We start from the raw sequence: 144,179 nt of genomic DNA on the forward strand, positions 1-144,179 counted from the left end.
GAGACTCTAACCTGCTGTGCATGTGTACCGTGCCAACATTTTTGAATTCTTTACGATGTTCTGCTTTGTCATCTACTCTTTGTCCTTTATTTCCAGGCCCGTGCGTGGTTAAATCTTTTTCTCGCAGGCCTTATTATGCTGAATGCATGCTAAGGAGATGCGGCCTAATCATCTGTTGTCTTTCTGCTGCTGTTTGCGAGCTGCATTTTCTTTTTTTCGTGCTTCGCGTCAATTATTTCAAAGTCTGTACAGCAGCTGTCCTTTTTCCACTTTGCATCTCTGCCGCTCACGTTGTCGGGGTTTGATCGCACACGAAGGAGATACTGTCGGATCAGCTGCTGTCTTTCTGCTGCTGCTGGCAAGCTGTGTGTTCTGCTTGTGTTGTGCTGCACATCGGTCATTTAAAAGCCTGTACAGCAGCTGTCCTTTTGTCTCGCGGGATGTCAAAGTGTCTCCCTCATCTCCCTCCCAAGATTTTTTTTTATAATAGACAGATAACATTATTTTGCTTCACTTTCTTTTTTGTTTTCTTTTTTAGTCTGTATTCTGTTCTTTGCATTTTGCTAATTTTATCTTGCCTACATTATGCTTTAGATATATTTGATTTTCCAACACAAGCTCATGTGCTTCTTATATGCTGATAATATCCATATCTGTCCAAATGAACATCACCCAAGGGTACAGCAATAGACAGCTCACTGCCTCAAAGACATCATCCCATGGAAGTCTGATAATCTCCCAAAGATGAAGACAAAGCACTGGATTACTTCTTGTAAAATCTCCAGCTAAACTCAAACAGTACTCTTTCTTGTTAGGTTTCATCACCTGCAAATATTTTTATTGTCTGCACTCAGCAGCTTTGAAGCTATACTTAACAGCACTTTGAGTTTTTAGAGTTTTTAAATCCCATCTCAGCAAAAGTTTAACGAGTGTGATCACCTACAGGACATTACTAGACTCTAACCTTTCCTCTGCTACCAGAAATACTATCATCACTATCATCAGTTCTTTGCTGGATTATTTCAGTTCACTTTCCAATAGCCTTGAATTATCAGCAGACTACAAAAGTATCAAAGTGCTGCTCGCAGAGTCCTCACATTGACCAAGACTAATGAACACATCACTGCTCAAGTGGATTGACTATCATAGCTTTCCTGTGCAGTATTTTATTATCTTTTAAACTGATTTATAAAGCTGCTAATTCCAACACTCCAAATTACCTGTCACTGTTAATTTCTTCATAGCATTTTGCTGTATGCCGGAGATCCTTTGGTGCCAGCCTTTTCCTACTATTCCCTACTAGTTACACAACTCTTAGCCAATGCTCATTTAGTTTTGTGGCTCCTGCACTGTGTAGATTTGTTTCTGAAGAATTATTAGCATTTTTGTGCCACTTAAAACTTTGTCATTGTTCTCTCCTTTGCTTTAAAGAGCTATACAAATAATTGCATTCTTGGAGTTCTGCACCTGTTATACTGGTTTTACCATGTTATATTGTTAATCTACACCCAAGTAGTGCATTTTACTTTTGCACACTCTTCAAAATCAATTTATCCATATTTTATCATGAATTGTATTCATTTTTCTTGTACTTTACCTTGTTAAACACAATATACTGTACAGTGATAATGAGCAAAACACCATTTTTGCAGCAATTCTGACAGCATAAATAGTGGCAATTTGTGGTGTGTGCAATGGTAATGGAAAACATTGACAGGAAAATCTAACGACTCAGAACATTAAGTTTTACTGCCCTGGAAGAAGGCACAGCGTGGAAAAAACTGGCTTACACTGAGATCATCATATGACTCCAAAAACTGAAAATGTCAGGCTATTGTACGGTGAGCTTTATCTTTCTAAATGGTAACCAATAGAAATTAGGTGATAGGGTTGTGAGTTCAAGACTATGTGACTGGTCTGTCACAGTTGGGAAATACACAATGCAGCCAGCTGCTCTCTGTGTTTGATACCATTACCCAGGTATTATTTCAAAAGTTGCTTTCAATTTTGCTTTATGCAAAATAAAGCAGCCCATGAGAGATGTCTGCTTGCAAAATATATTCTCACAGGAATCTTCAGCCATTTAAAATGGCAAACAAGTAATTTGATGGGATGAAAGGAACCCACTTCATAAACATGGATTTTCCTTTATCACCCCTATAAGATCATGACCACTCATTCTGTCCTGGACCCATCCCAGTTTGGCACTTGATTTCATAAAGGAGTGCATTAATTCTGGCACTTGATTTCATAAAGGAGTGCATTAATACTGCACAACAGAAGCCTAACAATATCAGATGCACTAAGTCATGCCCACCACTGCATCAAGATGCCATATAACCTATATTCTAATTTGTACCCCTGAGTAATCCCCAATAATTCATAACAATATGCACAAGTGTTTATGAGTGATTTCAGAACAAACATATGTACAAACATACAGAAATTGAGGCCTATTCATGTGCAGTAGGTATAGTTTCGCTTTATTTCCCAGTTTTGCCCAGGTATTTTCTCACAAACCCATTGTAAATTTAAAGTGAGAGTAGTGTCTTAGTAAATACAATTGGTGATCCCAAGTTATTATGAGCTGTGGGATTGTGGATGGAGTACAGCAGAGAAACAGTGCCAGCCAATGATAAAGGATTATACTTGTGAGCACCAAATGGGACTAAATAACTCTAGAGACAATATGACCCAATGTGGTATGACTGATATAGTGAGGGACACGCTTGATTAAAGAAAAAGGCCTAATATAACTGCTAAGAATTAAACACCTGCATCCTGCTTGAAAGGCAAATGTGCCTACCTTTACATTACCACCTCAACTGCCATGGTACTGTTTCTCTCTTGACAGATCACACTGTAATATTCCATGCCTCTCGTTCCAACCTTGTGTTGCTCAATTCATCCCAAAATCCTTAAAAACCTATTACTTAATGAATTTTAAATAAACATTTTCCTCACATAAGAAATGTTTGAACACAGTGTTTTGTCTTAGGACGATGTTCTCTGTGAAGTGGGCAACATAAAACAAATATTGAATTATTGATTGTGCTGGTTATTTAAGTTATATTAAATATTTGCCTGTATATTAGTTTATAGTCTATGGGAGGTTCTTACAACCCCCACAAGCTGAACTAAATTGGTATATTCTAATTATTTCTTCTCTCTCTGACTATAGATTAGGCTCAGTTAGTGACCCACCTTGCCTTGTGTTTTAAACGGTGCCTTAACATGCAGAGGTTCTGGCAGAACCTCTGTGTTTTTCCAAGTTGATTTTGGGGTTCGTCAGGGGTGTGTTCTTGCTCCTACTCTGTTCAATGCTTGTATGGACTGGGTGTTGAGCAAGGTCGTGGGGTCTAGTGGCTGTTGATGAAGAAAGATTCACAGATCTTGGCTTTGCTGACGATGCTGTGATCTTCGCGGAGTCAATGTAGGCTCTGATCAGGGCACTCGAGAGATTGAGCACGGAGTGCATGTACACCGAGCGGCTCACGTGAAATGACGCAGTGCACAGACAAAAAGCAACAGTTCCAAAGAGTGCTTAACAAAAATCGATTTACATAATTGAGAAGGCAGCAAAAAAATATGAAGCGTGTGATACATACAAGCATATTCATAAGTGCAGCTACTGCGGAAACAAAGCACACGGTGGAAAAAGTCAATGTCCCGCTAAAGGAAGACAGTGTAAAAAAACCCGTGCATGCAGTGTGTAACGTCTTAGATAAAGAGGAAGACGAGCTGTTTATTGATGCAGTAAGAAACGAATCGATGAATGAAACCTGTTATCTTTACAATGATTGACAAACACGGACTGTAACTTGAACACAACACATCCTACAAATACAACCCTGATTGAAAGAAATAATGATAATCAAATCCTTGATGACAGCAACACTCATAACACTCACAAAACAATTACTGTATATTGACAATCATGTTACGTTATTTTTAAAATGTTCCCTTTTCTTTTTCATAACTTCTTTAACACACTACTTCTCCGCTGCGAAGCGGGTATATATATATATGTATATATATACCCCGATCTACATACTCTCAAATAGACCAACCACACGCCGTGGCGCAACGGTTGAGGCTTCGCCTCTAGCGGCGACGTCCGAGGTTCGTTTCCTGAGAGGGGGTGCACTGAGTATGTAAGCGTGCTTCCCAATTCATTTTACCCTCGCATCCCCTTGGTTTGAGACGTATGAAAAAATATGCGGTTAACGCAGAAAGACAGATCACCAATTGAAGCTTTATGAATAATGGATACTTTATTCGCCATCAATGATTGTTTTGGTAAAGCTATACTCAGTGTAATCATTAGATGAACGGTAAAAAAGTAAGAGCGAGGGGAGGGTGACTTATTGAGGCACGCAGGCGAAACCACAATAGCACGCGGGCTCGATGCGTCGGTGCGCGTCAACTCGATCTGAATTGCGCGATCACATTCGAAAAAATATATCTTTTCAAGTTCTATTTAGTCGACACAAATATCTTTGGTTGGAATGTAAGGAGAATTTACTCTTTACATTTGCATGGTGAAGAAAAATTTATGCAATGATGCCTACATTTAACTTACATTCCTACCAAAGATATTTATGTCAACTAAATAAAAATTCCTTGAAAAACTTGAACAGATACGATAGTTTATAATATCCACGCAGACTTGCACGTAAGAGGGGGAGTCATCCGTTTTAATGAACAGCGTATTGCACTGATACGAAATAGCCTGCCCATTTAATTATTTAGGAATGGATAAATAAATTAAGATTTTGTACAAATACTGTTTTTCATTTTTCTTCCTTGATGGATTCTGGCACCCCCAGTAACAGTTGCTTCCATCCCAAAGAGTGCATATATATATATATATATATATATATATATATATATATATATATATATATATATATATATTGTGGTCCCCGGCCGGGCTCGAGCCTGGCCGGGACACCCAGGAGGACGAGAGGAGGGCTTGTGCCTCCTCCAGACCGCGAGGGGGCGTCTGTCCTGGTTATGTTGGGGGCCTTGGGTAGAGGGCTTGGAAGCCCAGCCCTGTAGGAACCCGTGGCCACTGCCAGGCAGCGCCCCGATGCCAATTTATCCCGTGTGGTCCTCGGCCGGGGCGGGAGCCCGGCCGGGACGCCTTGGAGGACCAGAGGAAGGCGTGTGCCTCCTCCATACCGAGAGGGGTCGTCCATCCTGGTTACGCAGGAGGCCTCAGGTAGGGGGCTTGGAAGCCCAGCCCTGTAGGGACCCGTGGCCACCACCAGGCGGCACCCCAGTGCCTTATCATCCCGGGAGCCCGGCACTTCCTGGTCACGGGACACCCGGACGGCTTCCGGGTGCGCAGCCGGCACTTCTGCCACACAGGGGTGTGGCCAAGACTAATTGTCGGGAAGCAGCTGAAGCCCATCCGGGTTCCTATAAGAGGGGCCGCCTCCCTCCAGTCATTGGTGGATGTCGGGAGGTAGTTGGCAGAGCTGGAGAGAGGACAGGAGGCGGCCAGAGGAAAGGCACAAGGACTGTGAGCCCTGGACTTTGGGGGAATCGGTGCAAGAGGCACTGGGAGTGCACGTGAGCACAAAAAATTGTAAATAGTGTAAATAAACAGTGTGTTGGGTGAACTTATGATGTCCGTCTGTGTGTGTCCGGGCCAGCTTTTACTATATATATATATATATATATATATATATATATATATATATATTATATGTGTGTGTGTGTGTGTACAGTATATGTATATATGTAGATATGTATGTATATGTATATATATGTTTATATATGTGTGTGTGTATGTATATATATATTGTGGCAGTAGGGGGCGCTAGTGCTCCCTTGAACCCTCAGGGATGACTCCAAACACCAGGTAAAAAGTCCAAGACTTTTTATTATTTTCTACAGTGCACCAAGCACCTTCCACACTACTCATAAACTCACACAACGCTCCTAAATAAACACAATAACCACTCCTCCTCGCCCAGACACTTTGCTCCTCTCCCACCCAGCACAGCTCAGTGTCTGGACTGAGGCACCGTCCTTTTATAGCCCCTGACCCGGAGGTGTTTCTGTCCCATCAATCCATAGTTCCTTATTCCTTCCGGGTCAGGGCAATCAGTCTTTTATTTCACCCCGGGAGCACGTCATTCCTTCCCGTCACGTGATCGTGACGTACTCCCGGGTCATAAGGCACAACAGAGCCCATAAGTCCCCCCACAGCGACTCCTGGTGGTCCCCAAGGTATCCAGCAGGACTGTGTATAAACACTACAGAGTCCATAAGGCCCTGCTGGACCTCGGGGCACGATCCTGCTGTTGGGAGAGCTCCTCCTGGCGGCCTGGGGGTGCGGACCGGCCTGGGAAGCCGGCCGTCCTCCACAATATACTGTATATGTATTTGTGTGTATATATGTGTGTGTATGTATATGTATGTGTGTATATGTAGATATGTATATATATATGTATATATATGTGGATGTATGTGTATATATGTATATATATATATATATGTATGTATATATGTGTGTGTGTATATATATATGTGTATATGTATACAGTAATCCCTCGCTATATCGCACTTTGACTTTCGCGGTTTCGCTCTATCGCAGATTTTATATGAAAGCATAACTAAATATATAACGCGGATTTTTAAGCTGCTTCGCGGGTTCTGGACAATGTGTCTTTTACTTCCTGTACATGCTTCCTCAGTTGGTTTGCCCAGTTGATTTCATACAAGGGACGCTATTGGCGGATGACTGAGAAGCTAACCAATCAGAGCACGCAGTTAAGTTCCTGCTTGCTAAATGCAGTGTTAACCAGGAAGTCTCGTCTCGCTCATTCAGCATCAACGTCTTTCGCTGTGTAAAGAGTTGTGCTCTTTTGTGTTTATCTTTGTGCATAGTCAAGCCCTTCATTATGGCTCCAAAATGATCTGCTACTGCTTCAGGGGCCGTGCCCAAGCACAAACGGAAGATTGTTAACGATTTTATTTAAAAAGTAGGAAAGGAATATAAGATCTACAGCCGCAGTGTCCTTTTAACCAGGGTGCGAAACAAGTTGTAAGTGGATGTAATAAGGCAGTAGTCTGGATGGAATCTGCTTTAGGGATTTGGATTGAAGACTGCCAGAAGAAGAACAACGGTAGTGCTACACAATCGCCTGAAGTGGCTCCTGGCTGTAACGCTCTCCTTTGCTGTGCAGTAAAATAAAACTCATTGTTATCGGACAAGTCATCGTGTCATTGTTGGTGAGTAACCATAATTAATTTTCTACTTACAGTACTTAGTACATGTACGTACGTTTAGTGTCACTGTACACACACATTTACTGTATACTATTTTTCTTGCATTGCACGTATTTATTGCTGGTGGCCTGTCTATCGTATTGGCTGAAACATATGTGATATCGGAGACACTCAATATCTTTAAAATAATATTTAGGTTTTACTGTATATAAACAGTGTGTTTATATACATAATTTCAATGAATCTTACCTAATATCTAAGAGAATACAAAGGGATTATGCTGTATAACTCTGCGGGGAATATTTATAAACAGTGTTGGAGAGTTTATAAGGGCTTAAAATATATAAAAATAACCATAGAAACATATGGTTTCTACTTCATGATTTTCACCTATCGGGGGTCTGGAGCAAACCAGCGATCGAGGAGGGATTACTGTATATGTATTGATATGTATATATATTTGTTTTTATGTGTGTGTGTATATATATATATATATATGACAGCAACACTCATCACTCACAACAGTGACAAAACAATTACATTGACAATCATGTTATGTTATTTTCCTTTTCTTTTTCATTACTTCTTTAACACACTACTTCTCCGCTGCGAAGCGCAGGTATTTTGCTAGTCTATTTATATGCCACAACTGTGTGTTATGTTTCCTCCAACAGACCTCGACAGTATCAGTTTACCTTTTACTGCTCCAAGGGGTCAACACCTGTACGATTTCTATAAAAGGAATACTGTAGTTTCACAAAGCTAGGGACCTGGTGTTGACACACAATAAACAGATGAACCTTCTTTACTCTAATTTACACTGTAAGCCATGGCAACATATTTCTTCCCAACATAGAAGCTGGAGAGAAACATCCAAAATGTTCAGCTTTATACAGTGGAAAATTCAAAACCATCTGATCACTATTTGCTTTCTATCAGCCTAAGATCAACTGAATATTGATATATTTCCCCACTTTTTCAGAGAAATGTATAGATTCTGTAAGTGTGAGAAAATCCTTGTGCCTAATAATATGAGGCATGTTCAATAAGTTTCGCCACTCTATTTTAATTTGATTTATTAATAATTTCAAAAACAAATTATATCAATTTTCTACATAGTCACCTTCATTTGTGATACAATTTTCCCAGCGTCGTACCAACTTCACCATTTCCAACGAAAATATAAAAGTGCAGAAACTTTTTGAATGTCCCTCGTATTTATCACGGTATCTGACAGCAGTTATAACATGGAGTAGCACAGTTGGACAGTGGTTTGATACCCTGCTCCTAGTTGTTTTTAGAGAGGAACTTACAGATTCTCCATGTGTCTGCATGTTTTTTTTGCCAAGTAATCTGGCTTTACTCTCATATGCCAAAAGATGTGCAGTTTGGATTAGCTGGTGTAACAAGAACAACCATAAGACATTGAGAAGGTTTGGGGCAGCCACCCGTATTTTGCCCAGCTGCAAAACTGATTCAATAGAACAGACATGTTCACACAACTCCAAAACAGAACTGATTTAATATAAACAAAATGGCGGCTTTAAAGGCCAGTAAGGGATGTCATCAGGGCTGGAACCGGAAGTGACTTTGTTGGCTGCCCCAGAGCCTTGCGGGATTTCTCTAGAATGGTCTGTAAGAGATCGAGAGGGAGGATTAGTGCACTTCGCCACCCCCTGGTCCGGTGTGGAATTACATGTACTCAAGACCTTTAGTTGTCTCCTAAACCTGCGAGTGTGACACTAGCCACTCTAAATTGAACTCAGAGTGAGTGAGTGTGTGGGTCTGCACATGTGTGAAATACAATAGACTTCACAGCCTTCAGTTAGATTAAGAGGGTTTGTGAATGTATGAATGTCTGCCTGCATGGTATAATCAGCTAATATACAATGCCACCGTGCAAAGGCCAGTACATGGGGTGACCGACAAGGCACTTTGCATTTGCATATTTTTTTTTATATTAAGAATTACTAATTAAAAAATACTGTATATGCACCATAATAGTTACATGAAGATCAAGGGCCTAATTCACATATTGTTTCTAAAAAGTTGTAAGACATATTTTAATTTAAAAAGTTTGAAATATCTCGGAGCTGCAATTTCCACCACTTCAACCCACCACAAATATTCAAGCATCAAAAGAGCACATGGACATTTGGAAGTTGCATGTCAGTTGCATATATTAGTGTTTACTTTCCTTATTTTTCACATTTTTTGGAATGTTATTAAGGTGTCAGTCACAGGTACATCCATCCATCTATTATCCAACCCGCTATATCCTAACTACAGGGTCACCGGGATCTGCTGGAGCCAATCACAGCCAACACAGGGCGCAAGGCAGGAAACAAACCCCAGGGAGGGGGCCAGCCCACCGCAGGTCACAGGTACAATGTCTGTTAAATGTCTTATCAGTCTGCATTGAGCATGTTTAGTTAGAAGAGGCAGGCGCCTTTTAGTTTGCAGGAGAGAACTTGAAACAGCAAAGGCAGCATTTTAAACACTAGATCGTGAGTTACTATTGTTTATAATGACATAGATAGATAGATAGATAGATAGATAGATAGATAGATAGATAGATAGATAGATAGATAGATAGATAGATAGATAGATAGATAGATAGATAGATAGATAGATAGATAGATAGATACTTTATTAATCCCAAGGGGAAATTCACATACTCCTGCAGCAGCATACTGAAAAAAAACAATATTAAATTAAAGAGTGATAACAATGCAGGTAAAACAGACAATAACTTTGTAAAATGTTAACATTTACCCCCCCCCGGGTGGAATTGAAGAGTCGCATAGTGTGGGGGAGGAACGATCTTCTAAGTCTGTCAGTGGAGCAGGACAGTGACAGCAGTGGATTCTCCATGATTGACATAATGGTAGTGGGTTGCAGATTGTGCTCGATTTAACAAGGGAGATCCCTCTCTCTCTAAAAACTCAGTGGGTCACAAAGACACTTACATGGGAAAATGTGGGTTACAACACCAAAAAGGTTGAGAAACACTGTGCTAAGGTCTTTAGCAAAGCAGGCATGATAATCAAAACAGCCAAGTTTCAGTTCTCATTCAATTTCACCATCACAAACCTTAATAGAAATATATATTTGGATCAAATAAAAGTAGTGAAGAATTTGTGTTATTATTTTTTAATTACATGTACATAACATACTGCAAAACAGCAAAGTCTGGCAATTGTAGCAAAATTAGAAGAGTTTATAATCTTACTATATCTCCAAGGCTCAGATTTATAAATCTTGCGTATGCACATAAAGAGGCTTGAAATGTGCATACACAACTTTCCATCCAATTGTTGGCATTTATAAAAGAAAAAGGCACAGGAGAACTTGCATATATTTATGGTAACTCTGACCCATCTGTACAGAAAATTTCAGAGGAAATGGGAAAGCATATAATACTTCACATCACCGAGCTGTTATGAAAATGACAGTTGATGTGATAAGTTCAAAAGTAGTGAATACGATGTATAGATTTGAGACATTCAGCCACACAGATTTACACAACATTGTTCTTCTGGCACAATTATTGGCTCCACTAAGTGGACGTTCCTTCAGAATGGCTTGTAAATTAATGCTCTCAACTATCTGATTCATCAGTTCATTTATAGGTAGATCAATTTCAAAGCTTTGAAGGCCTAGGCCAACTCACTTTTAACAAGATAGAATAATAAAGGATCTAATAATTGAAAGAATGTTTGGTTCATAAGATGCAGCCAATTTGATATGGATACTGGTCATTTAGATAACTTTGAAAAGGAGTCAGAGTCAGAAAGGCCTGTTAAATTTGCTGAGTTGCACACACCACCTGTCAATGAAGGTACCTCATGTACACTCAAGCAAGCTTGGGCCTTACAAACCACTGTCAATGCTACTGTTAAAATTATGAGGCTGCTGACCATTCTACCTCAGTGTTAGATTTTCCACAGGACGTACTTTAAGACCTCCTTAAACTCTAAATATTTTTATGATGGGAAATAAAATCCTAAATATGTATTGAGTAAAGCTAAACATGGATGAATAGATGTTTTTTCCTGCAAACCATTCAAATTTGCACTTTCTCATTTCCTCAACCACAGCCTCAGCCACACTTTTCTTCAATGATCATTCATAGTCATTAGTGTGATTCCAGACTTCAAATCCCACTACATTTAACTGGTACATCTGAGCCTACCCCTGCTATTGAGGACATTTCACTATTACATCTGAGCACTTCCTACTTCACTACCCACCATTACATTTCAAAGTTACAGTGAGGTCCGAACAGACCAAAACTATTGTATAGTTTACTATTATACCGTTAATACATTATTTGTATGCCTTCTCAAAGCCTATATTTAATGAAGATCACTATACAAAAATAAAACAGAAATTAAATATTATGGGCAAGAGTACCACAGTAATCTGATTCTTAATAAACCCATTTGCCTCTTCTTCCACCTCACAAAGAGTGACACCTTACTCTAGGGCAGGGGTCCTCAATCACGGTCCTGGAGAGCTGCAGTGGCTGCAGGTTTTTGCTCCAACCCAGTTGCTTAATAAAAAGCACTTATTGCTAAAGTAACACTTCTGCTTCACTTTAGTGATTTTGAGCCCTTATTGCTTAATTTTGTCTTAAACAGCTATTTTAATTGCTCCTTATTATCAATAACATGCAAATGACAAGAGAGAGCAGCATTTCTCCATTTAGCTTATTTACATTTACATCTGTGTGTATTTATCTGCACTATTGGGTTTAATTAAATACTTGGAAGAAAAATGATGAGAAAAAAGTGAAGGACTGAGAATTACTCATGCATTTTAGACTTCAAATCATTTGCACGATAGAAAGGGAAAGAAAATCTAGGATATGAGAATGACCTGACATAGCAGAGTTAATTTAATTTCATAGCTTGTTAGTGCTTTATTGGCAAGAATTGCTTTCTAATTAAGCAACCAGGTCAGAACAAAAACCTGCAGCCACTGCAGCTCTCCAGGACTGGGATTGAGGACCCCTGCTCTAGGGTCTTGAATTGTTTGTTGATACTGGTCTAGTCATCCTTTTCATCTCTTCTGCACTGCCTCAAAAGAGGTTGCTCTCAGACTCTGAACATCTGGAACATACACAGGAGATGCCTGCCTTGTATCAGCCGGTTTACTTAAACAGTCATTTAGTTTTTGTTTGCTTATTTTTTAACATAAAAATAAAAACAAAGCCACTGTAATAAGATCAGGAGCATAGCCCAGTCACGCTCTATATGGGAGGCTAACTAGACCTGCTATGTGGACTCTGCACCAGCAAGATGAAGGGTGGGAATCAGGTATAACGTCAGTCAGTTAATGGGAATGCTTCGGTTGGATTTAACTGAACTCAACATTGGCAATGAAATTCGGTCTTTGGGTTTAAAGAATACCAACAGAATCTGTGCAGGAATTTGAAATGTATGGACTAAATAAAATCAGACTCAGCTTTTATTACAGTATTTGTTCTGAAGACATGCTTCTTGGTCTGGGGTGGTCTCTCTCTCTCTCTCTCACACACACTCTCTAATTGTGAAACTGGTCTGCTGTAGAGGCCCCATTTAGATACTGGGATACACACAATCCCTGAGAGGGTGCACTGCAATTAGAGCTGGTGCCGGAGAACAAGATGATCATTTCTGTCTTGTCCTTTGAATCGCAGAATAAAATTCATTGTTATTTTTGTATAGGCATCAACCAATCAAGAAGAAGAAGAAGAAGAGTGGTGCCTCAAATTGTACCACTTACTAATTCTGTACTTCTAGTGGATACATCAACAATTGTGTGGAGAGTGACAACAACATGTAGAGTGCAATAGGAAGGAACAAACCACGAGATCAAAATCTTATTGGATTTCTGTGTTTGTTAAAGACTGTCACCTTTTCTCAAACACAAGGTCGCTCATTAATGTACTTGCTTCCAGAGTGCATTTAAATAAATGGCAATGGTTGACTTTGTAACTGCATTATCAGAAGCTAGAAGAACTCCACAATCAGCTATAAAAGGATTCTCATGTGTTAGCCGCAGGTTGTTAGGATATCCTGAAATTTAAGGCTATTTTGGAGCATTCTAGATTTCTATATATTGACTTAAGTTTTTTTTTTAATATTTCAGGTCTGGACTGTCACATCCTGGTTGTTCTGGCTTGTCAATAAAGTGTATGTGACGTTGTGGGTGCCATCTCACTGTCTGAAAATTATCTATTAATATTAATATTAATATTAATAGGCATCGACCCGAGACAGACTGACAACAGAGGCACGTGTAAAATAAACAAAAAACGTTTATTTTTCTTCAGCCGTGGGGCATGTCTTTCCCGTGTCCCATAGGCCCAACACAGTCCCAAAACACCCAAAAGCAAAAACACCCCAAACCACACTCTTCTCCCTCCACTCCTCCTCCCAGGCAGCTTCGTCCTCCTCCTCCCAACTCTGGTGACTGTCAGCCTCTTTTATAGCTCACCTAGAAGTGCTGCAGATGCTCATTGAACTACTTCCGGCTGCACCTCCAGGTGTAGCTGCGTTCCCACCCAGACAGGCTCGTTAGGCCGTGCAGCTCCCCATGGCAGTGGTCACGGAGCCCAACAGGAATGAGCTCCAGTGTTCCAAACTATTGGCCCTGATGCAACTCAGGGGGGCTGCCAACAAGTGTTCCGGGGGATGTAGTGTGCATCCCATGACAGCTCCCCCGGATCTAGCCCGACCGGGCATGGGTACCGGCCATCTGCCACATTATCTATTAGTGTTATCTGTATTGCTAGGTTAACAAAAAAGGAAAGCTTCTTCAGAGCTTACATCAAGGTGGAGTTTTTTAGCTTTTCTTTTGTTTACTGTACATCACAAAACTTTTTGCACATGCTTCATGTTTCCTATTTGCTAATTTATTATTTAGTTCAACAAATTCTACACATGATGATACAATGGTTAGTGTTGCTTCCTCAAAACTCCAGAGTCCTTACAGAATATGTGTATGTGTGGAGTCAGCAGCATATGTAATCTATGCTAGGTTAATTGGTGGTTCTACATTGGCCCAACACAAGTGAATGTGGGTTTGTCCTCTGATAAACTGTTGTTACATTCAGACTTAGACCTCTGCTTTGTGCTGGGAATAGAAGTAATGGGAAAACCTTCACTTTATGTTCTCTCCACTTTTTCAGGTGAGGGTTGTGGTAACAACAAGCTGAGATGGACAGAGCTGACAACCTTATCCTCAGTAATACTCTCAAGAATTCAGATGGTAAAAAATGAGCCAGGTGTAGACCAGAGCTTTTCCTGAGAGCAATGGCTGCAAAGTGGGAAAACAACTCTAGACAAGAGTGTCAGCCTACTACTGGAAGCACACAAGCAGACTCAACCAGACTCATGCATGCTGGGATGAACTTAGAGACACCAGATACCTTAACTTCAATGTCTTTGGGGATACAGGAAGAAAACTACCTCTTCTTAATTGAAAGCTGAAGCAGATATTCAAATTCCACAAAGTGAAGATACACTTCTAAATTGTTTTTTTTTACATTTTAAAGTTTGTGCCAGCTCACTAGTTCTCTTCAAGAGGCACTACATATAATTAGACTTTTTTCCTTGGCAAAAGTGTCTAATCACCTGTAACAAAATATAGCCAAAGAGTTAATATCAGTCAAAGCAATGGTGTTTTTCCAGACTAAAAATCATCCATCCATCCATTATCCAACCAGCTATATCCTAACTACAGGGTCACGGGGGTCTGCTGGAGCCAATCCCAGCCAACACAGGGTGTAAGGCAGGAAACAAACCCCGGGCAGGGCGCCAGCCCACCGCAGACTAAAAATCAAGAGAGATGAAAACAGACGTAAAAAATAAAACCTTTCTACTTAACCAGTAGTTTGTCCCTTTACTCAGTAGGTTGCACAAGTCATATTCATAACTCTAATACCACAAATGTATATTCTCCCTCTTTGTCACTGATCCTTCCTCCCCCTCACAGACTCACTTAGCCCTGGCAAGTATGTGACTCTTCAAACTCTGAGTCAAGCCAAGACATCACCTGCAGGTTCAAGAACCAGTCTACAAAACCTTAATAGCATCAAGCCACAGTCCTCTCCAGTGACTATTGACCTCTGACCTCACCTAACTATACTGTAGTAATGGATTGTAATGTGGGGGGCTGGGGTGCAAAAATATTTTTTAAAAACTCTACTTAAATTAATTAGGTAATGTGAAATAATCATGAAATAAATTTGTTTATTTGCACAACGTGCCTGGTGCCAGCTCATGTCAACATCCATTAAAAATTGGTTCTGATGTGCATTTCTTTCATTTCTGTGTGATTACCCATACTTTCTGAGCGAAGGATGCTGGCCAAATGAGAGTCTATGTAAGTCCTTGATCTTTTGGCAAGCAGGTGACCTGAGGCTGCCCTTTCATTGGCTGCTTTCAGATTTTTCTGGTGATGCAGCTCTGTGTGCCTGGACACTCCCACGTTTGTTGGCAGTGAATTAGTATTGTTTTAGGTTTTTTTAATCTAATATGATTGGACAATCGTTGACACATTATTTCATGTTCACACTTCATACCCACCATTAACGTAACTACAGATGAGTGAGCATGACTTTAGTGAGATGGCAGCTTCAAGTGGAGCTTCAGAAATAAAAAAAAAATCAATTATTTCTTTAGTAAAACACCCTGTTCACTTGAAGATAAAAAGAAGAAAAAGGAGCTTGGACTGGACTGACCTGACTTAAAAATTCAGCAGCAGGCAAATGATCGAAAATGGGCCTAAAACATCTTCTGAAAAATGCAAGCAGCATGAAAATGGCCACAAGCCATCTAGACAATAGCACGAGACCACGTCTTTTTGGCACACTTAGTGAAATGACTCAGTTTAATCAGGAAGTAATTGAAAAATGTTCAGGCCTGAAGGAAAGGAGGGTAAAATATATGTTCAAGGAAATATAGGTATCCTGATCGTAAAGGCAGGAAAAGATTTAGGTTGAACTTGTCCTGTGGGTGTAGTACAAGACAGGTTGAGGGGTGAGTTTTAAGATATGGGGGTCTGTGGATCTTGCAATGTGAATTTGTGCCCCTGGCAAACGTGCATAGGACTGGGCAGACTGACAGCAAGTATAGGATAAAATTAGGGTGGGAATAATTCTGTAGTAAGAAAGAAAAAAGATGAAGCAAGGTAAGAAATAGATATATTAAGCTACACAGTAGAGTCAAATCTAAAAAAACATTAAGTAAATTAAAATTAAATAAATAGAAATAAAATAATACTAAGAACAATATGATTTTAAGTAAATGCCTGGCTAAACAAGAAAGTTCTGAACTGTTTTTTAAAAGAGTCCACAGAGTCAGTTATACGAAGGTGAAGAGGGATATTGTTCCATATCCAGTGCATATGACTGAATGGCTCTGTCCCCCCTTGTTTTTAATCTCGTACGTGGAACAACTAACAGATTCTGAGCCTGAGATCTAAGTGTGCAAGAGGCAGTAAGTTTGAGAAGGAAATTGGATAAATAGACTGGAACTTGACCAATGTTCTATAAACCAAATACCAAACCAAATCATATTATGTGATATCATCTACTGGTAAATTCTGCTCCATACTTGTAAAATTTTTATTTTTATACTGTACTAGCAAAATACCCGCGCTTCGCAGCGGAGAAGTAGTGTGTTAAAGAAGTAAAGAAAAAGAAAAGGAAACATTTTGAAAATAACGTAACATGATTGTCAAAGTAATTGTTTTGTGTATTTGGCGGCAGAGTCACGAAGTTGTTTTCGTCTAGCTGCATCAGAAAATGTACCACGACGTCTAACACGTCTCCTTTTTACTGTTTTCTCACAGCTTGGATTGCTGCTGTCATAATCGGTTTGAGTCTATATATATATATATATATATATATATATATATATATATATATATATATATATATATATATATATATATATATACACACATACATATATACATATATATACACATACATATCTTCATATCTATATACATATATATATATATCTATATACATATCTACATATACATATATATATATATATACATACCTATCTACATCATATATACACACACATATATAGAAATTATATATGTGTGTGTGTGTATATACAGTATATATAATGTAGATAGGTGTGTGTGTGTGTATATATATGTATATGGATCATCTCTCGGTAGTAGATCCCTTTTGAAAGGCGCGACACGACGGCTGTGGTATAGAAATTACATTTGCTATGTGAACGTCCAAATTTCTGCCTCTGGTAATGTGCCTTACTGATATTACCAGCAATTAAAGAAAATTAGTTTTGTGTCCTCTGCAGTGTTAAGAGAGAAAGGCTTTGGATTGGGATAAAAGGAAAAAAGGTGTAATGAAAGGAAAGTTGTCTTTTTCTTTTATATAGTGTAGAGAGATGTCTTCGCTGATGATATGAGCGCCTTTTGGGGACAGTCGCGGTGGGTCTTGTGTAGACTGGTGAGACGCCCCTGCCATTAATCGGCTGTGATGGCACTGTTGGTCCTCCACTCCTGTGCGTGTCTTCATAATCTGAGGTGACAACCTCATAATCGTATGAGTGCAAAAGAAAGTGCGAAGCGCCTTAATATTAGTTTGCCACGGTGTAGAAAAGGGGTCCCATGTTTACACTTGTCTGGGCTTTAGCTCAGGGGTAGGAGGAGAAATATTAAAAGTGCTCACTTTGACTTAAGGCAGAAGCGCAGTCAGCGTCTCAAAGGCCGGAACAGCTATGCGCGTGCGCCGGCTGCTCAACATTTGCAGGGCAAGAGACGCCACTTTTTGCAGACACGTTCACGATATCAAAAGTCTTAGCGCTCTTTGGAGGTCATTCATATATAAACTGCTCAAAAAAATTAAAGGAACACTTTGAAAACACATCAGATCTCAATGGGAAAAAGAAATCCTCCTGGATATCTATACTGATATAGACTGGGTAATGTGTTAGAAACGAAAGGATGCCACATCGTTTGATGGAAATGAAAATGATCAACCTACAGAGCCCTGATTTCAAAGACGCCCCAAAAATCAGAGTGAAAAAATTATGTGGCAGGCTAGTCCATTTTGCCAAAATTTAATTGCAGCAACTCAAAATTGTATGCAGCACTTTGTATGGCCCCTGTGTTCTTGTATACATGCCTGACAACATCGGTGCATGCTTCTAATGAGATGACAGATGGTGTTGTGGGGGATCTCCTCCGAGATCTGTACCAAGGCATCACTGAGCTCCTGGACAGTCTGAGGTGCAACCTGATGGCATTGAATGGACCAAAACATAATGTCCCAGAGGTGTTCTATTGGATTTAGGTCAGGAAAGTGTGGTGGCCAGTCAATGGTATCAATTCCTTCATCCTCCAGGAACTGCCTGCATACTCTCACCACATGAGGCCAGGAATTGTCGTGCACCAGGAGCCACTGTACCAGGATAGGGTCCGACAATGGGTCCAAAGATTTCATCCTGATACCTAATGGCAGCCAAGGTGCCTTTGTCAAGCCTGTAGCGGTCTGTGTGACCCTCCATGGATATGCCTCCCCAGACAATCATTAACCCACCACCAAACTGCTCATGCTGAATGATGTTACAGGCAGCATAATGTTCTCCATGGCTTCTCCAGACCCTTTCACTTCTGTCACGTGCTCAGGGTGAACCTGCTCTCATCTGTAAAAAGCACAGGGCACCAGTGGTGCATCTGCCAATTCTGGTATTCTATGGCGAATGCCAATTGAGCTGCATGCTGCTGGGCAGTGAGCTCAGAGCCCATTAGAGGACATGGGGCCCTTAGGTCACCCTCATGAAGTCTTTCTGGTTGTTTGGTCAGAGACATTCACACCAGTGGCCTGCTGGAGGTCATTTTGTAGGGCTCTGACAGTGCTCATCCTGTTCCTCCTTGCCCAAAGGAGCAGATACTGGTCCTGCTGATGGGTTATGGACCTTCTATGGCCCTCTCCAGCTCTCCTAGAGTAACTGCTTGTCTCCTAGAATCTCCTCCATGCCCTTGAGACTGTGCAGGGAGACACAGCAAACCTTCTGGCAATGACACTAATTAATGTGCCATCCTGGAGAAGTTGGACTACCTGTGCAACCTCTGTAGGGTCCAGGTATCGCCTCATGCTACCAGTAGTGACACTGACTGTAGCCAAATGCAAAACTAGTGAAGAAACAGTCAGAAAAGATGAGGAGGGAAAAATGTCAGTGGCCTCCACCTGTTAAACCATTCCTGTTTTGGGGTTATCTCATTGTTGCCCTCTAGTGCATGTGTTGTTAATTTCATTAACACCACAGCAGCTGAAACTGATTAACAACCCCATCTGCTACTTAACTGACCAGATTAATATCCCATAAGTTTCATTGACTTTATGCTATACTCTGATTAAAAAGTGTTCCTTTAATTCTTTTGAGCAGTATATATATATATATATATATATAGCAAAATAACGCGCCATGGAGAAGTAGTGTGTTAAAGAAGTAATGAAAAAGAAAAGGAAACATTTTAATAATAACGTAACATGATTGACATTGTCATTGTCATGAGTGTTGCTGTCATATATATATATATATATATATACATATATATACACACACACATAAACATATATATACATATACACACATATATACAGTATATATACATATACATCCAAATATATATACATATATATATGTGCACAAAAACCACGCTTTTATCAAGGCTTCTGTCAGGTAGTCTTTTGAAAAAAGCAACGCGCTTTCTTCCGACTGTTACATTTTTGTAGCTCTGATGTGTACATCAATGTAATCGGTGTACCAGGAAATCATGCATTGACAGAAGTTCCCCTTTGCTTTATGCGTTATGGAGCACATGCATCGAAGCTTCTCAGCTGTGCTTGTGCTAAGAAAAGGAAACATTTTAAAAATAACGTAAGACGATTGTCATTGTAACCTTTTGTAAGTAGTGCCTGGAGGATTCAGTGTGTGGAGAAACTGTAGAGACAGCGTGTGTATTAACTTGTGGATTATTTTGTGAGTATTTGGTGACAGCGTTACAAAGTTGGTTCCTCAAGACGGAGCTCAGCTCACAGCGAAATGAGGTGAATGGGAGGGGAGATGATGACGTGACTCTCCCACCCACCTTAACTGTCAGTCCCCCCACAAACACAGTCTCTCAGAATTTGCATAAGCACAGCCCTTCACCAGTAATTTTAACTTAGTTACAAAGTGATCAAAACTCTCGTTTATATCCTGCGTCCTCTCATTAAACTTGTATCCCGCACTATGAACTTAATTTAAACTTTAGGTTTACACCGTGCTTTGTTTCCAAAGTAGCTGTACTCATGAATATGGTTGTATGTGTGACTCGGTCGCTTCTTATTGTTTCGCTGCCTTCTCAATTGTATAATGCATGTTTTCTTCAGCGCTTTTTGGAGCACTTCCTTGTTTTCTATGTACTGCGTTGACAGTCAGTTCACGTGATTACGTGGGCGGCATGATGATGTCACACGAAACTCCGCCCCCCACGGCCATCGAGCTCAACTCCATTACATTATATGGAGAAAAATAAGTTCCAGTTATGACCATTACGCATAGAATTTCGAAATGAAACCTGCCCAACTTTTGTAAGTAAACTGTAAGGAATGAGCCTGCCAAATTTCAGCCTTCTACCTACACGGGAAGTTGGAGAATTAGTGATGAGTCAGTCAGTCAGTCAGTGAGTCAGTGAGGGCTTTGCCTTTTATTAGTATAGATTGAGGATTTATTCTGTTCTATGTATTGTACTGTATTTACCCACTTCTTTTTGACACCCACTGCACGCCCAACCTACCTGGAAAGGGGTCTCTCTTTGAATGGCCTTTCCCAAGGTTTCTTCCATTTTGTCCTTACAAGGGTTTTATTTGGGAGTTTTCCCTTGTCTTCTTAGAGAGTCAAGGCTGGGGGGGCTGTCAAGAGGCAGGGCCTGTTAAAGCCCATTGTGGTACTTTTTGTGTGATTTTGAGCTATCCAAAAATAAATTGTATTGTATTGTATTGTAAAAACAAGTGCAAGAAGTTTAAAATGAATCCTAAAATCAACCAGAAGCAAATGCAAAGAATGTAAAACATGTGTAATATGATCTCTCTTTCTAGAACGCGTTTGCAACCTGGCCGCTGTATTTTGTATAGCTTGAAGACACAAAAGGAATGATTTGTCCAAGCCAGATAATGCATTACAATAATCTAAGTGTGAGGGAACAATTTTTTCCAGCTCCAATAATGAAATTATAGAACTCAGTTTTGAAATGTTTCTTGAATGAAAGTAACAGGAACGAGAAATTGATTTAACATGAAAATTTAAACTCAGAGAGCAATCAAATATAACTCCAAGGTTTCAAACACTAGACACTGGGTGTGGTAAACTGGGTTACAAAATTTGAGAAAAATCAGAGGACTAGTGATTGAATGATTTGGATTTATGGAATACAGTGGAAATGGCCAAAGATTGGGCACTCTTTGCAGGGGCAGAATAAAATTGGGATTGGATTTAGGCTATGGATGTGCTATAAGACTGACAGAAGTGCACTTTATTGGAAGATTATGGAGGTGGGGGTGCGGACATTATGGTGGGGGTTTTGGAAGAATGGGAAACTGGGCAAGATGGCAGAGGATTGGGCAATTTAGAGACATGTGTAGTATAAAACATGGGTGGCAGGTGCAGGTTATGTAGAATAAGGGTAATGTGGATGTCACAGGCTGAAGGTTTGGGGTACAGTAGAAATGGGTAAGCTGGCATCAGATTGGGCAGCATGGTGGAAAGGGCATAATACATTTTAGTCTGGATTTGTCCTATGTGTCTGATTCCGGACAGGCCAAGATGTGCATTGACACTATGATGAGGTCCATGAGAGCATTTGCAATGACCAGGTAGATAAATAGATATGAAAGGCACTATATAATAAATAGATGTGAAAGATACTATGTAATAGATAAGTGCTGCTTCAGTGTGTCCCCCCAAAAACTGCACCGCCACCCAAATTATTTTCACCAGCTTCCACTGCTGTACTGTGCAGCAGGGTCTCACAGGCCCTCCTCCTAAGAAGGTGCACAACTGGCTTCCTTGCTGATCTTCCAAGGCTTTTAACTTGCTAGGGTGTTCAAAGAGAACTTACTTCTGAGATACTCAATATATTAACAGATATTATTGCTCCCGGGGGCCGCCGTCAGCCCACAAGGCAATACGGTAGAGCTTTTTCTATCTGACTTGTGTGTTTTTTTATCTTTTTCTCTCTGTCACTGTTTCACATTCAAGGCAGATACTGGGCACTGTCATTTTCTCAATCCTGTCACTGTATTTTCCTTTGCAAAGACATGACTACAGTGATAAACTCACATCATCACAGACATGAAAATCAGCAAGATAATAAACAAAATATATGCTTAACTGACACTTATTTTTTATCTTACAATTACAAAGCCTATAACAAGAAGAGCTCAATTTCCAGTCTTTCAATTTGTTTGAATCACAATGCACAGCATCAGCGAGATAAATCCAGTTATTCTGAGCTACACCAGCAAGGGATTGCCTTGCACAACAAAACAAGTGATAAAACGCTGCCTCTAAATAGGCCGGGTGATAGTCCCTTAAGATCTGCTCAGCTATCAGTGTAGTGGGAAAAAAATGCTGGAGCAGGATAAAGAAAATTAAAGGCTTGAAATTTCACTCAGATAAAATTAAGCCTTTGATTACTTAATCAGACAAGAGAGGTAAAGGCAAGGGCCCTGCCATTTGATCATTCAAAAAATCCTGCTGTGCAATCCTGAAGGGAAATTTATACATCATCTCCAGTTTTGTGCCACTCAATAATAAAACACTGTCTCATTTTTGGCAGATGAGGGCTTTCTTCTGATACGTATATTTTATTAAGCACCCCAGTGTTCCCCTGTGGAAAACTAATAGGCTTAAACTGTGTGCAGCTTTTTTTATTATTTAATGACATACCATAGATCCAATTGTCGAAAAATTAAAATATGTCAGTCAGAATGTAAGAATTATATGAATGAATGAATTTCTATATTGAACACTTTTACTATACAGTATGTAAAAAGGTTAGTTTTGTTAGGTTTAAAATGATCTTGCTGCAGTCCCAGGAGTCATTCTTCTTATTATCAGACACACTCAGTCCGTTTAGGTTTATATTGACCATAATCTAGCCCTATATTTTTCATACCTCCAGAACCTGTTTTAAATATACTGAACTGTGAGACACCAGCCAGTAAAGAACATTGCCCCCTTTATCAGCAGCTAATTTTAGCTTTCTGAGAGGAACTGAATTCTTTAACTGACAAAAAGTAATACTATCTCACTGCTTTGCTGCAAAAGAAAGGCATTTAGTGGAAAAAAGGATAATGGAACACATGATCCTCCTTAAACCATCAACTGTTGTCCATTTCTTATTAATCCCAAGGAAGCTCTTGTGTCTTACCAATCAATTGTTGAAAAAATCACATTGTGCTGTATTTTAATTCCTCACTTGTTTTTATTGTCGGCAGAAACAAGGTGCTGCTCATAGACTTTAGGAAGCAGATCCCACTCCCATCTGCATTGAAGGATAAGTTGTGGAGAGGCTAATCGTTTTAAATGGAGTCACCCTTACTGATGAACTGAATTGGACCCAGCATATCAAGACGATTCACCAATTCCTTCACTTTCTTAGATGTCTGATGAAAGAATGTGTTTAGTGTTGATCTGTGAAATTCACTAAACCATTTTTGCAGTGAATATGCTGTGTTCACCGGTGCCCTTGATAAATAAACATTTTCTTGGAAATCTGCCCTGTAGCTGACTTAGACAGACGTTTTTTGTTCCCAGAGCCCCATGATGCTTTATGAGGCCAGCGTGACATCACGGAGCTGTAGCAGCTAATATTGGATGGAACAGTTCACCCTCTCTCTAAGTATATAATGATGATCCTAGTATTCAGCTGAAAATGAGAGAAATACTTGTGAATACATAAAACACGCACAAAGAAGGAAACTGAAATTGTGTTGGTGTATTAATTTCTTAAAAGTAATGTCTTTTTGCCTGGACTTGTATGTAACTTTTATGTAATGCTGAGAACACACCTTTAATTTTGTTACCCAGAGTAATAGGCAGTTGATGAAAACAAGAAGGAAAGAAGAATCCATGAGAGTGTTTTAGTAGCAGTGGCAGTGAATGTGCAAAAAAATCACAGAAAAAAACAGACTGTACTTTGGAAGGCCAGGTCTACCTCATGGAGGTTGGATACCAGGGCTTTGTTAGCAAAGCAGTAACTCAATGGCTCCATGAGGCTGGTATGATGGGATCAAACCTACGTAAAGGAACGGGGAGAGGAGGTAGAGAAAGCAGCTACTGGCTGTAGTTTTGGAGAAACACTCTTGTAAAGGTAGCTGCAGGGGTTGGCGGGGATATGTTCTCAATGCACTACTGCGTAGCGTTACGCTAAGTTTAGGTTTTATACATCGTGATATGAGCGTGGAAATGGGCTTACACAACATTTTTGTGCATACACACCGTTTATACATGAGGCCCCTGGTCATAAATTTACTCAATACTTGTTTGGTCTGAAAACCGCATGAGTAGACTTGATGTACAGTACATTGCCTATTGTGAAAGAATGAGTTTCAACACACGAAAAAGATTTGGGGCAGCCACCTTTATATTGTCTCTGGCTGCAAATGGGTATTCAAATGAAGGTAGTAGTGCTCTGTTTGAGTTCCAAGACTGAACTGATTTAGCTTAGAGAAGTTGGCGGCTTTATAAGCCAAAACTGGAAGTCATGTCACCTAGGGCCGAAACCAAAAGTGATGTCGTTGATGTTGACTAGGGCAGGTATTTGGCCTGCAGAGATAACAGAGGTAGGTTTAGTGCACCCCACCACCCCCTGGCCTGGCGGGTAATTACCTCCACTTGGTCCACTCAGCTCCCTCCTAATCGTACGTGTGTGACACTATGTTTACATAATCTGATGTTGTACTTAATATTTGGTGTCATATTCATTGTCTATTACTGGTTTTGTACTACTGTAATTAATTTGAGGAAGACATGAATGTGAAAATTTTGTGATGTGTGATCTTGATAAAGGATTTCACCTTGGAACATCACAAGATAACATAATATGGCTGTCCCATATAGTGGTTATTGATATAAAGAGAATGGGGTATGAAAGAAATAAAAACAGTTGGGAGCATCCACCACACGGCAAACCACCTCAGGATCCCAAATTAGGACGTGAGCACAGCCATGCCCCATGTTTTCCCTGCAAGCTAGAGGACCTGCCTGCAGGACTGGATGCAGGTTAACATCATACCCAATTGCAGGTTAATAGACTTGCTCAAGGGGCAAATGGAGTGGAATCACTTCTGGCATTTACGAAATTCAAACTGGCAACCTTCCGATTTACAGGGCAGATTTCTAGCCTCAGAACTACCATTCCACTCATGTACCTCTGCTATGAAAAAAGGTTTTTTTTAATTAGGATTTGATTATGATTTTAAGCTTATGTTGAGTGGCTACTGCTTTTTGGATTTTAAGGAATGGAAAGCTCTGAAAATATCAAAAATATTATGAATTCAAGTACCTGAAATCCTGGAAGTGATACTGGACTCCCACAATCTAAAAGCATACCAGTCAGATTGTGTGACAATTCTGAACTGGGTTTGTCTTCATAGGTTGTTGTCCTATCCAAGCTTACTTCCACAATTATGCTCTAAAACATGGAGACTGGCTCTGCCTCTCTGCAATTCTTCAGTCCTTTAAGTTGAATCAGAAAATGGAGAAAGATATTTTCAATAGGGGGAAAGTACTACAGATAGATTGCTTATTCATTTTTTATCAGGATCTGAAAGCACGTTTTTTAAGGTTACTTGCTGAATGAGATGTACTGTATGTAATGTATGTACCTAAACTGAGACTATTGTAGATCTTTATATTTTTGGAATAAATAAATGTTTGCACTTAATTCTGTCACAGGTCTGTTCTTTTCTGGACTTGAAACTTTGTGTTTTTTAGCAGTTATTTATAGTGGAAAAAATAAGTTGCTTAGCATACTAAGAAAGTCTCTATTTCCAATGAAGCCCCTATCACTGATAAATGTGAGGTTCTGGCTTGAACCTGGATCACTCTGTTCAGCAATAAATGATATTAGATTTTCCTAGTGGTGATATACTGTACATTTATTGTACTCTGAAATTAGTTTATAGTTCAAAGGTAGCAGTTTTCTGGCAGAAAGGTGTATGTGTGCTCTTCTCTTCAAGCCTAGCCACATAGGCCACCATCACACAACCAGTGACATTAAACTGCTCACATCATCACCACAGCTATAAAAACATCAAAATAACACTTTCATTATCATCATTTTTTTAAAACTTATATTTTCAGCTTCTTATGGTATTTTTGAAGTTGTGTTGTGGTATAGACTTAATTTTTGTGCTTTACTTTGGTTCTTATTTTTGCCTTTACAGTTTGACTAGTCTATTCCAATAGCTGTTTGACTTGACTCACATCCGTTTCTGAGCTGCGACAATGTTCACTTTATAGTGGTCTGTTAAATACAGTCAGTGGAGGCTCTGATCGGGGATCTCAAGAGATTAAGCAAGAAGTCTTAATATCTGGGCTTGCGAGTGTCCTGGATAAAAACCGAGATCAATGACCTCTTGGGCAAAGTCATCAGCAGTGTGTCTGTCTGACCTTGTCTGGAGGTTTACTTACCTCGGCAGTGACATTCATGTCTCTGGTAACTCTTCTGTGAAGTCAGTAGATGGATTGGGAGAGCATGGGGGGACATGAGGCTGTTGGAAAGGGGAGTGTGGTGCTCTTTAGTGTCCTGGTGCTTTGTGTCTTGCTATATGATTGTGAGATATGGATGCTATCCAATGACCTGAAATGAAGAATGGAGTATTTCGCTACTGTGTCTTTTTGGAGAATCCTTGGGTACCACTGGTTTGACTTGGTGTTGAATGAGCAGTTGCTCATGGAGTCCCAAATGAGGCACATTATCTGCATTGTGAGAGAGTGTCAATTATGGTCCTCATTGTTGAGGACCTGCGCAGCTGGAACAGGCCAAGGGGATGCCCACGTAACACCTGGCTGCGGTAGAAGGATGGTCATTTCCGCAGGGTCAGGGTCGATGTGTCTGCCTGGGAATGTTGCCAACCAGAATCCCAAGCTGTTTGGTTGTGTGCTGGGTGCGGCAACATTCTGTACCAATGCATGCTCCCCAACCTGACCTGACCTGTTAAACCTGATGTAAAAAAAACACCTATTTATGATGTCAATGACGTGAACATGTCTCATTTTATGGATGAAGAAAAACAAGAAGTTAATCTATCAAAGTAGCCATCTTGTAAAATTGCACACAAGTGTAATTTAATCGGTAAGACAACTCTTTAAATTTTGTATGCAATGGAAATGTTGCTTTTATCTCCGGATATCAGGATAAGATGATGGATTTAATTAAGGAAAATGATGACTCTGGTGCCCCAGCTGTTAAACCTGATGTTCAGTAGTCTTGCAAGTGTAAGACTTCAATATAGGAATTCTTTAGCTGACCCTCACACTTAGCTTCTCAAGACAATTATGCAGAAAACACATTTGACTTTTGTTTACAGTTTTGTTGAACTGTTTTGTTTACAGGTCAAGAGCTGTCATAGTTGGTATTCAAAGTAGTGCCTGACTGATATGGATTTATTAGACTGAAAAGAATATTGATATGTGGGCAGCAAATGCCACCAATTTATATTGCACCAACATTGCTGGAGTGTTTAAGTATTACGTTTTCCTATTTGTATGATTTTTAAACTAGTTACAGTGGTGCTTGAAAGTTTGTGAACCGTTTAGAAATTTCTATATTTCTGCATAAATATGACCTAAAACATCATTAGATATTCACTCAAGTCCTAAAAGTAGATAAAGAGAAACCAGTTAAAAAAATGAGACAAAAATATTATACTTGGTCATTTATTTATTGAGGAAAATGATTGAATATTACATATTTGTACCACTGTACATAAGTTTTTTTTTAAATTAACACAAAGTACATTGACCTCTGACATAAATCACTCACTCTTAAGTGCATACTGTAATGCCATGAACATAAGTGTCCAATTGTTAAACTGATGCTTATAAAGATACTATTATACTATAACTAATGTTGACTTACAGTATAGTATAAACCTCACTGACAGCAAGCTTCTTATATTATACACACTCATCTGACAATTTTATGAAGTAAGAAATTTTTCATGGGATCAACAAATGAATAAATGAATCAGTGCACATGTATATATCTTGAGAAATATGTGCATCAATTAAATTTAACTATATGTATTTGCATATATCTGCATATAATATGTACTATTTAATGTAGATTATTAAGTTTATACAAGCAGGAGTGGGCTTGCCATAGGCTAATCCAGCTTTTTTATTTATTTTTAGTTTTGTAGTTTTTTTCCTTTTAAATTCTGTACCAGTTAGATTTCCACATATTATGACAGATGAAAGAAAGAGTACCGTATTATTAGACTGGGCAGTTTGCTGAATTTTTACATTTTGTGTATCTCCTAGACTCCCACTTGTCCTGAGACTGATACTAACTCTCACATCAGCAGGTTCCAAATACAAACCCAAAAAATCATTAAGATGGTGGGCTAGAAAATAAGATGAGTAACTATCACCAAAGAAGATGTTTTGAATGCATTTTAATAACATAAACAACATAAAGGCACCTAACATAAATCATAATGTAGAGAAATGTCAGTAACATTGAAAATAACACTTCTCCTGAATAAAACAATGTGTGGGATCCAACAGATTTGACTTTTGCTCATGAGTTGAGCCAAATGACTTGATTCACTGAAGTACAATGGCACACTTCTACACTTGTCTGCTTGTAAAAACTTTTATACAGTAAATCGTAACACGTTCTCCCAGGGAAGTCACATAAATAGTCTGGCAACATTTTTCACAGCTTATAATGGGCCAGTAAAGACCACATAATATGCATAAAACATATAAATATTTCTTTGATGCACTCAAAGAAATGAATATTTGTTTGACAAGTCCAAATAAAGTGTGATTCGTTCAAAAGGGCAGAGTAACTTTTGCAAGCTCATTTGAAAGAAAAGGATTTCACTTTTGAAGAAAGAGCTGCCAGTTTGAAAACACGCTATTAGGTTGACTACAAACACAGTGGGCTGGCGTGTATTTATTTACAAATAAATTGCAGCAGTTTACAGAGTCTATATGAATTTGAAAGCTAAAATCAGACAGTGAATAATGACCTGTGCATCACCTTGATTTGGGCTAGTGTATACTTTCTAGTTTCTGCTAAAGAGGTCTTACAATTTTCTTCTATAAGATTATCAAAAGCATCCTTTTATTGTATTGCCTATTTTTTTGCAGTTCTTCATAAACAGCAAGTACATCATCTACAATTTTAATATTTTCAAACTTCTTGGTTAAGTACAATAAACGTTTAGTGTATTCATCCAAACTTAAGTTTATCACTTCTAAATTATACTCATTACAGTGTTTGAGAAAGTTTACAACCTTAATGGTTTTGAGGTTTAGCGAGCTGAGGGATCTTGTTATGAGTGCTGTCCAGTGGTGCATGAATAAGGCTTGTAAAATGTCCAAAAACATGTTACTGCAAAATTAAATACCTGCTAGAATGAAAGAAAAAAATGTATAATTTTGATTTGAATATTCACTTATAAAATTTTGGAGATTTTTTTTGTTTTTTTATGTATTTATTTTGTTAACAGCCCAAGATTATGTGAGAATTTTTACAGTGAAGGTAAATAACTAAATATGCTGCTGCCATGTGATAACCTGCAGCAAGTTTTATGCCACACACGTGCGCAGTTTACAGGCTCATTTCTCACCCAGACTGGTGGCTGGCACTCTCACCTGATCCTCTCTCCCCTTGTTCCTCTTTAGTTCAACCGAAGGCCCTGCCTCTTAATGACATCACCACCGGTCCACCCACTGGCAAACCTGATGACTTAATTTCCTGTAGCCAGAATCCACCTTCCTGCCACATCAGTCTCTGTTCCGGCTGCCCTGACTCCACCTCTTCCTCCTATCCACCATATTTATAGCGCAGACTTAAACTGTTAGTCAGTTCAGTTATGAACTCTGCTTCCGTAAAGGTGTGTTTCTTTTTCTGACTATTCACTAACTTCTTATCACAGTTAACAGCAGAAAAACTATGTAGGACAGCCTTGAAAAAAATCAAGGGGTTAGAGGGAGGAGCTTGTGTAAAAAATTGGGTATGTACACCTGTTTAGAATGACGTATTAAAGCCCATGAAGAATATTAAGCTTTCTCATAAGAATCCAGTAAATATTATGAGAAGGCATCTAGTCGCCCTTAGCTGTAAGTGTCAGACTTTACTGTTCACATAAGTTGAAGATTATGCTTCATGACTGTTGAAGGAAACAGAAGTCTTTAGGAGAATTGTAAATAGAATAAGAAATTAGCAATAAAGAAATTAAATTGTAGTGTGACTACAACTCTACTGTTTGTGTCATCTTGTCTTGGGTGTTTTTATCAATATTCAGAATACAAACAGGTCAGCACTTACTTGGTTTATTTTGAATATTACATTTATTTGAAAATTATTTGTTTTTATCAGAATTCGATTGGTAATCATGACTAAACAAGAAATATTAATTGTGATGCCAAGGTTGCATTTAGAAGAACTGTATGATTATTGACAAATAAATAGGGTTAACATAACAATATACAAGTTAATTTAATGATGCAGTTGATTATTCCTTTTCTTTAATTGTCCTACTGAGAATATCTAAAATTATAACATTTTAGGAATAGGAATGAATGAGAAGGTTACTGTAGGCCTTAAGAAAATTGTCTTCTGCCCCTGCTGTATGAGAGTTAAATCTAAGTTGAAAGGCTAAACTCACTTCTAAGAACATATGTAAGTTGCACATTTTTTCCTTTAAAAGTCAATGGACTGAAGTAGGAACCATGATGAAGCCCACACTAACTTTCACTTAATGAGCACTTAGAAAAGCTGTAGACTTGGCTAGATTTATTTATAGACAAAAATGTCTAAAGATATCAGCAGTGTTAACAGAACTTGCACCTGTCAAAAATGAACGCTGCTATAAAACTGTTGACATCTGAAGACTTTAAAGAAACACTTCTAAACTTCAGTGTCATTCTGTAATGCTGAATGGAAGACAAGTGACTGTTAATTTGCAGTAGTCTTTGGTGATGCGTTTAATTCCTGTGAATTTATCATTTTTTGGTAAGCTGCCTACTGCTTGCTCAAACTGGTATCCATAATATCTTCTGTATTTTTCATCTTCACTGCCTCGGTGCTTTAGCCAGGTGTTTTCACAGATAATATTTTTAACTTTATTCAGAAAAGTAGAATCAACAGCCATATGTTTTACTGTCCTAAATCTATTCTGCAATCACTTTCATGCTTTGAAAAGCAGGAAAATAGCTACATCATGCTTTATTACTCGGTTATTCCTTCTTCACGACTTTGATTTGTGTCAAATATAATTTCCCAATCTGCTGGTATAAATGTACCCAAATCCTTTAGTAAAAAATAAAATGTATACCTTTATTATTAATTACATTTCTATATAACCAAGGCAAACATTTTATTAACATGTTAAAGGCCATCAGTTACATGCATTATATTTATTTAAATCAATAACGTTTATTTATGGGTGGCATGTCAGGGCCGTTGCCACTGTTGTTGCTTCACAGCTCTGAAGGACTCAATTCAAATCCCACCTTGTGTATCTAAACCTTTTACATTTCAAATTAAATCAGATTGTACTGGTCACATACAGTCATACTCATTACATTGTTCAGTGAAATGTTTAGTTGATTTTATTTGATAGATACTTTATTAATCCCAAGGGGAAATTCGCATTAGCAAAAGGGAAATAACATTTCCACGTGGGCCATATGAAGAATAGTGTACCACCACTCATTACAGATGGTGTGATTTTGTCTCCCCAACCCTAAACCAAATTAAGTAAATTATTGAAAATACAGATTGTGTCACAAAAAGCAGACACAAGAGTCATATAAAAGGTTTGGGGCAGCCACCTGTATAATCTTCCCTGGATTCAAATGGGTAAATTGCTAGAACTGATGTGCTCAGAACAGAGTCCAAAACAGAACTGATTAGGTTAGTCAAATATGGCGGCTTTAAAGGCCAGAAAAGGAAGTGACGTCATCGAGGGCAAAAGCGGAAGAGTCCAATTCCATAGGTTCGGACCCGGATGTTAGGTCATTAAAAGGGACAGAACTGGGAGTCTCGTCGGTCATGGGTGACATCATCCAAGGGTCTGGAAACAGAAGTCATGTTATTCTGTCGGTCTGCAGGAAAATGAGAAAAAAGGTCAGTGCACTCCGCCACCCCCTTGTCTGGCGTGGAATTACTTTCATTTAGACCTTTTAGCTGCATCCCATTCGCACGTGTGTGACAAAAGATAACATTAGGAAGGTACTATCCATGGCACTGACGTAGATGTAAGAAATGTAAAAATGGCTATTTAACATGCTGTGTGAGTATACCCCATTACTGGTATAAACAATTTAATTTTCACTATAATGATTATCTCAAATAATATATACCACTTTATTTTTATATCAGTTAGGTGTTCACGTATTTTTTAAACACAGAATTTTCATCTGTAGCATAAAAAGGTTACCTGACAAGTTGAAAGCTTACCTCTATTAGTACACTCCTCAGATTCTCTGGCTTCCACGGGTCGGTGAGGTCCCATTCTGCCTGTAAGAAGGCTTGGGAGAAAAGTCACCCATTAACACTAAACAAGGTCACAAGGCTTGAGCACAATTTTTCTACACGGGAAGGCAAATAGGTTACAGCTTCCTAAAGATGTTAAGGTTCCACAAAGAGGAAGAAAGTAGAAAACATGGTGAGCAGTAGAGCAGAGAAGTGGCTATGGTGATGTGTTTGACCTGCTGGGGTTGTTGTATTCTGAAAGAGCAGGCCTCAGAACCTTTCAGATGATGTTTTATGACAAAGATCGAAGACAAGAAGAGGTACAAACTCATCTGGAAGTAGGAATGGATTACCAGGGGCCTCATGTATAACGCCGTGCATAGAATTCACACTATAACATGACGTAAGCACAAAAGCCGAAATGTGCTTACGCACAGAAAAATCCAGATGCAGGAATCTGTGCATACTCCAACTTCCACGTTCTTCCGCTACATAAATCCTGGTCAGCATGATAAGTAACGCTCGTGCACGCGCCTTATGTCCCGCCCCAACTCCTCCAAGAAATACACCTCTTTGCATATGCAAATCAATATAAATTGCCCTTAAGCTCAGCCTTCTGTGAAAAGACAATGGGAAAAGCAAGGGGGAAAATATAAGAATTTCAGCGAATACCAAGTGGAGGCAAAGGAAAAACATACTATTTGTTTAATTAAACCGTGGTATAATCAACAAAAGGAAGTTGATTGAGTGACATAGCGTGTTGGAGAAACTTGAAAACTCGCGTTCACAAAGTCGCACAGTGCCGGAAATAAAAAAGAAGTCACATATCAAAGTTGCTGTGAAAAGGCGAGTTGCAGCCCACTGTGTGAGTGTCATATGAAAGCTTATTAGGGAACAGAGAAAAAAAAGGCGCACAGTGGGGAAAAAGCATGAAATGTCAACTTCAATCTCGAAATTTCCACTTTAATCATGTAGTTTATTTTGTCATTAAAGTGAAACATCATAAACTTCATCTTAAAATCGTTTAATTAACCAGTTTTTCAAATCACATCGTAATTAAAGTAGCATGTTAAATGCTTTGTTTTATATGTGATCTTCTATGTACTCTATGTGTGTGAATCACCACTTGCTTCTTAAACCGGCTCCCTTCCTCCGAGTTGACACAGAATTCATTACATTCGTGATATTACAGCTCTCTAAATAACTAAAATACTGAGATGTATACGTGATATCATTTTCATGATGATAGGAGGTAAAGCACGTTATTAAACATGGGTTTCGCAGCACAGTGATTGTGCGCGACCTTCGATGAAATTATTTATTGCAGCAGTACTCAGGGGCGGCTCTAGGCTTGTGGTGGCCCAGGGCAGAGAAAGAATTGTTAGCCCCTTTGCCCGCCAATGTCAATATGGTATCTTATGCACGGCGGATGGCCACGTGCGTTGCGGACACTGCATAGCCGCCTCGTGCTCATGACACAAGCGTTTAACTTTTGTTGAAATTTGCCGCTGCATTTTTAGCTGTGTCGTTATTTTCTCTTTATGTTTTATATTCAATATATATTGGCGTGACCGCCCCTGCAGTCCTTACTTTTCTTTCTCCAAGTAACCGATCGCCACACAATCAGCTCTGTAACAGACGTTAAGCCATCTGTAAGCTTAGAGCGCCGATTCTTCAAAACGTTTAAGGAACATTGAAATATCTTCGTAGTACATGTTTAATTGTTCTATCCTTCACTCCAGTCCCAGTGAAGAATATAGATTATTTAAATGAAGTTAAAGTTTTATCTGTATAATAAAATAAACATATTTTGCTGCATTTTCATCTTAAAAATTATATCGTCATCATATGTAAATACGCACTTTATAAAGTGGCGCAGGTTGTGTAATATTATAACTGTAGTGCAAGTTTACAGTGGGGTGATTGTACTTATAAGTACAAACAGTTCTACAAGGAGCAATTGATTGAGTGTGTTTAAAGTTCTTGGGATGAAACTATTTCTGAACCGCAAAGTCCATACAGGAAAGGCTTTGAAGCGTTTTGCCGTGGCTGAGGTAGCGTGTGCTTGAAGCTGTATACCGATAATTCTCTTTCTGATCAGCTGCTGCTGTGATTCACACTCAGATACAGTGATATAAATACTCCGAGTCGTGCAGTGAGAGCAATATGGAAAAAGATGATCTGCTGTGGCAACTCCTAACGGGAGCAGCTGAAAGAAGAAGAAGGTGCAGTGCAAGTAACAACACTAAAGCAGTTATGGTATTTGGAATACTATGGCTATTCCTTGGACCATTATATTGTTACAAGTTAATTACAATCAGATGCATTACACTAATAAACAATATGCGGTTAGTTTCAGTGTATTTATAAAGCCGTGTCAGGAAAATAAGGAGTAACCACACAGGAACAGTAGCATTGCTTTGACGCTGGGTGCCACCAGTCTGCAAAACTGTGCGGAGAACTTGCGCATGACAAGGTATGAGGTACCGTGGAAAAGTGCGTGGCTTTACGCCAAGTGTAGGTTTTATACATCGCGATTTGAACGTGGAAAAGTTCTTACGCAACATTTCTGTGCGTACGCACCATTTATACATGAAGCCCCAGGACCACTGGGATGCAGTAATAAGGACATGGATGAGGAGACCTCATGGGCTGTGATTTGCAAGCTGAAACCTACCAAGTACAGCTTTTGTTCAACCATGTATGTGAGTCTCCAGTAAACCTTTAGTGCTCAGAGTAGAATATTTAAATACATACTCAGTTACTTTAACAAAATCTGAGCAAAAAATGTTATTTGAGGTAACATAACAACCAGTTGTAAGACAGCCCCAGCTGAGACTACCTGTAATAAAATTAACTGCAAGTGTTTCCACATAGTATGCAAAATAGTCACATGCAATAAAGCTGGACAGTGACCTCAGGCTAGAGTCACTGATGGGTTACACACTTTAATACAAAATTGACAACTAAGATTTGTGTTAGGAATGGCAATGAGTTTTGAATGACTACACTGAGGTTGGACATTGTACTGTTGTGGCAGGCAGTGTGGAGTAGTGGTTAAGGGTTACCGCCACTAACACTGTGTGATCATCAGCAAGTCACTTTACCTGCCCGTGCTACAATTGGAAAACAGCAACAACAACAACATTTATTTATATAGCACATTTTCATACAAAAAAATGTAGCTCAAAGTGCTTTACAAAATGAAGAATAGAAAAATAGAAGACACAATAAAAATAAACATAAGTCAACATTAATTAACATAGAATAAGTAAGGTCCGATGGCCAGGGTGGACAGAAAAAAAAAAAAAACTCCAGAGGCTGGAGAAAAAAAATAAAATCTGCAGGGATTCCAGACCAAGAGACCGCCCAGTCCCCTCTGGGCAATCTACCTAACATAAATCAAACAGTCCTCTTTGTATTTAGGGTTTTCATGGAAGGACTTGATGATGATGGTCACGTAGACTTCTGGCTTTCAGTCCATCAATGTTGGTGCATCATGATGCTTTGAGTAGGTGGTGGTGGCAGGCCGCCACCACAAAAAACCGGAAAAAGAAACAGAAGAGAGAGTTGGGGTCAGTACGGATTTTAGAGCCACTATGAATAGTTATTATGATGAATTGAACATACAGAGTATCAGTATTAAGTTAAAGTGAAGTTATAAAAAGGCCATGTTAAAGTAATGTGTTTTCAGCAGTGTTTTAAAGTGCTCTACTGTATTTGCCTGGCGAATTCCTATTGGCAGGCTATTCCAGATTTTAGGTGCATAACAGCAGAAGGCCGCCTCACCACTTCTTTTAAGTTTAGCTTTTGGAATTATAAGGAGACACTCATTTGAAGATCTAAGGTTACGATTTGGAATATAACGTGTCAGACATTCCGATATATAAGATGGAGCGAGATTATTTAAGGCTTTATAAACCATAAGCAGTATTTTAAAGTCAATCCTGAATGACACAGGCAACCAGTGTAGTGACATCAAAACTGGAGAAATGTGTTCGGATTTTCTTTTCCTAGTTAGGATTCTAGCAGCTGCATTCTGCACTCGTTGCAAGTGATTTATGTCTTTTTGGGTAGTCCTGAGAGGAGTGCGTTACAGTAATCTAGTCTACTGAAAACAAAAGCGTGAATTAATTTCTCAGCATCTTTCAATGATATAAGAGGTCTAACTTTTGCTATGTTTCTTAAGTGAAAAATGCTGTCCTAGTGGTCTGATGAATATGCGATTTAAAATTCAGATTACAGTCAACAGTTACCCCTAAGTTTTTTACTTCCGTCTTAACTTTTAATCCTAATGCATCAAGTTTATTTCTGATAACCTCATTGAATCCATTATTGCCAATTACTAAAATTTCAGTTTTCTCTTTATTTAGTTTGAGAAAATTACTATTCATCCATTCAGAAATACCAGTAAGACATTGTGTTAGTGAATCGAGAGAGTCGGAGTCATCAGGTGCTATTGATAAGTACAGCTGTGTGTCATCAGCATAGCTGTGGTAGCTCACGTTGTAACCTGAGATAATCTGACCTAACGGAAGCATGTAGATTGAGAAGAGCAGCGGACCCAGGATAGAGCCTTGTGGAACACCATATCGGATATCATGTGTCTTTGAGATGTGATTACCACAACTCACAAAGAATTTTCTCCCTGCCAGGTAGGATTCAAACCAATTTAAGACACTGCCAGAGAGGCCCACCCATTGACTAAGGCGATTTCTAAGAATATTGTGATCAATGGTGTCAAATGCAGCACTCAGATCTAAGAGGATGAGAACAGATAAATGGCCTCTGTCTGCATTTACCCGCAAGTCATTTACTACTTTAACGAGTGCAGTTTCTGTGCTGTGATTTGTTCTGAAACCTGACTGAAATTTATCAAGAATAGCATGTTTATTGAGGTGGTCATTTAACTGCATAATGACTGCCTTCTCTAGAATTTTACTTAAGAAGGGCAGGTTAGAGATGGGTCTAAAATTTTCAAAGCAGAGGGTCAAGATTATTTTCTTAAGAGGGGTTTAACTACAGCAGTCTTAAGACAGTCTGGAAGACCCCGTATCTAATGACGAATTAACTATGTCAGAATATTGTCAATTAGCACGCCTGATACTTCTTTGAAAAACCTTGTTGGTATTGGGTCAAGGACGAGGGGGAGGGTTTCAGTTGAGAGATTATACTATGTAATTCAGGTAAATCTATCCTGGTGAAAGCATTTAATTTGTTTATAATGGAGTACCGGGGCTTTGGAGGTTCTGCAGTGTTGGGGAGATATACTATGTTATCTCTAATATCATTAATTTTTTGATTGAAAAATACAGCAATGTTCTCACAGGTTTCACTGGAAGTATTCTGGGGGCATTCCTTTGTGTTACCTGGGTTTAACAGACGATCAATTGTAGAAAATAAGACTCTGGGATTACTAGCATTGTTATTTATAATATTAGAGAAATAGCAGCGCCTCTCAAGGCGGACTGTGTTATTGTATTCTGTTATTTTAGCCTTCAATATCTCATAATGGATAGTTAGTTTAGTTTTCCTCCATTTACGCTCAGCTCTACGACATGTTCTTTTTAAATCAGACACTCTTTGGGTCTTCCATGGAATAACAATACTAGAAGATTTTTTAACTGTCTTTTCAGGTGCAACTATGTCAACAGCAGCTCTTATTTTAGAATTAAAGTTTTCCACTTTACTATTTACATTATCCTCGCTATTATAGTTGGCACTATAAACGGACTGATTGCTTAGAATGTTTGTAAGTTTTAAAGCTGCTGATGAGTCAAAGAAGCGTTTTTTAACAAAATGCTTCTCATGAGTGTTTTCTATCTTTATTTCTATATTAAATAGTAGAAGGAAATGGTCTGAATGACCTGCTTTAAATCAACTTTAAGTCCTTTAGCAATCACTAAGTCTAACGTATGACCTGCTTTATGTGTAGGTTGATTAACAAGCTGTCTCAAATCAAAAGAGTCCAGGAGGTTCATGAATTCTTTTACTTTTTGGTCAAACTCATTGTCGATATGACAGAAATGTAACCAGGGGTATATTTTTCGTACGTTGCTTAAATCATCCAAGATCAGATGCTTCATCTTGGATGAGTTAATGCCGGTGAAACTCATCTGGGATAAGTCGGTTATTCAAACGCAGCGGTGTAGTAGATTAGTCTAGCTGGATCTAATCATCTGAGATGAATGCGCACACCCGAGCTGAGTGAAAAGCCCATATAAATTGAGTCTAGCAAACATGATCAGCAAGTCTTTGATAGGCTGCAACAAAGTGATGAAAGAACAGGCACATTTTTTCCACACAAGCTGTGTGTGTGCGTGTGTGTGTGTGTGTTACTCAAAGGATTTCAAGATTTAATATGCACAAGGGGTAACACTGCAAAACAAGCCCAAACCAGAAAAAGACAGCTCGCAAAAAGTGTCCGACAAATTAAACGTGTGTGCATTGTACTTACTGAAAGCAGCGTTTCATTTCCTATGTGTCAGATTAATTATTATTATTTAATATGTCATAATTCCAGATCAAACATGAGCACAAGGAGAACATGGGAACAGGTTAAAGTGAAGTACAAGAATATACTTCAAACTGGTAAATATTGGTATATAACTATTTAAACAATTGTTGACAGAAAGAATTATATATAATATATAAAAACATTAATTTTAAAGCTAATAAGAAGGCAGACAAGCAAAAAACAGGTGGAGGTCCACGCGGTCCAGACCTAACCCCTGCAGAAAAGTTGGCTCTCCAGCAAAATGCCCATCTGAGGGCATTGCAAGGGGGAAGTTCCTCCTCAGAACCAGTGGCAGGATGGTTACTTCATTTCAGATAAATGAAGGTCATTGCATATATTTGTCCTCAATGTGTGCCATAGGTATGTTCCATATAGCCCTCTTTTTTGTTGGGTCAGCTGCAGGGAATGTCATATTCCTAGAACTTGTGTCTGACCAACGAGATATTGACGAAGGTCAAATATTTGATGAAGACACTGTGTCTGATTATTCATCAGGCGGAGAGGTAAATTTTCCAAATAATGTTTGATCAAACTCCAATCTGATCAGTCCCATGTGCCCCAATCACATTTGGAAATCCTGGGTAATGAGAATGTTAGGCTGATTGTGAGATCCTTTATGGAACTGTGGGTGTTTTTGCCTGTGCATTACCTGCCTGCAATGGTATAAAACACCTCTTATATTGTCTGCACACGCAGGTATCCAGGAAACACTATGAAAACCCAAATGAAATATTTCAGAGCCAAACAGACTTTATGAATTGCCTGGCAAACTGCACTTTCAGATAGATTTTCCGCATCGCCTACAGTATATAAAAAAAGTACCACTTGCAAAAAACCTCAAAGCAATGCATACTGTCTGTGTGCTTGTGAGAGCCCGACTTCACCTAGTTAACAGCATTTATGTAATATGCTTGCTTGTTTTTGTTTACTTTTACCATCTGTGTCAGTGAATTAAGACAGATATTAAGTTTCTCAACACAAACAGCTTTACTACAGCTTCCTGACCCCTAACCAATAATGGAATAGGACTGTAGGCCAATAATTTGACTTCATATGATTGTTTTTGTACAAAATACCAATTTTCTCTTTGGTTATGTTAGTTATGAATGTTATAAGTTACTGTAATATTTGAGTTAATGTGACTTTACAATGGTTGATTATAGACTTCTAGAAAACAATCCATGCCCAGCAGTCATTTTTTAATATGTAACTTCAAGGGTTAAGTGATATTTAACTAACATATGCTTTATAATAAAACCTCACTGACTAAGTAGGGCACTCAGCATGTTTTACATAAATAATATTTCAAAGGAAACCTCGGAGGTTAAGTGCCAATTCCTTAGTGTATTTTAGAATAAAACCTTAAAAGTTAGGCAGCTTAACTAAACACTTGTTACATATAGTTAAAAGCCTAACAATCAAATAAAACTTATCAAACATGAATATTCAATTTGTGAAACTCAGAGGCTGAATTCAATCATGTGTCAACAGGAAATGGGCTAACCCTTTTTATAAATTTTTCATAAATTACAATAATAACAGGCACATGATTATGCACACTTTACGATAATTGACAATTTATTAATAACAACAACAACAACATTTATTTATATAGCACATTTTCATACAAAAAATGTAGCTCAAAGTGCTTTACAAAATGAAGAATAGAAAAATAGAAGATACAATAAAAAATAAAAATAAGTCAACATTAATTAACGTAGAATAAGAGTAAGGTCCAATGGCCAGGGTGGACAGAAAAAACAAAATAAAAACTCCAGACAGCTGGAGAAAAAAAATAAAATCTGCAGGAATTCCAGACCAAGAGACCGCCCAGTCCCCTCTGGGCATTCCACCTAACATAAATGAAACAGTCCTCTTTGTATTTAGGGTTCTCACGGAAGGACTTCATGATGATGGTCATGTAGACTTCTGGCTTTCAGTCCATCAATGTTGGAGCATCATGATGCTTTGAGTAGGTGGTGGCGCCACCACAAAGAAACCAGAAAAAGAAACAGAAGAGAGAGTTGGGGTCAGTACGGATTTTAGAGCCACTATGAATAGTTATTATGATGAATTGAACATACAGAGTATCAGTATTAAGTTAAAGTGAAATTAGGAGAAAGCCATGTTAAAGTTTTCAGCAGTTTTTTAAAGTGCTCCACTGTATTAGCCTGGCGAATTCCTATTGGCAGGCTATTCCAGATTTTAGGTGCATAACAGCAGAAGGCCGCCTCACCACTTTTTAAGTTTAGCTTTTGGAATTAAGGAGACACTCATTTGAGGATCTAAGGTTACGATTTGGAATATAGGATGTCAGACATTCCGATATACAGTATAAGATGGAGCAAGATTATTTAAGGCTTTATAAACCATAAGTAGAATGTGCTGGGAACGAGAGAGATATGCTCAAGTTCCTAGTGATAGAACTTAAAACTTTTACTGGGTATGTGGACTCTGGCAAATGTCATTGAAGCTGCAAGGATGGAGTTGTGGATGATCAGAGGAGGATTGGAGGATGGCCAATCAAGGAGATGACCTTAGGGTCGAGGCAGAGAAATTGCTTTTCGCAGTATATTAGACTATCAGTACCAGTGATAATACCATAAAAATGCACAAAATGATGATCTATGAACATACTATTTTGCTGTATAGTACAGCCACCAAGTAACAATATTAAAAGGTATTTCAACATAGACAAATGCCCCTCCAAAAAGAACAATGCTTTATTTGGGATGTTAGCGATTAGCCATGTTTTTCTTTAAAGAAAAAACATCTAAATTATCTTTTTATTAATTTATTTTTGTCGTTATTAATAACTCTTCGGGTCAATGTGGTGCCAAACATTTTATTTCTAGTTTTTGTTCAATTGGTAAAGTGCTAAATCATGTTGTACGTAAATAAGCAATGTGATTCATGAAATTTAGGCAACCTTTAAATTGCGTCATAATAAATTCAAGCAATGATCACCTGAAGCAGCTCTGCTTCACACACAATAAATTGCAGAAACATCTTTTCAGACTTGAGTTCAAAACAGCACTAATTCCAGATGGCTGGTCATGCGATTTCCAGACATGGGCAGAGAAGGCATTAGCAAACAGTGCCAACCCCTGATTTGGCAGGTAACTACCATCACCAGAGCCCTTAAGGTGCATTCCAATCACACAAGTGTGACACGAGTACGCCTGGATCATGTCTGTAGAAGGTGAGGAGTGTCGTTTATTTTAAGGTTGACTTCCTTTAAATTTTATCATGTGGTATTTTGTGAACTGAGATGATGCAAATTCCAAAATGCTTTCTCTCTGATAAAAAGAAATATATTTGCTGAGGAAGAAGATAACATTTCTAGGAAATGAAGGAAGGGAGCCAAGTGAATTTGAGAAGATGAAGACAAGCCACCTCACTGACAACTGAATAAACGTTTTGGCCTGAACATGTCTGGTGGACCATTAGCGATACTAAACACGTTTTGGAACATTAGCCTTAATGATTATATCTTTTATAATTTATGACCCTTTATATTTTGTGTTGCCTTAATATGTTAATTTTATTCCTTTTAAAGATTGGTACAGTGAATAATAACAATTCAGCAACATATCTAGTACTACATTTCTACCTTAATTTTATTATTAAACTAGCAAAATACCCGCGCTTCGCAGCGGAGAAGTAGTGTGTTGAAGAAGCAATGAAAAAGAAAAGGAAACATTTTGAAAATAACGTAACATGATTGTCAATGTAATTGTTTTGTCACTGTTGTGAGTGATGAGTGTTGCTGTCATATATATATATATATATATATCCATCCATCCATCCATTTTCTAACCCGCTGAATCCAAATAGGGTCACGGGGGTCTGCTGGAGCCAATCCCAGCCAACACAGGGCACAAGGCAGGAACCAATCCTGGGCAGGGTGCCAACCCACTGCAGGACACACAAAAACACCAAGCACACACTAGGGCCAATTTAGAATCACCAATCCACCTAATCTGCATGTCTTTGGATTGTGGGAGGAAACCGGAGTGCCCGGAGGAAACCCACGCAGACACGGGGAGAACATGCAAACTCCACGCAGGGAGGACCCGAAGTGAACCCGGTCTCCTAACTGCAGGCAGCAGCGCTACCACTGCCACCGTGCACTATACTATATATATATATATATATATATATTTACACACACACACACATAAACATATATATACACACACACACACACATATATAAACATATATATACATATACATACATATCTACATATATACACACACAGCTATTTCGTATCAGTGCAATACGCTGCTTGTTAAAACGGATAACTCCCGCTCTTACGTGCAAGTCTGCGTGGATATTATGAACTATCGTATTTGTTCAAGTTCTATTTAAATTTTAAATAGAAGGAATTTTTATTTAGTCGACAGAAATAACTTTGGTAGGAATGGTAAAAACAGACAGGAATATTATTCGTGAATAAATCAACTCAAACCTTAAATAACTTAAAAGAACAAACATTCAAATTTCTTTACTCTTATGTAAATTTATATAAAAAATAAACTTAGATTTTAAATATCCCAAAAGATTTTGCTCTCCATAAAAATATATCCTTTCAAAATTATACAAATTCAAATATGAACATGCTGCATAACAAAACCTGGAAATATAAATAAAATGTGTTCCTTTCAGCAATAACAAATCAAATCATTAAGTTGTCTTTGCTCATATGTCATTTTAGAGCTGGACGCCTGGCATCTTTTTTGGCAACAGGTTCGTTTATGTTTGGTGTGAGGTTCTGTGTTGTGGAGATTCTCAGGATGGATTGCAGGTGCTCATCAGTGAGGCGACTCCTGTGTGCTGTTTTGTTAGTCTTTATCACTGAGAAGAGCTTCTCACACAGATATGTGCTACCAAACATGCACAAGGTTCGAGCCGCATGTAGACGGACTTTTTTTGTTCTTCAAAGTCACCAAAGCGCCGTGCAAACTCAGTGCGCCGGTTTATCAGCAAAGTGCGATTTGGGAACACCGTAGTGACGACTTGGTTTAACATTACTTGGCAACAGGGAAAGTTGCACTGGTGCATTTGTGTCTCCCATAAAAGCAACTTCACTTGAAATCACTTTGTGATTGTGCACGGGTAAAACGTCCGCTGAAGTGTCAGATTCTTATTTAATTCTTCTGCTTTCTGTATCTTCTGCATTGCATTCAGGTCTTTCAGCCTCACTGATGAGCACCTGCAATCCATCCTGAGAATCTCCACAACACAGAACTCCCTGATGTTTTGTCTCATAGTGCCGTCTTAGATTAAATTCTGTAATTACAGCCACATTAGCTCCACAAATGAGACACACGGGTTCAGTAAACATATACTCAGCCTCCCATCGGTTTTAAAGGCTCTATTTTCAGAATCAACTTTTCTCTTCAGCATCGTGTGAGCTAGCTTCGCAATAACTTGCAGCATCATAAGCTAGACTTGATTAACGCGTAAGTGTTCGCAAGGCAGCTGAAGCGCTGCATTATGGGATCTGTAGTTTATTGTGTTACCAGCGCTTCATATACCCGGCCATTAATAACAATAATACAGTATATAAAATGATCTCGCTGGCTGGATATAATTACACGCCGGGCGGATGTGGCCCTGCCCTTGAGTTTGACACATATGGACTAAATAGAACTTGAAAAGATATATTTTTCAAATGTGATCGCGCAATTCAGATAGAGTTGACGCGACTACAGCCTGCATGCCTCAATAAGTCATCCTCCCTCGCTCTTACTTTTTACCGTTCATCTAATGAATACACTGAGTATGGCTTTACCAAAACAATCATTGATGGCGAATAAAGTATCCATTATTCGAGTATGTAGATCGGGATATATATATACATATATATACCCGCGTATCGCAGCGGAGAAGTAGTGTGTTAAAAAAGCTAGAAAAAGAAAAGGGAACATTTTAAAAATAACGTAACATGACTGTCAATATACAGTATTTGTTTTGTGAGTGTTACTGAGTGTTGCTGTCATCAATGATTTGATTATCATTATTTCTTTCAATCAGGTTCGTATTTGTAGGATGTGTTGTGTTCAAGTTACATTCCGTGTTTGTCAATCGCTGTAAAGATGACAGGTTTCATTCATCGATTCGTTTCTTACTGCATCAATAAACAGCTCGTCTTCTTCTTTATCTGAGACCTGACACACTGCATGCACGGGTTTTTTACACTGTCTTCCTTTAGCGGGACATTGACTTTTTCCACGTGTGCTTTGTTTCCACAGTAGCTGCATTTATGAATATGCTTGTATGTATCAGACGCTTCATATTTTTTGCTGCCTTTTCAATTGTGTAATTCGGTTTTGTTCAGCTCTTTGGAACTGTTGCTTTTATCTGTGCACTGCGCCAGTTCACGTGAGCCGCTCGGTATACATGCATCGAAGATTCCCAGTTGTGCTGGTGCCATCTCGTGCTATGTCCATGGCTGTATTTAATGTTACCTTAGTCCTGGCACTTAAAACTTTCTCTCGCAGTTTCGCTGAGTTTGTGCCAAACACCACGCTGACCATCTCATCTTCCTCTGCATAAGCACAGTCCTTAACCCGTGAATATTTAGTGGGAGTTTGCTATTGGATTGCCGCTGACGGACGGCCTTATATGGGCAGGCACTAAATTACAAACGCCAGCGGCAGCCTGTCTATGAACTTAATTTAAAGTGTAGGTTTACATCGTGCTTTGTTTCCGAAGTAGCAGAACTCATGAATATGGTTGTATATGTCACTCGCTCGCTTCTTATTGTTTCGCTGCCTTCTCAATTATATAATGCATGTTTTCTTCAGCGCTTTTTGGAGGTCTTCCTGATTTTCTATGTACTGCGTGATTACGTGTGAGGCGTGATGATGTCACACGAAACTCCCCCCCGGCGTTCAAGCTCATCTCCATTACAGTAAATGGAGAAAAACAGCTTCCAGTTATGACCATTACGCGTAGAATTTCGAAATGAAACCTGCCCAACTTTTGTAAGGAAGCTGTAAGGAATGAACCTGCCAAATTTCAGCTTTCCACCCACACGGGAAGTTGGAGAATTAGTGATGAGTCAGTGAGTGAGTGAGTGAGTGAGGGCTTTGCCTTTTATTAGTATAGAAGATGTGTTATTGGCTTTGGACTAACAACAAATTCAACACTGAGAAATTCTGCACTGCATCTTCAACTTGCTAAAAGACGCTTGATTGTACTTGATTTTCAAATATGTCATGGAATGGCTCTCAAACATACATCATCACTTCTCTTTTCTTTGAAGGCTGCACCTAATTTGAAATTCTGTATTACTTTAAATTATGTCTAAAACTACACCATGCATGGTATTTTCTCTTGGGTCTAGTGTGTATGTTGGTGGAGTCATGGCTGCATTTCTGGCTGTTCTAGTCTCTCTGTTACTAGTCCTTTGTAAGTCCTACGAAAAACAAAAAGCCAAACATATTAAAATTGCTCAGTCTGTTGTATCTTGGATTTGGCAAATTAACTCTTTTTTCCACGTGTTTATTTTTTTTTTGACTGTGTAATTTGTTGCCTTGCTGGTAGCTAAAGTGATACAGTTCACAAAGCTACTCCCCTGAAAGTCTTGTGCACATATTATTCCTCCTCTTCCTGCTATTATAATACTGTATGTTTAAATTGAAATGATAATTTATGTGTTTAATCCACTACATATCCATGGAGTGTTTCACTGTTTCTTAAGCCCTCTTTCATGATTTAAATTAGATGCACAAGACAGCCCCGCTTATCTAATTGCCTAGCACTTGTTCAGGTGACTGATTAGGTTATGCATTCCTAGTAGCATAGTTCAATTTTCGTTTTTAATTTAGAGCACCTGCGTAGGCATTTAAAAATGTAAACTGTGAGATGAAGAATGATATACCATAATACCTTCTTAAAGCACACATTAACACTTCATTAAATGTGAGTCATAAGATTCAGAATTGGTTTCAGAACTCTTATAAATTATGTATAGTCCAGACATTGACAGAACTGCTGCCAAATATTGCTTCTTTTCCTTTTCTGACATTTGTAAAAAAGAACTTAAATGAACTTAATAGACCTGTAGAAGAAAATGTTTATTTTATTTTTAAAAAATATGTCCATCCTTATGGAAAAGTCAATACATGAATACAGTATTTGTTTTAGAGAGAAGAAAAATATGAATGATATAGCATTGAACATGAGATCTTATAGATAATCGGGTTTAGAACTTAATGAGTGGACAAACATTCAAAACAAAGAATATATGAAACAAAAAAAATACACGTGTTTGAAAGAATGTAACCAGTTGAATTCAGTACCTGAATTAGCTACTCTATTCTTGTAATGGATTTTATACTTTAATAAAATGGAAAACACCATTGTCACAAAACTTCAAATGTAAATGAGAGTGTAAGGAAAAGTGACAACACAGAAAATATCACAATAACTTTCCAAAGTGCAGTACAGTATATGGTTCTGTTATTTACTATTAAATTATTTGTGCTTGTCCTAATTTACATAATAAATTTGTGTTTTATCCTATGTGTAGTGTGAGCACTGTGGCCAGATAAATTATTAAATAAAAGGTCAACCCTCTGTAATTAAATAGAGTGGTCAAAATAATAAACACATGGAAAACAATATCCTTGTATGTCTCCAAACCTGGAATATTAACAAAACAAACCAGGTCTAGAGTAACAGGTGGTTCTCAATTCATTAAAGGAATCATGGTCCTCCATTCTAACATGTTTGCTGTGTTTCTTGACTTAAATGAATTTTTGAGCTTTAACATATCCACCTTATTCTTGACAAGAAAAAGTGTGCAACCATTTTTGTTTAATCTTACGTTTAGTTTTCTGTTTTCAGCTTTTGCCAGTGAAGGCTAGACAGTATAAGACAGTGATAGGCTATGACAGGTCCATCAGTTTTTCTCTCTGAGAAATGGACACAATCTTCTTCTTCCTCTTCATATTTTCCCACTTCTACGTGGGGTCATTGTACTTTATCAAACATCTCCAAACAGCTTGGTCCAGCATCTCCTCCCCAGTCACACCCTTTTTCTTCAAATCTTCTTTTACTTTTTACATCTACTTTTGTCGCCCTCACTTTCTCTTTACCTGTACTTCCATTCCTATCACTCTTGTGTCCACGTATTTATTGTGTCTCCTCATCACATGTCCATACCAATTCGACCAACTTTTCTGTAATTTCTTAGATTTCTCTCCCACTTTTGAGACTATCTCTACTTGTCTCATTTCTTATTCTGTTATTTTTTTGTAACTCCACATATCCATCTAAACATTCTCATGTCTACCACATCTAACTTCTTCTCTTGTGCTCACTTTACTGCCCATGTCTCAGCTCCATACACCATTGCTGGCCTTACCACTGTCTTAAAAACCTGACCTTTAACCTTCTCCTTAATTCTTCAATCACACAATACTCCTGATACCTTTTTCTAATTGTTCCATCCACACTACACGCTGTGGGTTATCTCTGCCTCTAGTTTTCCATCTATCCAGGGGCTACCACTCATCCTAGATATTTAATTTTATCCACTCTTTTGAATAGCTCTCCCTGCAGGATCATTTCTGAATCCCGATCATCATTAAATCTCATATATGTCTGTCTATATCCTATATTCTGTCTTCTTCCTATTTATCTTCAACCCTCTATCTTTCAACGCCCTTCATCATTCTTCGAAATTCCTCTTCACTTCCTCTTTTCATGTGATTCACAACTCAATGTCATCAGAAAAAGAATGCACCAGGGGACCTTATTTTATCCCATGACTCAACTTAACTATAACCAGATAAAGATCTCTGCTGCATACATACTCTTACTGGGATCTTATCTATTATCCCGGCACTGGTTCATACAAATACTGGACATTTCTCACATATTTCTTTGGTACTCATTTCTCTCTCATACACCTCCACACCTCATGAGCCTTCTCCAAATCAATAAACACCATATATAAACATTTCTGTTTTTCGCGATGCATCTCCATGAGAAGTTGCTGCAATAATACAATACAAAGAAGCTTATATGTTGAGAATTCTTTGAAAACAAGACTCTTTGCTATTCAAAATTTGACTATAGAGCACCTTTTGATCTTCACCCACCACCGAAACATAAGAAGGCCACCATCTTTGTCACCAAAAAAGCCAGATGTTTGCTCATTTAAAAGAAAATATGATGATAGAGCAGCATCATCAGCAAATAGCAAATTCATGAAGCGGTTTATAATTCTATGCATATCTAGTTTATTAAGAGTAGAACTAAAATGTAACTACATAAAAGCAATATTAAAAAAGGAGTTTTGTAAAATATGTGTACTGTTAACTGTAACGTACATAGCAGTAGAGTGTTGCACCGTGTTAGCCATAGATTGATACAGGAGAAAGTAGGGTGAAATGACACCTTTTACAATAATTCCACCAAAAAACCCACATGGACACCAAAACCGGAAGAAACCCCACACTGGACAGATACATAGACAGCTTCTGACAGAGGGTCAAAACTGGGATCCTGGACCGAGAGCAGAACCAGGTATATAATATCAGTTTACAAGAAAAGCAAGCCATACATTCACTAAGGGAAAACACAGAGATCATTGTCAAACCAGCCGATAAAGGGGGTGCCTTAGTAATCAGTAACACATCTGATTATATAAAAGAGGCACAGAGGCAGCTTTCTAATACCACTTATTACTGCAAACTACAGGAGGACCCCACTGATGTTTACATGAAAGGACTGAAGAAATTGTTAAGCAACTTACCTGTTAACATCAAGGACCACATCAGTAGTCAAATCCCTGAGGATCCAAAAGTGTGATACTTCTACATGCTCCCCAAAATCCATAAAGATGGGAACCCAGGAATGCCAATAATCTCAGGAATTGGCACACTGACAGAAAATATTTCAAGATGGGTTGAAAGTATTCTCAAACCCCTTGCCAGAAACACACCCATCTATGTACAGGACACCACCCACCGCCTTAAAGAACTTGCTGCCCTGGACACCATTTCTGAGGGAGCCTTCCTTGTTACAATGGATGTGGAGGCATTATACACAAACATCCCCCATGATGATGGAACTATGGCCTGTCAGATGTACCTGCAACAACATGGCTTACAATCAGAGTCAGTGATACAATTGATAAAATTCATACTAACTCACAATGTGTTTTCTTTTGGTCAGGACATTTACTTACAACTAATGGGAACTGCAATGGGATGTCATTTTACACCCCATTATGCAAACATGACAAGATTAGAACAAGACTTCTTATCAACATGTGCAATAAATCAATGCTTTACCTTCACTACATAGATGACATTCCTATAATCTGGACTGCAAGCGAAAAAGACCTTCTTTGCTTCCATAGGAATTACAGTTCATTCCACCCCAGCATAAAACTTAAATTAAATTATTCAGAAACAGAAATCAGCTTTTGAATGCGATGATTCATTCGCATAAAGCACGGTACCCTTATGACCTCTATTTTTCACAAACCAACAGACAGATGGACATATCTAAGAAATGAGCCAAAGCATATACAGAATTCCATCATCTACAGCCAGGCAATACGTTACAATCATATTTGCTCATACCCACTGGATCAGGACACACAAATGCAGAAACTCAGGACAGACTTCATCAAACAAGGATACACTCCTAAATCAACACACCTACAAATCAGGAGAGCTACATTTATCCTCAGAGAAAACCTTCTGGAATACAAAGGTGCAGAAACCAAGAACCGGGTCCCACTAGTTGTAACTTATCATCCACATCTGGAAACACTTTGCAAAATTATGAAAGAGCTTCAACCCATGGTACAGAAAGACAATAAACTGAAGGATATATTCCCAGAACCTCATACATTGCATACAGACAACCACCAAACCTCAAACAACTGATTGTCCGAAACTCTATGTGTGGCTTGGCAGCAAGTGGCACATATCCCTGCCTACAGAACAGGTGTGGCACCTCTGCACATATCTACATGACAGATCAGGTAGTTATACCACATTGCCAGCAGGAGCATAAAATGAAGGGTCCATTCACATGCAAATCTGCTGATGTGGTCTACCTAAACATGTGCATAAGGTGCCCCAACACTGGACTTTATGTAGGGAAAACTGGTCAAACACTGCGCCAGCGAAAGAACTTGCATAGATTTCATATTAATCAGAACAGTATTGATCTTCCGGTGGCAGCACACTTTAACAGTAATGGCCACAGCATAAAGGATCTGAGGGTCACTGTGCTTATGGATAATTTCAAGACCCAACAGGAGCGGAGAGAATGGGAATACAAACTTATGCTTAAATTCAACACACTACAAAATGGTCTGAATACAGACAAGAGTTTTATGACCAGATATGTGAATTAACAGACTGACCAGCTGACTACATCAGTGGCCTATCTTACAGACAATGCACTTCAAAGAAAACCTTACAGGATTTTCTCTAGTGATGGTTATCTTATCTCTACATTTTATTAGTTCATTGTTTTCTTCATTCAGGGTTAATTCATATCAGGTGTATTCATTTTGCTAGCATTTAAACAAAAAGGTTGTTAAGAGGAAAGAATTATAAAAATTCTTTTATTCATCATTTGCCACTCTTTTCTCTCTCTCTCTCTCTCTATATATATATATATATATATATATATATTGTGGTCGAAAGAACGTCACAAATACAAAAATAAAGGTTTGGGGACCGTCCCCGTATATTGTCATACAGACAATAATGAAAAAAATGCGATGATTCAAAGTCTTTAAAGCACAATGAACAACTTTACTGTAACAAAATGGTGGTTATATAGAACAGAAGACAGGTGACAGGAAATGGTTGGCAAAATGGTGACGTGGCAACAGGAACCGGAAGCGACATCATTTTTAGGAGCCGGAAGTGAGGTGGTTTGTAGGTGCCGGAAGTGCCGTCATCAATGTTGGCTGGAAGTGACGTCATCGCGGCCATTTTGAAAACCGGAAGTTGCGGGATTATTTCTCTTCTTGTTTTCTGTTGGCAAAAGAGAGTTTAGGTAAGTACCACATGACAATCCCTTATCTTGTGATGTTTTACTCACCTTTAGGCTCTTTGACTGGCTCCTAATTGTGACATGACCCCCCCCTCAGCCCAGACCCCTCGGGTCAGGCGACCTGCACTGCAAGGTCATGGACACGAGAGAGAGCATCCGCGTTGGCTTGCAAGGAACCCCTACGATAAATGACACTAAAACGATAAGGTTGCAAATCCAAGAACCACCTAGTGATGCGCGGGTTAGACTCACGATGAAGAGACATCCACTGCAAAGCGGCATGATCCGTCACCAGAGTAAACTCGCGTCCCAATAGGTAGTATCGTAAAGACGTGATAGCCCAATTGATCTCCAAGGGTTCTCACTCCACCGCAGCATACTTGGTCTCTCGTTCCAACAATTTCCGGCTGAGGTACATAACAGGGTGTTCAGCACCATCGACGCATTGTCTCAGCACGGCACCCAATCCTGTGGCCGATGCGGCGGTCTGGAGAATAAAAGGAATAGAAAAATTAGGAGATTTCAACACAGGTGCTGACGTAAGGGCCAATTTCAGGTCACTGAATGCTTTGTCCACCGAATCGTCCCATACCACTTTTAAAGGCGCTTGTTTCTTCTTTAAATTCGATAAGGGCTCAGCAATTTCAGAGAAGTATTGCCAATGTCCACTGGGTGTACTAAAAGCGTTTTTTTTCTTTAGTGGAGTCCGTTAAGGGAACTTGCCAATACCCTTTAGTCATGTCAAGAGTAGTTAGGAATCGAGCGTTCCCTAACCGATCAAGTAAATCATCCACTCGCGGTATGGGATACGCATTGAACTTAGAGACCTGATTAAGTCGTCGGAAGTCGTTGCAAAACCTCCACGAGCCATCAGGTTTAGAAACTAGGACAATTGGACACTACCAAGGGCTATAGTTTTCTTTAATAACCCCTAGTTCCAGCATTCGTCTAATTTCTAGCTCTACTTCCGCTTTCTTTGCCTCCGGGAGCCTGTAAGGTCTCTCTCTGACAATCACTCCGGGGTCCGTAATGATGTCACGAACAATCAACGCAGTACGTCCAGATGTCTCGTCCACAACTTTAGGGACAGACAATATAGCCTGTTCGAGATCTTGTCATTGTTCGGATGTCAAATCAGGACCAAAATTCAGATGTACACATGACATGAAAAGAGAACGAGGTTGTCCGTAGGAGGGATCAATGTCCCTGTCCTTCCATGGTTTCAGTAGATTTATATGATACACTCGTTCACCAATTAGGTTGTTTAACCAAATAGTCTACAAGTCCTTTTCTTTCCTTTATTTCATATGGACCTTGCCAGTGTGCCAACAATTTTGAATGGGAAGTTGTGACGAGCGCCATTACACAATCACCCGGGACAAACTCCCGAATGGTGGTGTTTCTATTATAATAGCGAGACTGCGCTGCTTGTGCTTTTTCTAAATTGTCTTTTAAAATAGGTCTAATTTTCTCAAGTCTATCGCGTAATTGCACGATATATTCGAGAATATTTGAAGTAGGGAGGACCTCTTCTTCCCATCCTTCTTTTAACATATCCAAAAGCCCTCTGGGTTGTCTCCCATACAATAACACAAAAGGAGAGAAACCTGCAGAGGTCTGTGGGACTTCCTGGTATGCAAACAAAATGAGGGGAAGCAACTGATCCCAGTTTCTTCCATCCTCGCTAACTACCTTACGTAACATCTGTTTTAATGTTTGATTAAAACGCTCTACCAACCCGTCAGTTTGGGGATGATAGACTGACGTTTTCAGATGTTTTATACAGAGTAATTTAGCAATTTCCTTGAACGTCTCCGAAGTGAAAGGAGTCCCTTGGTCTGTTAAAACCTCTTTGGGGATCCCAACACGAGCGAATATCCCTACTAACTCCTGTGCGATGGTTTTTGTATTAGCTGAGCGCAAAGGAACAGCTTCTGGAAAGCGAGTGGCATAATCAACTAATACTAAAATATATTTAAATCCTTTTAATGAGGGTTCTAAAGGTCCTACGAGGTCTATTCTGACTCTTTCAAATGGGATATCAATAAGGGGAAGGGAAACATGAGGAACTTGAGTCCGTCTGGGAATCTGGCGAAGTTGACACTCCAGACAAGAAGCGCAAAATCACCGGACCTCCTCATTAATTCCCAGCCAATAAAATCGGAGTTTTATCCTCTCTAAAGTTTTATTGAAGCCCAAATGGGCTCCTAGAAGGGGAGCATGTGCTAATTCACATTAAAGTGCATGGGATTAACAATGATTGCTCGCACTTCACCCCCGTGTTCTGCCACTCGATATAACAAATAATTTTTAATAACAAAGAACGACGTGGGTGGCATGGGATTCAGAGTTGTATAACCCTCAGTGGACACTATAACATTCCTAGCAAACTTTAAGGAATCATCGTTCCACTGTTCTCTTTTAAAGGATGAGGGTTTTTGAAGGAATTGGGACGTTAAAGTTTGAATTGGGCCTTGCGCGACCTCAAGGGGAGGGGCTACTGCCTCCACGTCCTCCACGTTAACTGTATTAGCTCCCACAGAGGACGATGGGACATTGATTTCTTCGCACTGGGTGCTAGTATCAGCCCGTGCTACTGAGGGACATGAAGTGGAGGCAATCGGTTGAGTCTGTTCCATCATTAAGCCTAAATATTTCTTCTGTACAGTTACGTTTTTACCGCTGATAATTTTATTCCAGTCCCTATCAAGTATAAGTGGAAACGGAGGATCCAGTAACACAGCCATGGCCATACTTGTCAGATTTCCATCTACTGTCACGGTACATCTGGCTGTTTTATAATACTGGATATCTCCGTGAATACATTTTAGACTGGTTTTATTTTAGTCCATTGTTGCGGTAAAACGAAAAGAGTAGCAACAATAGAAATGTTACTCCCGGAATCAAACATTGCCCTTACCTTTCTGCCATTTATAATAATTGCACATGTATAGGGAAGAAACAAAGGGTCATTCACGGTGGCACAGTACCTTTCTCCCTTTACCAACGAACAATCCATTGGTTCAAAGGAGCAGTTAGGAGACAGATGTCCAACCTCCCCACACTTGTAAAGCGGGGAAGATTGGCTGGTCTGTCCCGTCTATGGACGGCAGGTTTGGGAGCTTGTCGGGGGGGCTCAGGAGCTGCCCCACATGCCTGTTGGGTTCGGCGAGAGAACCGTTCTGATTGCCCCGATTTGCAAGCCGCCCAATGACGCTCCGCGATTTTTATTAGAGAATCCATGTCATCGTAATTGTGTTTCTGGACTTGATGGGCTATGTGTTCGGGGAGGGCATGAACAAAGGTCTCACACGCCAGTAGCTCGGCCATCTTATGTGAATTATTGATGTCGGGCCGTAGCCAACGACAGACCTTTCCCCAGGCTTCAAAGCCCTGGGTTCTCAGTGGCCTCTCAGGGTCAAATTGCCACTCCCTCCACTCTCTTGCCTGCTGCTCCGGAGATACGCCATAGCGCTTAAAGACCTCTAGTTTGAGAGCGTCATAATCAGCAGCCAGCTCCTTAGTTAAATCATTAGGCCCTCTGCGCCATTCCCTTCAGGTTGGGAGCCAGTTGGTACGCTCGAAGATCAAAAAATACGTTTCAATGTCATCAGATTCAGTGATAGTTGTCAGAGCAATGGGTTGTGACCGAGCGACCTCCGTCCGTATCCTAGCTGCAGAACGAGCCTCCGATTCCGCCAACTGGGTCCTGGTCTCCCCCATATGAATTTTCAGGGTTTGTAAATCTCCCATGATCATGGAGAGAATGGTATTCAGGTCTTGTTCTTTGGACATCGTGAACAAATAATCCTGCCGGCTACGCCAATTGTGGTCGAAAGAACATCACAAATACCAAAATAAAGGTTTGGGGACCGTCCCCGTATATTGTCGTACAGACAATAATGAAAAAAATGCGATGATTCAAAGTCTTGAAAGCACAATGAACAACTTTACTGTAACAAAATGGTGGTTATATAGAACAGAAAACAGGTGACAGGAAATGGTTGGCAAAATGGTAATGTGGCAACATGAACCGGAAACGACGTCATTTTAAGGAGCCGAAAGTGAGGTGGGTTGTAGGTGCCAGAAGTGACGTCATCAATGTTGGTCGGAAGTGATGTCAACGTGGCCATTTTGAAACCCGGAAGTTGTGGGATTATTTCTCTTCTTGTTTTCTGTTGGCAAAAAAGAGTTTAGGTAATTACCATGTGACAACCCCTTTTCTCGCAATGTTTTACTCACCTTTAGGCTCTTTGACTGGCTCCTAATCGTACATGTGTGACAATATATATATATGTACTGTATATATATTGTCACACACGTGCTATTAGGAGGGAGCTGAATGGACCAAGTAGAGGTAATTACCCGCCAGGCCAGGGGGTTGTAGGGTGCTCTAAACCTATTTTGTTATTTCTGCACACCAAATACAGGAAAATCGGCCTAATTTAACATCACTTCCGGTTCCGGCACCCAGAAAGACATCACTTTTGGTTCCGGCCAGATGACATCACTTCCGGTTGCCAGCCACATCCCAAAACCTGATCAGTTCAGTCTTGGAACTCAAACCGACCACATCTCTCTTGTTTTCAATACCCTTTTGCAGCCAGGGACAATATACGGGTGGCTGCCCCAAACCTTTTTTTGTGTGTCGAGACTACTTCTTTTACAGTGGTGTACCCGGCAGGATTGCCTCCTAATGGAACCGGAAGTGATATTAAATTAGGCAGGTTTACCCGTATTTGGTCTGCAGAGATAACAGAAATAGGTTTATAGCACCCCAACACCTCTACTTGGTCCATTCAGCTTCCTCCTAATAGCACGTGTGTGACAATATATATATATACAGTATATATGTTATGCAACATTTATGCATCAAAGCCTTACACAGATACTTACAGTATCTTCGGTTTAAAGCCTAAAATGAATGTCAATCTGGGTGCATTTCTGACTGACAGAGTCTCTGAAGAGGTGTCAGCTCAACTCTAATTTATACTTTTGATATCAGATAAAGTATAGAGCTGACCAAAGTGTTGGTAGAGATGCAGTTCAGCCATTTACTTTAGTGTCCATTTGGCAATGTGGTTGAGGGTACAACTGAATTTCTGCACCCCTGTTTAATCGGCTGACATAACAGGCCTTGAGTGCCATTAAAAGCCTAGCAAAATTGGTAATGCCCACTTTGTCCTACAGATATGTGAATAACGTAAATTGTTGTGCTAGTTTGCAAGAAGGAACTCTCCTACTTGTTTTGCAGGCTTTTCTAGAGAGAGAGAAACCAACACCAATACCTGGCTAATTTTCATCTTTCTGCAGACAGTTTTTGAAATTTGAATGATGTGGTCCTCACTGTTATTATACACTTTTTGGATAACTGTCAGTTTTAACAATAACTCTTCTTCTCCTCATTATTTAATTTGAAAAATTCTGTGAAGGAATTCATAGTCATAAAATCAATATAATAATTCATCCAAATACAAACATAACTTCATGCCAGAAACTACCTCCCAGAGTAAATCTTTGGACTGTGCAATGTATATACTACTTGGTTTAAAGTTTCAAATTGGCAGAATACTGACTTCTAGATTAAGTATCTGGAAAAGACAGATTTTCCCAATATGTATAGTACTAGGGTGTTGTACCGTGTTAGCCATTATGAATGTAGTGAGAAGTCAAGCAAAATGACACCTTTTATTGGCTAACTAAAGATTACAATATGCAAGAAGAAGAGGCCTGAGTTGCCTCGAAATCCTGCATATTGTAATCTTTTTAGTTTGCCAATAAAAGGTGTCATTTTCCTTGACGTCTCCCAATATAAGTATGAATTTGAAAAAGACCCATCATGTTCAGAATTGTAGACTCTTTGAATGTACAGTATTTGGAAATGCAAGACACAGACTGAAAGGAATGATCTGATTGGGTTTTAAAATGCCTAGGAGAAGCAAGTTACATTACAGTCTGTTACTGATCATTTCTATGAAGACAAAGAATATTGGACTATTTGAAATGTCAGAACAAGCACATTAAAACCACAACTCACTGTGTAAAAGACATTGACACATAAAACATTTATAAAGAGGATTTAAATCTATTGTGCACATCTACATCTAATGTACTATACATATTATGTATTATTATTTTACAAAATTTACCATTGCATTTTCTTTATGTGGATGTAAACCTGAAAAAGGTACATGCTATAAAAGTTTACACAAAACTGGAAAAATGCCCTTCAGCACTGATTCTAAACCAGTTGTTTTGTAGTGACCACTGAAATGTTCCACAAATTATGATAAGTGTTGATTGCTCCAACTAAATGTTTTACAAAATGGTATAGTCACATTACTGAAAATTTCTAAAATGCTGTGGACTTGCACAATTTCCCACAACCTGTGGGCTGCAGACTACTAACGTATCCCTTGCACATTCTGAATGGCTGGATCTATAGAAACAGATGAAAAAATAGTTTAATTTACAAAAAATCACACAGAAAAATAATGATCGAAAACAGAAAACAAAGTAACAAAGGAACTGATAATAAGGCAACTCACTTAGCTATAATGGATTTCCCTCTGTAATTTAGGTGGAACAGCTCACCCAACTGCCCATCTCTAAAGTCTCCAATGCACTCTACTCTCACTTGCAGTCTCATCTTCTCTCTTGTCTCATGACCCCGGTGTTATGCATGCTTGGCAGACATGTTTTCAGAGGGGTAAAGAATACATGGCAAATAACCAGGAGATTAAATTAATGAAAAGGAAATGTAGTGTTGTTATCAAGGTACAGGCACAAGTCAGAAAACCAAAAGAAAAAAGCAAAGCCAATGATAAGTTTCACTCTTAAGAATACCAAAACAAAAAGGTGCTGACACTAAGACTTTCTTAGAAAGAACCTATTACCTTACATTTCACCAAGAAGCAATGTTTTTGATGTGATGTTTGAATGTCAAGTTTAGTATTTTGCCATCTTTTAAAACAGGGGTGTCATGGTGTTGGCCATCATGACATTGAAAGTCATCTAATAGGCAACCAAAATTGTATCTATGAACAACAACGGTGTCAGAGCAATTAAAACAAACACAAACCACTAGCAGCTTCTAAATTGACAAATAATGAAAATAATAATGAGTCAAAAATTAACTGGTTTATTAGGGTGATGGCCTATGATACCCCTGCAGGAGACGTAGCACAGACATTGGATACAGGCATCATGGATCAATCTTCAGACCCACACTCCTTCCACTAGGCCAGATGGCACATTTTAGCCCAACTACCTAATGTATTTTTTATTACTTATCACAATCTATAGTTAGGAGAGGAGGGGGTCTAGGTGGACAACACAACCAAGATATAAATATTGATGTAAACCTTGAAAAACGTACGGTTTCATAGATCTTACAGTGGCTCAGGAGAACTGTTTAAATGACACTGGGCCCATGCCCTTTTAAATAGTATATAGATCGATTTATGAGGGGCAGACTTTCAGAATCAGAAACCTCAAGTGAATGGCTCATGTCACAAGTCTTACGAAGGTGCTGAACAATTCAGGATGCACACTAGGAAAATGACAAAGGGAGGGAAATAAGACTGTGAGATGAAAAGTAAAAAGGAGTAGGCAAAGTTCATTGGCAATGGCCAGGCAGGGGATTTGGTAAGCTTCAAAGGCAAAAATACTTTAGAATAAAAAAACCTAAATATTCTAGTAGAATTTGTGATCGAAAGGACAGCTGAAGTCTAAGAGCCAAACTAACAAAACAAAGATCCTGAAGCGAAGAATAGCATAAGGAACATGAAGAACTGTGAAAGCTACAATACTGGTTATTCCACCATCTTTTATATATGGGCCTGATGACATGAAACATCATGTGACCGCCACACCACATGACTTTCAATTAACAGAAACCCATGAACAATTTGGCAATATGTAGGATTCTGGGTTGCTTAAAAAGTCATACTTTTTTATAAAACATCCATAACAAATCATGGCAGGACGTCCATAAATAATTAAACATATAAATTATATTTGTAAAACACATTTTGGGTTGGCAAAATCTCAACAAACTCTTCAATGCCTGACTTAGCTCAGCTAAGCTTAGCTTTTACATACCAAAGATTCTAATAATTCTTCTAAAGTAAGAAGACAAGTTTAATGCCCAAACTCATATAAAGATAAAATAGGGAATTTTTACAGGTAACTGTTTTTTAGGATTCTTGATTTAATCCCTTAAACAAGTTGTTTTATATAACATGTTTTTTGTGTGTATATCTTAATTTGATTTATTTATAAATATTTCTTTCCTCAATAGAAAAAACATAAAACATAAAAGATGTCAGCAGTAAACACAACGAGAGGAACTGCATACATTAAGCTGGTCTTGTTAAACGTTACATTGCAGAAGATTATCAGCTTCAATTACCTCACCTTTTCATTTCTCCTTTTAGGCCAGATTTCCCAGAATGCTGCACTGAGAAAGCTGTCAGCTTTTCTTAGCATAGTGTACTCGGCATCTGTTTGAAATGAAAACCGCTTTGATCTCAAGATTCAGCTGCACTTGACGGGAAGAATCCATAAGGTGATGGCATTTAATGCTCCCTGTTGCAAGGTAGGTTACTAACATCAAAGAATTAGAGAGTTTTCTTTCGTTGTATTATCATTTGAGGACAAATAAATAGTTTACAGTTCACTGAAGTTGAGCCATGTTGCACACCTTTGCTTATCTGCCGTGGTATGGTGATATCCTTTACTTTCACAGGAGGATCTAAACAGGTATACTTGAAATATAGGAATTTTCTTTTAATTGTATAATTACCTTCCAGAGCCAGGCAAGTCAAAACACCACTCAAACACTACTCAGCCTCCAGCTACAAAACCTATATGAGAGGTTTTGTGTCCAGTTTTTAACGTGGACAAAAAGTAGAATGTGGGCCAGGTTGAAAGGCTTGCTTTTCAAGTTTATAAATTCAATCTTACTAGTGAGGCCTACTTTCTGTTTTCAGACCATTTTGGAGTACAGGCTGAATATCTGAGAATTTGAGACTTTGAATAGTCTCTGGTTTAGTCATTTGTTTCCATCCAAGTAGATACAATTCTGTGTTAGATACTGTCACACACGTGCGATTAGGAGGCAGTCAAAGAGCCTAAACGTGAGTGAACTATCGCAAGATATGAATTGGTCACGTGGTACTTACCTGGATCTCTTCTTTCGTATAAAAACGGCCGCGGCAACGTCACTTCCGGCCATCCGTAATGACATCACTTCTGACTCTTCCAGATCACATCACTTCTGGCTCACCTCGATGACGTTACTTCTGGTTCCTGTTCCTAACGTCACTTGCTGCCAACCATTTCCTGTTCCCATAATCCTTTTTGTATAAATCCACCATTTTCACAAAGTAAAACTGTCAAATGTTCTTGCAATTTAAAACTTTGATCTCATTTTCATATATTGTCTTAGGGCAATACATGGGGACGGCCCCCAAACCTTTTTCTTGGCTCACGATACTTAAAACGATTTTCCCTCAGATACCATGAAAATATACAGTATTTTTTATAATACTTTCCATTCTAGCTGATGTATAAGTAGATGGATAGATAGACAGATAGAGTGACAGGTGTTTAAGTGAAGTCTGTTAGGCTGCAAGTTTACTTTAAAGCACACATTATAAAGCAGTCAAACAGGGAACAACAAAGGACTCAGTCATATGCTTAACTGTAAAATGACAAGGCAGGAACAGAAATATCAGGCCAGTAGTGGTCTCTGAGAGGTTTCAATAAGTTAACTAGTCAATTTACTCTTCATTGGAGATGAGCAAACATCATAAAATTTGCTTTGTCATGAGTGGGGCAAAATCATGGAAATGTTCAGGAACTTTACTGAACTCCGTAAAATGTAATAAATTCAAATGGGAAAAGATGAATTGAAATAGTTTTAAGTGGATTACTATGATGCAGATTACTAAGTGTCCTATAGGGCTAGAGAAGTGTTTGCCAACTATGATGGACTGATTATTGTGGCCAAAAATGTTTTCTTAGCTACAAGGCAGTAGTGTAAATCACTAAGCCACCCTATCTCAAACAAAAAAAGACACAGACAGAAGGATAACCATGAACAAGGTACAAAAAATATATCACTAGCCATTGTACCTGTCACAGACAGGTAAGAGGATAGTTAAAAATCATTTTCTATCTCTTGTTCTTCATTTACCTTTCCTCCATATTTGTGTGTGTGAACATCTCTTCACCGGTACTCCCTCTCTTGAGCATGTTCCTGTAAAGCTTGCATCTTATACTTGCCTCCTGTCTGGATTTATAATTGCCATCTTTGAAGGTTGCTATCTCAGCCTGGCTCATACGTATTTACTCCTCCTCCTGTGTCTCACGCTTTCACTTTCTTCCTCTTTGTGTCACCAATGCCAAACTAACCAATCACACCAAAACCAAACTAACCAATCAGATTGCTCTGAGGGACTGGACACACAGACCGTAACATTTTATTATACAGTAGATTGCACTCACAGAGTTCCAATCTTGAGGCACACATTGGCCATTCCCCAAAGTGATGACATGGGCCTGGCTTGTTCAATTGTTTCACAGCTCTTCTGTTAATTTATTATTTCACAGAGTCTGATTCTGACACATGGAGCGGGACGTTAGGGCTCCTTTAAGAGTTGTTTAGTTAGGGAAGCACATAGCTAATTATACATGTAGGAATCAGTATTTCATATATAAATGTGTATATATATATATTCATATTATGGTCAACTAATTTACCCCTTCTGTAAAATGTCAGCTATAATCCAGGAAAGTAACCATTTACTTGTATTTCAAATTCTTCACTATATTGAGAGTATCATGCATGCACATCTGTGAACCACTTTCTCGGCTCATCTGAGGTATGTACTACCACTTTGAATTGAGAGGGTGAACTGACGGTAACCTTCTCCTCTCTTGTTCCTTTTGCAACACAGAGAAGATGCCTAGTGAGGGCAACTGACTCTGCCCCTTCTGGTCCCCGAACTATAAATATATAGATTTTCTTCCTAACAGTACTTTTATTATTTATACTAATTGCAATCTTATTTGAAGAGTTCCTTTGTATTGCTGCGCATAGTGGCCATAATTTTCATTGACTTTTCATATATGATGGCGCCAACTTATCCAGCACAGTGTCCCCATTACTTCACTGAGACATGGGAATCCACACACAGACCACAGGTTAAGTGCGAGCTCCCATTCAAGTACTGGCCGGGCCCAAACACGCTGTTGAGGTGTGAAATTTTGTATATAAGTTGATAAATATTTTATATGTCTTTATTTGTAACTTAGACAAAGCAATGTCATATTAGTGTTACATTATTGATAAGATCAGTAATGGTTTGTTGGCTCCCCTTTAGGACTGAGTCTTTGTAATTTTATGACAGGGGTCAGGGGAAGTGCCTAAAACCAGTTTGGCAAGTAATTCTCTGCAGGACTCTGTCAATCAACTCCCACAGGAAATCCAAATTACTTAGCTGACAAGCATCAGCTTAACAAATGGTATTGGAGGAAGGTGTGAAACCATTGTGTCACACCAGAATTGGTCTAAAGTTGCCTGTTTGGTTTTAAATTAGAAGCCATTAAGTACCACAACACTCTACTGGCTGTACGGTTTTGACAGAGAATCTATAAATGTGCTTGCTTTACCCCTCCCTATCCTCTCATACCATCTGACGAAGGAGCATCTTGCACACCATGAACTGAAAAAAGACCACACTGAGAAGCACAACTTGGCAGCCATATTGAGACAGGCATGCAGCCTGTTCTGAAAAAAGCTGATCAAAAATGAGGACTTAACTAGAGACATTATAAGTAACTAGCCGAAGCCCAACGTAGCATACGGTGGTGTAAGAATAGGAACGGAAAACGGTGAGAAAGGAATTCAGTATAACAAACGCTTAGGCAACCACCGTCGCAGTATAACGAAAATAGCAAGGAGCGAAACCAATGCCAGTGTTCGAGAGAGTAGCCTCCTGTAGCAGGCTACAGAAAACATAGACATATATAGACAGACGCCGCATTCACTGTGTTGCCCAGTCGACACGATAAGTCAGCGCGTCCGCCCTATTGCGAGTGGTAAAAGTGCCATTTAAACTAATACAGTTAGACATGAAAACACAATAACGTTTTAAACAGTATTGTTTACATACAACAGATTTTGGCGAATCGTTTACATGCAATTATTTATTATCCATTTATACACTAACTAGCCATGTGCAAAAAAACTATGTTGCGCGTGTTAAAGTTGTCTGTGAAGGGCTCCCTGTTTAAATGCCGTTGCCAGTTGTGAACTGGGCCCTTCGTTGCACAGCATTATGATTTTTTATAAGGGAAACAAAATTACAAAAGAAAACCCTTGGACATTGATTCGACAGGAACGGCCTACTCGGAATCACTGTCCGAATAGTAATTATGTGGTGGTGTGGGAGCATTTCTGCTTCTGTCCGTTCACAGTCCATCTCGTTTTAACGACGCTATCGTTTCCTCTCACGATGTCTTCTCAACCTTTTTCCAATCTCGCAGGTTGCTTTGTTGCAATCCAAAGAGTAAGACAATATACACGGAGCAATGGTTATAAAAGGGGGACACATAGGTATCCAGGCTCTTTAAAGCATAAATAGGGATCACTTCACTGACATGTGAGCCAGCCACGGTACAACTGTGAGACGCGCAGCACTCACCGGCTACAGTGTAACAATAATTTCCGGAAAGTGCTGTTATGTTGTCATTCATTTTACCCACTGTCTTTCTTTCATTCATATGTTACGTAGGCACGTACCTTTTATCTTCGGCAATCTCATTCTCTAACCAGGCCTCGGGAGCTAACCAGCGTAACTCTGTCCACCACTCCTTTCGTTATTCCGGCACATTGTTGACATCCGTGAGTAACAACAACATACTAAACTGGAAGGTGGTCTATGCATGCGTGGAATTCGCGGACAAACAAAGATCAAGATCTAAATGAAGATCTTTTTAGTTAATTTAATGCACAACAGTTTGTTTAGTTTGAATGTCTGTGTTTTGAGGTGTGACTGGAGTACTACAGTCTTCAGTAGTATAAGCCTAGAGGAGATCCTTAATGCAATGCCTATGTTTTAGCTGTCTCTCTACTGCCATCTAGTGCTTCTTCTAATTCATTTGCGGACAAAGATCAAGATCCAAATAAAGATTATATATAGAGATAAACAAGTCTGTGTGCCACCTGAAACTGTATATCAGCATATATCAGGTTGTATGGTTGCCAGTATTCACATGTACTTTGCTTATTGTTATTATTTATTAATATTATCAATAGCCAAGTTTCCATCCAGTTTTTGTGACGTTTTGTTATCGACAAACAGAATATACGTAAAAAAAAATGTGCGAAATTTGCTGTCTCCAGCCTGTTTCCATCCAACTGGCTTTTTATCGATAAAATGGTGTGCGTGATCCCCCCCAAAACGAACTGTCGCATAAGTTTTGTTGTATCGTGAAAAAAATCTGCCCTTGAGCCATTTCCATACATAATTTTGTGTATGTCGCAGATTATCTACCTTTTGTTTTCCACGTTACACCCCCTCCACTAAACAAAGAAACAAAGAAATGGAGAGATTATTCAGACAGTTTTTTGAAATTTGCCAGCTTACTGTTATTTCAGTTTCACAAATAATTGGAATTGTACATAATATGCGAAGACGACAGCAGAATGAAGCAGTTGCTTGTCTGATAGCCCTAGAGCTCGAAGAAAGTACCCCAGTGCGACGAAACCCACGGGTATGGGAGAGACGACGGAATAAGACCTTCTGGGAGAAGATGATGGAGAGACACTTCACAGAAAATCTCTGGCTGCAACATTTTAGAATGACACGACCGACGTTTGAGATGTTGTGTGGATTCATCAGTCCTGATGTTGCGCCCATCACAGGTTGCCACCAACCACTGGTTCCAACCCAAAAGCGAATTACCATCGCCCTTTACAAGCTGGCAACCTGCACCGAGTATTGAGTAGTTGGAGAAACTTTCAGGGTTAGTAAAACTACCGTCCATCGATATGTATATGCTGTGTGCACTGCTATTAAAGAAAAATTAATGCGGCATTATATCAGACTTCCGACTGTAGCGGAGGCCAATGAAATTGCATACCGCAATTCCTTGGTGCATCTTGTGCCACAGATTTACGGTGCGCTGGATGGCACGCATGTGCCTATTCTTCCCCCGATGGAAGGCTATAGCGATTACATTAATCGCAAAGGGTGGCCATCTATTGTTCTCCAGGCCCTTGTTGATGACAGGTGCATGATACGAGACATTTGCGTTGGCACTCCTAGAAGTGCCCATGATGCAGCTGTGTTTGCAGCATTGGATCTGTACAGGTGAGCCTACCTTTCAACATCCCTTCTCAGTGCGATGACAACTGAATTAGTACTGTAACCTGCTTCCCTTAAGGTTTTTAATTAAAAATGAAATTTTAATTAATACAAAATAACGACGTTTAATCAAAAAAAAACTAAAGTTAATATTAATGAGAGAATTTCTCATATATGCTAAAACATCTGCCATTTAATAATGGAAAAAAATGTTTAGATAATGAAACACACGGTTTATTAAATATTTTGACTGGCACAGTAAATTACCTTTGCGGTTTTAGTATTATTTAGACATCCTGAGAGAAACCCCCAAGCTACCGTTGATGTGGAGGGAGTTCAGGTACCCCTTTTAGTAGCAGGAGACCCAGCCTATCCGCAACTGCATTGGCTCATCACGAGAAATAACGAGTCTCTTCATCAGACCATGCAAACTGCTCCGCTATTCTTGTTTTGATTGCACGTGATGAAAATGTATCATGTGACACATTTATTTGCGTTAAAGCCCTTTTTTCCGACAAAAAGTGTTTCCAATGTAGTTTTTGCGACATCTGAAGTATCGATATGGAATTCATGCGCTAAAGTTAAAGCGGTAAAATATTATGTTGACATGTACAACATTTTAGCGATAATTAGCATTTCCATCAGCTATATCAGTAAAAAAAATTTGAAGCGCTAAATTTTTTTCGCAAAAACTCCTTGGATGGAAACCTGGTAAATGATACATTATTTAAAGTGTAACTTAACTCCTGCTTGTCCTTTACTACACCTAATTGCCTGAGGTTATAAATGTACAAAAGAAGGTGGGGAAAATACCTTATAAACAGTGGTAAGTCTGTGAGATTTGAGGCATTCTGACAAAGGTGACACATTAATAATACAAAAGGGGAAAGCAGAGCAATATAGACCTCTACCAAGACAAAACACATGTTTAGATTCAGATGGATTACTTTCATATCCAAATACTGAAGGCATATGCCTGTTTATTTTCCTGTGGTCAATACTGTATTTGATCATGAAGTGAGAAATGCTTTATTTCAGACCCAGACACTTAATGTACAGAAGATCATCTATTCAACTGCAGTTGTTTCCTGATTTCAACACTGATTGTCCTCTACAGGTTTTCACTGCACAGCCAATTATTTTCTGCCATTCTACCATAGTCCTGAAAAGATTGGCCCAATTACCTTCACCCTTCCCTGTACAGGTAGTTGACATCCGTCCCAAAGTTGTTTCATTGGCCAGTTCCGGAGAAATGGCAGACTTGTGTATCTCTCATTAAGTTGTTTATAGGTAATTGTTCAAATAGACTTCTTAAACAACATTTCATCTTCAGCAGGCTTCATATCATATTCTTTACATCCAAGAACGTCTCAGAAACTTAAGATGTAGGTATTGTGTCTGTCTAATACGGGTTCATTGTTATGTAAAAGTAATGTCTGTATATATACTGGAAATATGTAACCAATATAATTGTTAAACAATTTTACTGTATAATATTTCTTCAGATAGTTGTAGTTTAAAACGTTATTTACGGAAGTAATATCTATGCTTAACCATTATAGTTTATGAATAGCGCCTCTCGTAACATTGGGTAAACAAATGGGTTTTGTTTCTGAACTCAGAGTATTAAAAAAACTTCTGTTTTTTGCCTGCCCACTTTTGTACTCTTCATCTTCTGGTTGTGTCTAGGGCACAGTGTCTGGTTAGGGTCAAAGTATTAACCTAAATCAGAAAGCATCAGAAAGAGAGAGACAAAAGCTGTCATTCATGAACAAAGCAGAAGTTTTTAAAAATTGCAATGGGGTAAGTGACACTTTTAAAAAGTATGAATTCTGTGACATGTGCCTGTTTTTCATGTAATGATAATGATTAAACAGCCCCAGATAACTATGACATGCTGTAACTGTCGTTGATTGGAATCAACTGCTGTTAACTGACAGCAGGAGAGCTCCAACAACGGCTCCTGTTTTGGCATCTATATGTAGTGCATCTGAAATAAAGTCAAATTTTCAGCATTAACTCCTGTAATATAAACATTGCCTGTATCTATGTCTGTCAATCTCCTAATCCAATTTCATTCCCTGCTCCAGTAAATTTTAGTCCCTGTCAAGTATCTATGAATAGTAGTATAACTGGCACTGGCAACACTGCTACAACATATTGATACCCTCTTGCATTAATTGTGTATCTTATTTGGTAAAATCTTTAATCCAAATGACCATGCCTAAAATGTTATGGCCTGAGAATTCTAGTCTATTCTTCCTAGTGAATGATCAGCATTGAGACCCATTTGGAAAAATTGTATCATTCATGTTTTTTATATCGTCCTTCACTCTATAAATTTATTAACTTGGGATTTTACACAAAAGAAAAATACAATAAATTGGCTTTAAGCAATAAAATCAATTTTAAGAAAAAGAGATTTAAAAAAATACAAGCTTGTAAAGCTAAACATCTTTCACTCACAATATACAGCACAGTAAAAGCCCCAAGGAACCCTCAGGTTTCTGAATGTCAAGCATGCCTTCTGGCTGAACAACAGGTGACTCCCACACGACTTTCTGCTTTCTATTAGAATAAAAGGAAGTTGGTGTTCTGTTGCAGGCACTTCAGTTTTGAATCTTGAGTCTTCATGCTCAAATCATTAGTGTAAAAAACCATCTCAGAATACTACATTCAACCCTTTGCTTTTATTTTTAGACCTATGCTTTACACATAGTTCTTAGCTATTTTAGCACTTAACGCCTACTTATTTGACCATGACTTCCTCTCCAGTCAGAGAATTTGCAAATTCTTGTTATGAAAGAATGTCTGTTTCCAAATCGTAATAACAATACTGGATGTCCTTCAAGCTAGTAGATGGTAAAGGAGAGCCTATTTTAAGTCTAAAAGAAATGACAAAATCTTAAATGATGAAAATGTGTATATCTTTTCCTTTTATATAGGTAAGCAAGTGGATAACAAGAGTGAATCAGGGCTTGTTTAATGACTTCAAAGGAATAAAAAAGAAAACTACAGGGGCAGGAGGAGAATCCTGCACATACCAATATGGTGATATATGGGCTACAATGTAGACGTCCACCTTGTATGTGCATTGGATTCTGAACATTTTCAGACCCCTTCACTTTCTGCAAAATTTGCTGTGTTTTAGATATATAGTGATCCCTCGCTATATCGCGCTTCGACTTTCGCGGCTTCACTCCATCGCGGATTTTAAATGTAAGAATATCTAAATATATATCACAGATTTTTCGCTGGTTCGCGAATTTCTGAGGACAATGGGTCTTTTAATTTATAGTACTTGCTTCCTCAGTTTGTTTGCCCAGTTGATTTCATACAAGGGACGCTATTGGCGGATGGCTTAGAAGCTACCCAATCAGAGCATGTATTACGTATTAACTAAAACTCCTCAATGATATACGATATGATATCCCGCGCGGTGCTTGATTGTTTGCTTTTCTCTGTCTCTCTCACTCTCTCTGACCTTCTCTGCGCCTGACGGAGGGGGTGTGAGCAGAGGGGCTGTTTGCACAGAAGCTGTTTGCCTAGAGGATACGGACGCTTCTCTAAAAAATGCCGCTTTATCGCGGTGCTTCGGCATATTTAAAAGTCCAAAAGCACATATTGATTTTTTGATTGTTTGCTTTTCTCTCGCGCTCTCTCTCTCTCTGACATTCTCCTGACACGCATTCCTTTGAAGAGAAGATATGTTTGCATTCTTTTAATTGTGAGAAAGAACTGTCATCACTGTTTTGCCATGGAGCACAGTTTAAAATTTTGACTAAAAGGTGTTATTTCATGTCTAGAGGGCTCTAATAATGTTAACAGTGTGGGAGAGTTTATAAGGGCTTAAAATATATAAAAATAACCATACAAACATATGGTTTCTACTTCGCGGATTTTCACCTATCGCGGGGGGTTCTGGAACGCAACCTCCGCAATCAAGGAGGGATTACTGTACTCACATTTAAGTTCTCCCGTGGATAAGTCGGGGCTTGATTTTAACATATAATTTCCGGTATCTTATAATGTCAGTCATATAAGTCGAATGTGGAAAACTCATGCTATTTGTCCAGGAGATTATGATATGCTAACACCCCCCTGAGAGAGTAACCACTGCCTTCTTTTTCTATGTATTGTGCCTATGTTACCACACTATTCCAAAGTGACATTTGCACTGCTTTGTGTTTTTGTACCTCACACCGTCATACACCTTTATCATAAGAGCATCCCTTATCTACGATGGAGAATTTTGATCAGAAGAAAATATGAAGCTAGTTTTAAATTAAAAGTCGTTCAAGTGGCAAAAGAAATTGTTAACTGCGCTACTGCAACAAAATTCGATGTGTCTGAGAAACTGATGCGAGATCGGAGGAAGCAAGAAGATGTAAAAAAAAAATCTAAATCTAAGTGTCGTATTTTTAAATGGACGTACAAGTCGGGGTCTGATTTTATGATTGATTTTTTGGGTTTCAAGATACGACTTATACGTGAGTATATACTGTAGTTTAAATGGATAAACTTGCAATTTCTGTCCATCAATCAACCCATAATAACAAAGTTTTCAGAAAGGCTTGGAAATTTATTAAAAATCAAAAACTGAAATTTCTCATTCATTTAAATTTTCAAACCCTTAATTCAGGTATCAGTGCATGCTCCCAATCCCTCTCTCTCTCCCTCTTAATTCAGTACTTTGTAGAAGGTTCTTTTGCAGCAGTTACAGTTTTGAGTCTTCTTAGGGTAAGTCTCTACGAGCTATTCACATCCGGATTTGGGCAGATCCTGTCAAACTCCAACAGATTGGATGGAAAGTGTCAATAAACTGCCATCTTCAGATTTATACAAGGATGTTTTATGGGGTTTAAGTCTGGACTTTGGCTGGACCACTCAAGGAGAGTCAGACATTTGTCCTGAAGTCACTCCAGTGTTGTCTTGGTTCAGTGGTATGGGCCACTGTTGCGCCGAAAGGTGAACCGTCACACCAATCCACACCACTCCAATTTCATGTGCTCCATGTGCACTCTGGAGCAGGTTTTCTTCATGGACCTCTCTGTATTTGGCGGCATTCATCCTTCCCTCAATTCTGACCAGTCTCCCTGTCCCTGCTGCTGAGAAGCAACCCCATAGCATAATAATGCCACCACCATGCTCCACTGTAGGGATGGTATTAGGCCGTGCCTGGTCTTCACCAAACATAGTGTTTGGTGTTCTGCCCAATTATCACACCAGAGACCTTTAAACTGCCCAAAAAGTTCAATCTTTGTCGTATCTCACCAGAGACCTTTTTATGTCTTTTATTCGAGAGTGGCTTCCTTGTAGCCACTCTACCATAAACACCTGATTAATGGAGTGCTGTCAAGATGGTTGTCCTTCTTACAGGTTCTCCCATCTCAACAGATAACTACTGAAGCTTTTTTAGAGTGAACTTTGGGTTCTCTGTCATCTTCCTGACAAAGACTCTTCTTTCCTTTCTTGTCCAACTCTAGGAAGAATCCTGGTGGTTCAATACGTCTTTCATGATTATTGAGACCCCTGTTTTCCAGGGAACACTCAATGCTATGGAAATAGTTGTATACACTTGCCCTGATCTATGCTTCACCACAGCTTTACCACTGAGGTCTACACAGAGTTCCTTAATTTTTGTAGTGTGTATTGTAGGAAATTATATACACAGGTATGTGCCATTCTAAATGATGTCCAAATAATTACTTTTACCACAAGTGAACTCCAATCAAGTTCTAGACACACCTCAATGATAATTACAGCATAATTTGCATTGCCACAGTGAAGAGTCTGTCAGTTAGTTTTTGATTTTTAATACATTTTAAAACCTTTCTGAAAACATGTTTTCACTTTGTATTTATGGGGTATTGAGTGTTGATTGATGGGAAAAATTGCAAATGTATCCATTTTAAATTAAACCTACAATACAGTAAAGTGGGCAGAAAGTGAAGGGGTCTGAATACTTTCTGAGTCCACTGTATGCATAAAGCATGGACGGCACCATAGGTGGGACTGAGATGCAGAATGAGTGGAAACAAACAGCATTCACCTAGGAAGCTGGAGGACAGACAGTCAAGCATTATCACAACTGCTGACTATCTGCCTAAAAAGTAAAAAGTGAGTGCCTTGTGGTGCTTGAAAGACGGGCTCTCAGGGAAAGCCTTGCACTCAAATTGGCAACAACTCAGGACTTCTCTACAAAAGTTTGTTTGTTTGGGTTTGTTTTTCTGTTATTAACTGTTTTAGTTTTGCATTACCCTGTTTATCCATTTCCAATAGATTTCATTTGTAAACTAAAGCACCATTATTGATGTTTTTGGGTAAGGGTTCAATACATGTTCACCTATCTCTGTGTTACTTTTATTTTTTCTCCAGCCGTCTGGAGTTTTCTTGTTTTTTCTGTCCCCCCTGGCCATTGAACCTTACTCTTATTCGATGTTAATGTTGATTTATTTTGTTTTATAATTGTGTCTTTCATTTTTCTATTCTTTAATATGTAAAGCACTTTGAGCTACTGTTTGTATGAAAATGTGCTATATAAATAAATGTTGTTGTTGTTACAACATCAGATCTTTATACATTTTATTAATTAGGATTGGGACTATTAAATATCAAAGATTACATTTTCTTGTTCAGACCCTTAGAAATCAATTCTAAGTTAAAAAAAAGAAGACATAATTGATTTTATAAGTCATCAACCCACTGAAAAACATCCCAGTCAGGAATTGCCACAGATTACTGAATTAGAGCCACAAGACTTTTAATAGTTCTTTAGTAGCTTAGTTTTTTTTTTTATCTTGGCAATTCCCTTGTCCACTGATATCCCAAAAAATTACATGATAGGTGTTTCCGATAGGTGGCGATAGCTTCCTAGTTGGAATATGTTCTTTTGTAATTGTGGTGTTTTAAGTAATCGAAAACAATATAGATATAATGTAAAAAAGGCTATATCCTGCCCATAGTGATACAGCAGTAAAAATCACATAAGAGAAAATAACTTAGCTTTCTTTAATGACGATTTACGGGGCATAACAGACGAGGAAGCCATGACAACACTTTGTGCATAGTTTGTCATTATCGTCATTACACTGAAAGGATTTTCAGGACGGATGACATTATCACCCATCCGTCCATCGGCTTCAAAGTGTTTGGCTGCTGTCCAAGTCTTTTTATGCTGTCTTCTCCATGTGCAGGCCCTTACTTAGGTTCCAAACAAGGGAAGGAGAGGATTCCATTTCAACTCTAACATACAGAAATAGTACAATGCCTATTTTCGTAGTTGTACCTTCTCTCTTCAAATGCTTGCCTAGGAGTTTTAAATCCTGAAAGCACCTATGTGCTAACTTTGGCCAGGCCTGTACATGTGAGTGGATTTATACAATAATTATTGTACAGAGCACAGTGACATTAAGCTTATATTCTTATTACATATTAGCAATATTCATTAAGTAAATAAGTGAGGGGCCTTTAGTGTGTTTTAGAAAAATGTTAGTTTTTAATAATAATTTATTTATATAGCCCTTTTCTCACTACTCAAAGCACTCTCCATGCAGCGAGGACCAGGAAGTGAACCCACAATCTCCTTACTGCAAATCAGCAGCACTACCACTGTGCCACTTGCATGGACAATGGCATTTCAGTGCACATTTTTCTCCTTCAGTACTTTTCTTGGATTACCTTTGCTGTTTCTTTTGTCTTCTTGTGGTATTTTCATTTCTTGTGCCATCTGTTAGTCTTTCCAGAAAGAAATATATTTTAACTGAACTAATGTTCAACACCTTAATTAAAAACAAACTTCCAAATACAATTTGTTGGACCAGAACCTATTTCTGCATTGTGTAAGTGGGTTGGCTTAAACACAGAAATCAAAGGTTATGTTGTGAGGTACTTTTTCACAATTAGCTGATGTTAAAGTGATGTCACACTGGGATCAATGCTGGAGCTGCTTCTCTTTTTAATATACATAAACAGTCTGGATAAAAGCATAAAACACAAGCTGGTTACGTTTGTATATGGTACTATACTAGGCAGAATGGCACATATTATAAAATAAGTCGAATCAATACAAGACAGAAGACAGTCAGACACATTTTTGGCAGATGAAATTTACCATATATACTCACGTATAAGTCGGGTCTTGAAACCTAAAAAATCGATCATAAAATCAGACCCCAACTCATATGCCCGTTTAAAAATGCAACACTTACATTTTTTTTACATCTTCTTGCCTCCTCCAATCTTGCACCAGTTTCTCAGATGCATCCAATTTTTTTGCAGCAGCGCAGTTACCAATTTCTTCTTCCACTGCAATGCCTTTTAATTTAAAACCAGCTTCATATTTTCTTCTGATCAAACATTCCATCGTAGATAAGGGATACTCTTACAATAAAAGTGTATGAGGGTGTAAGATACAAAAAAACACAAAACAGTGCAAACGTTGCTTCGGAATAGTTTGGATATTACAGTGTGGTCACATAGGCACAATACATAGAAAAAAAAGGCAGTGTGCTCCGTGGTTAATCTCTCAGATGAGTGTTAGCATATCATATTCTTTTGGACTATTAACGTGAGTTTTCCGCATTCGACTTATACGACCGACATTATAAAATACCAGAAATTATACGGTCAAATCAAGCCCCAACCTGTCTGCAAGTATATACGGTAATGTAAGTTATGAAGAAATCAAAACTCAGCGACAAAAGGTTAAGAGTTGTGGGAATTCCCTGTATAATGCTGTTGACATTGAGCCATCTTGGAAGACTGATACGTGATCAAAAAGTAAGCAAAAAACAGACATTTGACAATAGAGGTTCACATTCATTTATCTACAATTGAAGTAAACGGAAATGAGTTGGAAGGAAATGATATAGATAGGCAAGGACAGAAATGACGTCTTCATTGGGGAATGGAGGTGACGGCATCAGTGGAAGCTGGAAGTGAAGTCATTAATATGGGACCAGGAACAACATCTTGACATGAGATCCGGAAGTGTAGTCATTACGGGGAGCTGGAAATGGCGTATTTGCATGGAGTTGAGGTATTTCACTATTATTGCTCTTCTGTTTTTCTGATGAAAACAGAGAAAAGGCGTTAAGTACTCTGTTCCAATCCTCTATCTGTCATTCTTTTACGCTCGTTTGGACCCTTTTGCTGCCCCCTAAGCGCACATGTGTGACAAAGTAAACATGAAGGATTACACATAGAAAATAAAAATATTTGATATAAATATAAAGTCAGAGGTTTGAAACTTACAAATAAACCTTATGTGAAGGACCTTGGAGTTGTAGTTGACTCATCACTTTCTATATCTGGAAAATATGCACAATCAATTAAGAAGGCCCATAGCATGTGTCACACATCTGTGTCAAAGGCACACAATCCTGGTTCATCACAAGTGTACACTTTTGGGGCAAGAGGGGGCGCTGTCGTTAACAGCCTCATCTTTCTTCTCCTCCTCTGCAGCAGCAATAAGACACACTTTTTTGGGAAAATAACCCTACCCCGTCCAATCAAAGGGTTATAAAGGCCCAATTCCTGCTGATGTCTGCGTCTCATTTGAACCCGGACTTTGTGGAAGAATGGAGCTCCCTGTGACAGACCTGCTCTCAAGAGCCAAAATGTTTTCTCAAAGCAAGGAAGGCTGCTTATTTTGTTTCTAGTTTGTACCCTTGAGCACTGATTTTGAGTTGTTTAATTGGAGAATTAAAAGTGGTGACCCCGTTGGCACCCCAGCCCTTTTTGCACTCCACCTGCAATTATTCACCTGTCCACACATGTTAGATTACCATAACCCATGTAATACACTAGTGAGGCCTCATCTGTAGCAGTGTGTGTATGTGTGGACTCTGTATTACTAAAAAGATAGAGTAGCTCTAAAGAAAATCCAGAGAAGAGTAGTTAGGCTAATTCTGTGTGGGATGAGCTACGAGGAAATATTAAGGGAGTTGAATCTTTTCAGTTTAAGCCATATTTAATAGGTGACATGATTGTTCAAAATTATGTAAGGAATTAGTTCAGTGGATCCATGCTTTTAGATTAAAATGAATTTCTTTAACAAGAAGATAGGGACATTGTTGGAAACTTGTCGAGCAAATTTTGCACAAAGGTTAGAAGCATTTTCCTTCACATAGAGAACCATAGACATATGGCATTACCAAATAGTGTGGTAGAGATGCAGACTTTAGGGACCTTCAACACTCTGACTGATGTCATTTGGAAGAAATTAGGTGAACAGGATTGATGGACTTCGGTGGCTTGAATGGCATATTCTCATCCAAACTGTTCTCATTTTCTGAAGTTCAGAGCAAAGAGCTGCACATTGCAACACTCAATTTGTCGTCTTGTTTAAGTGCAGCATATTTTGTTGATTATTGACAAGAGATATTCTTTTTTGTAAGGCAGATATATGTGAAAAGTCCAAATACATTCACCATAGGGATGGTATTAGGCAGGTAATGAGTAGGTGATAAGTAGTGCCTGGTCCTTGCCAAACAGTAGTTGAAGTTCTGCCCAAAGAGTTAAATTTTTGTTTCACCAGACCAGAGAATCTTTTTCCTCATGCTTCTCAGAGTAATTAAAATGACATTTGGCAAACTCAAAGTCAGAGTTAGCTACTCTATCATAAACACCTAATGGATGGAGTGTTTCTGAGGTGGTTCCCCCAATGACAGGTTCTCCCATCTTGGTTGAGAAATTCTGAAGCTCTGTTAAAGTGACCATTGAGTTCTTGTTCACCTACATGACCAAGGCACAATTAAACGGTTTAGCCAAATAGCCAACTCTAGGAACTGTCCTGGTGCTTCAAAACAGTTTCCATTTCACCATGACTGAGGCCACTGTGCTCTGGAAACCACTCAAAGCTTCAGAAATGCTTTTACACCCTTACTTTGATCTATGCCTCACCTAAGTTTTATCGCAGAAAGTTCCTTGGACTTCATAGCTTGTTCTTCTTTGTTGTAGCATGCAGCGTGAAATGTGAGATCTTACATACACAGGCATGTCCCTTTCTAAACAACGTCTAATGAACTGAATTTGCCACAGAAGGAATACATTCAAGTTCCAGACACATCTCAAAGATGATGGAAGCAAATAGGATGCACCGTACCGCAACTGGGAGTACCAGAGCAAACAGTCTGAATACTTACATGAATGAGAGATTACAGTTTTTGATGTGTAATAAATTTGAAAACCCTTCTAAAAACATGTTTTCACTTTCTCATTATGAGTAATTTAATGTAGAGTGGTGGGCAAAAATTACACATTTATCCACTTAAAATTAAGTCTACAACTCAATAAAGTGTCGGGGTCTGAACACTTTCTGAATCGACTATATACACACACATATATATATATATCTATATGTGTGTGTGTGTGTGCGTGTGTGTGTGTGAGTTATTGGAGGCTTTGTGGCAGACGTTTTGATTCTCAGCCTGCTATGGAGTCTATATATTAATTTGCATGTTCTCACAATATTTATGGTGGGATTTTTCCAGTTTCCTCCCATGTCTCAAATATGGGAATGTTGTTTTAATTGGTGTGTCTGAGTGGTCCCATTGTGTATTAGCATCCAATGCTGCCAATATAGGACATAATGATCTGAGCAGGTTCAGAAAATAAATGGATGGATATCTTTTTTAAATTTCTGAAATTGTTTTAAAATAACACAGAATATTTTAGCAGTGAATTAAAATAACAAAAAAAATTCACTAACATTTATCAAAAGCAGTTCACTTTAAACACATCTGTATGGCTCATGTAACATTATGATTACAATTGTAATGATTGGCAACATCATGATTATAAATATGTTACTATTTTACAGAATTAATCTACAAATATTATATAGGTCTTTATAGGTGGTATGTTTGAATACAGGCTGCTGTAGTGTAGTGCTGCTGCATAGCTTCAGTCACATACTGTGCTTAGTTCGCCACATTCTTTCTTTAGTTTTTATTACTTCCCAGATTGTTAAGTTATTTGTGTTCATTTCAGATTTGTAACTGGTTCTGTGAGTGGGCCATGTTTTGGACAGGTATTCTTTCAATCTGTGGTTGACTCAGGTACCCAGGAGTACCAGGACCTATGCCCTCTGCAATGCAATTACAGAATATGCTACACAGATGAATAAATAATGTGCTTCAAGTATTATACAATAGAAAAATGTAATAATTAGAACCTTATATTTTCTGCAAGCTATAAAACAGCCTAAATATCAATGAATTGTAAATAGACATGAAACTATATTCAGTCTACAAAGTTTACATTTATAATTTTAATATATTGCTTAACTCTGTTTTGCTTTAATATTTAATATAAATGTAAGTTTTTGTTATAGTAAAATATATCATTATCATGTGGAAGGGATGGCCAGAAGATGGAAGGACTGGGGGAGAGAGCATGCACATGGATTATGTCCCCTGGAGTCCTATATAGCAGCCCCCACCTGGGTTGAAGCAGTGCCATGGTTTCCCACAGGGCATCATGGGAATTGGAGATTTGTGACTCAGCCCTGTTGGGTGCCGTGGGGACTGGGGAGCCATACTTTGTGGGGCTCTAGCCTTGCCCGGAAGTGCTCCCTGTCATGAACTGCTTGAGTCACGAAAGCCCAGCTGACAAAAACACATCCAAAAGTGGCAACTAAAGGGGAAAAACACCATCAAAATACCTTGTCTTGAAACTCAAATGGCCAAGACAAAGCTTGATAAAAATGAAAGGTTTGTTTTTACAAAACCTGTGGAGGCAAAAAGCTCTGAGGCACAAGAATTGCCTGAGAGGCAAAGATAAATACAGCAAACAGAGTCCCAATAAAGTATCCAAAAATCATAATCATGGCCGAGCAGAGGTTCAAATATTCAGTAACACAGTCCGAATACAGAATCCAAAAATCGTGGTCGAGAAACAAATTGAAAATCCAGAAATTCAATAGGCAGTAGCAGAAACACAGATTATCACAAGAACTCTCTTCTCCCTAGTGCATTCAATGAACTGTGAGGAATCATAAGGGAGGCCTCCCTTAAACAGGGTGGAGGGCAGTTTCTAGCATTGATGGGCAGGAAGCCCTGCCCCATGTGCGACCACCCACGAAGCACAAGGGATACTAAGGCCCTCCCCCTTTTCTAACATACACACAGGAAAGTATACATAATAAATAAAATGAGCATTAATACAAGGAAATGATACAAAATAAAACAAGAATGAAACACAACTGTGAACAACAGCCATAAGGAAAATGCTGCCTGAAACATGACACTCCCAGGCCAAGCACTCAGGACACTAGAAATACTTCAAGACATTACTTAAAAGGAGCTGCCTGCCACTGCCACCAGGAGCCAGAGTTGGAAGGAAGAGAGGCGCATCTTGATGAAGGAAGAGTGGAGGCAGTGACAGAGGCAGAAAGAAGAGAAAAAGACAAAGTACCGAGTGCTTTATTGTTATTATTGGTGTTTGTGTAAGATGCATTGCAGGTGGGAAATGATTGGGTAGAGTTTCCCACAGCTAAATAAAAGCCTGTGTTGTGCTGGAACTTGTGTCTGTGTCTGTCATGTGTCAGGTTGGGGCCCACCCTTACACATGATAGATAGTGACAGGTACAGTATACAAATGCCAATAACACAAGCGTTCTTAAGGAAGTCTGATTAGAATAAAACTACACATTTGAATAAAATGTACTGATTAGCCCAATAATTCCAGTCAGTAGCTTAAATTCATTTTAAACACAAAAAACACTTGTTGCCTCTGCAGACTGTCAGAAAAAAGGAACATAGTTTTGTGTGCATTAAGATATTTTTTTAAACAATCTACTTTCCAAATTAACTCTGCATAAATTTTCCATATTTCTTCAATGGTTAGTTCTATTGTCACAGTTGCACCTAATATCTGATTACTTTTCTTTGCGACTAGATAGGTTTAAGTGTTTTCTTCTGTTTCTTTATTTACAAATACACATTTTTTCTTAGTTTTAAGTTGATTTCAATACTCTACAAAATGTTATTGTTTTTCATGATTTGGCCAGCTGGCTATTTGTCTCTTATTATAGCGATTTTATCCATATAAAGTAAACTTCTTGATTGCTCTTTATTACCTAGTGGGACTGTAACCTCTTGAGTGCTTGTTTTCTATGTCTACAAATCAATAATGCTGAGTGGGAGCAATCTTGTATAACTATGCTGGATTATTGTATTGATTTACACAGTTTTCTATTAACAGTAACTTTGTTGCTTATGTATTTAGGTAATGTTTTTATCTATTCTTAAATTTACCAGGAACTATAATAATCTTAGGATTTCAGCAATATAATGGCACTCAATTTTCTCAAAAGCTTTCTTAATATCTAATGTTAATGGTATTTTTCCACTTCCCTTTCTTTCCAAATTATACTGTATATGGGTTCTTGCTTAATAGATGCACTTCTCCCTTATTTGTACAGTACATGGCTGATTCAGATAAATTACTCCTATTACATTTTAATTTTTGTTGTTGCTCCTAGTTAAGAGCTCATAACCGAGATTTAGTAAAATCACTGGTCTACAATTTGCTGTTTTTTTATTGATTTTAATTAAAAACAGATAACATTCCATGCAGTCAAGTCAAATTTAACATATCAAAGCAAAATTCAACCCCGAACCCAAGAGAAAGAGAGAGGAGCCTGCAACAGAAGCTACCCTATTAAAGGAGCAAGAAAAGAAAGGTATCCTTTCCCCATAATGGGAGCTTATTCTAAAATGTTATTGGTTAGATCCTGCCATATTTTAAAAAAGTTTGGAACAGATCCTCTAAGAGAGAATTAGATTTTTTCCAATTTCAAGTAGCATAGAACATCAGTTACCCACTGACTGAAGAGTGGTGGGGTGGGACTCTTCCAGTTGTGTAAGAGTCTACATGCTACATAAGTTTACATGTTAGTAGTTTAGTAAAGGAAATTAGAGTTTGTTTGTTCTTCTCCACTTTAAGACAATCTGGAAGTTCACCAAACACAGCTGTTAATGGATTAGGAGGGATTGTGACACCAAGGCTGTCTGATGGGCATTCAAAGATTTTTGTCCAAAATGTTGTTAATTTGGTGTACACCCAGAACATGTGGTCCAGTGAGGCTGGAACTCGATTAACTACCTGTAAAGATCTTTAAAATTTTTCCAACCAAGGGGTACCAAAACACAGAACCACTGCCATACTTAATATGCTATTTGCGGTCACGTAATAGTCTCCTGAGTCTCATAAACAAAAGAATGAAGCAAAATGCATACAAAAATACATTTTGTGGAAATAAATAAAAATAATCAGCAACTCCCTCAAATAAATTTCACATGAAAACACATCTAACACAAACATGCAGTTACTACATAAACAAAATAATCTTCATAAGACAGATGACAAAAATGTATTCATGATAAAGTCATACATAAAAATGACAAAAAGTCTAAGCAAAAGAAGACCTGGCATTTCCATATCATATAAGAGACAGGTAACTACAGCCCAGATGGTCACCACACCCAAGAACCCTAATAACCACCAAATCCTCGCCCTGACAAACAATATACACTCACCTAAAGGATTATTAGGAACACCATACTAATACGGTGTTTGACCCCCTTTCGCCTTCAGAACTGCCTTAATTCTACGTGGCATTGATTCAACAAGGTGCTGAAAGCATTCTTTAGAAATGTTGGCCCATATTGATAGGATAGCATCTTGCAGTTAATGGAGATTTGTGGGATGCACATCCAGGGCACGAAGCTCCCGTTCCACCACATCCCAAAGATGCTCTATTGGGTTGAGATCTGGTGACTGTGGGGGCCATTTTAGTACAGTGAACTCATTGTGATGTTCAAGAAACCAATTTGAAATGATTCGAGCTTTGTGATATGGTGCATTATCCTGCTGGAAGTAGCCATCAGAGGATGGGTACATGGTGGTCATGAAGGGATGGACATGGTCAAAAACAATGCTCAGGTAGCCCATGGCATTTAAACGATGCCCAATTGGCACTAAGGGGCCTAAAGTGTGCCAAGAAAACATCCCCCACACCATTACACCACCACCACCAGCCTGCACAGTGGTAACAAGGCATGATGGATCCATGTTCTCATTCTGTTTACGCCAAATTCTGACTCTACCATTTGAATGTCTCAACAGAAATCGAGACTCATCAGACCAGGCAACATTTCTCCAGTCTTCAACTGTCCAATTTTGGTGAGCTCTTGCAAATTGTACCCTCTTTTTCCTATATGTAGTGGAGATGAGTGGTACCCGGTGGGGTCTTCTGCTGTTGTAGCCCATCCACCTCAAGGTTGTGCGTGTTGTGGCTTCACAAATGCTTTGCTGCATACCTCGGTTGTAACGAGTGGTTATTTCAGTCAAAGTTGCTCCTCTATCAGCTTGAATCAGTCGTCCCATTCTCCTCTGACCTCTAGCATCAACAAGGCATTTTCGCCCACAGGACTGCCGCATACTGGATGTTTTTCCCTTTTTACACCATTCTTTGTAAACCCTAGAAATGGTTGTGTGTGAAAATCCCAGTAACTAAGCAGATTGTGAAATACTCAGACCGGCCCGTCTGGCACCAACAACCATGTCACGCTCAAAATTGCTTAAATCACCTTTCTTTCCCATTCTGACATTCAGTTTGGAGTTCAGGAGATTGTCTTGACCAGGACCACACCCCTAAATGCATTGAAGCAACTGCCATGTGATTGGTTGATTAGATAATTGCATTAATTAGAAATTGAACAGGTGTTCCTAATAATCCTTTAGGTGAGTGTACGAAATTGAGGATAAAAGACTGAGGAAAAATAACAAACACAAGACAAAATAACAATCCTAAAAATATGAAGATGATGCCCATTCATTGTCTGTGACTCTCATAAACATGCCTATCAGCACAGTTAAATATCATTGCAATCTGTTTATTCCAGGTCATGTCAACTTTCGCAATGGTGAGACACGTCTGCCCAGTGTGGCCAGGTAATAGAATGACAGGCTCCCAGAAGAAAATTCGGAGCACCAACCCGATCATCCTGTTTAACAAACAAACAAAAATAAACAAAAGAAAACACCCCTTAGGAATTATTTCCCTTGACTCTGTGCTTCAGGGTACAACAGTATGCATTGGCTTCTTAGCTATGGATTAGGGTCTGTTTTCTCAGGAGCTACACCCAGTGGGTCACTCTTTCCAAAATGACTCCTCCTTCTAAGAAGCTGGGGTTCTTACAGATGGGGTGTAAGAAGAAGCAGAGTAAGGTGCCCTCACTGAGCGGTTTCTCTGTGCTGCAGGGAGAGCAGTAGAAGAATATGTTAGTGATAGCGTCCCCTCTCATCACATACATTACATACCTTGACAAAGTCCATAAGGAGATCCTGCAATGTGTATGCATTACACCAGCAAAACTTAACATCTGTTGACTTAAAACCGTTAATGAAGAATTTTGGACAGAATGCATTACATTCATTTGCATGATCATTTCTGTTTACAGATTTGTTTGGGGCATGGAAGGGTCTTTCAGTGACAATTTCTTCCAAAATTACAGGAGTACATACATTTTCAAGCCATGGTACATGTTTTCAGAGCAATACGTTTAACACTTTTTAATCCTTCAGAGATATAAAACTATTTTATATAATACAAACAATTACACGTCATATTCAGTTACAAGGTGCACTACCTCATAACTCTAGAAAAATACTTCTGAAGGAAAAAAAGTAAATAACTGAAACATTGTAAAATGTTACAAACGTGATTTTTCATTATTCTTCCCCACCATTATTTTCTACTGATTTTGAAGACATTGTCATGTTTGTTCAATGTTATGTCAGAAATATAAATGTTACTGTATCTGTAATGTATTTCTATTTAGAGGACCATATAATTGGATGGTGTCCACTATAACTTTTTATTCCATACAATCACACTTTCAGGTCTGAAAAAATAAGGTTACTAGAAAAGTAAAGTAACATAATTAACAAGTTAGGATCAGCATAAATATTGCAAGAGATATCCAAAACAAAAATGTTGTGAGAGATAACCAGAACAAAAATGTTTACATTTATAAAAGTGATTTGGCATGGAAATTGACTTTCTTTTCATTTTCAGTATGTGGAGCATATAAATGGAACACAGTAAAAGTAATCTCTATTATAGAAACAGGTATATCATTTTAAAGCGTGGGATTTCCAAGTACCATGTAGCAGTCTCTAATGCAACAGTTCTGAGCTTTGTAATAAAATAACTAACCATGCAAGATAACAGATTTAACATACAGCTTCTTGGTGTAGATTTCACCACCCTGTCCCCACTTTGAAACTCCAAAGGCGAGTCGAACTTGCACGGCTATTGTTTTAAAGAGCAAAACCTCCTGGAATATTGCGGACAAGAAGCAGCTTTGCTCTGTGTCTGCAGTGTGTTTGTTTAGGAATGTCCCAGAAATTGTATTTCACCAACCATATTCGCTATCAACACACAATTATCTGACTTAATCATGTGGAACAGTGGCGAATTCACCTGGGGCTTAGGAACTAATGACATTCTCGTCTGAGCTGCTTTAGTGAAATGGCCTAGCACCTGAAGCAGGAATAGTGAGATTGCTGAAGAAAATTTGCTTTTCTTATTTTAGGGATTTTTTTTTCTTTTTTTCATTTCACAGCAAAGGGGCTCAGCTCGCATCAGCAAACGATCCTGATTAAATAGCTGGTCAAGTTATTTTCACCTGTGTGTAAGGCTTGAAATGTACACTGAGAATTCTTGAGCCTGAAAGAGAAGGAAATGCTTGGAACTCTGTAATACCGTTATGATTTAGAAGCTGCAGTCAACAGAATTTGCACTGAATAATTATGGTAAGCTACCAAATCCAGTCCTTATAGCACAACCTCTAATTCTACTTTTGGTTCTGAAATTAGCTCTACAAACAAGTTTGAGTTTTCTTTCTTTTTTTTGTTTTGTTTTAATCGAATAAAAATCTTCTACTTAGGTGTGCAATATGCATAAATACTAAAACACTAATGGCTTGTAACATTTGTTTACAAAGCTTTGCTATAAGCATATAACTGGTAACCCAGAGTCCTTGAATCCCCTGGTCAAACTGATTTTAAATTAAAAAATATATTATGTAAGAAGTAGTCGTTTTACTATTTCATGTTTACCATCGGAACTAATAATAGTCTTGACTCATATATAAAACGAAACAAAGGTAAAAACGATCAATCAGAAACTACATGGATGCAATGCTATCAAAATGGTTTATATATTTGCATTGTACGTGCTGTATGTCATCTTTTCACCTGGGCAGCACAGTGGCACACTTGGTAGCACTGCTACCTCACAACTCCAGGGAACACACTTCAACATCCATTCCAGTCACTGTCTATGCAAAGCCGGCATGTTCTTATTGGGTTCAAGTGAGGTTCTTCCTAAAGTTGTACATAATACGTTGTTAATCATCTCCAAACTGTTTGTGTATATTAGACTATCCTCCTATCCTGCTTTATGTTGTATGCTGCCTGGATATATTACTGCACCCCACAGCTTGATAGTGTGAATTGAATATAAGATGCATATATTTAGCTCTAAGCATTTCAGGTTATTAAATCCATGAATTAAATTATTTTTAACCCTATTTTTTCCTGAACAGGGTTTCAGGGAATCAAAGCTTTTCCTGGCAGTTTTGGACAGAAGCAGGAAATAACATGGAAGATGAGAGGACACCAATCCATCACAGGGCACGCTGATGCGCATTTACACCAGGCCAATTTAAAGTCTCTAGTTAACCCAACATGTGAATTTTCAGGATCTGAGAGAAGACACAAATGTGGAGTGAAATGAGTAGGACTGGGTATTTTATTACATTAATTTAACTAATGATTTTAATTGATTTTAGGGCAGTCTATTGTTTTTAGCCCATTCCAGTACAAGGTGTATACAGCAAAGCTTGTGCTGGTTTTATTATATGATCGATCAATCAATCAATCAATCAATCAACATTTATTTATATAGCACATTTTCATACAAAAAAATGTAGCTCAACGTGCTTTACAAAATGAATAGAAAAATAGAAAACACAATAAAAAATAAACATAAGTCAAATATTATAAAAAGATCGATAGTTACCACAAAACAAAAGCAGTGTGGTATTTAGTAGGCATCAGCCACATGGTAAGCTGAATAACAAAAGAGTGGGTTACCTCAGAAGGGAAGTTGTTTTTTGTTGAGAAGTTGCTTTTGAGAAAGTGATCGCTGTTTGGAGGGGGAGTGAGAGGATAGAAAGGGCAGCTTAGGACAGGCTGACTATTTATACAGAAATCCAGATCAAGCACTGAGGACAGGCTCCTTGGCACAGACATAAGCTTATCTGCTTAGCAGTGGATGAGGAAAGATGGAAAAGGACCACCCGAGCACCAAGAAAGTGGGAGGCTCAAGCCAATGAGACATCCATTTAAGAGCATGACTCCCCTGGAGCTGCGGATAATTGGTGACGATGCAGTTTGGGTCTGCTTGGTAGACTGCAGATGTGACTGGCAGCCTTGTGGGAGAAGCAAGACACAGCAGCATCCATAGAAGGGCAAGGCACCCTGGGAATTGTGGCAAATGGTAGCAATGTAGTGTGGGTCAGCGTGGGTGGGCCGGGGATGTGGCAGGGTGTGACAGTGAAGTCTCCCAGAGTCCTGAGGAGGAAATGAAGAGCCAGAATAGATTGTAACGGATTATTCCTCTCCACCATTGTGATTTTAACTATTTATTACAATTATTTTTTGTTTATTTACAATCCAAGGCACATATTCATTCTAATATAAATAGACGTATTTATTTGAACTGTTTATTGATTGGTTTATTTATTGCAATGTTTTTACAGTTTAATTCTTTGTTTTAAAATAAAGACTGTCATTCTTCTGATTTTAAAGTCTATACTCGTCTGTTCACTTGCCCTGGTCCATGACTGTTGATGTCCTACATAAAGGAAGATTCTCATGGCTGTGGGTCTGGGGCATCACAGGGTGCTTAGAGGAAGACCATGCAAACATGGTGAGAATGGCAAATGCCACACAGGCAGATGAACCTGTATCTCTACAACTACGAAGTAGTAAGGCTTTAGTCATTAATATTTAACTTCAGACAAGGTTTAGATATCAAAATAATTATTTAATCATAAACACATCCTCTTACTACAATTAATATTATTCATGAATCTAAAAATATAACTTTAAAATTCATTTTTCGCTTATTTTGACAACAGTTCAATCCAAAGCTGATACTTGTATTTTGTTTAATTTTACTGGGATAAGTTTCATCTCTGTATTATCTGGAGACCAAAACTGTATGCAGTACTCCAGATGAAGTCTAACCAGTGTGTTAAAAAGCTTGAGCATAACCTCCTATGACTTGTGCTCTGCACATCATGCTATATAACCTGACATTCTGATTGTCTTCTGAACACTGTCGGGTAGTCGATAGCTCAGAGTCCACTACGACTCTTAAATCCTTCTCATAAGCTGTACACTTGATTTACAGACCTCCAATAATTGTGTATTTACACCTAACATTTTTATTTCCTACATGTGGTACTTTACGTTTATTTACATTGAATTTCACTTGCCACAAATCTGCCCAAGCCTGTATGCTGTCCCATTCCGTTTTTAATGATTTAATGGAATGGATTCCAGATTATCTGCCAATCCACCTATCTTGGTATCATCTGCAAACTTAACCAACTTATAACTTATTTTACTATGCAAATCATGTATATATATATTAATAATAGCAGTGGCCCTAGCACTGACTCTTAACTCTTAACATCTTAACTCTTAACATCACATAGTTCTGATGAGGTTCCTCACACCATCACGCTTTGCTTCCTGTGTCTGAGCCAATTCTGACCCATCTAAAAACATTACCCTAAAGTCCAACTTCTTTTAGTTTCATGTCCTACCTCTGATGTGGCTCCTTATCAAATGCTTTCTGAAAGTCAAGATAAATAATATGCTCCACTTTGATTGTATCCTTTTGTTGTTTTGAGAGAGGTCACTTTCACTTGGATATTTTGTATATTTTCCCCTTTTACTCATCTGATCGCTGCCCGTGATGAAAATATATCTCTAGCACAAGTTAGAAAGTCATGCATGCCAGTGACTTGTATCTAATTCTAGTGGTAGAAGCTACAGCAGCAGCTTAAGGGAACCTCTCTCACACCAGTTCATATTGCTTGATGCCTGAGATAAGTTAGCCATAAAAGTAAAAAGAAGCAAAAACACCAAATATGTAATGGAACAGAAAAGGTATCAATATATGAAATAAGCATTTTGTAGGCTTAGAGTCAATATATATTTACAAGTAATGTAATACAAGTATTTACATTACACTAGAAGCAATCTCACTGCATTGTCTGCAGATTATAATGATTCAGTATTTCTCTGACACTGCACAGAATGTGCATAAATGTGTTCCTACAAAAATAATGTGTTCTTTTGCTGGCCCTGGATGAATCATAATACCCAACAAGCCAAGTTTTTAAATATGGCAATCCTTCTTGCACTTGGGTGCTGATGGTGGATGTTCCACAGGGGCATGCATTTTAAAGACTGGGCCAGTCACCCACTAATGGACCTTATCCATCCCTGATGAACTGAAATAGGAATTCTCTATCTACCAATCTGGATTTCTATCTTTTCAGCTCACTTGGCCCTCAGCTGCCTTGGGACCATTGCAGCATTTGGCAGTTCCTTAACAGGTGCACATCACTGTATATGCATTGTCATAGTCATTTGCATGGGAGATAACTTCAGTGCTTTTCAACTGGAAATTTCACTCAGAACCAAGGGTTGGCCCTGCTTTATAACCGTGTTGTCTCCTTCTGTCTTAAGATCCGGAAGCCAACATTTCAAGGGCAAAATGCATCACTTCCATTATGGGTCTCCTGGCTCTGCCCCTTTCTCCTCATCACCTTCTTAACTGGCACCACCGCCATCTTTCTCCAATCTGGTCTAGCATTTGCATCTGGAAAGACGTCTTTGTGTCAATTCGCTTTGTTATTTTGACAATAGGGCTCACCACTGGTGCCCCAACCCTTCATAATTTCTTTTGTCTTGTTATTACAATATACTGTATATCTTTTTATCCTTTTCATACATGGGTATCCAGTGGAGTAAGAAAGTGTAGTATTTATGTAAGCCAAGAAATTTTCCAAGGTTTATGACAATGATTAATTATACTGTCTTTAGGTCTTAAGTAGCTTTTTGAAAAAAAACTCTCTTCTAATATTAGTGTGCTCTAGCAGGCACAATATATAACTTCTGGTTGTATACCAGAAAAAATGGAAGAAGGAATGGTTGGCTGGTCAAAAAATTGTTTACAGCAGGTAAGGATAATTGTGAAAGATGTTGATATCTACATTTAAACACCTCTACATTTAAACACAACATTTCTAGGCAAGTGTTCCAGCCTTGATGAACAAAACTATTAGGAGGATGGGTAAGAATAGGAGGGAGTGGTGACACCTTATACTGGACCACTTGGACATCAGTATTGGTTCCTATAGGCTGTGTGTCCTTTTTGGTGGAGTCTGAGTGTTCTCCATGATTATGTGGATATCCTTCAGGACCCCAAGTTTCTTCTCGCTTGGAGACTTTTAATGCCTGCATTGCTATGTGACTAGTACACCGAAAATGTTGCAGTTCAAGCAAACTGAACTATTGTGTCAGTTACAGTTACAATTGAGGTGGACATTTCATTGTTAAAATGTAGCTGTTGGAGCTGTTTTACTTGCCATTTATCTATTCAATAATCCATCCATCCATCCATTTTCTAACCCGCTGAATCCGAATACAGGGTCACGGGGGTCTGCTGGAGCCAATCCCAGCCAACACAGGGCACAAGGCAGGAACCAATCCTGGGCAGGGTGCCAACCCACCGCAGGACACACACAAACACACCCACACACCAAGGCCAATGTAGAATCGCCAATCCACCTAACCTGCATGTCTTTGGACTGTGGGAGGAAACCGGAGCGCCCGGAGGAAACCCACGCAGACACGGGGAGAACATGCAAACTCCACGCAGGGAGGACCTGGGAAGCGAACCCGGATCTCCTAACTGCGAGGCAGCAGCGCTACCACTGCGCCACCGTGCCGCCCCCTATTCAATAATTATAGTGCTAATTCAGAATTACACATGAATCTGAAAGCGAGATGCCGATCTGTGGCCTAGACAATGAGAATGTTGCGTCAATGTAAACCCCTAAATTTTTTTTGCCTGAATGTAGAACTTTGCATTTTTCAACGTTTTCAGATAGATTAAGCTTGTCCATGAGTTAATGATTTAAAAGGTCCATATTACAGACTACCAGAAGAATAAACCCAGTGATCACTATGGACAGTCTGTAGCAGACTTTAAGCCTTCCTCATGAACCAATGACGTAGTCACTTCACCAAGGTCCATTTATGTCACCAAGGATTTGAAATGTTGTAATATCTACAGTATCGATGTTTTGATCATGCATGAGCAGTGCATTTTAGCAGGCAAGTTAGCAAACACTACTAGGTCTATATTATTTCAGTGTCTAATGATTAAAGAATGACTCTGCTTTTTGGAGTGCTGTCACGTACCATGGACAAGTTGTTGTGGGACAGCAAGCTTCAAGTATATGCACATCCAAGCTAAAGATATGAAAGAGGCAGAGGAAAAGAAGGGGCCATCCTTATTTTACTACACTCAGTCTACTTATTCACTGTCTGTTGAGAACTGGACTTGTCTTACATGGTTGCTGACTGTTATGATTAGAAGCTCTTCTGTTAAATTGATGCCTCCACAGACCCACTCACCCACCCACACACGCATGCACATACAAACATACATATATACAGTACATACATTGTGTATATATATGCGTGAGTGTATGTATGTGTGTGTCATAGCATGCAGTCATGTGACCAATACAGAAAATGTGTATTTAATAATTTGCAAAAGTTCATTATGAATAACTCCTAGGTGGAGAGAGACTGTTTTTTAAATTACTACATACAGCTTCACTTAACAAACTGAAATGCAGAACTTATCATTTAAATAAGACTTAATCAAGTGTTATCTTTCTGCAGTTCGACCCTCATCAGAGAACATGCTATACTTTTAGTAGAATAATTTTTTTTGGGTAATACAACAGAGCTTACCATCAGTATGAATGTCTCTAAATGTATGGCTGGGAATTTGAATAGAGTGGTTTTCATTTACAAAGTAGAATTAAATAAATGTTTGGTTCATTCACAGGCTACTCAATAGCATAAATTTCTTCAAAATCAAACAATATTCCTAAAGCATAGCCTTGCTACCAAATTCATTCAAATCTAAAAGAGGTACCTCATAGTAAATATACAAACATTATGCACCACACAATATATCAGGAGTCACAGTTTATTTGATAAATGCTGTTTCTGGGGTACTTTTGCTGTTGGCAATAATGTAATGATAAAATGCTTGCATGACCTTATTGAGTAAATAATCATTGGCAATGGGTACTTTCTTGTGAGGTCCTCTCAAAGTTAAATTAAGGATCACTGAGCTTTGTTTAATTTGTGTCAGTAGGCAAACAATATGAAAACAAAAATCTTGTTTTGTGGCATAAGTCCATATTCAGGGTCCGTCAGATAAATAATTATACTTTTTGATGAGCGGTGTCAGTTTAGCATGTTTCACATAACTTTTTGAGGTTTGTACCTATACGCTGACAATACTTAGTATTTGAGAGACTTTAAAATCATCCGTATTTAACATAATTGAAACATTTTAAAGCTACAAATTTAATTTCAATATTACATATACTGTATGTTGAAACTTGTAAAATATATTCATAAACCTTTCAATTTAAAGTGTTTGGGACATCTTAATAATTACTCTGTAAAAAGAAACTTAAACTTGCTTTATTTTAATGATTTAATATTTCTATCCCAATAAATAGTACATTTTTTTCTCTAAAAATACTTCTTATTTCTAAAACGGATAACTTAGTAAGTAGTACAGGATGAGCCAAAAAGAAGTACCACATTTCAAATGTTTATTTTACAAAATAAAAAAAAATCATTACGACACAAGATAGATTTCTGAGCACTCGCATGACTCGTTCGGCCATTTCAAGGGGAATAGCAGCCATTTTGTGGCAAATAGCATCCTTGAGGGCTTCAAGGTTTTGAGGTCACTGTGTGTATACCTTCAACTTGAGAAGAAAGAAGAAGAAATCGCATGGAGCAAGATCAGGTGAAAGTGAAGGCCACTCAACATCGACATTGCTGCGGAGAGAGATCAGCTTCCCCAGAGACATTTCCCGCAAAGCTTGCATGGATTTCCACGCCGTACAGTTATTGCTCCTTCCTGTTGAAACCAGGCATCCACCACATCCATTTCTTCCAGTTAGGGCTGCAAAAAGTTTTCTAGCATTTCAATGTAATGTTCTGAATTGACAGTGACCGTTATTCCCCCCTCCTCAAAAAATTAAGGGCCTACAATGGCAGATTCTGTGATGGCACATCAAACTGTAACACGCTCACTGTGCAGGGGTCTCTGATGAAGTTTACGAGGGTTAGTTTCAGCCCAATAATGAAAGTTTTGCTTATTTACATAACCATTCAAATGGAAATGTGCCTCTTCATTGCACATGATGATGGCATCTCGATGAATGGCTTGAAGAATGTTCCGTGCACATCTCTCTGTGGTTCTCCTAGTCTCCCTCAGTGAGTTCATGCACTACCATCATTTTGTATGGATGGAAATTAAGGTCATCATGCAAAATCCTCCTCAAAAACGTGTTGGAATGCCTAAGGTAGAAGAATGTTTGTGCGCTGAACATCTAGGAGTCTGCAAAATTGATGCCCTTACAGCTGGGATGTTTCCAGGCGTTTGTACTGTCCAAGGATGGCCTGGAGATTTTCTGTTTAATGTTGTACCTGTCTATCAAAATTTAGTCACCCACTGAGGAATTGTATTATGATTTGGAACATCACCATTAGGAGGAATGCTGAAGTGCGTTCGGAACGCGCATTGCGTAGTGATGATAGATTGGATGTTTATGAAGAACACTTCAACAGTGAAGGCACAGTGCGCACTGGACCAAGGCATGTTGCTGGCTGAAAACTACAAGGGATCGCTTATCAAAGGACTCCCACCCCAACCCACTCAACTGCCTCTACCTCACGCAATGACCTTGAGAAATGTGGTACTTCATTTTGGCTCACCCTGTATAATAATAAAAATATGTATTCCTATTATTATTGCATCATGATGACTAAGCAAAGCATTTCCAGTGATCCGTCTGTGTTGAGTATACAAGCACAACTTGTACTTGTCTGGATATTTTTCCATGATCTCTGGTTTCCTCTCACATCCAAAGACGTGCATGTTTGTTTGATTTGTGACTTTGCATAACTACGTGTAGGTGATGATCGGTGTAGTCTGGGTGATGGATCAGTCCTTTGGTCAGGACTGGTTTCTGCTTTGTGAAAATGCTGCCAGGGTAGACTCCTGCTTTCTATGACTCAATGGCTGAATAGGACGATTCAGAAATAGGACGCATGTACAAGTGCTTAATGAACAGTCGCTATATCACTATACTGTAACAACAAGTGGCAGACTCCATTTCCATTTCTTGTCCGTCAGATTTGTCCGTTCCTTTATTTAATTCAAGTATAACTTTTTCCATAGCAGGAGGGTGAGGAACCAAAGAAACCTATTTTGGCAGCATTAGGGGGAGAGTAGAATTTAAAATAATATGTAAAAGATATACTGTCATTTCATGTCAAGCTCAAGATCTTTTACAGGAGAATCAAGTCAAGTGTCAAGTGGCTTTATCACCACAATAAGAAATACTGACACATTTTCCAAATTCTTAATATCAGGCACAGCCAATGCTTCTAGTTCAAATACTGCACTTTATATTATTTGTGAATTACTTAGTAAGAACTGAACTTTTGGTATTGAAAATAATAATATCTAAAAAAAGATAGCAAACCGTAGACTAATTACAGATCTAATTTCAGTTTTGCTTTAAAATAATGGAGTTAACTTCACCAAGTTAGACATTCAATCTCATCATCACTGTTTTGATGCAAATATAATTAAAAGATTCCCCTTATGGGGAAGGCTATGCTAGGATGTTTTCACCTCTTCTTGTTTAGAAGCACAGGTAGTGTCCACTAGATTAACACTGAATAATTACCTTATTATTTCAGATAAGGCTATAATCAGCATTTCACCATTTGTAGGAAGTAAGCGTGACATAATTGGAAATAGCTTCAGCTTCTTCACCAACCCAGCAAAATTCACTAAAAGCGTACCCATCTGTTTTTGATCTTATTTGTCTGTTAGCTTATCCAGATAAATCATTATTTAGTAACATTTCATCACTGAAATAAAACTTCACTTACATTTTTTCCTGAAGAGAAACTTGAACGGGATACTATTACCATCTCAGTCCAGATACTGTTTTCATCTTTTAGTTCAAAACACCCATCAAAGAGAAAAAAAACACACAAGTAATGTTATATCTGAATAGCTCACCTTTTCTTCATGATAAACAACACAGTTGTTTATTGACTAACACTGTGGAACAGCAGTTTTTCCAAATGTCTGGTTCTTACTTTTTCCTTACCAAAGATTGCCCACTTCTTACTTTGGATACTGTTTTAAAAGTAATACAATTGTCCCATTGTCTTCATTATGAAGAAGACAGGGCCATTGTAACAACAAGAGTAGGAATAACTTTAATACCTGGGCCCATATTTATCAAGCATCTCAGAATTATTCTTGGGAATTACACTAAAAATCTGACTAGAATAAAAATTTCCTTGGAGTAGGAAACAAAAAGATGTTATGAAGTGTAAGAGGCCATATCTGAGAATGAATGACATCATGATATTCTGGCACACCTTGCCATAAATTGCCACTCATGATGAAGTTTGTAGTTCTTGAACCTTCTCATGCTTATAAAGTGTAACATGGATGTTCCAGAGGTTTGTGAGATGAAAATCTCAGCGTACCTGTGCAATATTTTACTGAAAACCACCCATCTAGCGTCACTTTTCTTCAGGGTAATATGCTGGCTACTACGGTACAGTTTGCATCCATGACCACCAGAGTTTCCATGCTAAGATATCACTTGCAATTTATGTATGCGTGCTTACTTTAATATTAACTCATATGGAGTCACGGGCAAATGTATGAATCTGTATACTACCTCATGTGGTGTAAGGGTGTTCAGAGTTTGGTGCAAAATTTGAGAAATGCTTAGTTGTTGCAAAGCTGCAATTTCTCTGTGGCAAAAAAAGTCAAGTTACCAACACTTACATCACAAAATGTACAAGATTTCTTTCAAAAATTATTCCATCTTTATCTGATTAATATCTTTTTACTAGTTCAACGTTGTCGAGCATTTCCAAAACATTCTGTCTTTAGTGTCGCTGATCTCTACTGGAATGTCATCTTCTGGCAGCTTCCTAGAGAGTTAGGCCAGTTCACGAACTCTCATATATCGTGGTGAAGTTAGGAGAAGTGTCCTAAATTAGAAAAACTGATAATATGCTTTTACTCCTACGACTAAGAGTAAGACCAAATTTACATCACTCTGCGATTTTTGAGTCAATTAGGACCATTTTCAGATTTTCAGATCTAAAAACTTTTGTTGAAAATTTTTGTCATTCTTATTCTTATTCTGAGTTACATTGTATGGAAGAAAAACAATATGGAGACCTATGGGATCAAACAACTCAACTAACTGAAAACTTACCCAGAAAAGCAAATCAAGAAATGTATTTTTTAAAATGTTAACCCCAAAGTTTGACGAGTTTTAGAAACAATATACAGTGCATGCACCACAGGCAACAGTTTTAGCTAGAGCTATGATGTTATAGGAATGAGTCATAATTAAATTAAAGTGATGCAGAGGAATATAATATTAGGAGCTATACATCCATTTGGAAAAACAATGTAGGAAAGAAGTTAGTGTAGTCTTATACAGCATATCAATAGTAAAAGGGTCAGCAGATCAGCACACGAGCAGGGCACATTACATTTGTGGGATAAGGTAGGAAGGCTAGACATTTGAGTGGAGGATGCAACAGGCCACCAGATTGTAATATATCAAATAACAGAATATTATCAAAAAGACATATTGTTGTGATTCAGATTAGTCAAAATGGCAAAATAGTGCAAAGCCTCTAAAAGGCCCATAAAACAAACCAGGACCCTCCCTAACCTGCTCAGAAAAGGCTTCACATCAGGCAGTCTGACCTCTTAATTCCTAAGGCTTCAGGAATATCCTGGCCCAAAGAATGGGGAACAGGCTTTTAAAGTTCAAAAAGGCTTAAATGGACCAAAGTACATAAAATTATCAAAAATGCCCTTTAATGGAAAGAGATATGGCAAATGATCATTTTTATAAATGGAAATATTTATTCAAATGAACAAACGATAAAAATTGTGGCAAAAATTAAGGCAGAAATATAGTAAATAAATACCAATTGTAATCCAAGTAATAAAGGTTCAAAACAAAAGCAATAAATTCAAAAATTCAGAAAATCAATACCAACAAGAAATACTCTTTGAAAGTCAATGAACTGCAAAGAGACTTGTTTCCTGAGTTTATGGAATGAGGTGGTCTCTTAGCAGTGACACAAGAGTGGTCCTCCTTGTTAGGATTCAACCAACAAAACACAAAGAACATCAGGGAACAATACGAGCTGCATAGATACTAAATTAAAAAAATAAACAAATTACATAAACACATGAGACATACTTAAAAATTAAAGAATGAAGGGAAATACATGTTAGTCACAGCAAAACCCTGGCTAAAACATGACACGTGTGATAATGAAAATGAGGTAATCAAGGCAGATTTTCACTTTTTGGGAAGCTATTTTTTTTAATAGAGGAAACTGTAATTGCACTCACGGCAATGACTGTTTTCTCACCAAGTTTGTCACAAGCCCAACACCAGGTAACATTTTTCTATCTATCACCTTTTTAAAAACAAAGACTTAAAAAAAAAACAGACATATTTGATCCTTTGAAAACACACAGATGCACACCAGAAAAAAGACTCAGAATGTGAGCAAGGCAGACTTTGTATATAGGAGGGAACACCTCCTGTAAAACCACAGAATGCGAAAATAAAAACTTTGCAACTATAATAGATTGTGTTGTATCAAGCACAAGCACAGTCAATAAAACAGCACTTGGTACTTTGTCTCTTCTCTCACCTTCTGCCTCTACTCCTCCTTTGACAAGCTTTGTCCTCTTCCTCCTGATTCTAGCTCTCCAAGTAAAGTGAGGCTCTCCCTTTTAAGCTGCACCTTGGAGAACTTCAGGTGGCCCATCAGCATTATCTGGAAGTACTCCCAGGTGTAAAAACCCAAGGTAGGGCTCAGCAACTGCCCCTGGCAGATCCCATGGAACCCAACAGGGCTGTGCCAAACTCCAACTGCCATGTTGGTGTTTATATCGATCACATGGCAGTCATCCAAATCCAAATCATATTATGTGATATCATCTACTGTTAAATTCTGCTCCATACTTGTAAATTTTTTATTTTTATACTGTATTGAGGATTAGTTCTGTTTTGTGTATTATATTCTATTCACCTTGAAAGGGGTCTCTTTTTGAACTTCCTTTCCCAAGGTTTCTTCCATTTTTTCCTTACAAGGATTTTTTTGCAAGTTTTTTCCTTGCCTTCTTAGAGAGTCAAGGCTGGGAGGCTGTCAAGAGGCAGGGCCTGTTAAAGCCCATTGCGGCACTTCTTGTGTGATTTTGGGCTATACAAAAATAAATTGTATTGTATTTTATTGTATTATATACTAGCTGATTACCCAGTGGCTTCGCTAACTGAGAGCAAGGGAAAAAAATAAAATGTAGTATATAAATTATTAAACAGTAAAACATTAACATGTAAAAAGTAAAGATACATTGAGCAGTACTGGAGTGCTTTCGGGTAAAGTACATTTTAAAGGCGCTATAACACAACAGGTAAGTAGCACTAACAGCAGCTTAAATGTATTTGGATCATCTCTTGGTAACAGATGCCTTGTGAAAGGCGCTACACGACCGCTGTGGTATAGAAAATACATTTTCTATGCAATCCTGCAAATTTCTGCCTGACAACCTTGCACTACGTGCCTGTGATTTGAGAAAAATTGTTCTGAGAAATGTGGATGCTGCCCTTCCATGCTTAATGGGCAGAAGGTCCAAACAAATCCCAAGTCCAAAACTTAACATAAAGAGGTCGGTATATCTTCTTAGATGTAAACCCTCCATCGTCTTAAAAGAATTCATCACAAAAGCAACCTTGAATGTTGCGGGGTTTTAGTGACCTGAACTCTCCTTAAGGGGCAGTAAGTAGTCATGCAGCACAATTTACAAAGAGAGTTTTGCTTCGATTGCACCAATCACACTCACTCACAAAGATTTACAGTCTCCCAGGAGCCGAGGGGGACTCGAAGTGTCACAAACAGTGCGAGAAGAGAGGACATTGCCTGAAACTGCAAAGCTCTCGACTCAGCGGAGCAGCCCGACATTCCGCACCTCCCAGGGTCCACTTTGTTCTCTTGACCCCTCACCACTGAAGGCGGTGTTGTCTTCACATTGTTTACAGCTCGGTGCAGTTAAAAAGTAGAAAGAAGCAAAGCTATTTTCCTCATCTCTTCTACTATCAAGCACTGCCAATTAAAAAAAAGTTATAATGTGTCAGTCTCCGAGACAGTCACGTGGACGAATAAATAAAACCTCTCTGTCAGAATGTGCCTGGCGGCAGACAGGTCAGCGCTGGAGTCCAGAGTGGAGGGCGATGCGGGGTGCACTTCTATGGGATAGATCGGCGTGTTTGTGTTTAGTTGTTTTCAATATCAGTAAAATAACTCTCACACAAATAATAACAATTCGTAAAGACGATATAAAAAAGTGATTAGTTCCTGTATTCCTGTCATACGTAATTTCCGTTTTGCGTGGTCATACGTAATTTCTGTTTCAAACGCGAAAAGAATTTTATATATATATATATATACTGTAGATGGCATATATTTCTCACTTGACGAGACTGCCCTGTGTCAGGCATGTTTATGGGAAAATACAGGTAAGAGAAGTGGTCATGATCATTTATCAAAGGATCCAAAAAAAGAACAAAACCTGATCATCATAGGGGAGCTGCTATCTAGTGCTCTGGAGGAGGCAGTGTCCGGTGCACAGTCCAGTAAAAATAAAAGAGGAAAGGAGAATTTAAGTGGCTTTAGAAATAGGATAAATGAAAATGATCAGAAGATAGTGAATGTGCTGAATAAATATTCTACCCATTTATTTGCAAACAAGGAAATAAATGGAATGTCTCAGGTAGAATTAGAAACTATCTAAAGTTTAAACATTTTGAAACAGAACAGTCAGATCCTCCTCAGGCCCTTTATGGATTGAAGACAAAACCCCAAAACCTGAAGGGATTGTGCCAGTTGTGTTGAAAGTAATGAAAGACATTCTTTATACAATTATACTAAGCCTACCCAGTAATTGCTTAAAATAGGAGAATATCTGATGACTGAAAAGTTGCAAATGAAACTCCAAACAAAATGGATCCCATTAATTACAGTCCCAGAAACTTTGTGCATTGTACAAAATTATGAAAAGTATTGAGGCTGAGAGCACGCACTGATAAATAAATTAGAGGACTATGTATATGAAAATAATTTACTAAATAACAGCCATTCGGGGCTTACAAAAGGCAGATCCTGCCAAACCAATTCTTATTTTATAGTGCTTAAGACTTTCAAAAAGTCCCTGATGCAGTGCGGGGCTGAACATTAATTTTAAAAGTAGAAATGATTAACATCAAAAGCACCTTGCAAAACTGAACATTAAATTGGTTAGTAGAAATCTTTGGAGTCCCTCAAGGAGATTCTTTCAGTTATAATTGTTAATGTTTGTGAAATTTGTAGATGACCCTAATATTGGAGAGCTGCCAAATACTAAGGAGGAAGCTCAAACGATTCAGAAAGATCTGGATGACCATCAAAACCGGACAAGCACATTGAGGATTAGGTATACTGCAGAAAATTGTTAAGAATTACATGCAGGCAAAATATGCTTGTATTATAAGTATTAGTCAGGAAGAAATCTCCAGAAAGAATTTAGAGATTTAAGTTGGTGCAGTAGTTTGTTTTTCCTTGTCCTTATTTAAAAACAGCTAATAAACAAATTTTAAATTATATTGTAAAAAGTGAATGTCAATCAAGAGACACTATGCTCCAACATTATAATATGTTACTGAGATTACATTTGACATGTTATGGGCAGTTGTGGACACCACATCTCTATAAACTGTGCAGAAAACAGAAACTGACTTTATCCCAGAACTATGAATGAGTTCTATTATGGCAGTCTCGGTTGAGCAGAGTGGGTTGCATGAGTACCTAATCCTGGTCTTAAAATTCTCAAAAGCATTGTTGTAATGGATGTGTCAGGATGGGGCTGGTAGTTAGCTGGCCGAGATCTCTACAGCTGTGACTGTGTCTGACTTTGCCTTTTGCCTTTATGTCATAACTGAACTAACTGTTTGTGTGTGAAGGTGTGACTGGAGTGTTTGTTTTCTTCTCATCCATTGTTAACAGGTTACAGTTAAATGTTAAATGTTAATAGACAGATATTGTTAGGTTCCATTTGTTAATCAGTTTGGAACAGCTTTGTTTCACTGGGTGTTTAAACAAATATGTGTCTTTATGCATATGCATTATGTCATTAGTAATTTGTAAAGCTGTAATTATATTTTACCTGTGATCTTGTTACAGAACTCTGAGCTTCCACTCAGTAAAGAGCACGATACTAAAATAAATAGAACTGAATGATATTGAATTGAATTCATCAGAATTCTTTCAATTAAGAACACAGGAGGAGATGAAGGTGAAGTGCGTTTATGAGGGAAGCCCTATAGCACTTCTTCACACAAAAGCTTATGAGAATCTCCAGGCTTATAGATGAATTGAAAATCCTGACATCCTTTTTATATGAGAGCTCTTAAATGGCAAAATTAACATTGCAAAAAGTCTTATTTAATCTCAGTTATTTTCCTGTAAGATTTGGCTAAAAGGCTTCTTGTTGTATTTTTTTAAATGTTTCTAGTGCTGAGATAAGTGTTATGAGATGTCCTCCTAAAAAGATTTGTAATGAAGACAATGTGCATAAGGATGCTTGGTTTCATGCATAACAACGGACATCACAACCATGAACAACACTGGCATTCTTCTTCTTCTTTCTGCTGCTCTCATTAAGGGTCACCACACAGCAGATCTTCTTCCATATCTTTCTGTCCTCTGCATCTTGTTCTGTTACACCGATCACCTGCATGCCCTCTCTCACCACATCCATAAACCTTTTCTTAGGCCTTCCTCTATTTTTCTTGCCTGTCAGCTCTATTCTTAGCATCCTTCTCCCAATATACCCAGCATCTCTCCTCTGCATATGTCCAAGCCAACGTAATCTCACCTCTCTGACTTTGTCTCCCAACCGTACAACCTGAGCTGACCCTCTAAAGTACTCATTTCTAATCCTGTCCATCCTCGTCACACACAATGCAAATCTTGGCATCTTTAACTCTGAACAACACTGGCAGCGAAAACTGATTCCAGCGAAAACCAATGAAATAGCACCATGATGATATCCATCCATCATCCAACCCGCTATATCCTAACTACAAGGTGACGGGGGTCTTCTGGAGCTAATCCCAGCCAACACAGGACGCAAGGCAGGAAACAAACCCCAGGCAGGGTGCCAGCCCACCACAGGGTGCGCACGCACACACACACATCCACACACTAGGGACAATTTAGAATCACCAATGTACCTAACCTGCATGTCTTTGGACTGTGGGAGGAAACTCACGCAGACACGGGGAGAACACGCAAACTCCACGCAGGGAGGACTTGGGAAGTGAACCTAGGTCTCCTTACTGCAAGGCAGCAGCGATACCCATTGCTCCACCATGCCATCACCATGATGATATCACTGTCAAAATGCTAAACAATAGAAAACAACACAAAAATACATGTAAAAATTTTATAAACAGAAAAAATCAGTTCTTTTAGGGAAATAATGTTGGTTTATAGCAGTGATACTGAGACTTACATATTAACTAATTATATAAACTTGATGGACTGAATGGTCTCCTCTTGTTTATGAAGCTTGTGTTCTGTTTTCATTAATTATACAATCTAAAAGAGACAAATCTACCACAGTTTAGTTTCTTTAAGCATGATCATTTGAGTTGGCCTGTTGTTGATATAATCCTCATCTCAGCCTTGCTATATACAGTAACAACGGTTCTTGAGTGAAGTTCTACCAGCCTCCTTTCAATCAGCATTACAACCACTTTACGTCCACCCGACGTCACTGCTTAATTAGCAGATTCTTTTGTCTTCTCCTATTCTGCATTCAGAAAAGTGAGGGTCTTGAGATATACAGTACATTTATATGAAATTTCTAAATATTTCTAATTTTGAGAAAGTGTGAGGTTTCGTAGCACCTGGGTTCATTGATAGCACCATAAGCAGGACAGCTCAACATTAACAGCTAGATCTCCTTGGACAAGCATTTTAATTTGATATTTCCTGTAGTTATGTTCATATTCATCGGAACATTGGCACAGCCATCAGCTTTGCTGTTTCATATTACCAATGACCTGCGGATAATTGCTGGGCCGTCCACTGCTTGTGTGGACTTTGCACTTTCTCTTTGTGTCTGCATGGATTTTCTCTGGATACTTCAGTTTTTTTCCCCAAAGGTGTGCATTTAGTAATTTCCGCAACAGTTGTGTTATTATGCTAATATTGGTTAATTGGTGATTCTAAATTGCCCCTGAGCGGGTGTGAATGGGCCCAGTGGTAAACAAAGCTGGGCCTAGTGCTGGGCCTCAAATCCTGAAAACACTTTAATGGATATTTTCATGACTTCATTACTTTAAAAACTTGAAATAAGGGTTCACAAATGTGTTTATCCCCTTAATCAAAACTCTGCAATTGATGCTAATGACATTTAAAATTGTTTATATGGAGTCTGAACTTTTGTTCACTTTTCTTTTTTGCCACTCTGTGAGAAACAATCAACTTTCCATTTTCCAAACTCACTTTTTCGATAGGACACACTCACTTGTACAGGGACAATTTAGAGCTTCCGGTTAAAGTAATGAGCAATTCTTTATGACGTGTGAGTACCACGACAGGAGAAAACCTAATTCAGGGAGAATAAAACAGACTCCACAGAGGCAGTGACTGGACCAGGTTTGAAATTCCAGTGCTTCCAGTTGTGAGGCAGCAATGCTGCTCCCACCCTATTTTTGTTCACATAATTATAGTGTGACTTACTTTATTTACCAAGTTTTTAAAAGTAAAATTGTTTATCTGTTATCTACATTTTTCACTTTTGCCACTTTTTTACAAAGCAATTTTTTAATCATCTATGCATTTTCCAAACCTCCTTTTTCCATTATGAGTGACATGATGGTAGAGTAGATAGCACTGGTCCTCACAGGTCATGGTTATGTAGGGTCTACACATTCTGCAAATGTGTGTGCGATTTTCTCTTCCGGTACACTGGCTTTTGTCTCATACCACCGGGATATGTGTACATTAGGCCAATTGACACATTTAAATGGGTTTGATATATATATACTGTATGTAAGTGGGGTGTGTGATTAAGGGTGCCATGAAAAGTACAGACTCTCCACCTAGGGTGAATTCCATCCAGTGCTGCAACTCTATATTGATAAAAATGCATTTGAAAATAGTTGGACGTATCCCATAACCGAGTTTGGGAGCCAAAATATATGCAGCCAACACTGGGTATATATTAGGAGCTAATCCTGGACAGGACATTAATCAATCACAAGACACATCTAACCACGCTTACACATGCTCAGCAACTTACAGCCATCAGTTAATCCTAAATGAATGACCTTGGGATGTGAGAGAAGAACAGATACTGACAGAAACACAGAGAATTTGCAAACTCCATGCAAACCACAAATGGGTCAGGATCTGATGCTAGGCTCTGAGGCAGTAGCTTTAACCAATGTGGTGTTGTACAACAGGCAGTCAATCAATCCATATCTTATATGGCACCTTTTAGAGGATGCATGATCATTCAGCTTAATAATATAAGGAAACCAACCACAACAATAAAATAAAAACAGCAAAAGTCAAACACACATGGGACCATTAATACATATTTCAGTCATTTCACATTCTTATTGTCAATTAGCTGAATGGCTTCCTTCTCTTCTTTGAAAATCAATACTTCAACCCTCAAGAAAGCAGCATAGCTTTGCACCACAATACTCTTTAAATTACTCAGCATTCAACTTGTTCCAAGCACTATTAAGCTATAAGCAGGTGCTTGTTACCCCAGTGGTTTTATCCAGCATTCAGCAACTAAGAAAAAAAAATGTAAAGGAAGTGATTGTTTGAAATCTGCAATAATCACATAATTACAAAGCTCCTTATATCTGCCTGTCTGAAATTAACCTCTATCCTGCAGTCTTACTCACGCACTGATATCACACACTGCCAAGTAAATTGATGGCATACAGAATAACTCAAGGTCACTTACTCAGTTTGTAATTTCCTGCTGTCTGGAAAGCGAACACAAATTATGAGGGGTGGCACTTTTTTTTTCACCAAGTAAAAATGATTCTTTCACATTTTCAGTGCCAGAAATGCATAGCCGAAGCCAGGCTAGGTCAGCTCAGATTGTTCATAAGAGCAGATGTTTGCAGAGAACAGGCGATTCGGTTGTCATTGAACTGACTGGTAAGAAATGCAGAGTTTTATTTTTAGTGAAATAACAAATTTGTCTTTCTCTAGATTCTTTGAAAATAAACTGCTAATAAATGACACATCATAACAATAAATCACAGTCAGTTTCCAGACTTTCCCAAAGTATCAATCTTTCTAGCTATTGAGTAGAAATGCAAAATTTGCATCTGCATGCAGTGTATGTTAGGAGGTTTAAGAAGTTCAGATCCTACATGGACAGTCAAGACTGACCAGCATGAATAGCAATTTCAGAAGGTGGCGCGGTGGTTAACATTGCTGCTTCGCATACCCAGTGTGCCATCAGAGATAGCATTTTAAATGAGAGAGGACCAGGAGATGAATGCAAGTCAAGATCTGTGACAAGTTTGTTAAGAGGAGGCCAAACCGTTTTTTTTTTTGCCAGAAACAAAACTAAACCCAGGAATCAAACTCAAAAACAAGCTAAAGTCACAAACTGGGAAAAATTCAAAAGAAAGTTTTTAGGACAGTGTTTCAAGGTTTATCCTTCAAATTCCAATAACCTTAAGCACAAAGTCACAAAATCTTTTGAAAATGCACACTAGAGAGGGATATTACCATCAAACTTCAGTCAGCAATGAGGGCAAACACAGGATCTTTATAAAATAAAAAGGATTATTTTATGGCAAGGCTCTGTTACACTGTGAGGCTCCAAAGAGTACAAAAGCCATAGATGCAATACTTGTAAAAGGAAATTCTAAAAGCAAATAAAGTCCGAATCCGAAATCCAAGAGGTTAAGTCAAAAATCTGAGCACAGGTTCAAAAATCCAAATAATCACAAATGCATAGAAAGATATAAAAATAACTCACCAGCTCCAAAGTGCATTTGAATTAACCACAAATGGACTGTGCATTGTTCCCACCTTTGTAGGGCTGAGGGCAGTCCCTTGCAGTGACTTCCCACAAAACACTACAGAACATGCATACACATAAAGAAGTTAAATATGAGAGATGTTCACAAAGTTTCCGCACTTTTATAGGCGGGAGGAGAAATAATTGGGCATTAAAGAGTTGGTACAACGCTGTGAAAATTGCATCACAAATGAAGGTGATTATGTAGAAAAGTGACAAATAGAGTTAAAAAAAAGTGCGGAAACATTTCGAATGTCCCTCGTAATCAATACTTTTAACATAACATATGAACAAAATTAGCTTTAAAAACAACTCTTGAACCCTAGCTTGACTCTGGCTGAAACACAACACCTTTAACCCCTTGACCTAACATGGTCAGGGTGACAACTGCTATTGACACACCACCAAGCAACCGGAGAATACTTTGTAAAGATTCACACAATGGTATTGAGGTAAGATGAAAGTATTTTTTAAACTTTGTTAAGGTAGCAAGAAACACAAAAGGAAACCTCTGATTGGGAATCTCTGCTTGTTAATACACTATAATCGATATTCATTTAGTCATAAACTCTTGAATTCTTGAAAATCAGAGATCATATTACCTAGCTTTCTGAGGCTGAATGTTACATCTGGGTATTGTCCATGGATTCTCCCAATCCAGAGTGAATATAGAAACTGCTCAGAGATGGTGACTGGACCTGGACTCTTACTCCAAACCAGGACTGTAGCAATCTGCTGTAATGCCGCACGGGTAAATGTGAAAACTGGGAGATACACGGGAGTCAAAACAAATCAAACGATTGTAACCAGGAAGACAGAGATCGAAGCAACACAACTGAAACTTTTAGTCAAAAAAATGAAGATAGAAAGAGATGAGAGAAACCAGAAATCAGGATCAAGTTACTTTTGGTTTTGTTTGAGAAATCTGCAAAATCAGAGAATTAAAGGACTTCGGGAAAAAAATTATACTCCATGACTCCTAACATAGTCCTCTGATGTAGTCATTAGCCACTGTATGGCATCCTCTGAACAAATTGTACAAAATAGCAGTTTCAAAGTAAAAATAAAATGGCGTCACTAACAAGCTCAAGTAAATAAGAAATACTTTAAACCAACTCTAAACTAGAAAACTAACATCAGGAAACTCATCAAAACATCAAAATTGTATTCAATTAAAATTAAATCCTGATGAAAAAGAAGCCATTAATGACCTCTTCAGAGTTTACCATCAATATGTGTTGCCAGCATTTGGTTAAATTTTGAATCCTACCAAAATTTCTTTAATACACATTACCTTGTTCTTAATTATTCTTTTTCAATTGAAAAAAAGCAAACAGTTATTAAGTTTAATAGTTCATTAATAGTTAAGGCATCTTTTAATTTTTGATCTGAAGTGCTCAGCTGGTGTTATTATGGCATTGTGGCTAACTGGACTGTAAATTGTAAGGTTGCGTGTTTAATGTCCATCATTTAACCACTCTGTGATGTTGAACAAGTCATTCACATATCAATGTTGGGTGGTGTTCACTGTAGGAAGGCTGCTGTGTTATCATTTGAAGTGTACGAGTTTCATCCTGCTGTTTTTTCTCGTAAATGCTGAACAGCTGACTTTTTTTAAGACATGCAGCTGAGTGCTATTTTGGTCACTTTTGTCAATACTTACCTTCTTTTCATTTTGGCTGCCAGTTTTCCAGTGTTCTAGGCACCCAAGATGATCATCAAGTTATGATGTCACATGGCATGGTACTATTAACATCATCATCCATGCAGATGGTACAGTGGTAGCACTTCTGCCTTGCAGTAAGGAGATCATGGGTTTGCAACCCTGTGTGGCGAGCGCTTTGAGTAGTTAGTAAAGTACTATATAAATATAAAGAATTATTATTATTAATTATTACCAAGTTATCAGTAGGTGATGTCACTGAACATGGTCAAGTGATCTTGGAGGCTATTTTTCCCCACTTTCAAGCAGCTTTTCTGATCTTTTTTGGAAATTTAAACTCTCTCCGTTTCACATTCTCTTTCCCCTTTAAAGCTTTTCAAATGGTTAAATCTGTTATAAACTGACTTCTCTAAGCACATTTGATTGTTATGCATGTGTCTTGTTTCTAATATTAGAAACATTAGATAGACAAGCTTCTCTTCTGTTTGTGAGGTCTGGAACACCATTATTTCTTATTCCTCATTGTACGTCCAGATGCACATTCATTGGTTGTCAACACAGAGCCCACTCCTTCAACTAGTCTGGGTGAGTCATGGACTATTTGGAGTGAGTCGCTGGGTAAGTTAGGCTAGACAACTTCTGTCCAAGGAGGTGCCACCAATTGCTGTCCATGACAGTACTGCCGACTGCCTCTGATTTTCCAAGATTATGTAAATGTAGGGAATAAGGTAATGTGACATGGCGGAGTTCTGCACAATGTGCAGTTAAGGTGGTTTTGAACAAACAACCCTTGTTAGACCATGTAGCAGAGATTTAATGTCAAACCCATTTTTAGAGAGGAACAAACAGGAAACTTCTTAGGCCAGGGGTCCTCAGTCACGGTCCTGGAGGGCCACAGTGGTCACAGGCTTTCCTTCTAACTGGTTGCTGATAATGAAACTTAGTATTTAACTGTATGCCTTTTTAGTGCTTTCATTCATCCAAGGGAAATTGTAATTGCGCTGTAGAGTTTCTTTACCTGGGAGCATTCTCCATGTGTTTTGTGGATTAGAATAGAATTAAACTTAATGCTCCTTCCAATTCCCCTCTCATTTATTTCTAAACATTTTTTTTAAGCAAAAATGGTGCATATGCACAGGTTTAAAAGGAAGAACATTGGCTAAAAAGCTGCTGGTTTATTGGTTATCTGCGTTTTATTATTAACTAATGTCTGATTAACAAAACATGCAACAATTAAAATTTTAAATACAGCTGCTAAAACTAAAACAGGCAATTAAAGGTTTTATAATGTAACAGGCAAGATAACTAAAATTAAGCCCAAAATGTATTGGTTTAGTAGTAACTAAATGGGCTCTAATTAAAAAAATGGTTGAAGTGGAAACCTGCAGCCATTGCGGTCCTCCAGGACTGTAATTGAGGACCTCTGATCTACGATGTCATTCAATTTGTCTTTGATGAATGAAAGTGCTAACAAGCCATAGAGTTAAACACCAAGTTTCATTATCAGCAAGAACTGAGGTCTAATTGGGAAACTGGCTGGAATGAAAACCTGCAGCCACTGTGGCCCTCCAGGACTGTGATTGAAGTCACAAGAGTTGTTTTACCAAGTTCATTAAAATAACCAATATACAAATTTGAAATTCAAAACCAAGTCATTACTTAACTGAGCTACATTTTTCTTTTTTGATCCCCATAGCTATTTGGATGTGGATTGGTTTGGCGACATTGTTACTAACAACAACAAACTGGTGCCCACTAAAAAACTGTGGGAAATGGCGCCCTAAACAAACTGTGACATCACAGTTTCATAATAACCACAGTAAATCATCTAAAATGAAACTAAAAAAATACAAAGTGTTCCAGAAAGAACTCTATTAAAACAATGATAATAAGAAGGAAAAACAGGATTTAATTTTATAAAACAAACGACTCATAACACTAGGCTAATGGGATCCTGACACAAGCTTTTTATTATTTTCTCCCTGTTGCTGCCAGAGTACAGATGACTCGGGGCACATTTAATAAACATTTTTATTCTTTATGTTTACATGTCAGCTGCCTGTGACATTACTCATGTCACTATTGTCAATTTTGAAACTGAAGTATTTGGTTGTCCTTGTTCCTCATTCTACTAACGCCCTTTTGGGAATGTTGAAAAGATGGAAGCTATTTCAAGGAGGGTCAAATTTTTGCACTAGCTAGTCAGTCAACATAAGGATCGTTTCTGATGAACCTTTCTAAACCTAAATGACATCTTAACATCAGGAAGTGTACAGGAAGAGCATCACTCCAGCTGACTTTAGAAAATCAACTGTATTTTTATACTCTTTTTCCCACACATTCTGACTGACTCTTGTAGCTGCAGTGATAATTCCTTGTGTTTGAAAAGAAGATGAAAGCATTCATGGATGAAAGAAAGCTGGATTTAATCTCCTCCAGTCCCTCATGTGACACAGTGTGTTGATCATTTTATTTAAAAAAGTAGAATCTTAAGCTTATTTATGTCACAGACAGGGTGGGGAGGAGTGTGGAGAGTAAACTCGTTAAAATAATCAGATGGCTGTTCGTAATGTACACAATTTCTAAGATAATCACAGCAATGGAAAGCAAAGAAAGTAGCCGTTTTCAGATAAAGAAAAGTCCTCTATTCTTATATTTTTAATGCCTCTGAATCTTTTATTTGTGCAAGTAATCAGTCTTTCTGGGAGCGGAAATGGTAATTCTTAAGGAAGGATGGCAAGGGTCTAGAGAATAAGAAGGAGATAATATGACTTTCATTCTATACGCAGCAGGTCAGCCGTGATTGACAAAGCTCATCACACAACTGGAGCTGTGAGAATAATCTTGGAGCTGGGGGTTTCATTTGCAGCAGGAGCTGCCTTAATGACATGTTTAACAGCCCCTTGTTGATCTTCCAAATCTTCATTAACCTGCAGAGAAGTGAGCAAGAGAGATGAGGAGCAGAGAGCAATCAGACCTTCATTATGCGGACAGAGCAGGTCACACAGATGAGACGAAAGGACAGAAGGGACAGAGAGAAAGCCTGATGAATGGGGCAGGTCAGATTGACAGCTGCTAAACTGAACTGGCTGAGGAAAAGACCACTCAGGTAATTCAGACTGCATAACAGGCCACGGCAGCCATAAAGATGTACTAGTCTCTTGTGGAAATGTGCAGGAAAACTAACAAAAATGTTCTGTATATGTTGCTTAGACATGGCATAAATTAATAACCCAATAGATACATAATGAAATGAATACATTTAAAAAATATCAACCCTAATTTCATAGAAAGGCATCATAGAGGATACAGCCACTGCCTCACACACTCTGGGTTCAAATGCTCTGTCCAGTCAGTGTCAGTCTGAGCTCTGTACATTCTTCCCATGTTTGTGCAGGTTTATCTTCTGTTTCCTTCCACATTCCAAAGATGTGTGTATCAGGCTAACTGCCACTACTAAACAGGACCCTTGTGGATGTGTGGGTGAAAGACCCTGATGCTTTGATTCCTGCCTTACTCCTGATTCTGCTAGGATAGGCTCTAGTCCCTTTAGCTGAATTAGATGGGTTTGAGAATGCTATGTTGGGCTTCCTTTCACGGATAGCCATAACATGAAGCACTTCACCAAAAAATAATGAGGCAAATATTCCAGCATCATCACTGGGTATGTTTTATAGGCAGTGTGCCCCGGTGACTACAGTTCTGGTGGGTAAGCTTCAGTCTCCATTTCTGATTCACTTCATGAGTATGGGTTAAATGCTTGTCATTCTTATGCTGCAACACAGACACATTGTGATTTGAAACTTTCAAACTTTTCAAAGGTTACTGCATTACAAATATTACATGACCTCATTTGCCAATTGATGTGCTCAAGGAAACAAATCATAAAGACAATCATGAATCGACATTGCTAAATTGGCCCCAGTATGTGTGTATGAGTATGTGTTGACCCGGCGGTGGACTGTGCCCTGTTCAGGTGCTGTTCCTGCCTTTCTTCTGATGATTGCTGGGATAGGTTCTAGCTTCCCTGTGTTTCTGCCCTGGATAAGAATGTTACGAAAATGCTTTTCATTTGTTAGCAAATAACATTAGCAATCAAAAAAAAAAAAAAAAAGAAATATGCTGCTTGTGTAACTATTTGGGGCCCACACACTAATATTTGGTTGAGCCAATTTGTCCCAATGTGTTTGAGGTTATGTATCTACCAGATTTGCTTGCACCTCCTGGTAGATTTGCTCCACTTCATTAAAGTTTTTAAATCATGCAAAAGGTTCCTGAGGTCCGCGCTTTCAGGGGTTCACTCAGCAGCATTTCCCTTTTCCCCTATAATTGGGGTCATTGTTATGCAGAAGGATGAAGTTCCTTCCAAACCACAGATTTTAGCAGATCAGCCCCAATATAATAAAACTCCAATAATGATTTAGCAGTATCAACTACAATCTAAGTTCCCTTATTCTTAAAAGAAATCCCTACTTGTCCCATATTCTAGGCATAAATACCACCATGTTGCAACTCTTCTTGTGAGGCATCACCACCAAAAGGTACACCACCAGGGAAGACACTTCACTGTGGGTGCTGTCAGAGCGAGCGGCCTATGGCTAGTTGGTGCCAAACGGTACATAGGTAAAATACTTAATCCGTGTTTGACTTGCAGGAAGCTCAGAGGGAAAGTACATGAACAGCAAATGTGTTATCTGCCAGCTGAAAGGCTCCAAATGGATCCTCCATTCTCATACATGGGTGTAGATTTATTTGGTTCATGGAAAGTATCTACAAGGCACACAAGAGGAGGTCATGCAAACAGTAAAAGGTGGGCAGTACTCTTCACTTGTCTGTGTACTCAAGAACTTCTACATAGAAGTTGTTGAAGAAATGAGCTCTTCCAGCTTCATTAATGTATTAAGGTGTTTCTTTGCACTGCGTGGTCTAGCAAAACAATTGATCTCTGACTGTGATAAAAATTTTGTGGGTGCCTGCAGAGAATTATGAATGAAAGCCCCAAAGCAAGGGAAGGTGCAGGAGTACTTACAGGATCAAGGATGCACTTGGGTTTTCAACCCACCTCATTCATCGCATATGGGGGGAGTGTGGGAACACATGATCGGAGTGGTACGACGCATATTAGACTCCATGCTGTTGCAGTCTGGTTGTGTACGACTTACTCATGAAATGTTAACTACGCTAATGGCAGAGATCACAGCCATAATTAATGCACATCCCCTGGTACCTGTTTCAACTGATCCTGAACATCCTAATGTCCTAGCACCTTCCATGCTGCTCACCCAAAAAACAGGCACACCTTTTCTCTCTCAGAGTAACTTTGGTACAGGTGGTGAGATGTTGAGACACCAATGGAAGTGTGTCCAATACCTCGCTGGGGAATTCTGGAGCAGTTGGAAAACAGAGTACCTCAGCACTCTGCAGACACGACAGAAATAAATAAAAGACCTGACATCAAAAATGGTGATGTTGTCCATCTGAAGGAAAATCAGGAGGAATGAATGGCCTATGGAAATAATAATGAATCCAGCAAAGATGGATTAATAAGGAAGGCTGAGATAAACAAAAATCCTTTAGAGGCCCATTTCAGAACTGGTTTTTCTTTTATCACCAGATTAAAGTATTTGGCTCAGTTTGTTGGTGGTATCTTAACGATACCAGGCGGGGAGTGTTCTGGTTGTAATTATTTAGCAAACTTTTGTAAACCTAGCATAAAAATCCTAATGCTGTTGCTGCTGCTGCTGCAGGAAGCCAATGTGGCAGGAAGTAGGAAGTTAGTGCAGCAGCAGTAAGTATGGTGTGTTTATTACCTCTGTGTTTGTTCTCTCAAACTATCCTTTGCCGTCCTACTTAGTTAGCCCTTGTGAAGGCATTCCCTGTAAGTTATCTCATTTTTTTAGTTTTATAGCTTTTCTTTAAGTAACTTTGGTTAGTGAATGTCAAAGTAAATGTTATATTTCATCACGTAAATTCACTGAGCTTTCGGCTGTTAAGCTCTTAGTTATAAATGCTTCTGTATATACTTTATGTTACTTATACAAGTACTTGTTAGTGTTTGTTTGTATTTGTATTTACAGTTTCACACCATTTTTGTAATTAAACATTCTCAACATCACTTCGTGGTTCCAGGAATTATTTCATGAAGGTGTTTAGCTTGCTGGATAATTGAACAGGAGATTCAGTGAGGCCAGTACAGTACTACTTTCAGATATGTCTACTTGTTTATAGAACTGTTGAGAATTATTGTTATAATTGTTCTTAGGAGTTTCTTTGTTTAAATATTTATTATTAAGTACATCTATCCTCTGTTGAATTGCATGTTGATTTTTTTTTTAATAAGTGGTGGGTATTGTGGTTGCTGAGGCATTACCAGACAATCTATAATATTATTAAAAGTGGAAGGACAATCTACTGGTTTTCTCGTAAAACTGAAAATTAAAGAACAATGACAAAAACAAATAAATAAATACATATATACATAAATACATACATACACACATAAATAAATACAACTTGGCATTTAGTCACAATGAGTAACCACACAGTGATCCGTTTTCAGATACATTTGTCCAATAATATGCAGCAAGTGTAACTTGCGTTTGCAATTATCAAAAACGTTTATAAGTATACAGTAACAGAATAGAAATTTTGTTAAGCTTTTCAGAGTTTGGACATTTGTTTTCTATTAGTGTTAGATACATAACTGATAGCAGAACACTGGTAGATGTTGTGTTGAATCTAAACAGAATATTATTGAACAAATCTAATCTCAAGGAAAACAAAAATTTTATCATCACAACCCTAGCAATCCCAATGTTTGGATTTCTTTTTTTTTTTTCACCGAAATGCTTCTGGAGTGAGAGACCATCATTTTTATGCAGGTACGGTGATGTGTTCTGACATGTGCTATAATTATTTACTGAATAAGTTACTCATATCTGTGATAGCATTGGGCATAAAAACATTGCAGTATAATACATTTCTTCACACCATTCCAGTTTCATTGTCTCACTTTTATTAAAAAACATGACACACTGTTGTAGTGTTAAGTAGTAAGACAGTAAGTTACTGTTCAAGCATAATTATCTAAACATTTAATGACAGCAAAACTATTTTGTATTTTATTATTATTGAGAGTTATTATTATTGATTTTTATTATTGATGCTGGTATTATTATGTTACATACAGTATTATGTTGCATGCAGTTCATTGTTTAACATAATAATATTGGGTGCAGCGACCTAGTAGATCCAACATTCTGTTTTTGAACCCCATTCTTGGTTGCTGTGTGTACAGAATTTGAATGTTCTCTCAGTTTCTCAAGTTTTTTTTCTTCAGGTACTCCAGATGTTCTTCCACTTGACAAAGAGGCATGGTGTTGATTCATTAGTTAATCTAAATTTAACCTAAATTAGCCCTATGTCAACTTCTACCTTGTGCCTTAAGTTACCAGGATAGGCTCCAACCACCTACACCCTGAATTGTCTACGTGTGGTAGAAGCAGAAAGGGCTTTTAATATTCTTCAATTAAACACTGGCTAAGCTACTTGCTCCAGCACTTGCTGTGTAGGTTAGCACAATAAAGCAGAGCAGATAACGCATGTGGAAGCACAAAGTGTACTTAAGCTTAGTCGGCTGAGCACAATAAAAATAAACGTGCATTGTTGAGCACTGTAGCGTGACCACGGACAGGTAAGGAACCTGCTGGCCAAACTGTGACTTTCCCCAGAAACTGTGTTCCTACATTTTGAACGTTTCCAGAATCTCCATCAATTTTTTTCTTTTTCTGCAACTGCCCTTGCTTTACTCTTATCAACTGTCTTTATATGGTTTATCTCAAAATGTGTATGAACCTTTGCATGTGCCTTATTCTATTTTTTATTAATTTCTGTCAGAAGAACAAAATTAAATAGCAATTATTTTTTAAATAGCAAACATTTTTTAGTTTGTTTTCAACCAATATTGTTAAATTGTTCCTGCAAGTCTTGATTTCAACTAATTTGCTATACAGAGTTCAGAGCTGAGTTTGTAGATATTAACTAAACAATTTGTTGAATTACATACCTCAAATCCGCCTTTGTCTGTGATATCTGGAGTGCACTGTTGTGTGTATTTGACTTGTCTAACAAATGTTAAACTGGTCAAAAACATTTTTTGTATTACTTTATTATGAGGAGTTGGCAGTGTGTGTGTCACTGCACATACATGTATGTCTGATCAGCATCAAGGAATGGTTTTATAACAAGGTAAAATCATAAGGATAGATAAAACTGTCCTTTCATGAAAAAGAAAGATCTAGCTATTTAACAGGAGTTTATTTCTTAAAGAAAAAAAAAACACCAGTACAGTGGAACCTCAGTTCACGATCATAATTCGTTCCAAAACTCTGGTCGTAAACCTATTCGGTCGTGAACCGAAGCAATTTCCACCATAGGATTGTATGTAAATACAATTAATCCATTCCAGACCATACGAACTGTATGTAAATATATATTTTTTTAGTTTTTAAGCACAAATATAATTAATTATACCATAGAATGCACAGTGTAATAGTAAACTAAATGTAAAAACATTGAATAACACTGATAAACCTTGAACAACAGAGAAAACTAACACTGCAATAGTTTGCGCTATAGTGCTAGGAACCACTCACTAAAAACACTTTTTTTTAGTGAGTTTTAAGCACAGGGAAAAAAAAACATTTGAAAAATCCGTAATTTAATAAACCACCAAGAAAAGTAACACTGCCACAATGCACGCTGTGAATCGATTGCTGGAAACAGAACTGAAAACAAAAACAAGCCTTTTCTACCTTATGCATCCAGACCTCCCTCTCTTGCTCGCTCGCTCTCTTTCGTGTGTGTGTGTGTGTCTCTCTCTTTTGTGAGCCTGGAGCGCCTGTGTGTGTGTCTCTCTAGCGCGCCTGTGTGTGTGTGTGTGTGTGTGCGCCTCTCTCGCGCGCCTGTGTGTGTGTGTCGCACTCTCTCTCTCTTGCTCGCTTGCTACACAGGAAATGCACAGGGAAAGACTGAACATGTACAAACCGAAAGGGAAACTGGCTTGTTTGTATACTGAGTGTGTGGTCGTGAACTGAGGCAAAAGTTTGACGAACTTTTTGGTCATAAACCAATTTGTACATGTACCGAGACGTTCGTGAACCGAGGTTCCACTGTACTACAGGTACACAGTGCTTCTGAGTACAGAAAAGGAGCAAATCCAGTTCACTTAAAGGATAAGTTTAGTATTTTTCAAGTCAAAGTTATTTCTTCAAAAGCATGGTATACAGTGCATCCGGAAAGTATTCACAGCGCATCACTTTTTCCACATTTTGTTATGTTACAGCCTTATTCCAAAATGGATTAAATTCATTTTTTTCCTCAGAATTCTACACACAACATCCCATAATGACAACATGAAAAAAGTTTACTTGAGGTTTTTGCAAATTTTTTAAAAATAAAAAAACTGAGAAATCACATGTACATAAGTATTCACAGCCTTTGCGCAATACTTTGTTGATGCACCTTTGGCAGCAATTACAGCCTCAAGTCTTTTTGAATATGATGCCACAAGCTTGGCACACCTATCCTTGGCCAGTTTCGCCCATTCCTCTTTGCAGCACCTCTCAAGCTCCATCAGGTTGGATGGGAAGCGTCGGTGCACAGCCATTTTAAGATCTCTCCAGAGATATTCAATCAGATTCAAGTCTGGGCTCTGGCTGGGCCACTCAAGGACATTCACAGAGTTGTCCTGAAGTCACTCCTTTGATATCTTGGCAGTGTGCTTAGGGTCGTTGTCCTGCTGAAAGATGAACCGTCGCCCCAGTCTGAGGTCAAGAGCGCTCTGGAGAAGGTTTTCATCCAGGATGTCTCTGTACATTGCTGCAGTCATCTTTCCCTTTATCCTGACTAGTCTCCCAGTTCCTGCCACTGAAAAACATCCCCACAGCATGATGCTGCCACCACCATGCTTCTCTGTAGGGATGGTATTGGCCTGGTGATGAGCAGTGCCTAGTTTTCTCCAAACATGACGCCTGGCATTCACACCAAAGAGTTCAATCTTTGTCTCATCAGACCAGAGAATTTTCTTTCTCATGGTCTGAGAGTCCTTCAGGTGCCTTTTGGCAAACTCCAGGCGGGCTGCCATGTGCCTTTTACTAAGGAGTGGCTTCCATCTGGCCACTCTACCATACAGGCCTGATTGATGGATTGCTGCAGAGGTTGTCCTTCTGGAAGTTTCTCCTCTTGCCACAGAGGACCTCTGGAGCTCTGACAGAGTGACCATCGGGTTCTCTGTCACCTCCCTGACTAAGGCCCTTCTCCCCTGATCACTCAGTTTAGATGGCCGGCCAGCAATAGGAAGAGTCCTGGTGGTTTTGAACTTCTTCCACTTACGGATGATGGAGGCCACTGTGCTCATAGGGACCTTCAAAGCAGCAGAAAATTTTCTGTAACCTTCCCCAGATTTGTGACATGAGACAATCCTGTCTCGGAGGTCTACAGACAATTCCTTTGACTTCATGCTTGGTTTGTGCTCTGACATGAACTGTCAACTGTGGGACCTTATATAGACAGGTGTGCGCTTTTCCAAATCATGTCCAATCAACTGAATTTACCACAGGTGGACTCCAATTAAGCTGCAGAAACATCTCAAGGATGATCAGGGGAAACAGGATGCACCTGAGCTTAATTTTGAGCTTCATGGCAAAGGCGGTGAATACTTATGTACATGTGCTTTCTCAATTTTTTTATTTTTAATAAATTTGCAAAAATCTCAAGTAAACTTTTTTCACGTTGTCATTATGGGGTATTGTGTGTGGAATTCTGAAGAAAAAAAATTATTTAATCCATTTTGGAATAAGGCTGTAACATAACAAAATGTGGAAAAAGTGATGCGCTGTGAATACTTTCCGGATGCACTGTATATTCATTTTCTACATGAAATTACATTTAAAGTGAATAAATGTTTTAAAATAACTAGTTCACTCTTGTATTTAAGTACGGGGATATTACTGTGCAAAAAAAACCTAAAACCAACCAAATATGTCAAGTTTTCAAGCCAAAAATGTTACCAAGTGTCAATCCATGCTTTGAGACTATACACATATTGCAAAATAGTGTATCCATGTTGCTTTAAGAAGGAAAACAAGCGAATAGGAAAACATTGTTGTGAGATTCGGCAGTTTTAAAAGGAGGTCAGCTATCCACTTTACTTGTCTGCTCATCTTTCTCCAAGGCACCCTTCAAGGTTAGAGGTGTGGATTCACCTCAGAAACTAAATGCCAGGTGCCATTATTGACATTGGATGCCGATGCACAAATAGACAATAATAACTGGAAATGTCACACTCATTATAGCTTATATTCTGTCACTATATGGAAGCCTATTTTGTTATTTTACTGTTGGATTGATAATGTACATATATGCTTCGATGAGAGAGAATATTGAACATGCGCATAAAATGCTATCAAGTGAGAAGTGAGCAGCAGTTATCTGTCCATCTTCCTAGTCTGCTTATCCTGGACTGGGCCACAGGGCAGGGACAATCCCTAGACTGGGCACCAGTCTGTGACAAGGCGAATACACACACACATGCGCACAAGCTCACATACACTCACACACACAGGCCAATTTAGCAACACCAATTCATCTAAGATTAATTAGATTAAAGTTTAGTAAGTTCAGTACAGATATTTAACGTAGACAAGGTGGTAGCACAGAGCTGTCATTCCTGCCTTACAACCATGTGTATTTATAGATTAATTGGTACCAGTGAGTGTCAGTAAATCTACTCATTCGAAAACGTTCTCAGTTCTTTTATTACCAAATCCTCATCATGAGCAACTCATCATGTTTTAAAAAATTTGAAAATGGTTTGTAGGTTTTACTCTCAGCTCTGTTGAACACTCTGTCACGGAAAATGCTGGACTCTTTCAAAAATCTAAGGCTTTTATTAAACATACATTGCAGCATAGTTCAGTTCAGATTTATTGCTATATGTTTAAAGTATAATGAAATTCTTATGTTTGCTGTTCACTATTACACTGCACTCAGACCACTGCACCATTTTGGAAAAAATAATCATATAATTTCAGTGTGCATCTTTATATTATTACAAGCCATGGCAGAACATAACCACTGAAGAAATAATCACAGGAGCCAAAGTAGGATAAAAGCAAAATACAGCTTGGTATTTTGGGTTTCGGGCTGCAAGCATCATAACCACCCACAACGCTTGCCACGAGTAGGAAAGCGATAAAGAAATTTATCATTTCCCATTGTTCACCAATCACTCAGAATACGAAATCAATGCAGGATGCACTTCAAGGCAAAGAAGCTTTTATCTGTTGCACCTCAAACATACACAGTATTTGATGTTTGGAAAATATCCAGAATTCAAACTAGAGATTTGTATTTAGATAATGTATTTGCATCTTATGACAATTATGCTTCAAATGTAACCTCCCATTAACACAATTTTTCTACTACTTTCAAATCAGAAACTTTGCTAAACAGAACCTGCCCAATTTTCCTCATCCCCTTCCCATTTCTAATCCAGAAGAGACTCGGACAGCATCTCAATAACATATAAAAACATTTTAAAGTGTCATTAGTTGTTTAAGTTTGACTGTATGGAATGCTATTTTCATCAAATAAAATAAAAATAGAAACATAGACTTACCTTGAGAAAAAAAATTACCAAGAATCTGTGATAAAATGTATTATTTTCAGTTTATTTTTGTTTTTACAAGCATGCCTGAGAAATGCAGAAGACACATTCTCTTAAATTGAAACTTAGGCTAATTCAAAGTGGATGTACCATATATACTCACGGATAAGTTATCCCACGAATAACTCGGGACTTGATTTTACCGCATAATTTCTGGTATTTTATAATGTCGGTTGTATAAGTCGAATGTGGAAAATTCACACTATTGGTGAAAGAGATTATGATATGCTAATGCCCACCTGAGAGAGTAACCATGGAGCACAATGCCTTTTTTTTCTATGTATTGTGCCTACGTGACCACACAGTAATACCCGAACTATTCCGAAGTGACGATTTGTGCTTTTTGTATCTGACACCCTAATACACCTTTATCGTAAGAGAATCTCTTATCTACGATGGAGCGTTTGATCAGAAGAAAATATGAAGCAAGTTTTAAATTAAACGTCGTTAAAGTAGCAAAAGAAATTGGTAACTGTATTGCTTAAACAAAATTCAATGCTTCTGAGAAACTGATGCGAGATTTGAGGAGGCAAGAAGATGTAAAAAAAAAAAAGTTTAAGTGTCGTATTTTTGAACAGGCGTATAAGTCGGGGTCTGATTTTATGATAGATTTTTCGGGTTTCTAGATCTGACTTATACTTGAGTATATACGGTATTTGGTAAGATTTAAGGCTTTTTTTCAAAATGGCACCCCAGTACCCATAAGCTCCATTATAAAACACAAGCATGGGGTATTTTTTTTCTTAATAAAATAAGATTATTATGAACATATTAGGAAGTTTTAGCAATAAAGTGATTTAATCTACTTCATATTAGAATACTCAGTTTATATATATGCTAGTGTAAAATGCCTAAAAGGAGGTAGGCAGCCAGTTGGTTTAAGCAATCAGAACTGTGACTTTGTTTGCTATAACTGACTGTCCCCATACATGCTGTTAACTGGAGTTTTTCTGTCCTCCATCAACTAGCAATGCCACATATAAGGTTGATAAGCTTTATATTGTCACATTTGTTTATGTTAATAATTTACTTTATTACATCCTTTTGAATGTAATGTAATTGGTGTGTTTATGTATATAAATATGTATATATTATTTACTTTTAGTGATTTGCAGTTTATAGTCTGTGAGGACGACTAAAAAAAAATGTAACATCTGAACAAGAGGTGGTGTCAGTCCATCTCAGGGTGACCGCATTCACTCCTCAGCCATCATTTGTTCAGTCATTCTGACTCAATGAGTTAAGTCACTGTGTTACCCTGAGCAAGTCACTTAACCTGCATGTTCTCCAGTTGTAAATAAAATGCATATAAACAATTGTATAATAGTTTTGTACTTGTGAAGTGCATTGGGATGGTGTATATCAAAAAGCTATATAAAACAAACAGAATTTGTTTCTTTAAGGTGCCTGCCCCAATTAAGTAACATCAGTGATTACTATGCAATTATCTTCTAGCCATAAATACACATGAATGAACCAAAAGCAATCAGATAGAAATGATTAATTAGCAAGAACAGACCTACAGTACCTTGGAAGTGTAGGCAAGGACCTCAGGATATCACTTTCTAGGTACTTGTGGGTAAACTGAACAATTATGTTTTCAGCTCTCTTCTGCTTTTCCATGTCCAGCTATTTCAAAAGGAGATGATCCATGTATATTGATGACAGTAAATGTATATGATGAACATTTATGTACATGACCAGTTACAAAATATGAAAGATATTTATGTGGTGTTCATTGATCGCTGTATTTTTTAACTCTTTGTATTATTCTCTTTCCTAGGCAATTTTTTACACTTTGGATGGAGCACACCTCCTTCTGGCAGCTTCTTTGATATTCATACAATTTGCTTCATATCACAGTTTTCAAGTTTTATTACTAACCCCATATATTTGTGGCTCAGTTTTGCCCAGAATCAGTATTGCACAAAAAGAATTAAACTTAATGGAAGTGTTTAAAAATGGCACTGCTCTGAGGTCAGGCTTGCTGAAACATATTATCCTCATCGTGGCAACACTGAAGGCATTCTCAGGTCAGCAGTTTCTCCAGTCAGAGCAAGGATTAATCAAGCTACAAAATTAGATAGCTAATTTCAGGTGGTTGTTTGTTTATTGTAATGGGAGCAAAATAGAAATCATAATTATTTAAAAAACACAGATGACTGCTGACCGGTTTTACCACATTTCTGTTTTAGGGGGTTTGCATGTGGTGCTAGAACCACTAGTTGTTTTGCATAGTGTTTGTTTATTTTACTGTTTTATATTCTCTGTTTGTTAACCCCACCAGAGCATTTAAAGTGTCTCCTTCAAACTCTATAGTTAATTAAAGATTATACATAGGCAATTAAAACCCTTAAATTGATTGTGCTCAGTTTTGTTTTATTTCTTAATACTGAATATACAGTATAAACTCCACTACTCTGCATTTCCACTGCCTTCCAGTAGGTTGTGCTGTACAGATCCCTACTCATGCAAACACACATAATTGTGCACTTATTGTTTCTTTACTTACTTGATATCTCCATACCTGACTGGAAAAACTTAAAGGCAGAAATCCTAAACAGCACAGATTTAAAAGAGGTAGGGATGTTTAAGCTTGACATACATCGTCCCATTATGCAGCCAGCTTTCCCATTTTAATTTACTGGTGAAGTTAAACAAACCTGTTCTTGAAAATAAGTGTACATTTTCCTGGGGAAACATTTGAATAGATAAGTTAAGTTCATAGGAAGAAGGATATTAGCAGCCACAAAGTATTAAAAAAACTAAATGAGGCCTGAGAACGTACCTGTGGCATTTGGGGAAAACAATTAGCAAAGACTTCAGATGAAAAGTTACTGTACAAAAAATACTGGTAAGTTCTGCACATTTTGAATGAAAAGATGAGTATTGTTCTGTATTTAAGGAAATATTCAGTACTGTGATTATTTGTCTGTATTAAAAAATATTTCTGTTCAGAAGAATTAGCAGTGAAATCCTGAATGACTTGTCAAGTGCTTTGCAATAATATTTATTAGGAAAGGTTGCATATAAAATAAAGAATTTACTGTGACTTAAATCAATGCTTTTTGTGTTCTTTGACAGGTACTTTGTAAAGAATGAAATTTTTCATAATTGCTTCTTGATGGCATTGTGATAGAACACATTATGAAAGACAATACACATCAAAACTATTGTAATATTACTAATGCTTTTTATATCTTTTCATTTAACCCTTGACTCGTTGTACTTTTTTTTTATTATGTTTGTATAACTTACTAATTTTATCTTAAATTTCAGATATGTTTAGTTCTTTCTTGTTTTTATATAGAGTCAAAAACAACAGTTTGGGCCTTTATGTTATTGAGTGATCAACTAATTCCAGTGCACTCTCTGAATTAAGTGTAAATGCTGAGAAATGCCTAAATATCCATAAAATCATTCCAGTTAGAACAACTTTATTATATGAATTAATCTGTGGTACATTGGCCATTTCATCCCATTTAACCACTTGTGCTTTTTTAACCTCAAACTTGAGGTTTTCTTCCTGGCCTGCTGCCAGTCCTCCAGACCTAACCTCACTCTTTAAAGGGCAATATAGTCCTAACTCCTCTGACATGAAACCAAGTACTGGCCCCAAATTGCCAAGAGGTATTCTGGCAAACATCCTCAATCTCACTCTCACTCTGTCTCTCCAAGTACAGGGTCAGGCACCTCTGGCCCAAGCTGGGTCACCTGAATTTTCCCCAAGTATCACTCTTTTTCCTGCTTCGGTATCCTCCAGGCTGTTACAATACATCTGTTGGCACACACTCCACCACCTGCCTGCCCTTTTTCCAACACTGGGATTCCACATTCTCTTGGTGTATATATTTATATACATATAGTATATGAAAGTGAAGGTCTGTGATACATTTTGCATATTTGTAGCTAGAGATCCACAAAGGAAGAAAATGAGTCACATATCTTAAAATTTTTTTTGTCCCTAAGCTTTTGACAACATACCAGGTGTCCTCATCGGAAGAAAATGATTAAACATATAGGAATCAAAGGCACAAAAATAGCAGGTCAATTGAGGTTGTGGTGGTCATAAAGTCTTTTTTATTATTTGGATGTTCTACTTTTTAAGCCTGCATATGTTGGGTTCAAGTCCAATAAATAATACCAGTAACAGCGCACACTTGACTTGAGCATTCCTAGTTTTCTTACTCTTTCTCTGTACGTTTAGCATTCGTTTGCTCAGAGTTTGATGCGCTTGCTGCTTCCTGAGCAGCTTGTTTTCTCCACCTTAGCGACCCACTGTTTCTCTTCTTTCATTGGCATCTTTTTGTGTTAAAACTGATTAAGTCAGTGTTTGTGTTGTAACTACTTAGCTACGTTTTCTTTTATTTTTCACTTAAGTTGGCACTTAAGTCTTCAATCTGCCGCACGAATGATTTCAGATATGAAGAGGTAAGGGAAGTGATGGAGAAGGTGTTAGGGATGAGAACAGCACCCGTACACATGAGCCGCACAGCTGCCCTGCTGCCGAGAGTTGATTCAACATTAAAATAAAATAAAAAGAGGTCAATCATAACCCCAAAAGCAGATAGTAGACGTCACGTAGCATATGTGTACCAAATTTCAGGTCAATAGGTTAAACGGTTTTCGAGCTACAGGTGATTTAAAATCCTGGACAGACAAACGGACAGCCAGGGTAGCGTATTATACATTAAGAAATATATGTATTGTCAAGCTTGAGTCAAAAAATTGCACAGGAGTGTACAGAAGGTTTTCCAAGGAGTAGAAACTTTATTGCTGTTCTGGCAGACACAAACACAAGTCTCTTTCAGAGGTGATCCGGCTTCAAAAGTAACAGCTGTCAGAATTGACTCATCGTCCCGACTCCTGCTCAAAAGAACACAAAGTCTTCTTCATCAAGGGGGTACAGCGGATCGGTGCAGCAGCCAGAGTAGAGGGATAGTGGCTCGGTCTTTTAAATGTTTGAAACCCGCGTGAGGAGCATATCATGTGGCAAGCTGGCAAGCCTACAGCTGATCCTGCAAGAAGAATGTTTGTTTCCCATTGAAAAACTGTTTAAGAGGGAATTTCTGAAGGGCAGCCATGTCCCCCTGCAGCAGCAGTCACAGTATATATATTGTTGTGAACTAGTTGGGGAACAAAATGGTGAAATGGGCAGCCACAAGAAGAAGGGTCACTATCAGTCTTTGGTTTGTGCAACAAAACCTGAAAACAATCCTAACATCCCAAATAATGCTCTGTAACACAAGAAGCTCCAGAGGGAGTTGCTTATAACAAAAATAGGCAATCCAGTGGCAAACAAGTCCCAAAAACAGTGCATGCAATGTACTGCAAGGAACTGTGTGTTCCTACACCCTTTAAAGAGCTGAGGGCAAACCAAGTAATACAAATAATAAACATAAATAACTATATTAGCAGAAACAAAATAATCAAACATGCACAAAAAATACATAAAAGGGAATATGAACACTAGCCGGGGAGGAACTCTGGCTGAAAGATAACATTATATTTATATATATATATATATATATATACTGTATATATATATATATATATATATATATATATATATATATATATATATATATATATATATATATATATATACACAAAAGGAATCAGGTTTTGCCTGATGTACTACCTAATCAAGACCATACCGTGGTACAGTTTGATTCCTGAATGCAATGCTGCTTTTTTGCTGGCAACACTCATGCACACCCAAGCCCAGTATTTCCAGTGGCTTCCTGTAGGTTGTGCTGCACAAATCCCTATTCATGCAAACACGCTTCCAATTTTTTTCCCTTAATGACATGCTATTTAAGAACATGACTGGTACACCAATGCTCAACAATAATGGGCAAATTCACTGTCACCAATTATCCTAACAATGACATCTTAGGAATGTGAGAAGATAAGTAATGTAGATGGAGAAAACTTCATACAAGCAGAGGGAACACAGTCAAATTTTACAAATACTGTGATTATCCTAACATCTTGTTGCCCATGTGTGCATTATGTTTTTTTAAATTCTTTTAATATTTATTAATTGATATGGTAAATTTGTATATTCAAATATTTTACAAAAATGATTCTGCCTTGAATTTTCAGGTGACACGATCCGAAAAAATGTTTGTTTTGCTTCAGGATTCATAGGCCAAACACACACACACACTCACACCCTAAAACAGATAGCAAAGGGGAGAATACTCACACATTTAATAAAAAACAGGCACTTAGCTTGAACTTTAGTGCTGATTTAACTTACTGAAACAGCTGTTTAAGGCACAGGAAGGCAGCATATCATCAGAGCAAGAGTCTCTAGTACCACAGGATCATGAGCAAGATTTTTGTACGTGACTGAGTTATTGGTTCTACAACTGTATCCCCCTTATTTGGCTCAAAGAAAAGGTCCAAACGTTGTCTGGCTCAATGAATACCAAAACGACAGCAAACACATTTTAAACTATGGTGATAAACAGAAGATCAGCAAATAAGGGAGCAAGAGGGGTGTGGTGGCTGCTATTTTTCATCATCTAATTGGAATATTTTTTTTATAAAATTCCAGTTATTTATAGAGTTAGATATAAGGACATCTTAAGAAAAACTCAAACATCACATGGCAAGAATTGGAGTGTTAACATGGGTTCAGATGGGAGAAATCATGTTTTACTGATATGCCAGAATTCTATAAGGAAGTAGCTAAGGAATTTAATCAGAAATGGGCATATGATATTATTTATCTTGATTTCCAGAAGACCTTTGACAAGTTCTCATAAGTGAGATTGAGCATCAAAACTATAAGAAGTGGGAATTGAAAGCATACCACATAAAAGGGTGCAAAATTGGCTAACACTCATTTGAGCCAGCCGCCATACCACCTGAAGCTAATCATATGTGGACATGACAACTGTTTGCATCTAGGAAAAGCTTGGGTTGTTGCTGGAAGAGGTGTTGGTGAGTCCAACAGGGGTTGCTTGCCCTGTTGTCTCTGTATGGGTCCCAATGACGGGGACAGTCTGCTGTAAAAATAGTGTCACCTTTCGAAAGAGACCAAGGTCCTATGATCCTGAGGCATCCATTGAAAAGAGTAGGGTGTATAATGAAGAGATTAGGAGCACAAGCTGATACAGTGCATTGCCACACCCACCACATGACAAACCACCTCAGGATCCCAGATTAGGTCCCGAGTGAAGCCATGACACCTCAGCACCAAACTAGTTCAGATGGAGTGGAACAGTATGAGGTTTTTTATGGTGGCTGGAGTGCCAATTAAACCCCCAGGTTTTTTCCCTGCTTGTTGGAGGGCCTACATGCAGGGCTGGATGCATATTACCATCATATCCAGGACAGAGCAATTGCAGATTAAGGGCCTTGCTCAAGGGCCCAATGAAATAGAGTCACTTTTGGCATTTACAGGATTCGAGCCAGCAACCTTCTGACTGCCAGTGAAAATCCCTAGCCTCAGAGCCACCACTCCGCCCATGTACAATGAAGTCCTCGCTAAATTGCCCAGCATGGTCCTGAACTTTCTTGCCCCTAATCATCCCCTGTCAATAATTAGCTAACTATTTCTCTTACCCCTTTACTACCTAATGGCTAATGTGCAGTGAGTGAGCCTGCTATTGCATCATCTTGGTAGTTGCTATCCATTTGTAGTCTTTAAGTGGCTCCCCATTGTCTATGTAAAGTGTTTCATGTGTCTAGAAACATGCTATGTAAATCTATCTATCTATCTATCTATCTGTCTATCTATCTATCTATCTATCTATCTATCTATCTATCTATCTATCTATCTATCTATCACAAAGGAAGCAGAGGGTTATGGAAACTTATATGAATTAGGTGATATTAAAAGTGTTGTCTTTCAAGGGTCAGTGCTGCTGCTTCTATTTATTAAATATGTAAAAATGACCTCCGGGCGCTCCGGTTTCCTCCCACAATCCAAAGACATGCAGGTTAGGTGGATTGGTGCTTCTCAATTAGCCCTAGTGTGTGTTTGTGTGTGTGTCCTGCAGTGGGTTGGCACCCTGCCCAGGATTGGTTCCTGCCTTGTGCCCTGTGTTGGCTGGGATTGGCTCCAGCAGACCCCCGTGACCCTGTATTCAGATTCAGCGGGTTAGAAAATGGATGGATGGATGGATGTAAAAATGATACAGTATGGCTAAAAATATAAACAACAAGCTGGCCAAGTTTGCAGATGATAGTAAGTAGGTAAAATGGAAGATAATCTAGAATCTGTTGAATCATTATAGAGGAACTGTAGCAGAATACAGGCTTGGGCAAATTTGTGGCAGATTAAATTTATTGTATAGAAGTAAATATAGGGTTTTCATATTAGACATATAAATGTATACAATTGAAGATCCAAAACTTTACAATATTCCTCATGAGAATGACCTGGGATTCATAGAGGTCTCCATCTACAGCTAGAAAGTGTGCCGAAGCCATCAAAAAGAATGCTAGCAGTTTGTTCGATTACATAGGACAATATACAGTATGGAGTACAAGTCTAAGGAGGTTATACTTAAGGCTATATAATGCACTAGTGAAGCCAGACCTGGAATATGCAGAGTGTGGTTTTAGTCTTATTGATACAAAAAAGAAAACGGAAGCACTAGAAAAAGTCCAGAGAAGAGTGACTAGGCTGATTCTAGGTCTGAGAGGTTTGAGCTATGAGGAAAGATTAATGGGGCTGAACCTTTTCAGTGTAAGCAAATAGAAACTAAGAGGTGACATGATTGAAGTTTTTAAAATTGTAAAAAGAATCGGTCCTGTGGATCCAGACCACTACTCTCAAGTGAGTCCATCAAGAACAAGGGACACAGTTGGAAACCTGCTAAAGGTAAATTTTGCACACATTTTAAAAAGATTTCTCTTCAAGTAGAGCACCTCAGACATAAGGAATAAATTACCAAGTATTGTGGCTTTAGGGACCTTCAACACTCAACTTGATGTTTTTTTGGAGGAATTATTGAATAGCATTGGTGAGCTCTGTTGGGCTGTATGGCCTGTTCCTGTCAACATTTTTCTAATGTTCTAATATATACCCATTTTTTGTCTCTTTTTCTCTCTATAATCAGAATATCCTGGCAAGTTCTTGGTTATGTAATACATTTTGTACTTGACCTTTTCTTGTTTTCAACTTAACCTCTGGATGTTTAGATCTGAAAGAGGCCTTGTAAACACAGCAAAAAGTCTTATTTATATGTAGATATACTGTATATCAACCTTAATAAAAGGTTGTGTCTGTGAGTCTGTGTATCGGTGTGTGTGTTGAGTTGCTATGTCTCTGTCATTCCAACAGATGATGCATCAAAAACATTTGTAGTAATAAAATGCTTTGTGTTTGTCACTCCCACAGATGGTGTATCACAAACATTAACACAGCTTCTACGAATCCAATACCAAATGGCAAAAAACAAAGACATATGCATTGCAGATGTCATTCCCACAGATGGAGCATCACAAACATTTGTAGTAATGCAATTTTTACAACAAATGTCTGTGATGTGCCATCTGTGGGAATGACACATGCAATGAATTTTGTTACAACAGTGCCTTATAAAATACATTGCAATAGAAGGTGCACTGCAAACATTAACACTAAGGTGTCTCATTTATTACTTACGATTTAACCCGTCTGAGATGGAAAGCATGGCTATTATTTACATAACCATTTAAAGCATAAATCGCAGTGACATATTTAATATTGACGATGCATATTTGTGGCACACTACACACCAGACTAAACATAAATATGGAAAAATAGGACCCAGAAGTTGCATTTTCAAAGGTCCAGAGGTCGATATTTTCTCTTCACCATATGGCATTGCAACTTAACTTAAGAGGAAGATGTGTTCTCTTTTCAGAGCTGTTTAGTTTTAGAATTGGAGTATTAATTTAGCAGTAATGGAGAGCTTTAGCCTTCTTCACATCTTTTCAATTTGGGACGGCTCAAGAAATTCCTAAATGTACAGATTTCTGATGGAGAAACACGCGCCTTCCTAAAGTTTTGTATTACCAGGAACAGAAGTCATTTTAATCTGAAATACTAATGCAAACGGCATTGTGCTTCAAAACTGCAGGCCCCCACTTAATGACATTTTGCTGGAAAAAAAGATTAAAATGCCTCAATGCGCATGGATTTAATGTTCATCCAGTAATTGCAATGGACAGTACCGTTTCGGAGAGACAAAGAATTAGATTAGGAGAAAGACAAATAGTGGAAATGTACAAGTCTCGGAATTGAGAGAATATCATACAAAATTCAAAAGGTGATTGTGCGGTAATGAATCTGCCAAAAGATAAAAGTTAACTGGAAGTTGTGATTGAATAAGCTGTAATATTCATTAAAATCTACCTTAACGTATCAATTTATTCTAATGATTTTATAAGGGTTACAGGGCAGCAGGGCTGACTGACAAAATGACTTAGGAAAGGCTTCAGAAAAGTGACACAGATTTAATTACGCTTACCTTGTAAACCTGCCAAGACTGAGAGGTGTATACTGTTCTGCTTGTGTGACTCCCACACCAGCCATCCAGTCCACATGCCTTTTAAGTCATATTCCATAAATGTATGAAACAAATAGGATTTTTTTGGGAAAACAAGTTTCATTGACACAATCTTTCTAGCACTGGATTTGAATCCTAAGCAGTACCTGACTGCAGTTATCACGCTCTCCTCATATCTGTCTGTAAACTGGCATGGAGTGTGTGTAAATGAACCCTGTGATGGTCAGGTGTCGCTCACTGCAGGGTGGGTACTGACACACCCCAGCCCCCCTGCAATCATGACAGACATGAAAATGGACAGATGAATGAATTCATTACAACTTAATTCAACTGAAACTCACTCCAGTGTTTTACTCTTACGCATCTGACCTAATGCGCCTTTCTTAATTTCAGACAAAATTAAGCGTTTTATTTGGAATTTTTCTCCCTATAGTGAGAATTTTATTTATTTATTTATTTTAAAGATCCATGAAAAGTTGTGATATTACTGTAGCATATCAGATTGAACCCAAGCAGCGTGTTTATTTTTTTTCTTGCTCCTTTAGATGTACTTTGTTTAGTTTAGCGTTCCCTTGAAAGATTACAGGGGTTATTCATTGTAAGGTAATTAAACCATTACTTCCTGAAAATCTATTTTTCCCCTAAAAGGACGAATATATTCATGTTGGTTTCACACGCAGTTATTTTTAAACCTTAATTTAATATCTAATTAAGACGCAGCTCGAAAAAGCAATTGATTTCACAGTATACACAAGACTTTATCGACAGTGTCATGGTGCAGCTGTTGAAAAGGCCTCATTCTCTCTCTCTCTCTCTCTCTCGCTCGCTCTCTTTCTTTATTTTCATTAAGCCTTTTCAAGAAAAGCTTGAAATTTGGAAAATGAGCTGTTTCTGATAATCGTTAAACTGTCCAGTGTTGGAACACAAGTGACAGACCTCTGCACTGGTGCTCTTTGGGTTTCTACACATGTGAAGGGTTGTCCACACACCATCAAGTTGAATTACTGTTAAGAATGAACAAAATGTTAATTTGAGTGCATCCATTTTATTGCATTACGCTAAAAAAATGGCAGTGCTCTAATAATTCAGAATTTTCCAGAACAATTAGCAATTGACCGTTCTGTGATGGCACTTTATTAGCTTCCTCAAGCCTGCATTAGTTGCCTTAAAAGTCTTGAATTGCAGAAATTAAAAGATTTCTGCACTTTCATCCTAAAGTGTGTAATACAATTTAGTCTTTTTTCTTGTTGTGCGGATGGTTTTTACATTGAATGTTAACTTGCTCACACTTGAGTAATGCCTGATGCTTCCAAGACGAAAGAAAAAAGAAGCCTCCTTTGATCTAAGTTCTTCACAGTAAAGAAAAGCAGCAGCAAACCTCAAACAAGGGTGAAAGCTTTCATATGGCTTTAAAGCTGTCCACCTCCAAATCTGTGTGAGGGAATGGCAAGCAAGCTAATTGCATGTGGATGCTGAAGCACATTTCCTTTTCAGACACAAGTAAAGTAATTCCGCCCTCTAGTGCAAGAAATGAGTATTACAACCACATTTCACAAAATACATTGCTGGAAAGAATGTGCAGATGATGACTGGATCAGAAATCAAACCCAGACCCCTTGATTGACTTCATGGGTTCTCAAACTCGGGCCTGGGGACCCACTGTGGCTGCAGGTTTTTGTTCCAACCAGATTCATAATCATTGACAATACCTAATAACACTAATCTCTTTTAATTAGCTAGTATTTTTTTTCTCTTATTCTACATTCAGAAAGGCACAGCAGCATGATTTTTACATTTCTAAGACATTTAGAAATATTTCTGTTTTTGCTATAGATTTAAATGCGTAACTCTCTTTTGTTGATTTCATTATATTTTGCCCTTTCTCTGTGCAGTTTTCCCCCCTTCATTGTATCTTATTAATGACAATTAAAAATGAGCAGAGCAGACACACTTGGCAAACGACACTGAATAATCAAAGGCTGCAACTACTTTAGAGTCAGACCCACTAATTAGTAAATAATGGATTAATTAAACAATTAGAACACCCGGAAAAGTATATATATAAAAGCATGGCGCAGTGGGTGGCGTTGCTGCCTCGCAGTTTGGAGACCTGAGTTTGCTTCCTGGGTCCTTCCTGCATGGAGTTTGCATGTTCTCCCTGTGTCTGTGTGGGTTTCCTCCTGGTATTCCGGCTTCCTCCCACAGTCCAAAGACATGCAGGTTAGGTGCATTGGTGATCCTATATTGTCCCTAGTGTGTGCTTGGTGTGTGTGTGTGTGCGTGCGCGCGCCCTGCGGTGGGATGGCACCTGCCTGGGGTTTGTTTCCTGCCTTGCGCCCTGTGCTGGCTGGGATTGGCTCCAGCAGTCCCACATGACCCTGCATTTAGTATATAACGGGTTGGATAATGGATGGATGGATATATATATATATATATATATATATATATATATATATATATATATATATATATATACTAGATATCCCCCGTACTAGCCATACTCCGTGGCTTCGCCCGCGTAGGAGTGAAAGAGGACAGTGAGGAGGGCCCCGCCCAGCTCACTACTCCTGACATCACTCTTCCCCTCCCCTCGGCCTGCAGCCTCTGTCTTGGATTAGCGCAAACATATTGCCCCTGCAAGTGAACTATGATTCTTAGCACGATGAGAGAAATTGCAAAATCAACCTGGAACATTCAAACAAATTATAGAAAAAAAAAAGATCTAAATCCATTAAGTAGTTCTCTCGTTCGCTAACTAAGCGTAACTAGGCTACGCCTCGAGGCAGATGCGTGAGTGAGGAGGACCCCTCCCCCCTCGCCAAAGCCTAATGAGTCTCTCTCGGATTTACGCTAATAACTCGGTACCACAAGCGAACTATGATACTTAGCACAATGAGAAAGTCACAAAATCAATGGTATGTTCAAACAAACTATAGATAAAAACCCGCTTGGACCACGAAATTTTTAAAACCGTTTCTTAGCGAGCACCTATGGGTCATGGGTAACTTACATTCCAAATTTCAAGTCCCAAATCCTCATGGTTCAGGAGATTTCGTGATGAGTGATTCAGTGGTATTTGGCTTTTATATATATAGAATTTTATCAAACTTATTTTTCTAATTTCTATATTGTTCAAAACACAGAACTTGGGAAATAACAATTCACTTAATTAAAAACAGAAGCGGGTTGAAACAAAAACCTGCAACCACAGTGGGTGCCTTCATGGGGTTTTGAATTTTTTAGTTTCCTAAGAAAGTTTCTGCCCTAATTCTAGAACATTTCAGATTTAAAGAATGCAGACTGCTACAACTCAAACATCCCATCCTGCCCATCCTGGTTCCAGACCCTCATCTCACCCCATCCAGATTTTGAGAAACTAGCAAACTCCCATCTTTCAATCCTGCCTGTAAAGCGAATTCTGCACACTGTTATAATAAATTTTTGAAAACTAAACCCAGCAGTGGCCACTGAATAATTTATAAAGTCACATGATGTGCTCTGAAGTTTCACACTTTTTGATGCCCAAAATATTTATTTCTCTTTCCAAAAATTAATGTATATTTTTGTGGCTGGCAATCTAATGAACCTCATGGCAGTTATGGGGGCATCCCTTAAACCAGATCTTTGCTGATGCTTTAATAGTATAATGAAACTTAAATGATTTATTGATATTAGGGCTGCTAGGCACTTTGTACACAATTATCAAAATGCAATTTACTTGCAGTATCTCTAAGAGTCAAATTCACAATTTTGAATACTGCATTGTGTGTTGAGCCTAGTGTTTGTTTTAGCTTTCACCACAGGGTCTGAATAAACACAAATTCTAGTTGTAATTTAATGTGGTGCTTTTTTTAATTTAACAAGATAAACTAATGTGAAATGTAAAATCCACAAAAAAATAAAAGGAACACTTTGAAAACACATCAGATCTCAATGGGAAAAGAATCCTGCTGGATATCTATACTGATATGAACTGGGTAATGTGTTAGGAACGAAAGGATGCCACATTGTTTGTGGGAAATAAAAATTATCAACCTATAGAGGGCTGAATTCAAAGACACCACAAAAATCAAAAGTGAAAAAATGATGCGGCAGGCTACTCCATTTTGCCAAAATTTCATTGCAGCAGCTCAAAATCGTACCCAGTAGATTGTATGGCATGACAACGGATGGTGTCCTGGGGGATCTTCTCCCAGATCTGGAGCAGGGTAACACTGAGCTTCTGGACAATCTGAGGTGCAACCTGGTGGCGTTGGATGGACCGAAACATAATGTCCCACCCAGTGGTGTTCTATTGGATTTAGGTTAGGCGAGTGCAGGGTGGGAGAGGGGCAGTCAGTGGTATCAATTCCTTCATCCTCCAGGAACTGTCTGCATACTCTCTCCACATGAGGCCGGGTATTGTCGTGCACCAGGAGGAACCCAGGACCCACTGCACCAGCATAGGGTCTGACAATGGGTCCCGATACCTATTGACAGTCAAGGTGCTCTTGTTTAGCCTGTAGAGGTTTGTCCGTCCCTCCATAGATATTCCTCCCCAGACCATCACTGATCCACCACCAAACCGGTCACACTGAACGATGTTACAAGCAGTATAATGTTCTCCACGGCTTCTCCAGACCCTTTCACGTCCATCACATGTGCTCAGGGTGAACCTGGTCTCATCTGTGAAAAGCACAGGGTGCCAGTGGTGGACTTGCCAATTCTGGTATTCTATGGCAAATGGCAATCAAGCTTCAAGGTGCCGGGCAGTGAGCACAGGGCCCACTAGAGGACGTCTGGCCCTCAGGCCACCCTCATGAAGTCTGTTTCTGATTGTTTGGTCAAAGACATTCACACCAGTGGCCTGCTGGAGGTCATTTTGTAGGACTCTAGCAATGCTCATCCTGTTCCTCCTTAGCCCAAAGGAGCAGATAGCGGTCCCGCTGATGGGTTAAGTACCTTCTACGGCCCTGTTCAGCTCTCCTAGAGTAACTGCCTTCTTCTGGAATCTACTCCCTGAGACTGCTGGGAGATACAGCAAATCTTCTGGCAATGGCACGTATTGATATGCCATCCTGGAGAAGCTGGACTACCTGTGCAACCTCTGTATGGTCCAGGTATCACCTCATGCTACCAGTAGTGACACTGACCATAGCCAAATGCAAAACTAGTGAAAAAACAGTCAGAGAAGATGAGGAGGGAAACATGTCAGTGGCCTCCACCTGTTAAACCATTCCTGTTTTGGGGGTTGTCTCATTTTTGCCCCTCTAGTGCATCTGTTGTTCATTTCATTAACACCAAAGCAGCTGAAACTGATTAACCACCCCCTCTGCTACTTAACTGACCAGATCAATAGCCCAGAAGTTTCATTGACTTGATGCTATACTCTGATTAAAAAGTGTTCCTTTAATTTGTTTGTTCAGTATATTAATATTTTAGCATCGCACTATACTTTTATTAGATAAGGATTTTTTTGATGCTGGTAAAAAATACCCTATATCAACTAAAGGTCTTCCAGGCCATTGGAAATCATTGTGTCTATAACTGACCTAGTGGAAAAATTTACTTAGTTGAGTTCACCAATGTCCAAAGCAAGGCTCTGACCTGGCTGGTATCAGACAGTTTTTAAAAATTAGCTAATATGTATCAGTGCCCTGTTTGAATTGGTATACAATTTAGAAATATATAATTTCTGGTAATGAGGCCCTTCACAGCTAGATTTGTTAATGTAATGAAAGGTTAGGACAACTTTCAGGACATTCAGACTGCAAGTCCAAAAAGACTTTGCTTTCCATGTTGATCACTGATTTTGCTACACTGCAATAAATAAAGTGCATCCATCTTTTTTTCTATCTATTCTCAAACCTGTTGAGTTCAAGGTAAAAGGGAGCCAGGGTCAATCTCAGCAGGCACCACTTTTAAATAGCATGTCATTACATCAGGCAGCACACTCATGCACATATCTGCAAATGCTCTTAAGAGCTCATATTCAAATCTGCATATTACCTAAAAAAGCAAATCTTTGGGATGTGAATTGAAACTGAAAAACTCAGACAAAACGTGGATGAGCACTGGAAAATCATTCAAACTCCATATGGCCTAGGCTAGAAATTGAACTGAATGTCATGGAGCAATGAGACATCAGCACTGAATAGTAAAGCTAAAGACACATGGAAGTGAAAGACACCGCACTCACCCAGCACAGTAGAATTTAGACATATCCAGACCAGTGTCACTGAGATCATGGCAGAAGAAATTCACTGTCAATTAATTTCTTCTGATGAACTTGTCTGTTGGTCATGTTAGATGTGAATTGAGGAATGTAGAAAAAACTGGCAACAAAATGTACTAACAATGTATTCATCTTCCAAGAATTTCACTAACACTTTGGACCAGAAAGGAACAGTTCTTATAGAAACAGGCTGCAAAATACAAGCTCTATATTGAATGAAGCCAACGTTTTAACAGTATGCAGGACTATCTGGACTAATTCTGCTTATGGTTTATAAAGCCTTAAATAATCTCGCCCCATCTTATATATCGGAATGTCTGACACCTTATATTCCAAATCGTAACCTCAGATCCTCAAATGATTGTCTCCTTAGAATTCCAAGAACAAAACTTAAAAGAAGTGGTGAGGCGGCCTAGTGCTGTTATGCACCTAAAACCTGGAACTTTAAAAAACTGCTGAAAACACATTACTTTAACATGGCCTTCTAATAACTTCACTGTAATTAAAATCCTGATACTCTGTATATCCAACTCATTATAATAACTATTCATACTGGCTCTAAAATCTGTTCTTACCCCTACTCTCTCTTCTGTTTCCTTTTCTGGTGTCCTTTTGGTGGTGGCGCAACATCTACTCAAAGCACCGTGATGTTCCAACAGTGATGGATGGATTAAAAGCCAGAAGTCTGTATGACCATCAACATCAAGTGACTCTGTAAGAACCCTAACTACAAAGAGGACTATTTCATTTATGTTGGGTAGAATCCGCAGAGGGGACTGGGCGGTCCCATGGCCTGAAACCCCTGCAGATTTTATTTTTTTCTCCAGCCGTCTGGAGTTTTTTCTCTCCACCCTGGCCATCAGATCTTACTCCTTTTCTATGTTAACTAATGTTGTCTTATTTTAATTACTTATTTTGTCTTTTATTTTTATTTTTCTTCATTATGTAAAGCACTTTGAGCTACTTTTTGCATGAAAATGTGCTATATAAATAAATGTTGTTGTTGTTGTTGTATCTGTGCTTCTGTTTGTTTACGGCTATGTTATCAGATGCCATTATTATTTCCAGTGGAACATTTCACTTTCTTCTTTATTTTTTTCTGATATATACTATCTAATGCGAAATAGTTTTACAGAAAATAACCTCTATGTGTGAAGTGAAATAAAGAAGAATAACAAACTCTGCAATACATGTCTAAAATGTATGCTAGTGTACAGTGCACAGGAAACCACTTAATTATATCTAAACAATTGCCACACTTGCTTTTACGCAGTATTTTACTTCTGGAAACTTAGCATTTAGAACAACAACTATCTTAACTTATGTTAAATTAACAGGAAATTATTAACAGCAGATCTAACACTCAGCTTTAATAACGATAAATTTGTGTTAGTATCGTGATAGGCAGCAGCCATCACCTCGGTCCACATCTTAGCTGTTCCTGTCAGGTTCAAGGTTTAGGTTCAGGGTTAAGAAAAACAGATTTAAGAGATCTTTTATTGTCAAAGTTGTTAGAGATCTGTACTTTAAAGCTTAAAATATGTATAGGTAAGTGTTGAACACAATAAGAGACACACTCTTGTGTCCATCTTGTTGATTTACATTACAATAATGTCTTATACTTGTATTCTACATTCACTTGGCCTACAAATTTTCTTCTGCATGTTGTGGTGATGATGTAAAACAAGACCAATGTGCCTCAAAATAATAGATGGGTGGAGGACTATGTGCGAACCACAGAGAGCAGGTTGGGAGTATCTTGTGTTAATCTCATCCTCACTATGGATAAGTGTTTTGAAAGTGTCCTGACCTTAAAGATAGATGCAGGGTTTGGGATTGCATGGATTCCTCAGAAGGGAACACTGTAAAGAATTTTAGTGGAATAGCTGTAGAAGTTCCCAAGGCCCTCCCTTACCTCAAAGTGCTGTACTGATCTGCTCCAGAAATAGTACCTATCTGGAACTTAAAAGCCCTGTCCAGTTACAACTACCAGGGAGCTTGCAGCTTGTAAGACTAGTGTTAGCAAGAGCTCAGCTGATATAAGAAAAGGACAGCCAAATCAATTAGATGAAGCAGACAGAGTGAGCAAGAGAAGATATGTGAAGATATGAACCTAGTGGGAAAGCATTCTAGGCACCCCATGTGTTAGATTGGATCTGAATTCTAATGTGCGTAGGACTAAAATGAAGGCAAACCTGATGCTCATCATGAACAATGCTGCACATCCTCTCTTTGACACACTATGATTAAGTAATTTTAGCCAATTAATTATTAGGTAGAAGTGTGTCAAGAAACTCTACTGGATCTTTTTCATATCTGTTACAGTTCATGCCTTTCTTGAGGTATTTTCTGATTATATAGTGGATTCAGAAAGTATTCTGACCCCTTCACTTTTTTCACAATGGTGCTATGTTGCAGCTTTCTACTAAAATCATTTACATTAATTTTTTCCTCACATCAAGCAACACTCAATGCCCCAGAATGACAAGAAGAAAATGGGATTTTAGCATTGTTTGCAAATTTATTAAAAATGAAAAACTGAAATATCACATTGACACAAGTATTCAGACACTTTACACAGTGCTTAGTTGAAACCAACCTGGCATTGATTACAGCCCAGAATCTTCTTGGGAATGACGTGACAAAATATACACACCTACATATGGAGATTTTCTGCCTACTCTGAAGTTCTTTCATGCTGGATGTAGACCGTTGCTGGACAGCTATTTTCAATTCTCTCCAGAGATCTTCGAATGGGTTTGTCTGGGCTCTGGATGGGCAACTCAAGAATATTCCTAGTGTTGTCCCTAAGCCACTTTTGTGTTGTCTTTGATTTGTGTTTAAGGTCATTGTACTATTGGAATGTGAACCTTCAGCCCTCAAGTTCCAGAGATTTTGGAACAGGTTTTTATTAAGCATATCTCTGTACTTTGCTCTGTTCAGTTTTCCCTCAACCCTGTCTAGTCTCACAGTCAATGCTACTGAAGCACAATCCTACAGCTTGATGCTGACACCATTATGCTTCACAGTTGTAATGGTATTACACAGGTGATGAGCTATACCTGCTTTCCTCCAGGCATTATGATAAAAATTGGTTTAATCAGACCAGAGAATCTTGTTTTTCACAGTCTGAGGGTCCTTTGCAAAAACTACAAGAGGGGTTCTGTGTGTCTTTTACTTAGGAGAGGCTTCTGTCTGGCCACTCTATCATGGATCCCATATCAGTAGAGTGTTGCAGTGATGGTTATCCTACTGGAATTTTCTCTCATGCGCTCATCCAGAGTGACCATTTGGTCACCTCTCCTACCATGACTTTTCTCCCATGATTGCTTCGTCTGGCCAGATGGCCAGCTCTAGGAGAAGTCATGGAAAATTCTTTCATTAAAGAATTAAGGAGGCAATTGTGCTTTTGAGAAACTTCATCGCTGCAAGAATTTTTTGTAGCCTTCCCCAGAACTGTGCCTCAACACAACCCTACATCTAAGCTCTGCAGGCAATTATTTCAAGCTCAAGTTTTAGTTGTTCTGATACACTTTGTCAGCTGTGGGACCTTTTATATATGCAAAAATCTCCAAAACCCTGTTTTCACCCTCATTCTGGGGCATCGAGTGTTGCTTAATGTGGGGAAAAAATTAACTTAAATGATTTTAGCACAGGGCGGCACGGTGGCACAGTGGTAGCGCTGCTGCCTCGCAGTTAGGAGACCCGGGTTCACTTCCCAGGTCCTCCCTGCGTGGAGTTTGCATGTTCTCCCCGTGTCTGCGTGGGTTTCCTCCCACAGTCCAAAGACATGCCGGTTAGGTGGATTGGCGATTCTAAATTGGCCCTAGTGTGTGCTTGGTGTGTGGGTGGGTTTGTGTGTGTCCTGCGGTGGATTGGCACCCTGCCCAGGATTGGATCCTGCCTTGTGCCCTGTGTTGGCTAGGATTGGCTCCAGCAGACCCCTGTGACCCTGTGTTCAGATTCAGCGGGTTGGAAAATGGATGGATGGATTTTAGCACAAGGTGGTAATATAATAAAATGTGAAAAAAGAAATGAAGTGATTTGAAAACTTTCTGAATCCACTGTAAGTAGATTGTAAGTAAATGAGAAGGCACAACACAGATAAAGAAGTTGGGGTACAAACTGGTAATCCCTGTATATTGTGGAAACAGAAAGAAAAAAAGATTACAACAATTCTCAAAGGTTTTAGAAGATGTCTTTGTAGACGTAGGTCCATTAGTCAGACTGTCAAATGGAGGTAGTGTTGGCCATTATATGGCTTCCAGACTGGAAGAGGAGGGGAGGATCTAGAAGAGAACTGAGAAATACTCATATTTTCTGAATCCACTGTATAATCAGAAAATTAAGAAAGGCACAAACTGTAACAGATATGAAGAAGCTCCAGTAGAGTTTCTTGACACACTTCTGCCTAATAATCAATTGGATAAAATTAGTTAATCATAGTGTGTCAAAGAGAGGATGTGCAGCATTGTTCATGATGACCATCAGGTTTGCCTTCATTTTTGTTATACGCATATTAGAATTCAGATTCAATCTAACACATGGGGTGCCTAGAATACTTTCCCACTAGGTTCATATCTTTTCATTTCTGTAATCCCCAAGTATCTGAAGTGTGGAGCCTCACATAAGAAAATACATCTTTAAAGACCATTTTGGCCAATGGCTTAATTTGCTGTGGTACCTGTTATACAAATAAGCAACTGTTTTTTGTTTTACACAAAGCCTAATGTTTCTGAATCATACCTCCAGAAGTCTTTCAGTTTGAACACAAGAGATACAGAACCTTTCTGAGTCCTGCAACCATCATTACTACGAAGGATGAGTATTCAGACTAGTTGTAAAGTGAAAGGTAAAGTATTCCTCTCTGCAATTCAAAGTCTACGTAGGGGGCAATCCTGTCAATGATGAGCTGCCTACGGGGGGAACGCCTAATTGAGAGAGAGAGAGGCTTTAATTAAACTTTAATTAAAGTCTGCTTACAATGCCAATTCTGTGCAGAGAGGAACTTTTTAACCTCCTGTGCAAAGTCTATTTTATTTAGCTTTTTTATAATTTTAATTAAAAGTAAATAACAATCCATACAATCAACTCAAACTTAACACAGACAAAATTCGACCCCCACCCAAAAGAAAGAAAGAGAGGAGAGCCAACCAACAAATAAAATCTTTGAAGCAGTAAGGAAGGAAGAGTATCCTTTTCCCCCAATAGAAAAGATTATTCTAACATGTTATTGATTAAATGCTGCTAAAGTTTTTGAATAGATCCTCTGAGTGAGAATTAGATTTTTTCCAATTTCAGATAGTATAGGACATCAGTTACCCATTAACTTAAAGGTGGTGGGTTGGGATTATTCCCGTTGAGCAAGATGTTTATGTGCTAGTAGTGAGTTAAAGGCAATTTAATGGGTTACGGTTGATTGTTACACCAAGACTGTCTGATAGGCATTCAAAGATTTTTGTCCAAAGCAATGTTAATTTGGTGCTCTTCCAAAACATGTTGCCCAGTGAGGCTGGAGGTAGATTGCAACATTCACAGGTTGAATCTTGCCCCTGAAACATTTTGGATAGTTTTAATTGACAAAAGGTGCTCAACAGAAAAAAATAAAGTTGAATAATTGAGTACTATGAGCATATAGAGCTAGAGTGTAATCTGCCTTCCACTTCTTTCCTGAAATGTTAAGTAAAAGTTCCTTCTCCCATTGCGCCCTGGGATCTTTGTAAAGAAAAGACTTCAAAATATTTTATCAACTGTGAAGATGCTATTTGGGTCTTCAAGACTGATCAATATTCCTTCTTGAATAGAAATAGGTGGAAGGTGAGGAAAATTGGGCAGGTTCAGTCCAGCAAAGTTTCTAACTTCAAAGTATTGGAAAACTTGTGTTAATGAGAAGTTAAATCTGAAGCTTAATTGCTTATAGGATGCAAAAAAATATTGATGTACAAGTCTCTAAATATTTTAATCCCAGACATTTTCTAAGCATTAAATACTGTGTGTGTTTGACAGGATGGAAAGAGTTGTTGTCATGTAGAGGTGCAACAGATAAGAGCTTCTCTGTCTTCAAGTGCTTCCTACATTGGTTCCTTATCCTGAGTGAATGAAGATCACTTGAGCTATTATGTATTGATGGTAATTTGTATTTACTGGTGCAAAGAGCAGAGAGTATAAAGAAGTACTGCAAGATTTTAATTCTATTGCAGACAAGGGTTGTGTATATTCTTTAATTTGTTTCGATGCCCAAGTCTTTATGGCCTGTATATTTGCCACCCAGTAATAAAATTGAAAGTTAGGTAGCACCACGCCCCCTTCAGCTTTAGGTTGTTGTAAAGTTGCTTTTTGAATATGTGAATGTTTAGACCTCCAAATTAATGAGGTTATAATTGAATCTAATTTTTTAAAAAATGATTTGTTAACATATATGGGGATGGTTTGAAATAGGAAAACAAGCTTGGGAAAGACAT

This window comes from Polypterus senegalus, chromosome 2 (genome assembly GCF_016835505.1).
Source record: "Polypterus senegalus isolate Bchr_013 chromosome 2, ASM1683550v1, whole genome shotgun sequence".
NCBI classification, from domain to species: Eukaryota; Metazoa; Chordata; class Cladistia; order Polypteriformes; family Polypteridae; genus Polypterus; species Polypterus senegalus.